The following is a 144,179-nucleotide window of genomic DNA, read 5'->3' on the forward strand; positions in this document are numbered from 1 at the left end:
TCCCACTCCAAAACCAAATCAATCTTACTTCCTTGAAGAAAGCGGATTGGAAACAAGATGAGGAAATCGATCTTTGGGTATTTCAACCCGGTAAGCAAACCCCGGGAGCTAGCTCTTCACGAGCTGCTCCTAGCTCTTCTCGTGCTCCTCCTCCTCCTCCGACACTGGCTGCTGACGATGATCCTGAGTTTCAACAACTTATGCAAGATATCGACGATCACGTTCCAGATGATGAGCCTGCATCGGAATCAGCTCCACAAGAGGATCAAATGCCTCCATATTTTCGTTCGCTTTTGGAGACATTTGATCTATGGTATGCTTCCATCTAATCCCACTTGACTGTTACTCACGAAGAAGTAAATCAACGCTTAGACACTTTGGAAGCTCGACAGATGGAATTTCAAAGGGAGATGCTTGCACGCATGGATGCTCTCTCTCTTGAGATGCAAGCTTGATTTCCTCCTCCGCCTCCCGATCCCTCTATAGACGAGTAGACCTTGTTTTGTTTTAGATCATCTTTGAACTTTTATTGTTAAATCATTTTGAATACTTTGGGGATTATTGTTTTTATTTGGATTGTTTGAATTTGTTTGAAGATATAATTTGGATACTTTGTGGTTTTTAAACTTGATATATATATTGGTTTGATTTGAATTTTCACTTTGAGCTTAATATTTATTAATTTTTTACATCAATTTCACATTAGTTGCATTATGACCAATTATGTCATTTCACATTTGATTATGAATAATGATTATGGAACTAATGGCTAATCTCTCTTTTGATTGTGATCTTAGCAGCTTAAGCTATATATATATATTTAATCAATTGGCTATGTTTTTCAAAACCTTGTTTACAAACGTTTTAAGAGACTTTTTGATTTAACAAAAAGGGGGAGAAATGTCAAGTGTTACAATGTTTAAATGCTTTAAAGGGGAGAAGTGTTATAGTAAGGGGGAGTATTTCAAAATTGATTTCAAAACTTATCTTTAAAGAAAATCTTAAAATTACATAAATGTTTTGTTATATCAAAAAGGGAGAGATTGTTGAAAACATTTTGATGTTTCGATATAACAAATTAAATTAAATGAATCTTAAGATTTCACAAATGATTTTCTAAGTATATTTGATTTAATTACTCGAATATCAAATTATTACTCCAAGTCTTTCATGATCAATTTCAAACCATACTAAATGTGTAAAATTGTGTTTTATACTTAAACTATTTTTGAAACAATTTTCACAAAGTATTTTAAACCAAAATCAAGCCTAAAATCAATTTTTCAAAGTGATGCACCGATGCACCAATCCATACATCGATGCAACAATTAATTTTTCAAACATCAAATGCATTTTATGCATCAATGCACATACCATGCATCGATGCACTCAGTGCATTTGATGCATCGATGCACAAGACCATGCATCGATGCACTCAGGTTTTTTCAAAACATCGAATGCATTTTATGCATCGATGCACTCTTAGTGCACCGATGCACTGAGAGTCCAATGGTCAAAATATTTGAATTTTACACTGATGCACCTAGGGTATGCATCGATGCACTGACGCTCCCAACTGTTTTAATTAATTGTTTTCACACTTAAACGGCTTTGTTGACTCCACTAATCATCCCCAACGTTCAGAATTATTTGAAGGTGTATTTACACAAGCTTAGAAGCCATTGATGAAAAACAAGAAACAACAATCAACAAGAATCAAAGAGAAAGCTCAAACCTCAAGTTTGAGCATTTAAGCCTATTTTCATTCAAAATTCATTTTGCTTTCAAGAACACTACTTGTACTCAATTGTATTCATTTTTGAGTGTTCTTTTCTTTGTTCTAGAATTGTGCAAACAATCTACCTTGTGAGGATTTCCTTATAAGTTTGCAAATTTGTAATCTTCTCTTTGAGAAAGGGTGTTCTCAAGAATTGGGGTATATTCTTGAGGGAGTTGTAAGGTTATCTATTTGGCCTCAAAAGAAAGAACAAATTAGTGAATTTGTTGGAAAATCCTTAGTGTGGATAGCTAAGGTAGTGGACGTAGACTTTGATTGAGAAAGTCAAACCACTCTAAATCACTGTGAAATTACTTTCAATTTTCTACAAAAGCTTCCACCAAAATTTTAATTGTCAATTCACCCCCTCTTGGCTTATTCCGTCGAACGATTAACTCAACATCCCTTCGAATCACTATAAAAATTTAATAGGTCATCGAAAAACTGCAAATGAGATAACAGGAACGCCTTATTAGGGCTGTCGATCTAAAACCCACTAAAAAGGCCCTTTTTAACCGCCTTAGATAGCAACAAACTTAAAATCTCACCCACTAAATTAAACAATAGCGGTGATAACGAACAACCTTGGCGTAATTCCCTAGAAATTTTAAATTTTTCAGTTGGAGAGCCATTAACCGAGATGGAAATGGAAGCTGAAGATAAACATTTCAAAATCCAAGAACGCCACCACTGCCCAAACCCCATATACTCCATAACCTTCAACAAGATCGACCAGTCTATTAAATTGAAAGCTCTTTTGAAATCCACTTTAAAAGCAACACCTTTCAACCCTGGTACAAATGCAAATTGAGCAGGACCTATAAGAGAATCAATATAAGTCCTCAATCTTCTTGAAAGAACCTTCAACAAAATTTTGTAAAGACCACCAACCAGACTAATATGCTGATAATCTTCCAAATTCTCTAGATTTAATTTCTTAGGGATTAATGATATAAATGAATGATTCACTCTTTTCTCCCACCTCTTACCTGAATAAAAATTTGAGAAAACGTTAAGATTTCATCCTTCAGAACTAGCCCAAATATCTTTAAAAAACCCATATTTAGTCCATCCGGTCCAGGCGTCTTATTGCTATCTGAGAATATGATTTCCTCCCTAATTTCATCATCAGAAAAATTCCTTTCAACCATAGAACTTTGCGCTTTCGATAATCTGGCAAACTCGAGGTCTACTTTATCCACTCCCACTGTTGGCTTCCTATTATATGCCTCCTTGAAAACATTAAAAACACTAGACTTAATCTGATCTGGGTCTGAGACCCATTCTCTATTAACGTTAAGACCTTCAGGGCATTTACCCTCCCCCTATTCGATGCACACTGATGAAAATATCTGAAATTTCGATCCCTATTTGAAATCCACTTCTCACGTGACTTTTGGAACCAAACTAATTCCTCTTTTTTGTACAAGTCCCACAATTCCTTCTTTGCCTTCACAATAACATCCCATAATATTGAATTTAACCCATGTTGTATATCTGCCCCCATATCAAAAATTGACTTCTCTAGCTCTAAAGTCCTTCCCGGCAGCAAGAGATGTCTATTATTCATCCAACTTTTAATTACTCTCTTCAATTCATTTAGCATGTTTGCAATTCCTCTTCTCCTCTTATCTTTTTTCATCTCTTCCAGTGATGATTCCATCATTTCTTGAAAACCCTATTCTTCCATCAAATTATTAAAATGCCTGAACGATTTCAGACCCCAATAATCCACACTCCTTTCTAGTAGAACACATTATGATCTGATAGTGATTTAGGGAGAAGAATATGAACAACATCCGGATAAATGCTCAAGAATCTGGAATCCACCAAGAACCGGTTGAGTCTGAAAAAAGCGGGGGAATCCCTAGTGTTGCACCACGTAAATTTCCCACCAGATAAAGGAAGATCTGTTTGCTTAGCCTGAAAAACAAACTCTCTTAACAATCTCATTGAATGCATGTTATGTGATTTCCCTTCTTTCTCCCCTGAGGACAAATATGAGTTAAAATATCCCCCACACATAAAGAACATTCCACCTGTTCTGAGAAAATTAGAAGTTCCTCAAAAAAGCTCTCATTTTCTGATTCAACTGTAGGACCGTGCACATTAACAAAACAACAATCCTCTTCATTATCCTTAATTTTGCCCTTCACTGTTATGAACCTTCTAAAAATAAACTTCTGCTCCATCTCGAACCAATTTTCATCCCAAAGACTAATTAAACCTCATGCTCCATCTACGGGTAAACTCCTTTACTTTAGCATTTTGATTTCCTATATATTGCCTCTTTAAGCTTATGATATTTTATGTTGTTTTGCAGAAATATAGGGCTTACCTGACAAGAGTCGGCAGTGTTGATGCAACACAGCAAGTAAATTATCATGCAGAAATATAGGCTTTACCTTTTAGTAAATTTGAATTTGTGATTTATTGATTTTAAATGAAAAAAATGATGTTTTCCGGTTCTTGAGGTACCAGATGTATGCATGGAAGCACAACAAGAAGAGTGGAGATTCTGCTACTGAAGAAGAGTAAAATTTTAATTGCAAATGATCTAGCTTTTACTTGTTTTTTCTTTTCTTTTTCTATGGAATTGAGTGTTTTTAGTTGAATAAAGCCTAGAATTGTTGTTGAATATTGTCTTAATTTTTAAATTATCTTAAATGGTATTTAATAGTTACCAACTTATCTCTGTGATCAAGGAATTTTTGTTGTTCCTAGAATTTATGGATTTGAGCACCGGCAGTTGATGGAACGTTCATTGTCAAATTGTTGACAATATTTAAAACAGATACTACTTTATAAGTATTTTAGCTTAATAAAAATAATTACCTTATCAACGATCTTATTTTATTATGATAATAAAAACCATGTGCACTACTAAAATTGAATGTTGTAACGTTTTAATAGGCAACTGTAATGCTATAATCATGCGTTCTAATATAAAAACAATTATAATTTTAAAATCAAACATATGGTTTTAATATGAATGGATTCAACGTAATATCCATATGGTTTTAAAATCAAACATATGATTTTAAAAGTACAATTTTTTACTGTAACTCCTCAGATGGTCTCAACGAAATATCCATATGATTTTAAAATCAAACATATGATTTTAAAAGTATATATATTTTTAATGTAAACTCTTCTAATGGTCTCAAGGAAGAATCTTCATTATTCTCAATGATATAAATTTATCCATGCAGAGGCTCAAGTTGTTTATATGCATAGGTTCTAATTCACATCGTCCATATGATTTTTCAGTGGAGAGGTGAAGGCTCTATGCACTTACGGTAGAGTGTGGAGACTCTCAATCTAAATTATAATTTAATTGAACCCTTGTCATCGTTTTAAGTATGATCGTGGAATTTGTTTTCCTAAGTTCGAGTACTTAGGTTTGCATGGTGTGTGTGCGTTGTTAATATGTTAAGAAAGTTTTGAACATATACTTATTTGTAATCATCTCAAACTATTCAATAACAAATTATAAGGTATCTTTGTAAACTCCTAGACCCGACCCAAACATTACAACCAAATCTAAGAGATCACATATCGTACCCAAAAAATATTCATGTTTAAAATCAATTTAAAATCAGGTAATATTGAATATAAAATATATAACATATTAATATAGAAATCTGTCAAGTATTGTCCAAAATGGTATACATATAAGTAAGTTAAAGGCAGTAAATAAAATAAAATGTATCGAACAAAATATTGATAACTATAGATGTAACATCCTCAATATCAGGCTAGTGACCTAAAGGTGAATTTTGAAAGCATTGTGTTCAATTTCGAAATAAGTTAAAAGTTTAGAATTTTAATTGGAGAATTTTGAGGTTGGATTTAATAGTAAAGTTTGAAAGTAATAAGGATATTATGGTCTTTTCTAAGAGAAGATTTTTATTTCTCTTTTAGGGGATATAAAAAACGTGGGAAATGAGGGAAATGAGTTTCCAGAGTTTTCTTCTTCTCCTTTCTTCTTCACGCGTGGAAGCCAAGAGCAAAGGTGAGAATTTTTATTAGTTGATTATTATTTGAATTCTAAGTTGGTTTTGATTCTTTGGAAAGTAAGAAAGCTTAAAGAAGTCTAAAGATAAGTGAAAACTCAAAGATGAAGAGGTTAGAAGAGATTAAAGAAAATGGGGTTTTAAGTGAAATTTTGAATAAGAATGTTTAAATGAATTTGGAGGATGAATTTGACTTGTCATCTATAAGAATAAGAAGTTAGAAGTGTTAGAATTAAGTTTGGATAACATGGAAATTTGGGTATGATTATTGATTTCCATATGAAAGATGGAATTTTGAGGTTAAAGATGAGATAAATGAATATTAATGAGTTTAAGTATGTATATGTAAGTTAGGAATATAAAAGGGGTTGAAATATGAAGGATTTAATCCAAAAAGAATGAATTTTCGGGTTCAAAAAGAGGATTCTGGGCATAGTGCACCGATGCATCAAGGTTAAAACCTAGAAATTGTTTGAAGGTGTATCGATGCACAGGTAGTGCATCGATGCACTCTTTTAATCTAAAAACATCGAATGCAATTAGTGCATCGATGCATAAGGCATGCATCGATGCATCCCAATAATAAACAAACATCGAATGTATTTTATGCACCGATGCACAGGTAGTGCATCGATGCACCGATAGGGAATGCATTGATACACTGTGCAGTGCATCGAGCATACCTTCATTAAAAGATGAAATGGGCTTTTATTTTAGCCTAAGAAGTGACAATTTAGAAGATATCAATTAGTATACTGATATGTATCAATGTATTATTATGATGTAGATATAGAATGAAGCTTGTTCCGAAACAATCTAAGGATTAAGATTGATTCAAAGCAAACAAGGCTAAGGTGAGTGCATATTATTTAGTATATGAGGTTCAATGGAAAATAAGACTTGCGATAAGTCTATTTCCAATAATGAAAAACATGAATTCATAGAAGTATGTATTTGTTATGATTTATATGTGTTATTGATATGAATATGGTAAGTAAAAGGGATTAAGGGTGATGATAAGAATAATAATAAGGATAATGAAATGATAGGTATATGTGAATATAGGTATTGATGTGTTTTTGTATGTATTGTAAGATGATATGTTTATGTGATAACATGATAAGATGACAATGATTTACATGTCATATGAACACATGAGAAATGTTATGAGTCGTATGAAAGAGAAAGTATATGTGATGCATGAGGGTGAATCCTATGTTTATATGAATATTAACTCATATGAGAATTGACATGAACTACGTGATTACATGTATATGTGAATGAAACCATGAGCTTATATGAATATATGATATGGTTACATGAATATGTAAAAGGATATAAAAGATAATGTCCATGTTATGTGTCATGAGAGCTAGGGGTAGAGTTGGCATGCCAAGAGTCGAGGATCTATGTGGTCCTTCGGGACATATATGTATTCTTTGGAACATGTGTGAAGTCTGATGAGACACATACTTGATCCTTGGCATATATATATGATTCTTAAGGAATGATATGTGGTCCTTTGGGACATATATGTATTCTTTGGAACATGTGTGAAGTCCGGTGAGACACATACTTGATCCCTAGTATACTTATATGATTCTTAAGGAATGATATGTGGTCCTTATGGACATTATTATATGGCACTACGGTGTAATTCTACGCGGCACTCCGGTGCAATTCTACGTGGCACTTCGGTGCAATTATATGAGCTGTGGTGACAACATTAGTGCACAACCTCTATGTACTCGCATATCTTTAGTTCTCACATGTGTATCATGGGCTATTAAATAGATAATATTAATAAAGTGATATGATAATATGTTTGTTTCCTTGTGGAATTTCATGTGTGATATTGATTGTACAAATGGTAACTTATAATACCATATGATGAAAGGAATCAATGATAGTGATAAAAATAAGAAAGAAATGAAGATGATAATATAGTTGCTTGGGTGTACGTGTTTTATGATAATATATATATATGGTTTACATGACATGATATGTATATGTGCAATTGGTTATGGTATATGTTATATGATATGAACATAAGAGATCATAGGAACATGAGATAAGAGATATGAATGATAATGACATATATGTATGCATATATTTGTTACATGTAAAAGTATGAGTGGTATGAAATGATAGTAGTAATTGTTTAGGTATGATTATTAGTTACCGTTTACCTTATATGTTTATATTCCTCACTAAGTCTTTGACTTAGCGTGTAAGTGATTTACATGTAGGTTTCGAGAAGAGTAAAGAGCAATGTGGAGCAAGACAGGTCAGTTCTCCTTACTAAAGGTCAGATTAGAAAAGAGGTGAATAATATGTATTTTAGTATATAAAGTTCTAGTTGGCATGTTTTCAAAAGAATATATTGTTTAAGCTATGAACCGTTTTATAAATGTTTTGAATAGTTATATGTAAATAAATAAGTGAAATATACACGCTCTGATTGGTTTTCTAATAATGAAAATGTCTTTTATGTAAATTAGTCATTTATATGTTATAAAAGTTTTAAATTACTCACTATTTTATACAAGTACATGTTTTAAAAGGTCAATGTGACACCTCGGATTCGTATCCGGGTCGGATACGGGTTGGGGTGTTATATTTAATGGTATCAGAGCTACGGTTTAGCCGATTCTAGGCATAAATCGAAGTAAAAAGTGTTTTAAAAAGTATACATGCCAACATAGAGTGAATAATTTCTGATCTGATAGTGTAAGGAGTGTATTGTCTTGCTAATAGAATTAAAATGTTATGTTATATTAGATGTATGATCATGAGAGCTTCCAAAGTGAAGCACAAGGTAATAGACTGAAGGTAATAGCATTCAGCTACACTGGCCAGGCAGGGAGAAGAGCGAAAAACCTCAGGAAGTGCCTGTATAAATTTAGGGAATGTCTTCACCATGTTGAAGAATATTCTGATGAATTTTCAATTTATATTTTTTTAACTCATAGAATGACTGTATCGAATTAGTTGAAAAGTTAAGAGCACCCGAGTTCAAGGATGGATTTGAGGAAGGTTTTGTTGTTACAGAGCTATGGTTAGATGATATGATAGAAGGTTTTATTTCTCCAAAGAGGAGAAATTAAATTGAGTAGTTTCGTTACTACTTTGACAAGTTAGAGTATGGCGGATAAATAAAGCTCGAATATATGAGCTTGAAGCAAGGGAATTACCCATGCATGTGTATGAAAGTAAGTTTGATAAGTTAAGCAGATTTATTGTTGAATTTATTCTGATTAAGAAGGATAAAAAGGATACATGTGATTGATTGTTTAAGACTTGTGCCTTAAATTAAAAGAGTTTTACTGGTTTTGAAATTGTTCTCATTTCAAGAAATGGTTGATCGTGTTAAAGCTCTAGAGAGAGATAAGAATAAAAGGTTTGGGAAAAAAATATCAGATGATTAAGAGAATTAGTGCTTCATAGAATTTTAGCACCATCAAAGAAAGGTAGAGATTCTGGTTCAACTTTAAACCAGAAATGAATTAGTTGTATTCTCCATCAGAGAATCAAATCAGATGAGAGTTCGACAGACTCCAATAGTAGGTTTGATAGAAAATGAAATAACCCCAATGTTTTTCATGATTCCAGCCACCACGATTGTCGGTTCATCACATCGCCTCTCTCGTTGAGTTTCCAGTGTTCTTCCAACCAAAACCAAGTCAGACCCATCGCCCACCGTTGTTGTAATCGTCGTTTGCCGTTGAGGGTAAACCGGTTCATCTTTTTCAATGGGTGTACACTGTTTTGGCTGATTATTGATGTTGATTTGGATCGATTATGGTGATTTGAAACAGGGAGTAATCGGCCGATCAAAACGGCCCTGTCGTCGGCACACATGCCGGCAGTACGAGTGAGGGTTGTCCCCAACTCTGGTTTCTTTTAAAAACAATCCAGGTGGATCGAACCGGCCAACCAGGTCTGTTTGACCCGAACCAAGTCCACCCGAACTGGCCCATTAACTTTGACCTGGCCTGTTGACTTTTACCTGAGTTGATTGTTGACTTTGACCTTTGACTGTTAACTTCGACCCAAAAAGTTAAAATTTTTTAAAAGTCATATTTTATGTTTTTTAACATCATGAGTACGAATCTGAAGCCCATTTCCCCAAATTCAAGCTCAATAAGTTATTTTTAGCATTTTACCTTATGATTTGATCATTTTTTCACAATTAAGCCCCGTTTCTAATGTAATTTTTGTTTATATGTATTCGAGATATTATTGGACGTTGGATTCAAGTTTAAGAGTGATCAAATGGAGTTTAAATGTTCGATCAGTGAGCACGTAAATTAAGGTAATACATTACTACCTTATGTATGCTTTATGGAACATGATGGCATTGGTTAATGTATAGATGAATAAGTTTGGTTAACTGTGTGTAATTAATATATTTTTAAACTCGTTCCAAATACGATGAAATGTAATTAAACTGAATAAGACTCATATTACACATATAGGACACTAGAAGACTAATAAGAAAAAATTTCAGGTTCAACGATTAACTGATAAAGCAATCAACCTCAGAATCTTTGAATTCTACGTATTTTCGTTAAAAAAATTTAATATCAGAATCACATGGTTAACAAATTATAAAATTACACCTATGAGGTAAAAATAGACGGACTGACTCGATAATGATCATATTTTAACATCTGAGAAGGTACAAGACCTAGAATTATTGATTTGTCAACAAACATCTAAAGACTAAAACTTCGAGAGCATTATTTATGTTTGAATTATTCAAAAAAGAATTGAATTAAATTGAAAGACTAGACGAAAGGAATGGAGTGAAATACCCTTGAATTGTAATTTGACCAAAATGCCCTTGTATTGTAAAAGACCAAGATTTCCCATAAAGCTGAAAAATAACCCAGAAATGACATAATTGACCAATTATCATAAAAATGCATATGTTTGGATTGAAAGGAATTACCAAAATGTCATCGAACTACAAAATAACTAAAATAACCTCTGATATTCAAATGATTGAAACACCCTTGAACCCCAAAAAAGATTAAAATACCTTGAACTCTAAGATGACTGAGGTAACCTCGAGCGTGGATTTAACCCAAATATCCTAACAACTTGAAATAAGTGAATGTCTTTGGATAAATTCTAGAAACACCAACAAACTTATGTTGTATCATCCCTAAAGGTTATGGAGCATAACTCAGGTATACTGGGTATTCTTGATACTGATACTTCACAAAAAAATATAATACCATCAAATTTTTTATCAACTCCTCTAGTTCCGTTCAGTGGTAATTTTGGAAGAGACCAATTCAACCAGTGTAATCAATATTAAAAAGTGATTATTCGTGAAGTATATCAGTCTGATTTATTGACACGTTTTACAGGGTGGAGATCGTTTATTACGATTTGACTCGAAGTCATGATAATGCGATATAAATTCAGAATAATGCAAACTACCGTTTTACCCATATTGGCTTAAGTTACTAAGAAGCCATCATATATTAAAATGTTCGAAAATACCCCTATTTGCCTGATTAATGGAAACACTCATGCTATCTCTAGGTCTTTAAAAATTCTGATGTAAAGGTTCCTGGGTACCTTTTTAATACACTAGAATATTAAATGATTTTTGAAACATCAATTTCAGAAGGTTGATTATATCTGTTAATGAACGAGACCTCGATTCTGAATTCCGTCCAATCTATAGAAGTTATATGTTTTTCTTCTTGATAACGATAAATTACCTTAAAAAAATATTTGAATAATATATGATCTTAATAAATCACTTCTTGAATGACTGATGATCTGTCAGCTATCAAACCTCATTTTTATAGAGATCTTGTTCTAAATTTAATCAGTTTGTAGAAGTTTCGAGTTTCCCTCACTTGATAATTTCTAAGTACCTCCGGGATCCTCTAGTGTGTTCCTTATGTACCACATGATTGTTTTATCTGTTTTGAAATGTGTTTCACCAAAATTTATGATTTACTGGCTTATGAACCATGACTACATGGTATGTGTTCTCTTATTACCGTTTTAACTGGAAAATATAATCGTTCCTGATTTATGGATCATGGGATCTATTGTTACTACGTGAACTTTTTTATTGGGACATTATCAGGTTTGGCTAGAGTATGGAGGTTCAACTCTGATCAAGTTGGTAGTTCCTTATGGACCTAAGGTGACCCTTGGGTAACCTCTGAGGCCCCAAGAAACTTTCTTGGGTAGGCTCTCAGACCCCAAGGCACTCCCTTGGGTAAATTATGGGACTACATATGGTGTACGGTTGGATGGTAGTTATGTAGTTTATTTCATTGTCACTCTTATGAGATTTTACTGGATCACGATCCTGATATTATAGTTTACTATTAAATCTGATTTATACTGGATACTGTATGGCTAGGATTATTGAGTATGGATGTTCAAATCTGATCAAGCTGGTAATTTCTTACGGACCTAAGGAGACCCTTGGATAGGCCCATAGGCCCCAAGGTATTTCCTTAGGGTGGCTCATTTGATGTGTGCTTAGGGTATGTCCTTATGGATGTAGTTATGGGGAAATGCATAAAGATGTTTGGTTGGAGGGTATTATTGCGATTTTAAAATATGTTTTAAACCACTAACATTTTAAAGGATCTATATACGTTACTCTATTTTTTTTCGGAACATACTAGACATCCTATTATGATCTCCTGAACTTGGTCATCTGAATGTTTCATCTGAACTAAAATCTTCATATCTTTTACTTGAAGAAATATCAGTGGAACTTCAGCTCCTCATGAAAACCTGTAGACGTCTGAATCAATAAGGAAAATTTTATGTTTTCCTATTTATCTATATGTCCTTTAGCATCACTTGGTAGTTCTGTACTACTGAGCTTCCCAAAGCTCACTCTTTTACTCTCCATTTCAGGTTAAAGAATTAATCCAGCTCAACTATCAACATCTGTAATGGAGTTTCTTTGGCTTGGGAGGAAGAGTATGGTACAAGTGTAATTAGAGGGCATGTAGGTCACATTTGATTTTTATACTAAGTATAAATGGTTTTTCTGAACTTGAATTTTAATTATAAATTGTTTTATGACTTTACGTATTTTAACAAAAAAATTAAATTTTTCTGGGATTTTTATTGCGGTTCATTTCAGTGGCTCTAATGTGACACCTCAGATCGGATCGGGTAACCCGCATCGGTCTGTGGGTGTTACATTTAGTGGTATCAGAGCTTAGGTAGAGTCGAGTCTTCTTGGTTGATCGGTCGATCGACTGTCATAGGAAGTCTGTTCTGTATATGCCCCTAGATTTTGACCGTACTCTTCTAAGCTGGAACTCTGATGTCAAGTCACATTCTAAAATATCTAAGTATCCTTATCGTTAAGGTTCGATCTATGAAGGAAAAGAATGTCATTAACATTTTTCCAGATTTTGAAAATTGCCTTGCAAGTAACGTAACAATTACTTGTTCAAAATTTTTTGACTCGACTTTCGACTCGAAAATGAGTTTTGCTACTCCCCAAACATTCTGTGATGATAAACTCATAGCCAAACTTTATAAGTAACATTTCGATATTAAGAATTGCTACCCAAGTGGATTGAAGAGTGTGATTTTGGTCTAAGATGTGATAAGGTGTTTTCCCCGCTAAAGTTCTGCGATGATGTACAGAATTAAAGAATTTTTAAAATCATTTTTTTTTAATTTTATGAGTTTCAAACCCAATAGGTTCCGAGCCATGTACCTTAATGATTTGACCTATGTATTAAAGTAAATATTTGAATACTTGGGAAAAGTGCAAATCTCGAAGTGATGTTGCTCGTACAAAAGAAAATAATTTTGTCTACATTTTGCACTGAATGTAAGCAAGTATTATTCTTATTAAGGATTGATAATTAAGGTATGTTTGGTTCTACGAGGAGAATTTTGTTCAAGTTTTTTAATTCTAATAAAGAAGAGTTTGTCAATGACATTTATTCAGTTGGTTAAAGTCTAGTAGAGGAATTGTAATCCTGTAAAAGCTACATGAAGATATTAAAGAATTGAGGAAAGTTTCATTTCTACGTTTAAGTGACTTGGGTGAATTTCGAGGATAAAATTCTTTTAGGGAAGAGAATTGTCACACCCTAAATTTTGATTTAAAATAATAATTTATTTAATTTAATTAAGGGGCCAAAATATATGATTTTAAGTTTTAGGGGTAACTTTGCATACTTTTAATAGTTTAGGGCCTTAAGCCCAGATAAACCGACTTATTATGACCACATATGATAAAAGTCTAGTGAAATAAATGTTGGCTATTAGGATTTGAACCCATGATCAACAATATAAAAGGCCATGCCTCTACCAACTAGTCTAGGCCATTGTTGGTGTATAAAATAACTAAAATATATTTTGATGAAATCTGGCTTGGTTTTAACCCATAACTATTTTCCCCAGATTAGATTGCAAAAACCCCAAAACTAAAATCCAAATATTTCATGTTTACCCACTCGTCGCTCCTCACTGTCGAGCAACTACTGACATTTAGAGGGATTTTTTTAAATAAATATTGATACTTATGATATGGTGTTCGATTCTTTAGCATTTGAAAAAGTTGATAAATGTTAAAATATCGATACTTTTGCTTTGATATTCGATACTAGTTCATTTGAAAAAATTGTTCAAGTTAAGATCGAGAGTTAAAATACTTGAGTTTTAAACTTTTTACATAAAATGTATGCGAATAAGTTTAAAAATTAAAATATCAAAAGTTAAAATATTGATACATACGCAATACGAGTGATATAATTATGAGGATTCAAGTTTCTAAGAGATTCTTATGCCAATATCAGTGCTAGAAGATCAACTCATATTTTTCCTTTCATGAGGCGCATAACTTCTAACACTGATATTAGCATAAAGATTTCTAAGGAAGTTGGCTAAAACAAAATGACACTGAGCAGGGAAAGCCCCACCAAAAACATTGGGCTCAAGTTTTATGCCACTAGAAGAAGATTCCTTATAAATCTCATACAAAAGCTTGAGATCCATGCAAAAGCTTGAGATCATAATCTCAAGCTTTTGTATGAGATTTATAAAGCATCATCTTCTGTTCAGAATAAGGTGGCATTGACATGAAAAATAGAGAAAAATCTTAACAATCCATAACAAATGAGGGGAGGAAACTCCTATTTATAGATGAACTCCCTCACATCAAAAACCTAGTTTGTACACGGTTACTCCTACTTATAATGTAACCGTTAACGTTACTCCTACTTGTAATGTAACTGTTAACTTTACTCTTACTTATAAAGTAATCTTTTCGCATCCGTTAACATTACTCCTACTTATAAGGTAATCGGTTAAAAATAACAAGACACAATAGTTAACGTTACTCCTACTTATAAGGTAACCGGTAAAAACAAAACAAGGCGTAACCGTAAACGTTACTCCTACTTATAAGGTAACCAGTAAAAAATAACAAGGCATAAATGTTAATGTTAATCCTACTTAAAAGGTAACCGATAAAAAACAAAAAAAAGACGCAACCGTAAACGTTACTCCTACTTATAAGGTAACCAGTTAAAAATAACAAGGCGAAGCCTATAACATTACTCCTACTTATAAGGTAACCGGTAAAAAAAGGCACAACCGTAAACGTTACTCCTACTTATAAGGTAACTGGTTAGAAATAAAAAGTCGAAACCTATAATGTTACTCCTACTTATAAGGTAACTGGTAAAAAATAAAATAAGGCACAACCGTAAACGTTACTCATTCTTTTAAGGTAACTGGTTAAAAATAACAAGGCACAATCTATGTTACTCAAGAATGTTAACTTAACCATTTTCTAGACAAGTATGAATACTTGTATAGATGTATCGATATCTACCGATAACATAAGTTTACTGATTATCAAATTTTTAAATATTTTTTATGTTTTCAACCTATAATATTATGATTAGGTCAATATTTCTTGCCGCGCTTAACTGAGTTTATTAAGTTTCTTATTAAATTTTCGGTCAAGCCGTTTTTTAGTCTTATATTAATATGTCTTTCCTCTCAAAACAATTTAAATAACTCATCACATATAGTTCAAGATTAATCATTCACAATGTCCCATGCATGTGGATAGATTTTACTTAATGTTATAGATATCAATATATAACATATGCAAAAAAAATTGAAATTAAAATGAATAATCACCATTGAGATAAATTATTATTATTATTATTATTATTATTTTGAATAATTTAAAGTGATTATAAGGTAATATATATTCAGATAACATTGTAGACGTAATTGTTCGAATCTGAATCATCTAAGAAGAAAAATATTTTTTTTACTATTGATATCAGTTACTAATTTTGACAGATATAGTTAATAACAAGTGTTGGGAATCATGATTTACAACTCACGAGAATATGAGATCGGAGGAAGAGGAGCAGGAAACCTCGAAACAAGAAATCTTGGAGAAAGGTAGGAAGGCCCAATTTACTGGTGGCGACAGTGATCGCAACCGTAACATTTGCGGCCGCATTCACGATGCCTAGTGGATATTGAGTGGAGACGAAGCTTTCCAAGCCTTCATCGTGACATATACGGTGACGTTTGTTTCCTCTCTCTTAGCAATCTTCGTCTACTTTCTGTATTCATCGATTATTAGCGTCCTTTTTTTCTTTCAGATCATTGACTTTTAGTTTAGCTATTATATTTTATTTGAAAAAGATAAATATTAAAATCATCCATAATTTTTATTAAATGTATAATAAAATATATAAATTTTGATTTTATTTAATATTATATATATTTTTTTATAATTCAACACATCATTTTATAATTATATATTATATATGGAGATAATTATAACTTTGAGTTGGCCTTGAATTTTTGGATTTTATGCCACCCAATGTTACTTTCTTAGGCAAATTCAACGACCTTTGTAAGTGAGGATAATGCGTTATAGTTGAGGAATATTCAAACCAACCAAAGTATATGATTTTATTTTAATAGTGTTAAATGATTATAAGATAATATATGTTCATATTTTTTTTAATCAATTGATAATGTACGCACCATTTAGACACACCAACTAGTTGAACCCAAAATATATAAACTTTGATTTTATGTAATATTATATATACATTTTTATAATTCAACGCATCATTTTATATTTACATATTATATATATATAATCATAATTTTTTTAATGAATTCCTATAATGCATGTATGTATTGTTGTTAAAACCCAAGGCAATAGAAGTAACATATACAACTTCATGCTGTTTGAAATTTATGTTTTATTTACACATCAAAATTGAACATGCTCTAATCATGTTAAAATTTATGGGTAATTTAAATAATAACATATTATAACTTTGTACAATGACTCTCCATACGGGCATCGACATCAATTAAATTATGAATTAACAAAATAAAAAAAGTAGACAAATTACCCTAAAGCTGAAGCTATATAATGGCAAATCGACCTTAAAAACCCCGAACCTACCCAGTACTCATCCTATAGATAAAACCCTAACCATCTTTTATTAAACAATTATTTTCGGACCATTTTGAAGAAAACTACCTTCTTCAAGCTTCAAGCTTCAAGCTTCAAGCTTCAAGCTTCAAGCTTCAAGCTTCAAGCTTCAAGCTTCAAGCTTCAAGCTTCAAGCTTCAAGCTTCTGCAGGGGCTTTCCCAAGGCAGGTGAGTCGGTGCCATGACTCCAAAGCGATTTCAACTCTCCTCTTATCAAGCCTAATATAACTATAACTACTGAAAATGAATTTTTTTAAAAAAAAATCAGGAGGATGAAAGGGAAGAAAAAAAGAGTTTTTATACATAATGACCAAAAAAGCCTTAATGTTTGTCAGTTATTTCAATTGCACCCTTAAAAATATTTTAAAGATATTTTTCAAATAAATACTATTTGAATGAGCGATTGAGAATCAACTAAAGTTCAACATTTTTACTGACATGACGACTTTTTAAGGACTCAATAGAAAGTTTTTTTTTTAATAAAGTACACAAATGGTTCTTCGATTAAAGGGTGATGTTTTGTTGAGTCTCTTGTCTATTAAAAATTACAAAATGATCATTTGACTATAGGGTGTCGCTTTGTTGAGTCTCTTGACTATTAAAAATACAAAATGGTCACTCGATTATTTAGTATGTTCTAAACTCGTCATTTCCCGTTAAAACATTAACGGCAGTTTAAGCTGGATGTTAACCTGATGACTGATATATGATAAAATTTGATCTTATAATCTAAAAAATATCATATTTTAGTCAACAAGTAAACATTCAGCTCAGACTGTGTCAATTTTTTAACGGAAAATGACGAGTTTGGAACATATTAAATAGTCGGGTGACCATTTTGTAACTTTTAATAGTCGAGGGACTCAACAAAGAAACACACTCTAATCAAAGGACCATTTTGTAACTTTTAATAATCGAGGGACTCAACAAAGCATCAACCTATAGTCGGGAAACCATTTGTGTACTTTACCCAAGTTTTTTCTACTATTATGTAACGGATATAGCATCCTTTTAGACAAGCAAGATAAAAGTAGTAGCGAGTGAACGTGGAATGGTGAACTTCAGTTACCTAGCGTGCAAGGAACAAGATAGAGGAGTGCAGGCTGACCGTTCCCATTCATCAGATATAACCCTATGTATGTAAAAAAGAGGCCTGTAATATATGAGAATTGAAGCAAATAAGTACTGCCATTTTGTTGATATCAAACTCTTCTCTTTAATAACTTTTCAACAAATGGAAAATACAAGAATATACAGTTAAATATAAGTACATGATTTGAGTATTGTTGGTCCGGGGACTTGCATTAGCACCGGATCATAAAAGTTTGCCATGATTTGAAATCAAGATCATAAATGCTAGGTAAAAGCATCATTGAAGACATTTGCAGATAAAAAAGCATCATTGAAGACATTTGCAGATAAAATTAACCAAACTTAAGGCGGTATGAAACTACTATAGACGAGCTATGTCACAGAAAAGGAAATGCGCACACACCAAGAGTAAAGAAAGAAAAAGAATAGCTTAACAAACTATGGCATGTGCAGACTCACCAAATCCATAACCAACCATCAGCCACAGAAAATACCCATTGACTAGACTCTTCTTGTATTCTCTATCATATCTGAGACAACCAAAGAGAACAAAATAATCATAAATCCGTATAAAACAATAATATTGAGAACCCTTCAAAACCAAGGGCATTTAGAAAGGAAACAAATCATCTGCAGTTTAACGCCAAAACAGGTCCCAAATACTGGATCAGTCCAATCTAACCTAATTAACAGTGTTACTAAATTTATAAGATGTATGGAAAATGCAGAGTTTCCTGCCTCGAGTAATGTTCACTCAACACTAGATATTCTTTAATATTTCCTTATTCTGGTCTAGTCAATACTAAATATGGTCTAGTCAATATTCCAAGTGTTAGCATTAGGAATTTCTTTATTCTGGAGTAGTCCTTTGGCAAGCTCTAGTGAAGCAACAATGTAATGAACTCCATAGTTTTAGAGGTCAAAAATTATAACAAGTTCAAATGGACACAACATTTCACCTATTCTAATGCACCCTAACTATATCTGAGTCTTAAGAACATAAGAGAAAATAACAACAAAGAAACTGGAATATACACTACAATGCTGACTCACATGTTTCTTCTTTTCTTCTTCCGTTTTCTATGCTACCTTTTAGGGAAGCCATACAGCAAATCAAAAATGAAAGGAAAAAAGGGCCTTTTAATACCTGTAAGCAAACGTAATAAGCAAACCAGGAAAAAGAATGTCCCCAAATCCACCCCAAGGATCAACAAGTCTTGGAACTCTCAAGAGCAAGGGTATTATGCTTCTCCGCCAGAATTCTTTCCTTTAGCTACCTATTAACATGAGCAAAATGTTAGATTCAAAGCTGATCCTTGGACGGTGAACTTATATTACAAGTCCTTATTTTTGGTTGCCTGAATGTTTAGTGCACTTAAAAAAAGAAAGAAAAAAATCCAACTTGGCATATGAATTTTGGACTTGCCATGTGTCAAGACCACTTCCATTGAAATGAATTGTGGGTAAAGAGCATGATCTTACATTTTACCAAGTATAAACGACTGTCAAATTCTACAATATATAAAAAAAAATATCATGCAGCTAGATTGATCTACCAATTGAACCAGTTTACATATAAAGTAACCCCTCAAACGCTATTGATTTTTTTATGCGGTATCTTAGTCTTCTTGACCTAACAGTTGATAGTGCAAATCCAAATAAGCCATCTACTAATAAATAAATCTCAGCACGTCATGATAGCTTGGCCGACACTTCATACTGCTCGACAACAAGGATATTTGAGGTTAAAATTTTGTTCAGGCCTTCACCAAATACCACAGGCAAAAGAGTTATTTTACAGGAAAGATATCTGAAGGCTCGGAAGGGGGACTGTTGAGTCTTTGGGATGAAAATATTTTCGAGGTTCAAGACAAGTTCATTCATAGCAGAATCATATCCATTTGGGGAGAAGTTAAGGAGAAGATGCAGTGCTGCTTTATTAATGTATACGGGCCAGCAGTCGATACTGAAAAGGAGATTTTTTTTTGGAGAATTACTTGCTTTTATAGGACAGCTTGGCTGCCCACTTTGTCTGGGAGGCGACTTCAATGCCTATTTATCATTCGAGGAAAAGGAAGGAAGATCTCAAAATTTGCAGACTATAAGGATTTTCAGAGAGTTTGTCCAGCAAGCAAATTTAGTAGATTTGCCCCTATCGGGAGGACGCTTTATGTGGTGCAATAATAGGTCAGTGGCTACGGTAGTAAGGCTGAATCGCTTCAGGTTGGACTCCTATCAGACCACAATGCAATCCTGGTTGAAAACAGTGGGGTTAATTGGAGTCCAAAACCCTTTAAACTGTTCAGCTATATGTTGGAGGAAGATGGTTTCGTTGAAATGATGGAGAAGGAAATTAAGAAGCTGAAGAAGGGAAAGAGGAGGAGGGGCATTGTCAGCATTTTAAAAGAGTCTAAGGCGGCTATCAAGAGATGGTCGGGCGATAAGCACCTTAAATTGCCTGGTCGAATTTCAGACTTAGAAAAGTCCATCCATGACATGGAATTAGCAATACAGCAGGGGTCATCTTCCACTTCTTTGGAGTCATTGGCAAAGGTTAAAAAACCGGAACTTTAAGCCTAGATTTAGGTAGGGGTGTTCATTCCGTTAAAACGTTGGTTGATTGAACCGAAATACCCTTAATCGAATTAACTGAATTTTTTTCTTTAACCGTTAATCGAACCAAACTTTTTTTAAGTATTAACCGAACCGAATAAATTTCGGTTAATTCGATTAATTTTTGAATTAACAGAAATTTTTTAGAATTTTCTAATTTAATTTTTTTAATTTAAAAAACAGTTTACAATTAATTTAAATAATATCTAATTATAAATAATATCTAATTAATTTGATTCAAACATTATATTAAAATAAGATATTTGTATCTATCAATTTAATTAAAAAAACCAACAAATTTGAAATTCTACAAAATAAATGGAGCATGGTGTTGGTGCATGAAGGTTGTGCTAACTGCTAAGTTGTTGACTGCTGCTACCATACCAACCAAGATGTTCTCTATCAAGTGCAGAACAATTCATATCTTAAGAGAACATATTACCTGCACAGTGCACAACATAGAAATAAAGAGATGCAAAATTCAGTTTGAACCAACAAAAACAATAAAAACAATCAAATGTATAAATATCAAATATATCTATTAAGAATCAACCAATGCTAAAATTATAAGTGCTAAGCTAACTCAATCTTATGTAATACAATTTTATTCATATATGAATGTACTAAACATCATCACTTCATCAGAGTTTTGCTAACTAGTAACTACTCCAGCTAATGAAATTGAAAGGAATGTAAAAAAATTACCACAAAAAACAGTATTCAAAATACTCCATTTGCACCAATTGAATCCTCCCAAAAAGTTTCCATTTGCATTATCCCTATAAGAAAAAATATATTATTTTAAAACTAAAAATACAACAGAAAAAACAATATATATAAACTAAAAAGTACATTGCAATTTACAAGTATCTATTAAGAAAAAATTGCATACCCTTCAACTCATACTCACAGTGCATAAGCTTACTAGCTCATGAATTGAGGGTAGGCTGTAATGAATTCCACGATAAATCTAAAAGTTCAAATGATTAAATCAATTAATGGTGTTTCAATTTTCCTCAAAATAAATTCACTTATTAAATTAAAATTAATAAATAAAGAATCAATATACCATTATCAATCTTGTCAAGCTCTTGAATTTGTTCTTCAAACTTCTTGATCTCATCTTCGATTGATGAATTTTTAATATAATCTTGAGTACACACAAGAGCTTGTACCATTTTAGGAGTTAAATAACTCCTAAATTGATCAAGCACATGTCCACCAGTACTAAATGCAGACTCTCAAGCGACGGTAGAAAGCGGCATAGCTAATACATCTTTGGCCATTTTTGACAGAACTGGAAATCTAGGGCTAATGACTTTCCACCATGAAAAGATATCAAATTCATCATCATAATTTTCAATAGCCTCCCCTAGATATTAATCTAATTCAGATGTTTGATCTTCACCAGCAGTTTCAATCGCACGCCTTTTATACAAATCTTTCATGCGTCTTTTCACTTTTTGTTGTGGTTCACTTAAAGCAATTCTCACATTTAAATGGCTGCCATCACTAGAGACTCGAGGCTTATACTCATCATATAATTCATTCAAAGTCTCTTTCAGCTTTTGCATCACTTCAAAACTTTTTTTCGAATCATACATCTCACTAACTACAAATTCAAGATAACTTAATTTCTGCCTAGGATCTAAAACACAACCAAAAAAAACAAGCATATTCTTCTTCTCAATATCACCCCAATATTTTTCAAATTTATCTTTCATCCTCATGGCCATAACACTAAATTCAACATTAGCACTTAATTGAGCATCCCTTAAAAGTATACAAATTTCAGTAAGTTCATAAAAAAATTGTTAGATGTGACATATGAAGTACCTGAAACTCGCAAAGTGACTTCATAAAAATGTTCCAAGAAATCCCTCAAGTTTCTAACACAAGTCCAATCATTTATAGTTGGCCAGGCCTCTCCTAACTCAAGTTCAGCCCTAAAAGTTGTATATTCCTCCTCAAATCTCTCAAAAGCTCTCTCAAATTTTTCAGCAATGTCTAACATTAAATAGGTAGAGTTTCACCTAGTACAAACATCAAGACATAACATTTTTTGCTCTCAAATTTTCCATCTCAACACACTCCATGAACTTTTTTAATCTAGCTGGAGATTGTCTCACATATTTCACAGCCCCCTAACACGTGCAACAAATTTGTTCATTTTCTTTAAACCTTTAACAACAATCAAATTCATAATATGTGCAATCTTAGATGAAGATATTTACCATTTTCAATGCAACCCCCTCGAGGACTAAATCTCTTTCTTAAATAACCAATAGCAACATAATTCGAAGTTACATTATAAACGGTGACAGTAAACAACTTATCAATCCCCCAATCTAATAAGCATTTCTCAATCACCAGCCCAATTGCATCTCCCTTATGATTAGAAATTAGATAAAAACTTATGATTTTCTTATTCAATTTCCAATCGTTATCAATAAAGTGCACAGTGAGACACATATAATTAACTCTTTGTATAGAGGTCCATGTATCAGTAGTTAAATAAACTCTAGAACATGAACTTCTTAAATATTGTTTCAGCTTACTCCTTTCATCCAAGTACAACTGATAAATATCTCTAGTTATAGTCAATCTTGAAGGAATACGAAACTTGGGGCATGCTACAGACATAAATTTTCTAAATCCTTCACTCTCAACAAACTTGAAAGGCAATTCATCAGTCACAATCATCTGGACTAAAACTTTTTTAGTTGTTTCTTGATCAAATTTCCAAGTTGTAAGATGTCATACTTCACCTCGAAGATCCTTACTAGGTAACACTAAATTGCCTTGATTAGTGCCAATGTTGATAGGATTTTTCTTACACTGTTTCATATGATATATAAATGACCCAGCTCCATTTTTTCCTATCACAACAAAATTCTTTCTCACAATGATTGAATCTACTCTTACTTTCACCCTTACTATTAAAAACTTAGTAAAATGAGAACATACTTCTGACCTTAAAGGAATAGCTTTTCATTTACTTGCAGTCCCTCTTGTGTTGTTAACTTGACTTGAAGCTTCAGTCGTTGAATTTGTAGAATTTGATAAAGGGGGTGAAACACTTCCCTCAATAGATGCTACCATATTGGACATCTACAGCAAAATAGATAAGGTATCATGTCATTTATCACTTCAAGAATTTTATTAGATCCCATACAAGACAAGAATAAGCAACTTTGTTATTGTAATTTCACAAACATGTTAAAATTACTCTTTGAACAAAAAATTTAAGTACTGAAAGCATTTTCTTCGAATGTTATCTAAAATAAAGAAGTGTAGCAAGAATCCCATGCTAGTACAAAGTTCCACTGGAGCTTAAGGGAAATTGAGACATAGCTATCACTAAACTATCCATGTAGTGCATGCTTGAAATTAACATGCAAAGTGTTCGAGAATGTGACAACTTTGAAATACTATAAATATTCCATGTCTAACTTCTAGTAGATTACCTAGATTATCCAAGTTGGAAGTTGTAAGTCTGAAGTGGCACATGAGTGGAAATTGCAACCACATGACATACCCAAAAAATATTTGTATCTGGCTAGTAGACATTATTGTTAGCCTAAAGACAAACCTAAATGACCAATAGATTTCTCTCTTAATGTTTAAGGAACACAAAGCACATAATAGAGTCATGTTAGTCAACCTTAACAAAGTGTTCTCTCATGGTTTTTCTATTTGTCATTTCTAGATCTCATGTCAATGGCTCTATTCGACCTACACACAAGGAATAAAATCAGTTTAACACGTCGATTTGGTAAGGAACCATGGCTCTAGATTGGGGAGGGTTCTACTTCTAACTCTAAGTAGCCATCATCAGATTTAGCTGGTAGTTTAACACATCGATTTGGTAAGGGAACGATAGCATAGTAACACCCCAACCTGTATCCAACCCGAATAAGAGTCTGAGGTGTCACATTGACTTTTCAAACTGTTTCTTTTCACAAAATAACTAAAGAATTTCAATTTCTCATTTAAATAAAACTAAATAACTTGCATTAATTAAAACATTTGGTTTTAATAAAGCCTATTAGAGCATATTCAATACAATTCACTTAGTACATGTCAATCACATTCAATATATCAAATACATCATCGTATACATTTCTCTTCTGATCTGATCTGTAGCAAGGAGAATTGACCTGTCTTGCTCCCCATCGCTTTATAATCTCCTCGAACCTACGTGTGAAACAATCACACGCTAAGTCGTTAACTTAGTGAGGCATAAAACATATATAATTGAAACTTGATATACTTAACAATGCATGAATATATCATACTATAACATCATATAAAATCACTCATATATCTATATAGGCTTTCATATAATCAAATATATATATATTGTAACATCCTCAATACCGGGTTAGTGATTAAAGTGTGAGATTTTAAAATTTTAGTGATTAAATTAAATAAATTGAAAAGTGAAGGAATTAATTAAAAGATGTTAGTGTAGGATGAATTAATAAGTGAATGAGAATTAAAAGGGTAAAAGGGTCATTGAGCAAAGGTAATAATTAAATATTAGATATTGGGTATTATAATACCCAAGGGAAAGAAACAAGAGTTTCCAGATAACTCTTGATTCTTCTTTCTTCTTCATTTTATTCTTCAACGTGAAGCACCCAAACCTAAGGTAAGTTTGATTTCTTTTGGTTAATCCTTCAAATTAAAGTATGGGTTTGATTTATGAAGCTTTAGGAAAGATTATGGAGATGAAAAATATTATAGAAACTCAAAGATTGGTGAGTTATGAAGGATTAAAGATAAGAAGTTGATAAGTGAAATCTTGAATAAGGATGTATAAATAGATTTAGAAGTTAAGTTTGACTTGTCATGAGTGGAAGTAAATGATATAAAGTGTTAGAACTAGATTTAGAACATGTTGAAATTTGAGTAAGATTCTTGAATTCGGTATTAATGATTGGATTTGTAAGGTTAAGAGGTATTAAATGGGTATTAATCAGTTTAAGTAGGTGTATAAGAGTTAGAAATATTAAAAGAGGTGAAAAATGAAGAGTTGAGATGAAAAGAGTGAATTTCGTGCTTGCAATGGGATTTTTGGGTTGTGTGCATCGATGCACTCTCAAATAAAAAAACATCAAATACAATTAATGCATTGATGCATAAGGAGTGCATCGATGCATCCCCTTAAAATGAAAACATCGAATGTCATTTATGCACCGATGCACAGGTAGTACATCGATGCGCCGATAGGGAATGCATCGATACACTGTATAGTGCATCGATGCATACCTTCAATAAAAGATGGAAATAGTTTTTCTTTTAGCCTAAGAAATGATAGTTTAGAATATATTAATTAGTATACTAATAAGTATCAACGAATTACTATGTAGATACAGAGCTTAATCAAGTTCACGAACAATTGCCCAGTAAGATCGATCGAGGAAAAAGAAAGGAAATATAGGTGAGTGCATATGTATAGCATGATTATAGAAATATACTCAATTCTAGACTTGTGATAAGTCTAGATTTTATATCTTGATACATGATCATATTTTGTATTATGAGACATGACATGAATTCATATAAAATGCATTATGTGACATGAATGTGCAGGAAAATTTATATGAGCTATGTGAAAAGGTAAGAATTTACATGTCTACGCGATATAAACTACGTGCAATGTAAAAGCTCGTGTTATGTAGATGAGAACTATAGGTATAGTTGGCATGCCAAGGGTAGAGGGTCTACGCGTCTTTCGGGACAAAATTCTACGCGGTCCTTTGGGATCTATATATATTCTTTGGAATATGTGTGAAGTCTTGGGAGACACATACTTGATCCCTAGTATATGTATATGATTCTTAAGGAATTATATGTGATCCTTATGGACATTATTATATGGCACTACGGTGCAATTCTACGCGGCACTTCGGTGCATTTATACGAGCTGTGGTGACAGCATAGTGCACAACCTCACAATACTCACATACCTTAGGTTCTCAATATGATATCATGGGCCAATAAATTTATTAATACAAATTCATGAATGTTAAAGTTATATGCTTACAGGTAAGGATAATGGTGATGTAAACTACAGGGATTAAGTATACACTTTCATCCCATTTCATATCATTATGACATTTTCATTACATTTCCTTGTTATTATTATTACATTGCCTCATTAAGTCGATGACTTAGCGTGTGAGTGTTTCACACGTAGGATTCGAGAAAGTAGACGAGACAGGTTAAGTAGCTGGACAGCATTACTCCTGCAACCATCAGATCAAAAGCAACTTAATCAGTAGGTCATTTTGTTATGTAAATGGAAGTTGGCATGTAATTAAAGGGTTAAGTTGTGTATGCTCTGAATATTTTGGTAAACTTATATTACCATATGTATATTATCATATTTTCTTAATATAAGTTCAAGTATTTTGCTATTATTTGTTAAGAGTTTTGTTTTAAAAGTCAATGTAATATCTCTGACTCGTATCCGGGTCGGGTACGGTTGGGGGTGTTACATATATATACATATCACTCATCATATTCATCATTTACCTTATTTCACTATCAACATTACGATCAATTATATCTTTTAAACATATCCTTTTATACCTAACATTTTAATCAAATGATACACACGTTCTCATATAAATCATGTAATGCAATTCATATCACAAAAGCATATACATCATATGTCATATGTTTATTATTATTTCTTTGTTAGCCCATTTACACATGTGAGAACTAAAGATATGTGAGTACATTGAGGTTGTACACACATATGTTGTCACCACGGCTCGTATAAGTCCCACTGAGTGACATGTGAAATATGTCCCGAAGGACCTATGCATATGTCTCGAAGGACCACTATCCATATGTTCCGAATAACATAGGTAACTGTCCATATGTCTCGAAGGACATAGGTAACCCTCGACTCTTGGTATGCCATCTATACCTCTAGCTCTCCTTATGCATAACATGTGCATTAGCATTATATCATTTCTCATTCATATAATCATTTAGTTCACTTTCACATGTTTCTTATCTCTTGTGATTATATAATCACATAACTTTGAATCATATTCCACATATTCATATCACATAGCTCATGTCTTTGCATGGTTTCACATGAACATATATCATATCTCATAGAACTCATAATCTTTCTTGTGTAATCACTTCTATCATATCATATTGCTTACCCTTGGATTATCCAATGTTTACATATATTATATAATTCTTTAGCTCATAGCTTATGTCACATATTCATATCATTCCTTATGTCCCTATCACTTAACTTATTTTATATTCTTATATAATCATATAGATCATTTGTACTATTTCACATGACTATATCTTATGTCTATCTCTCTCTACTTAGATCATATAACACCTTTAAAGGGGGGTTTTCTGCACACATAGATGACGTGCAATGCGCATCATTAAAGGGGGTTTTTTAGTAGGTACCTTCTCATAGGATTTTATAATTCTTCATTTGATAATTCCTATATCATAATTTCCTTTATGTATATCACACTTTCCTATAGTGCTCATCCTATAGGTTTGTATCATCATTATGTTCATAACCTCTGATTCATATACTATTTTCATAATCTCATAATTTATTATCTTCTTTTTATATTTTGTTCTCTTAAATCTTCTCATAGTCACATATTTTCATGATTTATCACCCACATATATATATAGTTTATATTACATTCTTATGATTCACAATAACCTAGGATTGATTATTCTATCAGTGGCATATAATTATATAGCTTGTCTCTTATAAGCATATCATCACATAAATTATTTCATGTTCTTCCATTATTAGATAATAGTATTTTACACAAATCATATAGCATATACAAAACATATCAATATATATAGTCATGCATACATACAATTAATGTAAAAACATACAATCATAACAAACACATAATCATATTCATGACTTCATGCATATTACTCTAGGAAATAGACTCATCGCAAGTCCTATTTCCATTAAACACTACATGTCACTAGTATGCACTCACCTTGGCCTCACTAAGTTCCAAATCCACTTTTATGATTTCCTTTCGTTCAATCAAATCTTAACTTGGTGCTCGATCCGGAACTTATTTACACTCGAGGTCTACATAATCATACATATAATATACATATCAGTATTCCACTTGGCATACTATAATTTTCATTTCTTAAACTAAAAGAAAGATATATCTCTATTTCCTCTTTAAAGTGTATCGATACACACTATATGGTATCGATACATCCCTTCACTAGTGTATCGGTACACTGCCTATGTATCGGTACACAAATTACATTCGAAGTTTTCCTATTCAAGGGGACACACTCCTTAATGTATCGGTACGCTTTGAACATTTTCCCAGATTTTAATCTTGATGTAACGGTACCTATTGAATGTGTACCGATACACACCAGCCCATAAATCAATTTTAAGCACGAAAATTCATTCTTTTCAACTTCAACACTTTATGTTTCATCCCCTATCATATTCTTAATTCACATATGTATGCTCAAACTCATTAATAGTCATTTACCACCTCTTAAATCTCAAAATCCTATCATTCATATGAAATTCAAGAATCTAACTCAATTTTCAACATGTTCTAATTCCAATTCTAACACTTCATACTTCTTCATTAGATTGCTGACAAGTCAAATTTAGTCTCAAACTTTATTAAATAACTCTCTTCCAAATTTTCACTTATTCCCCTCTTTTCTTTAATCCCTTTTATTCTCTTTATCTTATTGTTTTGAGACAATTTAAGCTTTCCTTAAGCTTAATTATCATCTAATGATCAATAAACAACCTTAAATTCAACAAGAAATCAACCAATAAGAAACTCACCTTTACTTGGCTCTCACGTAGGAAATGAAGGAAGAAGAAGAAGAAACTTTGGAAACTAGAACCTTGTCTCCTCTTCACTTCCACGTGGTCACTCCCTTAAGAAGGGGAAATAAAAATCTTTCTCTGCTAATTGACCATTTTACCCTTTACTTCATTTATAAATTACCAACAACTCTTCACAAAATATTTCCAAATAATTCCCTGAACTTTTCAATCTTTTAAAATCATACCTCAAAGTTTCAAAACTTCTAATTTAGTCACTAACCCTAATTTTGGGATATTACACTCTGGATTAGGGAGGGTTCTACTTCTAACTCTAAATAGTCGTCATCAGATTTAGCTGGTAGTTTAACATAATAGTTATACCCAAAGAAAAAAAAAGTATTAAATGCAGATAAACAAAACCAACCAAGGAAACAAAAACAAAGAGATTTAGCTTTTAGTTCTAATTTCTAAACATAACTATCGAGATCCAAAAGTATCGGGGGGGAGGAAACAAAGCATTCACTGTAAAATGAAATCATAATTTTATTTTAAGGTGTGCACTCTGAATCTTGTGGATTAAATTAAAAAAATTAACGCTAATTGTAGACAATATACAAAGCTAAGAGACTCTAACCAAACATCTATTAGAAAACAAAAAAGAAAAACTATCCAAAGAGAAAAAAGCCGAGAAATATAGAAATACCAGATTTTGTTTAACGAGGAAAAGATTAACAAACCTGGATCTGAATAAAACAACGAGATGACTACAGAAAGCTATGTTGAGAGAGAAGAGAAGCCAATTGACAGGGTTAATACTTAATCGGCTTGTTGTTATCTAAAGATGCGTCAGATTGAGAGGTTACAGTCTTACAGAGGTAGAACGGGGTAAGATGAGATTGAAAGGTTTAGGTTTCACCGTTTCTGTAACACCCCAACCCGTACCCGACTCGGATATGAGTCCGAGATGTCACATTGACTTTTTAAAACAGTATTCTTATAAAATATCAAAACATTTGAACTCATTTTAAGAAAATATTATCATATATTGTTGAATTATGTTTGTTAAAACCAATTTGAAAAAATACGTTTTTATGAACAGTGAAATACGGTATGAACAGTGCCGTAAACAGTGAAAAATTTCGAATATCAATTGTGTATCGATGCACTTCTACAGTAACTTTCGTAAAAATACATATAAACTCGTAAAAATCTAAGCTTTCATCCGTATAAAATTTATCAATTACATATACGCATTTAAAACATTACAAAACTCAATCGTATGACTTTTCAAAACCGATTAGAATATATATCGGATTTAATCCTTTATTTACATGCCAATTACTTTCCTTATTACAACATACATACTATATATTTATTTTCTAATCTGATCTTTGGAAAGGAGGAATTGACCTATCTTGCATAACTTTTATCAATCTTTCTCTTCTCGAAACCTACGCGTGAAATAATCACACGCTAAGTCTATGACTTAGTGAGGCATATAAAAAGTAAAATAAAAATAACGCATTTCATATTTGTATGAACATATCATCTACTCATTCAATCATGTCACATATGATTCCATGTAAATAATAATAGCATGATAACATGTAATAATGCAAACACTTTTATACCTTTTAGTAAGCCCATGTACATTACTGAGAACTCAAGGTATTCGAGTATATTGAGGTTGTGATCTATTGCTGTCACCACAGCTCGTATGGGGTCCCACTAGGTGCTATGAAATTTTGTCCCGAAGGACCAATGTACTATATTTGTCCCAAATGACCACTCCTTAAGAACCATATACATATTCCAATGGATCAAATATGCCTCAAAAGACCCTGTAAATATTCCAAATGATACATTTACGTCCCGAAGGACCACATAGAACCCTCGACTCTTGGCATGTCAACTATACCACTAGCTCTCATATCATATAACATGGGCATTATCATTTATACATTTCATATCACTTGTTCTTTCTTTTCTGTCACATACCACATGTATGTGTAACTATATATTTCATATCATATCACATGTATCATGTATTGCATATTCATATGTCACATAACTCACATGTAGAAATGCACTTACTCTATAGACATGTGCATATATTCATTTTTTGCTCTTATAATCATATATAATAACATATACCTATTTCTATGTACTAATGCACAAATCATAATTACATAACATGTTAGAAGTTACTTCTTACCATAGTAACTCCGTCACTGGCTCATCGCAAGCCAATGTTTGTTCTATAAGCACAAATTAAATTGCACTCACCTTAGCCTTGCTTTGATTTGATCCTAATTCTTTGATTGTTTTGGAACTTGTTTAGGCTCAATACCTACATAAACATAATTTCTGAGACGATTTTTAGAAGCCTAAACCTTATAACTTGATATTACTAACTTAAGCTAATTTAATGAACCAAAAATTACTTTTCCTTTAGGAGTGTATCGATGCACTATGGGTGCATCGGTACACAAAATAGCTTTGAAATATCCATGCATCGATGCACCCCTTAATGCATCGATGCACCTTCAAAATTTGTCTTAATGCATTGATACATACTCATAGTGCATCGATGCACCTGCCCAGAATAGGCCATTTCATTCGAAAATCCTCAACACTTCATCCAAATTTTCATGTATAAAATCTTTATTATGCTACTAAATTCATCTATAACAACTTTAACAAATTCCTATCATTCCAACACCTTGAAATCTTCCATATTTCATCCAAGTTCTTAAGTCTAAGAATCATACCAAATTTTTCATGTTATCCAAACTTAATTCTAACACTTTTAACTTCTTATTCTCATAGATGACAAGTCAAATTCATCCTCCAAATTCACTTAAACCTTCTTATTCGAAATTCCACCTAAAAGCCCATTTTCTTAAATCTTTCATAACTTCTTCATCTTTTGATTTTAAGACAAATTAAGCTTTCCTTAAGCTTAATTATCATCTAAGAATAAAAACCCAAACTTTAAATCAACAAATAATGAACTAATGAGAAAACTTACCTTTGTAAGTTTGGCTCTCTCTTTCTCTCATACATGGAGAAGAAGAAGATGAAATGGAGAAATAACTCCTCATCCTTATCCCCTTATACATATATATCATTTATTTATCATTTCAATGTCAAATGACCATTTTGCCCTTTTATTCTTTTAATAATTACTAACAACTTTCCAGAAATATCACTACATAAATCATTGAACTATTCAACTATTCTACTTTTATCCCCAAATTCTAAAATTTTACAATTTAGTCACTAACCCGGTATTGAAGATGTTACAGTTTCAGCTCTAGCCCGTAAGCATTTTGCATTTAGTTTTGAGACTCTTTTAATTAATTAATATTGATTTAGGTTTTAAATGGGTTTAAATGGATTGGGTCGGTTGAGTCTCTTAATATAATTATATTTAAAGGTTAATTCGATTAATTAACCGATTTTGAACCGAATTAACCGTTAACGAATTCCAAAAAAATCATTAATTGTTCCCGACCGAACTAATTCGGTGGTCGATCGAATTAACCAAACTAATTCGGTTCGGTCGGTTAATTAGGTTAAAACTGAATTTTGAACACCCCTAGATTTAGGGAGAGGTTTTGATTTTAGGAAATGGGTTAAAAATAAAGGGAAAAGGTGTTTTAAGGGTATATATAAGGAGGCCTTTTGTGTAATTATTAAATATTTTAATTCTTTTTTCAATCCCTAAGGTTTGATGCGTAGTTTATTTTGGTCATCTTTTGAAATTTTGCCTTGAATTTTGAATTAATTCAATTTAATTCATGTTTATATTTCTATATTTTGTAAATTGGTCCCTAACCTTTTTATTTTTCCTGAAGCTTTCATCTAGCATCAATTTGACCCCTAAATTTTAATTGTTTTTAATTTAATCCTCTTTAATATTTGTATTTTTTTTAATTTGATGCCCTAATCTTTTTATTTATTTTGTTTAACATTAATTTTACATTTTTTAGGCTATTTCAAAATTGGTCAAAGTTAAGTAATTCAATCGATTTTTTAAATTTTAAGTTTCGCAATTAAGACAATCGGGCAATCAAATCGGTACTGAAAGGGCAGTGCAATGGTGATAATCTTTCGTTGACTGTAATCGACTCCCGAATCCGACTTATTTCTGGTAAATCGTAGATCAGATAAATGGTAGGTTAAGGTATCTGGTTAACCTAATTTAAAATGATCGGTGACGGTTCTATCACATCAATTAAGTCAAAATCCGATTCCAAGACCACCTGAAGGACGATTACGAAACACCCAAATCCCAAGCAAACCACAGCCCCGTTAAAATCCCCCATAGTTTCACCTCCAAGACCGAACAGATGCAAATATATCACCATGGCCCCGAATGACGCCTCCACACATAGCTTGACCTGACGCCACCGAGCGAGCCCCGTTTGTGTTTACCTTTAACCAATCCACGGGTGGTGGTTGCCAACGGTAAACTCCAGCATCAGAATAAGCCTGCAAAATTTGTTGCACAGGGCGTGCAAGCCAGGCTCGAACAACGACATCCCTCAAATGCTTACTTTTATCCAACACAGATAGAGAATCTGGCAAAGGAGAATCAAAGGCAATGGAATTCCGATGGAGCCATAAAATCCAAAGAATTGAACCAAATAATAAATCCCCAATTATCAGCATTAACAACAGAATCAGAAACATCACCAAGGTTCAAAGCTATCCAATCCTGGAAATTCATCGAAATGAATGGGTTAGGCATTAGTCATAATCCGATCATGATTTAGCAGCCATAGAAACATCTTATTTTTTGGGGTCCTCGGAAACGATGGATTAAGGACCAAACGCTTCCTTCAGTCGAAGAAGAAGGACCATCACAATACTCATAAGCGGATTTAATCGTAAAACGACGATCATAACGAAGCTTCCAACCCATCGAATCATTCGCAAACTGAGACTTGGGCCCTTTTTTTTCCCAACAATACGAAGCAGAATATTCAACGGGAGCAAGTTGTCGAAAAGGGACCAGCGCCAATTACCCCACTCATCTGCCAAGTCCATAGTATCAAATTGCAGTTGCGGATATAGTTGCGGTGTCACGATTACGGATGTTGCGGACGTTACATAACGTGTTGCGGCTGTCGCGAGCGTGATCTCTTTCTCAAAAAGCACAATACGTCTAAAATATTATATTTATATATTTTACAGTTATCTTTTAATATACTAATATTAATATACTCTTTTAATATTTTATTTTGAAAATAAAAATTTAATTTCATAGATAAAAAATTATTGAAAATAAATATAAACCATAGAAGTGTTATCATACTAGATAATGGGTAATAACAATTATAATGTTAATGAATAGCATACAAACAATATTACTAAAATCATATCAACTTTTTATATTTTAACACAAAAATGTTCATTTTACATAACTTAGAAAGAAAAAAATACATAACTACAAATATAAAAATTATATATCTTACAGTTCACCACTAAAATGAATAGCGTGACGGATCTAGAGCATTTTCATCTTCGTCATTGTCTTGATTTTGATTCTTCCTATTCCATGTGAAGAATACATCACATTATGTGTATCATAAGATGCATCATTGGTAAGAAACATGTTGTATGATAAAATTTTATTGTAAATAAATTAGATAAAATTTTATAGTTTCATAGTAAATAGATAAAATATATATACTATTATCGTATTATAAAGTGAATTCCTATCTTATAAAAAATTATATAATAATAAATAAAAATATAATTATGATACTTAATGTTAATATAAAAATTTAACTTGAAATTAATCACATAAATTTTAGATATGAGAAAAAATCAATTTAAATTTAAATTAATTTAATTTTAAAATAACGTTAATAAATAATTTAATTAATTCAAATTTTAAGTAACTAATTTAAACATAACTATTACGATATTATTAATGATATATATTTATAATCCAGTTTTAAGAATTAAATTAGAACAATTCATCTATGTAATTTTATATTTCATATAATTTAAAGTTTGTTGTGCCGTTGCGGCGCAATTTATAGCGTGTTGCGGTATTACGTAACGGTTTTTTACCGCAACAATCGTAATGTGATTCCCTTATCGCATTGCGCATATATTACGTCGTGATAACCTTAAAAAAATGTTACGATACGGACGTTACGGTGCATTGCGGCCGCAATTTAGTACTATGGCCATATCAGCCACTATAACCCGATGCAAACCAATCGCCCCTGCCGCAACAACATGATCGATAAAAGGACTACAATCATCTAGCCAAGCATCAAACTAGAAATCGATTGAACACCCATTTCCCACGCACCAATTGAGATTTTGGCGAACATCCTACCAAATACACGCCATGCCTCGCCGAAGCTTAGAACAATTAGAAACACGAAGCCAATCATGAATTTATATGGAACGAATAAAACGAACCCAAAGCTGCTCCGTCTTGGCAAATTAAACGCAAGTTTCATTAAAAAAACATCATTTTGTTTGTCAAGCTTTCGAAACCCCAGGCCACCCCGTTTAGTCGGGGTACGAACAGCATTCCATTTGACAAGATGATTGCCCCCCGTGTCACCACCAATACCCCAGATAAAACGTTTGATAAGTCGCTTTATCTCCCCACAAACCCGCCTCGAAAGAACCGCCGATTGCATTGTATATATGGGGATAGCAGCAAGAACAGACTTGGCAAGAGTCACGCGATCAGCTAACGAAAGGGACCGCATCTTCCATCAGCTCAACCGATCACGTACCATTTGAACGAGATACCAGTAACAGTAAGAAGCAACTGTGACAAGCCCATGCAAAAGAGGCACCCCAAGGTACTTCCCCAAATTCGCTACCACCGAATAACCAAAACCAGAGCTGATTTGATCACGCAGCATGGGGGACACATTTTTAGATAAGAGCATTTTAGTCTTATCCACACTTACTTTTTGACCTAAAGCCCTACAAAACTTTGAAAGCACAGAGCGAATAGTTTCCCCTTGTTCACAGGATGCTTCAGCAAACAACAACATATCATCTGTAAAAAATAAATGGGAAATACCAGGACCAGAAGAGGAAGTTCAGAAGGGTCTCCAACGACCCTGATTAACCTCGCAATAGATGGCTTGAGCCAAACGTTCAATGCAAAGCACAAACAAATAAGTTGAAGCGGATCCCCTTGACGAATACCCCGAAAAGGATGGAAAGCTTCAGTCATACTGCCATTCCAGAGAATTCGTGTGTAAATAGAGGACACACAACGCATAATAAGACTGATTAGAGAAGCAATGATCTCTAAATCAATTAAGGTGTCCTCGATGAAATCCCACTCAAAACGATCCTAGACTTTCTCAAGGTCAATTTTAATCGTTATCTAACCCTTTTGCCCCTTCTTATTATTCATCGAGTAAATCACATCATGAGTAATAATAATGTTGTCCACGATCGAGCTACCCGGCACAAAACTGGTTTGGTTTTCGGATATCCATAATGGGAGAAGAAGCTTCAACCTATCATATTTGAGAATATGTGATACAATGAACTCTTAAAATATTCATTAAAAAAATATGTTGAAGACTATTTATTAAATGTAATTTTCAACTTATTTATTTTTTAAATTATATCATTTTTATCAAGTTGGTCTTTAAATTTTTTTAAGACGTTTTATTCTTTTGATTTTTAAATATTAGTTTAATTGTTTTATTTTTAACACATTCAAAAAAATAAAAAAATATCAATCAAATTATATCACGTGATAATTTTAATCAATTTAACTTTAATAAAAAGGTAAATGATATGTTAAGTCTTTCAGGTTTTATTTTTATTTAATTTTTAAAATTTATTTAATCTGAAATTAAATTTTATTTATTTATTATTTTTAAAATTTAGTTTAATATTATTTTCATTTATTATATTAACCCAACACTCAACTAGTATGTCAAATCCTAGAGCTATAATATAGCGGATAAAATTAATATTTTAGGTAAAACTGATATTAAAATTAATTATATTTGATTTTTTTTAAATTATATTAATATCAAAATAGTCTTTAATTAATTTAAATTATATTTATATATTCATAAATTAATATTAATTATTTTTTCTCAAACGTCAATGTTACCTCATCATCTTACTCTCGTGCTTTTGTATGGGGTTACAAAATATTTAATCCGTAGATATGTTGGTTCGATGTAAAAACTAATATTTTTACTTTGGAAAACAATTACCGGGTCTAAGGTTACATGATCGTTCGAAACCAAGTTTAAATCAAAGAATGGGATTCGACTTATCATGCTAAGGTTAATGCTGGCGTGAAATCAGGTTTGTCCAAGGGAATCGGTGTTTCTAGTTGAAGAGAAGATGAACAATTTTATCTTTGAATTAGGGATTTGAATGAGTCGATTACGAGTTATATAGTACTCAACTCGTGCTCATTAAAAAACTTTGTTGTTCTGCTTAACTTGTTAGTAGTTAGCCTCATTAAAATTTTACTTAGAATAGTCATAAACAAAATGTAACGACGAATAACTTGTGATAGTCTAATGAGCTATAAAGGGCATCACTTAAAATATATCAGAATAATCATCCATAAAATATAACGGTGAACAACTAATGATAGTCTAATGAGCAAAAGCAAACTTGGAGAGTATCCAAAGCGGACAAAAGAAAAATCAATCCCTCCTTAATCGTAGTCTCATCCTGTCAACATGAGAAGAACTGAGGCCTAAACCGTCTTCATGGAGGATCGAGAGAATAGCATTCAGAAGCGTTGGAAGGATCTATCTCACAAAATCATCTTTCTGAACCATCTTCGCCATGCTATTAGCTAACCTACTCACTCCTTGTATTTATTAATAAAAATTTGATATAGAAAAATATCTTTATAAAAATATTCTCTCCTCGACTAGCCTATTCAAGTTAAATATTTTTAGTGTGAATCATGTGATCTCAATTGTTAATGAATTGTTGTTATTCTTTGATGTCTTAGGTTCGAGCACCAAGTATGCATGGATGTTTGGGTGTTCAATGTCAAGTGGTTGAGAGCGTTTGAATAGATTCTACCTAATATTCATCCTAGATTAATAAAATAAAATAAAATATTTTTAATTAATTAGATTTAGGAAAATAATAGTGAAAAGTTCAAATTTTGAATATAAATTAGAAAATAAATTTATGGTAATAAAATTCAATAAGGACGTTTTTTAAAAATAAAGGGATGAAATTATATTTGTATCATTCGATTTTAGGTAATATATTCAGTAAAATGAAGCCACATAATAACATAAAAGATATTTATATATTTTTCAACGACATAAAATAAATTAAATATTTTGAGAATAAAGATACAATATTAATAAAATCATTGAAATATGTACAAATCAAACTACATCAATGGTTGAAAGGATGATTGTTATCCTTAGAGGTATCAGGTTCGGTTATTAGTGTCACTAATCTTTAAAAAAAATCAAAATCACTAAATTGCATTTTCATTTTACCTTCTCCTATCCTAAATTGCAGCCTTTCTATACAAAAAAAGGAAAAGGAAAAGGAAAAGAAAAAACTACAAATATATATAAAAAATAAACCCTAAATATTAAATCAAATACCCAAACATGTCAACTGAGTTCTTCATTGCCAGCTAAAATATAAAAGTCAAAATATATGTTACATGACAGACACTGAATTTTATCAGGGAAAACATGCCAACTTGAATTCTCCATTCTCATCCAAAATTCAAAAACCAGAACATATGTTACATGACAGACACTGAATTTCAATAAAGAAATCCAGAACAATTTGCAATTTTTTTTTCTTTTTTCCAATTCAATCACTTCTAAAACTAGGAAACAATGTCACTCCATTTATACACATTTTCAAGTTGTTTACTTTTTCCATTATCAAGTCGAGCTAAGCCAGCTAAATTGGTCTTGGCTTCAAATTTTGGAAATCAGACAAAGTTCTTTGTTTCCTTAAACCTGTTTAGCAAACATCATAAGCTTTGTTTGCACCCGCATGTACAAGTTTCCAATTCTTTGTGAGTTTCTGCAAAAGGAGAATTATAAATGTAAAACATAAACTCGCAGAAAACAAATGTTGGAGTTGAAAGTCAATTTAAACATATTTTGACGCCAAATTATTTACATCTGGCCCTGAATTTAGGACAACCTTAATTTGGAGATGTATACACTTATATTATATGTAAATTTATTATCCACTTTGATTCAAAAGTTTAGGATTTTACCAACAATAAGTTGGTCTAATAGATTATACGTTATATCCCTTAAGCAAGGTCAGACGTTTGAATCTTGACATCTATAGTATCCAATCCATTAGTCAATTAATAGATCAGATACCAATATGTTTTTGCCAAGAGAAGTTAAATTGAATGTACTCTACCATGCACATGTATATCATAGGTAGATTCGATATCATCACCGCTGCAGAAGTGCATCTATCATGTTAGATGCGTGTACAAACATGGATGGACAGAAGGAGCAAGGACGGGTGGGGCAGTCTCTTTCCTAAAAATTTAAAATTATCATATATTTTAGATTTTTTATATTTATTTTCTATTGAAAATCTGTATTCGTCCCCAAGAATTTTATAACTTTGCCCCTCCTAAAATTTTGAAATTCGTCCCCTACATAAAATTTTGCATTTGTCCCTTTGTGCAGAAGGATCATAATGATGTTGTTTGAAACTCAGCATGACATATTTACAAATTACAAACCTGAACTTCATTTTGAAGGCCTTTAATATGCTGCACAGCCAAGTCCAGCATATCGGCGTAGCTCGTTTGCTGCAAGAAGATTTTAAAGATATGTCATTTTTTTTGTCTGAAATAAAAATTTGGACACTTTTCACGCTAACTTTAAAATCTTAACTTCACAAAGGTAATGAATGATATGAAGCAACCGATATACAGATTCAATATAAGGGCTAGAATAGAAATACACATGTGATTACCTTATCCATGTTAGGAACAAGCTCTTGTAATTTCTTCAGCTTCCCACTTATTCTTGTTCTTCTCTCCTGTACATATATATGAAGTCTTAATGATGCTCGGTATTATTTATCACTCTTTAGAGGACCAATGCATATTAATACGCTTTCCTCTTGCATCTTAATAACCAACTGTAAATGTATATTGCATACCGTATAGTATATATAGAATAATTATTCTATGCACAGAGTGGAAGGGAAAAAAATTCCACAAGTGAATTCAGGATGCATCCATGGGTCCAACACAAAGAAACAATAACAAATTAGGACAGATGGATGGATACTAAACAACAGCACCTTCACTAACATCTTTAGATTTTGCTAACAATAAACAATTCGATTTCTGTACAGCTATAGCAGTTCTCTCTTGAATCTTAACTTACTCTTTCAGCAATGCTTCGAGGGTGAGTAGCAAAGCCACGCTTGGCTCGGATTTTACAAGGCACGGAATCTTCAGGAATATGTAGCAGCTGTTCAACTGTGGCCATCTCAAGTGTTGTTTGGGGCAAGCTAAACTGAAATAAAGATAAAATGGGAACATATGAGGTCAATACTGAGAAGTAAATGACACGACTGTAAAGCACTTTGATATCCATTAATGTGATGACAAGCTAATCAATGGTGCTACTGTTAGCTGCAAATCATGCTCCTATTCGGCAAACAACCATAACAGCCTCCTAAATGTTCATTTTATTGGGAAACAAGCACCATTAAGTTATTCCTCCATGATTGGTACCTGAGTTTCCAAGGCATTGAGACAGTTGTAAATATCGCCATCAATATTTTAGCCCTCTTGCTTGGTGGGGCAGAAAACACAATGGAGTTTGTATTATCCCATGAATCCATTCCAAATCCAGCAGCAGCAAATGAATGTGCAGCATTTTGGTGGTTACCGTTAGAGTTGACACCATCAACAAGATTCTCACTTACTTCAGAGATCTGAGAAAGAGAATCTTGTCTAGTGAAGCTCAATTGGGACTTCAGCCTCGACACTCCATGGCCACCATTAGCACTGCCTTGAGAGCTATAGTTTCTGTTGCCCATTGTAACACTAAAACCTGCAATGATCATTTTTAGTTTTTTCTGCAACATAACATATACTTCATGTCCAAAACTTTCTGTATCAGACACATATCCAAATTTGATATTCATGCCTGAGTTCAAAATAGATTAAGAAATATAGTTTTCTGTGAATTTCATTTGAACCAATAGAATCTACAATCTAGCGAACAGTTAAGTTTAGACATGATAAAAGACCAGTGAATATAGTTTTGCTGCAAATTCGTCTCGAATGAAATCAATACAATTTCAATTTTCTGAACTGCAACTTTAAGTTATGTCAATCTATTACCAATAGGATTAATAATGTGACTTTATTTAGTTAAATGGTTATTTTGGTCTCAGTTTTAAAAGTAAAATCGTCAACATGCATTCAGATATAAAGTTATTATATACAGTACAATCAAACTCTGAAACTCCAAAAGCATTTGTTTGATATGTGTTTATTTATTTTTCTTTAAAAAAAATCGCATCTTTAAAGTCCTTGAATGATTTTATCTTTATTCCCAAATCTGATGTATTATGTATAAATGACGTATACAAATATTTTTAAAAAATAAGAACAAGAATAACATAAAATAAACTTAAAAATTCAAAAGCATACACATATAACTTTTTTTTCTAAAATAAATGACTATCATTTTAGATGCATGGTTTTGTCAAGAAATATGTTACTCTGACTTAACTTTTTTTAAATCACTTGTCTTTTACATCTATAATTAATATTATATTTAGAGTTAGATATGAGAATAAGGAATTATGATCAAAGACTTTTCAAATATATAACTATCTTGAAAAGGAAAGGATAAATTTACCCCTATAGACTATAGGAAAAGGTGAAGTTAGAAATGTTATGCTTGAAAGATTGAGATAAAATTATAAACTATATGGAGATCAAAACTAAAAACTGTGCTAAGAAAACTTAAGTTGAATTATTAATTTTCTAGAGGGCTAAAATATAATTTTTATTTTTACCAAGACCATAGATTATGCATATATATATTTATATCTCAAATTCAAATAACATAGATCGGATGATACGTTAAGACACTATATGTCCTAATAGTAGGGATGAGCAAAACTCGATTCGAAAAAGTTAAATTTTTCGATTCGACTTGATTCAACTTGCAATTTCAAAAACTCGAATCGTCTTGAAAAAAATTCAAATAAAGTTCGAGTTATAAAATAAGACTAGAGTAACTCAAAGTTTTTAGTAATTAATAAATTGGCTTTCAAGTTTGTGTTGAATTACTCAACTTTGCGTGATATATGTATATAACATATAAAAAATATGAAGATATATATATGTATATCATATATAGTTATAGAAAATCGTTTAAATTAGAACCAATTAGTATCATAATATTATAAATATTTACATTTAAATTTAAACAGAAACTCTAACAACTCCATTCGATTTGAATTTCATAAACTCAACTCAAATTTTTTTTAAATAAAATTATAAAATAAAACTTTTCAATTTGATTAATTTTAAATTTTCTTACTCAACTTAATTTTACTAGATCAAACATTCATCCCTATTTATAGTAACAACGCCAAGCTTCAAGTTCCCCTAATTGCACTGAAGTAATGTCAGATTGGCCATTAAAACTACAACGCTCATCTCTTTATTCCAACTTGTCCAACTTGCACATCATAAAATATTCACCCCTCATAAAAAGGCATATTATACTATACATTTTATGCATCTACATCGATTATGATAAAGTAAAATAAAAGCATAATGTTTGGGTTCCTAAGAAATTGGTGGGGACATGTGAGGCACGTGATAGATATCCTGTAAGATCTCATCTACCAGCAAAATAAAAAAAGTGTGTTGCATTCATTGGCTATCTACTAACTTTGCATAACCAACCATTAATTTTTATTCCTTCTTTTATTTTTCCTTCTAGTTTTTTCTGGCTACCCTCCTTTTGTATCCATTCAAGTAACACTATAAAAAAGTGCAACTTGAATGTGATTAATGAAAGCTTTTGGATTATTTATTTCTCTGTAACCATATTCAGGATGGACCAACCAAAGAGGGAGCTGACAACAGTCCTCCTCCTAAAATTTTAAATTTTATTTAATTTAGATGTTTTCATCTTCTAAAACTTTATAAGTTCTATCTTCCTTAAAATTTTATAAATTTAACCCTTTAACATAAAATTCTACCTCTGTAGCTAACCCTATCTGATAACCCTGAAAAAAGTGTATGAAAACACTCAAAAACAAAATTCTTTCATTTTTATTCATGAAATGGACTTGACACTAACCCAACTTGGGTTAGAACTTGGAACAATCCACCTGTCCCAAAATTTTTTAGAAGTGAATAAATGGTTGAAACTAATTATGAATTTTTAAAGGACTGAAAGTGCAACAACAAAATCCCATGTTGAAACGCACTCTTTACATCAAATTGTCATTATCTTTTGCAACATTTAACTTTTAACAATAAAATCTAAAGATAGATCAAAAAGAAAAATGTGATTGTATGTAATCTCAAACTTTAAACTTTACAAAATACAACTTGATCTATTTGTGAAGTTTAGAAAAGGCTTAATTTAAGAATTGACCCTTGAATTATATCTGTTTTTCTATTTTACTGCTTGAACTTTCTTGTCAGCCTAAACCATTTAAGTCTCAGTTTATCCATAAAAGTAATTTGTCAATGAGATCGTAACACATGTCATATTGATTGGTCGTTGGTAATTTTGGAGTAAAATGGACAGAAATAATATTTTAGGTGCGAAAGTAAAAGTAAGACGAGAAAGTTTAGGTATCAAAATGGAGAAAAATATATAGTTCAGGGTCAAATTATGAATAAAGCCTTAAAAGATTTCGGTACACAATTTATTTTTAATGAAACAAGTGATAAAAATTGAAAGAATTTACCTAATGCAAGTAAAAAACTACTTTGAAACTCCAAATATAACATTTGGAGATTAATAATGATAGACTAAAACCATATTGAAAATATAAATTTTAGAAAGTATTGAGAAGTAAACAGTTAGTTTATATAAAGGAGAACCAATTAAGTTAATCTATCTTTTTTCCGAAGGTGAGATTCATTATAATTGTAAAAATCGTAATTAAATTGAATAGAGAGTGACATTTTGGTCAACGTAAAAAATTGGTCAACCGGTGAAATTATTCAGACGAAGAAAAAGCCGCCAATCAAAGGAAAATGAAGTGGAAAAGTAAAAAATGCCCTAACTGGACAATGATTAAGCAGATATAACGAGGATAAAACGGTCTCTTTGAAAGAAAAGAGAGGAAGGAGGCATTACCGTTTTCCGACGTAAGGTGACTAAGGAAACCGGCAGGGGAGCTGCGTTGTCTGAGCAGAGAGGAAGAAGATGAAGGTGCAGGGTAAGATCCATGGGGATGATGCTGAGGAGGAGGAGGAGGAGGAGCGGAAGATTTAGGGTCTCGTGGATCGTTGGAGGAGCTGGCTTTACATGTAGACTCGGATGTTAGAGACGATGAATCGGCGGCGGAGAAGTAGTGTCCGACGAGGTTAGGATCAGCTCCGATGACGGAATCGACGGCGTTGGTGAGGAAGGAACCGGGAGCTGAACCGTAACGGGTCAGACCGGATTGGCCCATGGGTTTTTGAGAGGAAGATGATGAATACATGGCTTAAGAGAAAATTGTAATGAGAAAAAAATAGGAAAAATTGTTAGAAGCCGAAAGCTAAAAGTAGAAAGGTTTATTTTCAAAACTGAATGAGGGAACAACAAAAATAAATAAATAAAAATGAAAGAATCGTTGATGTAAAGGATACATTACAAAATTCATAACTAAACTTTACTTATCTCCTATTTTGATAATTAAACTTTAAACAAAATTTAATTTCCCCACTAAACTTAATATTTTTTGTCATTTCGCTGTTAACAAAATGAAGCTGATTAAAAAAATAAAATTTTCACCAAAATGGTGTCATTTTTTATCTATATAACAGCTCATTTATAACACCGTTAGTGAGAAAACGGTTGAGTGACCACAAAATTCATTGTTTTAATTTTATTGAGAAAATGAAAAGATGCAAAGTATAATGAGTGAAATAATATAGAGAGTAAAGTTCAGATACCAAATTTGTAATTTACCCTTGATGGAAAATGTCGTATGAGGTTTTGCTCCCATCACATGTTGGTGATTTATGTTTCGTCACCATTTATTGCCTTTGTTTTATATATCTATCTGAGTTGGCATAATTCACGTGCTGTTTATTTGGACGATAATTGAGTTAGAATTTGATGTATTAATTTATTTCATATTAATGAAAAAATATGCATCCACATGACTTTCATTTATAATAAAATGTTGAAATTTAGTTTACATTAATTCAAATCTCACCCAACTCATACAAATCCTTAGGTCTGACCAAGAAAATGAAAGGCATAAGTGACCTAAAAATAGATAAATAACAAATACTATTTTCCTTTCTCCCCACCGGTTTTGATGCAAAACAAAGCCCAACAAACCTATAGAAAGAAACCCTTCAATTCATGAATCAATTATAGATTTTGAAGAAAAAAAAACATTGTGTGCATCTTCACTCATGGAGAACACCAGAGGTCATTCATGATCAATTCTTTATATTCCTTAATTAATGTCAGATGATTGAGAGTTATCTTTAAACATATATTGGTTTGTACTAACCCCAAATTAATTAAAAAAAAAAAAAGAAATGGTCAATATGGAGGGTTATTAACCCACCATTCATATTGCTCTATCTCTTGCTCTACCCACATTGAAGCTTCCTCTACAACGGGATATTGTAGTTTTTTGTTATAGTAATCAAGCTTCCTGCACATATATCACAGTTAGTGCACATGCACTTGTCACAATTCTCGTATTGGTTTACTCATTTCATGCAGGAATAGTGCATCCAAGTTCATCTTGATAAAAGTCATCGATATGGGTCGTGTCGAATCAGATAGTTTTCACTTTGAATTCGAATTCAATCCGACTCGATCCAATTTTTTTTAAAAAAAAATCAACTCAGTTAGGGCTGATTGAATCAGAAATCATCGGATTTAGATCTCGTACCCATTCCAACATGTGGGAGAAGGGACATGCTGAACTTTGTGACATCACCCTCACCCTTCATCTTTTTTCATTCATCTCATCCTCTTCTCTTCTAAAAACCCTAGAGCTTTTATATCCAAAAGAAATATCCTTTTAGTGATTTTGAATCATAAAAGATTGAAAAAGGTAAAGACAAATATAAATATAGGGATATCATAATAATTATATCCAAATGTATAAAACACACTTGGGTTAGGTTATGTCAAATATTTTAAACTTTTAACTTAAACATGACCAGACTCAACTTAATCCAATTCGATCTTTTTTTAAAAAAAAACAAATTTTATAAGATCAATTTGGATCGAAACGTATCGAATTTAAGTCAAATATTCATCTCGATTCCGAATAAGTCAAAACAAATAAAAAAGGGTCCATCTTTAGAGAGATAGTAAGTAATACATTGAATGTCACCTCTCCTTACCTAAATTATTAGGAAAGTTCCATTAACCTTGCATTTCACTTTATTTATTAAGAAACATATCCATTTTATTAGTACCAAGTGGACTGCTACTTTTTGTGGTCGCACAAATCACAAATAAATTCATATATTTTATTAACAAAACATTGTGTTTGAAAAAAAAATAATAGTTTATTATGTCACAGCCCAATCAAACTGCAGTGCATGTGATATAGTCGTAGAAGGAAGAATTTTTTTTAATTAAATATTAATATTTGATCTATTAATTTACTAATCTAAATCTGATATGGTATAGACGAGGGTGACTCTCTCAATTCATTTTGCTCTATTCATAAACCTCAGAGTTTGAACTATTGATCTTATTTAAAAAATCTAGTATTTCGTCTCACTAGACTAACTAGTTGTTGACAGGGAAAGAAGATGTTTTATTTTGCTAACCCTCATTCACACCCTCAAACTTTTGAAAATGTTAGTATGTAGTAGTATAAAAATATAATTTAATTAGAAAAGAATATAATTATGAAAATTTATTTTTTTAAATATATTTAATTGATGGAGTATACTTATATTTTAATTTTTGTATGTCATATTTGATTGTAATTAAATTAGACGAGTTAATTACATCACATGTCTTTCAATTATGACCCTCATTTTAAATTGATCTTTAAAATTTTACGAATTTCAATTTCATCCCTAAACTATGGCTATCATTCTATATTAATCCTCAAACTTTTGAACATTTTAGTTCATCCCCAAACTATGATATTCATTCTAAATTGGTCCCAAACTTTTTGAACATTTCAATTTCATCCCAGTTATATGTATATAATGATCACATCCATTGCTAATAAAATAGTTAGGCCAAGTTATATTATTATATGTTTGAAAAGAAAAGAAAATTAGTAAACTATGGTTGAAACTAATTACATATTTGGATGAATTTGGGGATTAAATTGGAAGATTTAAAAGTTTAGGAACCAATTTAGAATGAGAGTCATGGTTTGGGAATGAAATTAGAATGTTCAAAAGTTTAAGGATCAATTTGAAATTAGGGTTATAGTTTGAGGACATATGATGCAATTAACTCAAATTAATTTAAATTTTAAAATGATATTAATTATAAAATTAAGGAGCGTAATTATCTTTATAATTACACTAATTCTCATTCTACCATAAGAACTAAAGAGTTCCATTAAGGATTTCCAATTGCCTTCATAAGTACACTAATTCTCATCATATTATAAGAATTAAAGAGTGTAATTAAAGGTCTTTAATTACATTCAATGTGACGAGACTCACAAATTACAATGATTTTTCTAAATACACATAACCATATGATGATAATCATCTATATTTTTTTAATAGTTTGAGATAATTGTAAGGTAGTATCTGTTCAGAATCTTTTTTAGTCATTGATAATATACACACACCCTACAGACGTAATTGCTCGAACTAATGATATCTAGAAAGAATAATACTCTCTTTTATCACTAAGACCACTCAATGAGTTTGCTAAGAAATTTCTTTAAGTTTAATCAATTCAATTCAAACTTGATCAAGAATTTAGACTAATTGGAATCAATGGCGGAACTTGTTGATAGAGTTTAGGGGGCAACTTAGAACTTTAAAAAAATTATAGGTTTAAATTAAAATTTTAAATTTTTTAAATGGTTCAGTTTACATTTTTTTTTCAAAAATGGGGTCTAACTAAAATTTTTAAAAATTTGTGAAGCTAAATATATATTTTTAATTATATAAGGAGTTTAATTAAGGACATTCAAATCTTTTAAAGCTTAATATGATTTTTTAAGAATATTTTAAAAGAAAAATTAACTTTTTTAAAAAAATTGAAGGATCTAAAATTTTAAAAATTTTGAGAACGACCTTCACTGTGTTCCGCCACCGATGAAAATCCTTTGATACGTTTACATAAATGAATCAATCTTGGAATGAACTTGAATTTGTACGAATTTGGTCCGATCTTCAAGTGTAATGTCTCTAGTCCGAATGGGCTTTCAGGCTTGGTAGGGCCGTTGCAAGCCCCCCAAACCCAAAAAGGAAGGGTACCATTTCTATTTTAGGTAATTATATCCCTGAAATTTATTGCTTTGTCTATCTAAATATTTTAAATTTGGCGTATCTCTGAACACTTGGTTCAGATCAGGCTTAATATAAAAAGTGACTAAACTATATTTTTTTTCTATTTAGGTGATTTATTTTTTTCCATGGGTAATTTATAATTATGAGTGTCGGAGGTATTCAACGAAAGTTGCTCTCAACCTGGCGTTGGGGCAGCCTACTACCTTATCTCCCTCTCACCCCATTACATATGAGAATAGGGTCAGCTAATTTTTTTAATTTTTTTCGATTAATCCAGATGTTTAATGTTAAAAACTTTATCATTTTAAATGCCCAACCGTAACGGTGACTAAATTTTTTTAGTTAAGTGACACGTGTTGGGTTTATATTTTTTTAAAAAAAAATTAAATTACAGAAAAGACTCAATTTTTTTAAAAAATTACAAAAAAAAAAAACTCAACTAAAATCTCTAATTTCAATCCCTATTTTCAACTGTCACCGACTATTTCTGGTCACCATCTCTATCACTGCCCACCCATCGAGTAACCATTGTCTTTACCATCATCCTAAACCCCTAAATTTCTAAGTCTAAATTTAATGGTTGGGGATTTAGCTGAGATTTAATCCCAACACGAAAGTTTCATACTAAAAATTGATCCAGATAATTAACCTTTCCAAAGTCAACTGAAATGGATCAACATGCAAATTGATCCAAAAAATTCCCTTTAATCTTCTTCTCTTTACTTGCTAAGCCTTAAAATTAACCTTTTCCTGAGTCTACTGAAAGTAACTCCAAGCACATCATCTGCTCAAATTGCTCGGACCCATGGAGGTGGAGCCATGAAAATCTTCATATGTAACTGACAAACTCGAGTTATTTTTATTTATTTTTAGCTTTGGCTAGATGATCAGTTACTCTCTTAACTTCAATGGATAAAAGACCAAGTTTCGAATAATGGATATAGGGATAAAAGACCATGGAGGCTGAGATGATCCTTGGAAGAAGCTGTCAACATATGGAGATCTTGCCACATTGTGATAGTGGCACCAGATTATTTTGCTATCGTATAGTCCCTCAACGCTTGTAAACGTGATTCTATTGCACTCTTAAATTATTCAAAAAATTAAAAGACATATATTACAATTATCTTACACTGTTATAAATAAACTCTATCATAGTAGTTTCAACTCTCTAGCCCGAACTTGCTATCGGATTCTTCCGATGTGTATAAGCTCAGAACCCCGACTCCACCTGCAGTTCGGGCCTCGAGTCATGCGGGTCGAGCCGTGCGGGCGTGAGGGAGCTCATGAAATTGGTTATCCATTCATGGTTCGTGACCGTGCCTCGAAACGTTATCAACAAATCCCTTCTGCCGAGCCATTTCACCGCTTCGTCCGACGAACGGCCAAGTATCCGATCCAACGACCTCGAGAACCGCCGTTTTGGATCGGGATGTTGATATCTGGGGTGGCGTAAATGTATTTCGTTACTTGATAGCCTGAATTTCCTATCCCAACTTCCTTCAACATACTCTTTTTTCCATACTTGCAATTCCAGTACCTCTTGGAGTTTGGATCAAGATCAAACGCCTTGTAACAAGCAGCACGAACTCTCCGTACCGAATAATCTCTTCTCGAAGAAGGATCCAATGGTTCCAATAGATTTTCCCATTGTTTGAACCCTGAACTTCTCTCCATAAACGAGACAAGACACAAATGTTTGATGTCGTTGTGTCTGATGTGCTTGCCGCCATTGTTGCTGGTTTTAGCACTGAAGATGGAGATGAAAACCCAGTTTTTTTTAGGTAAACAAACATGCCCAAATGAACGTGATTGAGTCTGTCTGTTTTACATTGTTTAGGTTTAAGCTTGGCATCAACACTTTCGACGCCATTTCAGGGAGTAAAAGAGAGAGAGAGGAAGGAATCCATATATATAAGAGAAGAAGAAGTGAAATGGCGTTTGTGAAGAAAAAAGTGATTAAATGGAAAAGAAAAAAACATGTTTGTCGTTTGGGTCAGGTTGTTTGACTGAATAAATATCATAATTAATAGAATATTATTATATAATTTAATACCTTTTCAGTATCCGATATTTTAATTAATAATTAGATATTAATATTATAAAAAATTATACAATTTAATTGGTCGGTTGGGTTTCTAGGGAATAAATCGTTACGGTTGGTTTATCCTTATTTTACTTTTTACATTTATGGAGACGTAATTAATACCGTGGAATATACTTACCATACGTTTATTTATCAATTATTCAAATTTAAAATTATAATAAAAATTTACTGTGCATTATTTAATCTAATTTTTTAATTTAATTTATAAATGTATAATATTAAAATTAACCTCAATATTTATTAAATGGTTATTTTGACCTTATTATTTTTCTTTTTTTAATATAAGTAGCTAATCTTATTAAAAATAAAAATATCCAAATTACAATAAGAGTTTACAATTATCATCGTAAACTAATATAATTTGGACAATTTCCTATAACATTGAACTAACCACTTTAGATCATATAAGGATAAACATGGAAAGGTTAAAAATCCAATTAGAGACTCGAATAAAAATATATACGAACAAATCTGACTGCATCAACAAACGAACCGCAAAAGAGATTAAGCTATTGAAAGACCCACATAGAACCGCAATCAGAGCCGAGTGTCGTGAAAGCTTTTCACGAACGCAAAATCGTGTATCTAAATTCATCTGAAAGTCATAGTGGAAAGATCAACATGATTACAACTAAACACTATCTTAATTAGTCGTGGTATGTCAAATTCAACCCTGAGAAACATAAAATTAAAAAAAAGCCAAACGACCAATAAAGAAGACAAAAAATGTATCACAAGACAAAATTATTCTTATTAAAAAACTAAAAAAGAAACAAAGAGATAAGAGAACCGATGGTAGATAACCAGCGTCAAACTGATGTCGTTACTGACTAAACAAAATCAAAAAAAGAAAAAATATCTTAAATAGATCAAACTCTAAATAAATAAAAAAAGAAAAAAAAAGGTGTGGAGAGAGCGTCAAGGGTTTTAAGTTCAAATTTGTGTTTTTCTTTTTATTAATCTTACTCCATTTTTAAGCATTTAACTAAAGGAATAAACATGGAAAAGATCAACATGATTACAACTAAACACTATCTTAATTAGTCGTGGTGTTGTCAAATTCAACCCTGAAAACATAAAATTTAAAAAAAAGTCAACGACCAATAAGAAGACAAAAAATGTATCACAAAGACAAAATTATTCTTATTATAAAACTAAAAAAGAAACAAAGAGATAGAGAACCGATGGTAGATAACCAGCGTCAAACTGATGTCGTTACTGATTAAACAAAATCAAAAAAAGGAAAAAAATATCTTATCTAGATCAAACTCTAAATAAAAAAAAAGAAAAAAAAGGTGTGGAGAGAGCGTCAAGGGTTTTAAGTTCAAATTTGTGTTTTCTTTTTATTAATCTTACTCCATTTTTAAGCATTTAACTAATATTTCATTTTAGAGTAAAAATTTCTTAATATTATTAGATAGTCACTTTAGTTTTTATTTTTTTTTTCTTCTTTAGAGCATTTTGACCCTTAACTTTTCACTTTAAGGTAAATAGGACCCTATTTTGAAGTGTTAACCGTTTGTTAACTAACATTTTCATCCATAGATGAATCTTTTTGCCTCAAAATAAAAATATCGAGGACCAAATGCTCCAAAAAGAAATAAATATAAAAATAACTATTTAAATAAAATTCTTTAAAATAAAATGTTAGGATTTAGAATTTAAAAGACTTAAAACTTTTTTTAAATTATTTAAAAAGATGAAATGGGAAAGAAAAAATTTGTGTCGTTTGGGTCAGGTTGTTTGACTGAAATAAATAATCATAATTAATCGAGCATATTATAAATTTAATACTTTTACGGTATCCACAATTCTTAATAAATTAGATATCGATAATTATAAAAATTATATTTAATAGTCGTTTGTGTTTCAAGGGAATAAATCGTTACGGTTGCTTTTTACATTTATGGGAGATATAATTAATTCTGTTGGAATACTTACAATACGTTTATTTATAGATTATTCAAAATTTAAAATTATAATATAAATTTGCTGTGCATTTTAAGCATTTTATCTAATGTTTCATTTTAGTCCTTATTCTTTTTCTCTAGAATATTTTGACCCTTAACGTTTCATTTTTAGGGCAAATAGGATCCTATTTTGAACCGTCAATCGTTTATTAACTAACAGTTTTCATTCACAGAAAAATCTTTTTACCTCAATGTAACAACCTGAATATTTACAAAATAATATTTAATTGAAATTAGAGGTTAATTGTGAAAATTGGTAAATTGTTGGTGACTAAATCAAAATTTATGAGAGTTTATAGGCCATTTTAGAAGTAAAGGAAATCCAGGGACCAAGCCTTGAATTTACCCTAAAACTGTCGGCAGCTTTGGGTGATTATAAGCATGCAAAATGCTCCCAATTTTCCTTTCCCATACGCCGTTTCCAACTCCGATTCTGACGCCGTCCAAATTCCGATCGTCGTTTTAAAACCACCGTTGTGTTCATCATCGAGCGTGGAACAAATCCTTCAATTTAATTGAAGCGAAACGCTGCCAAACGTCGGGAATTTACAGTCAAAGTCTCGACGTTTTTGTTAGCTCTATCGCCGGGAAAATCTTAAATTCACCGCCGATCGTTGCTCCGTTTACGACACCTCCTGCACCATCGTGTCCTTGTGTCGTTTCGAGTCCGTTGGTGTCAACCTTGTTCGCCGTCGACGGTGGCGCGTGAGGAGGTGGAGCAGTCAAAGATTCGGCCGAGTTGAAATCGAGCTCTCCGCCGTTCAAAAATTTGAACCGATCTTTGTAAGTATCTCGAAATCGCTTAAAATAATTTTTAGAAATTTTTCTGGAATTTTTAGACCCCCGGAGGAGGCCTCACGCGCCGCCGCAGGGAGAGTGGAGGGCTGGAAGCCGGTTTGACCCGACCCGACCCGACTGACCCGACCGTTGACCGTTGACCGTTGACTTCATTTGACCAAAACTTAAAATGGCTTTAACCGACCCTTAAACGACCGTAAATCTTTTCCGAGTATACCTATTCTGATAGTTTTCGACGTCCCGAATCCGTTTCCGAAGTCTGTTTCATCAAATTCAAACCTGAAGGCCTCCAAATTGAAGGTCAAAGTGGTTGACTTTGACTTTGACCAAGAATCTGAATTTTCGAAAATTCATACTTTATGTTTTTCGACGTCCTGATTCCGATTCCGCAATCCGTTTGGCCAAATTCAGACTCGAAATACCCCAAAATGATAGTCAAACCCGAAAAATGCTTATATACTTAAGAATTTTAGCTTTGAACAATTAAGTAAGATTTGAGGCTGATTAATTATTATTGTTTGAAGGTACAAGAGACTCTCCGGATCGTTCGACAGCTCGACCCAGCTCTTCTAGATCAGTTAAACCACGTATACCAGTATTCACCCGTTCGAAAACTGTAGCAGAGCGTGGTGAAACTAGCAATCAGTAGATCTACTATCTGAACCCATTATCGAGGTGTGTTCCTGTTTACTACATAATGGTTTTATATGTTTTGAAATACGGTACATTAAAATCTATGGATTATTATTGTTGGTACACCAATTTATTGTTGATGATTTATGAACTTTGATGATTGGTATATGGATATTGATTTTGGGATGGATTGAACTACAATTGTATAGCTCTGATCAAGCTAATAAACGGGCCTAATGTGACTCTTGAGGGCCCCAAGATGTTTCATTAGGTCGGCTTTCCTTTGTTGCGTGCTCGGGGTAAGCTATATGGACTTATTGACTTGGGCTTAAGAATACAAGCTTCATAGCCTATCCTTAAGTCGGCTTTCTTTTTGCTATGTGCATAAAGTAAGCTATATGGAAAATAATTTTGGGAACTATTGATGGTGTACCAGAAAAGGGTTTAAACTATGATTTTCAAAAGTTAAACTCTTTTACGAATTTGTGAGATTTACTGGACTATGATTTGTTTAATGTACCTATTGTGATTTTATGGTAATGTTGGGACACACTGAGCCTAGCTCACCTTTCGAAAATGTTTTTCCCCTTTCAGATACTGTTGGTTAGATACCTCGGTTCGAGCACCTGGAGGATCAACATATCTCTTGAAGTATATCTGATTGTAATATTTTAAACTTGCAAGTTGACTTTATTCTGGTGACATGGACCTATTTTAAAGTATTGGATTTTATAATGATGATACTTTTGCTATTACTATTCAGTTTATCATGGTTTTGATTTTTAAGATATGTTTTAAATTAATTTATTACTGATTGGTTTTATATTTAAGAGTTGAGTTTTAATAATATAATTTATTATAATTTCATGTCATGAATAATGTGGTTTTACATTGATTGGATAACAGTTTTGGAAAATGTCTTTGTGATCCACTAGACTTAGTCGAAACGCATAGGCCGGGTCTAGGGTGGTTACACTCAAAATTAAATGTTGAGAATCAAAATACTCCAGGAAAAGAAATAAATACCAAAATGACCATTTAATTAAAATGCTTTAAGATAAAATGACTATTTAATCTATTTAAGATAAAATGACCATTTAATCACATATTTATACATATCTTGCCACTAAGGTCGCAATAGTATACGCATGTGTATTTTCAATTGTCACCACCATGACCAACATATATATTTACTAATGCCAATAAGGCCAACAACAATACTCGTACGCCACTAAGGTCGGTCATTAAAACCCTAAGCTCATCCCTCTTTTTTCTTTGCAATAAAGCCAACCTTAGTTATCACTTAGTATGGTAGGGATATTATCGTAACTCTATACATGTAAGGGTATTTTAGACATTTAATAAGCTAACATTCGGGGTTAGTTAGGATTGGACGAAGATTCTCACTTCTCATGTCAGAGATGAGACGATAGAACCTACAATTAGGTATGTAAATGAGACAAGACAAATCGTGAGCTACTCGAGATCGACTCGGTCAAGGCTCGATAAATACTCGGATCGAATGGACTCGAACTCGAGCTCAACTCGAATTCTTAACGAGCCGAAACGAGCTATTTGATACTCGACTCGAAAAGCTCGTGAGTAGCTCGAAAATATAATATATTAAGATTTTATTTTTTAAAAAATAAATTATTAATAATATTAGTTGATTTTTTTTTAAAAAAAATACAATAAGACTTTCATGTATTTAAGGTTCAGGTTCGAGTTTGAGTTTGAGGATTCAATCTTGTTAAGTTTAAGATTTTTTTTTCATTTCGAGCCTTTTCGAGCTGCTCCCGAGCTTCAGTTCAGGATTTTGAGTTCGAGTCGAGCTTAAAAATTTTAAGCTCGCGAGTTTTCGAGTCGAATCGAGCTCTGTTTCAGAGTTTTCAAGTCGAGTCGAGCTCAGCAATAATCGAGATAGACTCGGCTCGTTTACATTCCTACCTACAATACGCTTGTTGTTATCCCTAATTGTACTTTTTTTTTCAAACTTAAGAAGGTGGTCCTGCATTAATTCGAAGTTTGAATTAATATTAAAGATGCACAATCAGATTTCAGTTCATATATACATCTGCTAAAGACTTGAAGGAAACAAAATTAATTAATTTTCTTAAATATCCAATTGAATTTATATTCTAAATATTCAATATGAATTCACTCACTCAAGCATTTAATCCTAATGAAACATGTTTTTTCATTATTCCGTTGCCTTTTGTTTGTTAGAAATAAGCTTTAATGTGTGAAACATGAATCAACAAATTAGTAATGTCATGTCCAATGTTGATTTTGCTTATATTAGACAACTCACAAAACATGTTCAATCACAAAAGTCGGACCCTTTGAGATGAGTATTTTATTCGAAATATTCTACTCGAATTTAGATTTTGTAAAAATATAAAATTATATCATTTTTAATAAAATAAAATGTTCTTAGTATCTTTTCTTTATAAATATTAAAAACAGATTACATATCGGAATAAGAAAAAAAACATATCGAAATTAAGTAAGTATTTTTTAAAATCACCAATAATTAGTTGGTCTAGTGGGATGAAATATTAGATTTTTTAAACAATGTCAAGTGTTTAAACCCTAACTTTGAGAACGGGGCAAACTGGGTTGGGAGGATCATCCTCCCCTCTGTAATACCCGATCTAGAATAGTTGATCAATAGATCGGATACTAGTGATTAATTTTAAAAAAATTAAAATCAACACGATTTTACTTATTGTGAACCATAGACATATTTGCGTTTGTGAAGTGTCTTAAAAAATTGGAACAACCGTCCAACACCATGGAAATGTTGAAAATTTTGAATCAAATAAATGGCTTCGAATCTTTGTGTTTCGTTCGGTTAATTAGTTTGCAGATCAATCGCTGTCTCTTAGATTTTAGACAATTTAATTGTACTTATGTCCCAAAAAACATGTGGAAGTGATTTCACCAATGTTCCAAAAACATGTGCAAGTGTAAAGACGAGAAAACTAAAACCAAAATAAAAAAAAATAAAAGACTGCACAATTATTTTTAGGGTAAAGTAATGTATATAGAGTGTTGTTTTGTTGAGTCATTCGATTATTAAAATTTATAAAGTAGTCCATTGATTATAGCGTGATATTGTTATGAATATAGCTATTACAAAGTGCAGATAGGTTGTTGTGCTGCACTGGTGTAGGTGTTTTAGGGATTGATGTTCAGTAGAGGTTGTTAGGATTTTGTTAGAAAGCTCCACGGCATGTCATCCCTTCCTTCCTCTTGTATAAAGTGTATGGTCCTCTTGAGATGTTCTAGGTTAATCAATGAAATAGATGAGAGTGTTGTCTTTCTCTAATCATTATTTTAATATATATATTGTTTAGTTCCGCGACTATTAAAAGTTACAAAATGATCATCTGATTATTTATATATTCTAAACTCATATTTTTCCTTTAAAAAATTGATGGTTATATAAAAGGGCGATGACTTGTTGACTGAGATATGATAAAATTATATTTTAATGATGTATACGAGCACTACCATTGCTTTTAAGCACTGGCTTGACGACATACTGTTTCAAGCATTGGCTCGACGGCATAATATAATGGAGAGTTGATCCACAAATACAGTTCAAACGGTTCTGAAATTATATTTTATCATATCCTAGTTAAAAGGTTAACGTCCAACTCAAGCAACTGTCAATTTTTTAATGAAAAATAACGAGTTTAGAACATATGAATAGTCGGATGACCAGTTTATAACTTTTAATAGTCAAGGAACTCAATAAAATAACTCCCTAAGTCGATGGACTATTTTGTAACTTGTTAGTACAAATCTATTCAAAGTAAGTTTTCTACTTGATTACAAAAGAAACTTGATGTAGGTTTTCTACTATTAATCAAGAGGCCCACCTCTAAGCCTCAGTAGAAGGGACACTTGCCCAGGTCCCCTCTTGCCCAGAGTCAAAAATTATAAATTCACATCTAATTAAAAAAAAGATAAATTATCTATTTAGTCACACATCTATTATTTTATTTTTATTTTGGTCACATGCACTGTTCGTATACGTGTCGACTCCGTACTGGGGCCTCACACACTGTTCGTTCATCATGGATGGACAAAAATAACAATAATAAGTTGGAATACAGAGAGAAATAGGACAGAGAACAGTAATCTGCATTTATTTATATGTAACTTATGTGTTATGCATAATGCATGGCGTATGTATGCTCATGGAAAGCAAAGGTAAGAAACTAACCTTCTTAATTAGTGCATATAAATTCTTCAAAGAGGAAACCGAGTATGGAATTTGAGTCATCAAAATAACATCATCATAGCCACCTTCTCCCTGATCGGTCTCACTAGCTGTTCCCCATGCCCGGCTTCCTGAAAGCTTTCTCGATTTCCTTGAGGAAATTTCTTGCACACGTCGATGAAATCCTCCTCGGTAAAGCTCAATCTCATCCCTGTAGCCACCTCGGACATGTCATTCCCAACAACAGATAGCACAGTGGGAAGTTCTTCCTAATCCCCGGCATAGAAGTGCACAGTTGGGGCAAGAGTTTGTCTGGATGGAGTCAAAGGACCCTCCAGCTGTCGGCTCCGCCTGTCCCGAGCTTGCTCGAGGTTTGCAAGAACGTTTGGTATGGTAATGCATCGAATAGTTTCTGCACTGAGGTTGAAAGTGCACTGTACAAGCACCCTAAAGGCCTAAACCAAAAAATGAATAAAATGGAGTGATCAGACTCCATACATGTGTGTTAAACGCACATATTGCTCAATGGGAATAAGAGCATATATCCCTTATCGAGAAGCAAAACTTCTTTGGAAGAGTATTTAAAGGGTCTCTCTTTCCATGTTTATTGTGGTAGACGATTCCTTCATATCTGTGCTGCTGCTGCAGCCGTTCGATTTGATTCGTGGTAATGTGCCTTCAATTTTTTATCCATCCAAATCAAATCATTTACTCTTGTGTTTTTAATGGATTAACGGTTAATACGTAATTTACCCTTGTGTTTTTAATGGATTAACGGTTTGGATAAAATGAGATAACGATTTAAATTTCATGAAGGAAAACGTCTCGAATTTTTTTTTGGACAACTCTGATAAAGTACATAATTTAAAAGGTAATGATATATTTAAGCTATTACATTATAATATACTTTTGAAGCTTTGATCCTGTATAAACGTTTTTACTCATACATTGATTTTATTTAGTATGGATATTTTGAGAGTATTAGTTTCACTTGGTCCAAACATTTAAAGGTTTTAATTTTGGACTTCGTTTTGGTGGCCCTGTAGACACCCGTTTTTGTCCGGGTTTTTTTATCGTTATTTTATTATTATTATTATTATTTATTATTATTATGTTTATTAATTACATATTACAATTTTTGCAGGCCAAAGCCCAATATAATGCAAGCCCACTGTTGACCCAGACAACCCAACCCATCAGATTAGGGTTTCAAACCCTAAAACAGATTAGGGTTTCAAACCCTAAATGTTCCAGCCGCCTCATTTCTGGCCGTTGGATCTGGACCCATCCAACGGTCCAGATCACGCAGAGCTTAGGGTTTGAAACCCTAAAATAGCTCCAGCCCCCGCTTGACGTTCCAGCTTCTCAGCCGAGCGTCCCCTCGCCGACAGCCTCTGACGCCGGCTGCCTGCATCCACAGTGACCGAAGGTCCCTCCATCAATCTATTAACAGTGAAGAACAGCAAAACCAATCAAAAAATATATATATCATCAACAGTGAACCCATTTAAAAACAAATTAAATCCCGAAAGTTCAGGATTTCACCAGCTACCAAATCAACCCATAATTCCCCTAAGTTCTAGACATCATCATTCAGCAACCACAACAAAAAGAGGGGATACATGCAATGAAGGAGGGAGAGAGCATTCGGATTGTAAAAAAAAAAAAAAAAAACAGAGGGAGGGGATTCATTCGGGTTTCCAGAAGAAGAGAAGATAAGAAAAAAGAAAAAGCCAAGAGTACATAGCCAAAGGAGAGAAAGAGAACCCTTACCTCGGTCGGAGGAAGCCATCGAGAACACCAAAGGTCGTCGGTGTCTTATTACTTCGAAAGGTAAACTTGTAGATCTGGGGGCCTAGAGTGGGTTTTAGACTAAGATGGTTGGGGATTTGGGTTGAGGAGAACGAGGGGGATTTTTTGAGATAGGTTGCTCCCTCCGGCCACCGTGCGTCGCCGTGGACTCCGCCGGCGGCAGCGGTTGGCACCCTCTCCGATGAGAGAGTTGGGAGAGTTCTCTCCAACTCTCTCTCTCTGGTTTTTGGTTGGAATGAAGAAATGAGGAAATGGGGAAGGAAATAAGCCGGTTTTGGGCTTATATTTCCAAACCGAAACGGCGACGTTTAACGGGGGGAGGGGAATTCCGTGTTTTCGTGATATGGGTAAACTACTCTGTAGGTCCTTAAGCTTTGTAATCTCACGATTTAGCCATTGAATGAAGTTTCATTTTATTTGACTTTGAGTTTTTTATTTTTTCACTGTTATATATTGGTCACTATCCACGTTTTATATCATTTTTGTCTATATTTGATTTTGTCTTCAATATTTTCAAATAGTTCAATTTGATCACTGATTCCATGTATTTTATAATCTCTGTGTTATTCTAATTTGGCCATGACATTTGTAAAGTCTTTATTTTAGTCAATGTTGGATATTTGGTTTAATTCTGATTCGGGCATCATGTTTGTTTTCATTGGGTTTTATTTCTAGCCTTTATATTAAATATGTGTATGTTTATATGTTATTTTGAGCACAGTTTTCTTTAAAGTTTTCATTTTAGTCAGTAATTTTATGTGGTGTATGTTTTTGTTGATGTTCGAATTTGACCCTTTAATTTATGTATATTTCAATTTGGTCCTATTATTGTATATTAGGCTACAATGGTTATTATCCGAATTTGGTCACCATGTTTTATATTATTGCATTTAAGTCACCAATCTCGTGTTTTGTGTATTTTCTTTGATGTTCAAATTTGGCTACAGAATTTATGAATTTTTATTTTGGTCACTGTTGGTTATTTTGTGTTAAATATGGAATGTAGCATGTATGTTTACTTTTATTTCATTTTAATCCTTTATCATAATTTTTGGGTTATTTCCATTTCAATATTTGTATTATTTAACATTTGCTACTTGGGCTCTGATTTGTTTGTAATTATTGTTGTAGTCCCTAAGTTTCTATTTGTTTCAGTTTAGTCCTAAATTCATGTTTATGCTATTTTAGTCCTTTAACTTTATGTATTACTATTTTAGCCATGTAAGTTCATGTTTTATCATTTTAGTCCCCGAAATTATCCTATGTGTTTATTTGATTTATATTTATATTTGGATTTGTAATTTCATCTTAGTTTTATTTTAGTCCTTTATGTATGAATATTTTATATAATGTAGTTATTTGTGAACATATATTATTGGCTCTAGTTATTGTACATGTTTTATTTTGTTTTTTTAATCGTGCTTATTTCCTTGGTTTTATTTATTTGTTAATATTATTGGAATACTTTTAAGAACACGTATGCGTAGAATGAGCGTGGAAAGTATCACTTGGTCGAAGTGGTACGATCCGATACGGCATTTTAACGACATAGTAACTTAAAATAAGTTGAGTATATTTTGTTAATTTGTGCAAATGATGCAATGTGTGTTATTTTAAATAGTAATTTATTTTACTTTATGTAAATATAAACTTCAAATTTTCTTCCATTTTATTTTCGATTCATGTTTTAGTTAATCAATTTATTTTGTTGTATGCAAACGTCAATTTTATTTATATTCGATTCACATTTTATCAAGAGGGAAATATTCTTTATAGATGAGAAATAGTCGAGTTAGCTTTCCCGATGGAGGATTGCTAATTTCGAGATTTCTTTTCGAGTTAAAGAATTTTCTCTAATTATTTAATTCGAAGCAAATTAATCAACGTTCGATAAATAGATCATATTTTAACTTTATATTTGATTTATAATTTCCACCATTTTCAACGATGTGTAAGCGACACAGTACCAATTTTTTGGGCGTTGTGGGGGTGTTTACCCTTCCCCGCACGTAACCGACTCCCGAATCCATTTAAATGAATCTTTGGTAACGCAGACCGAATCTTGTCTTAAAAAATGATTTTTCTTAAAATTGTTTTAAAAGACGTTTTTAGGTATTCGACCTACCTAACCCAAAGGTCGATGGCGACTCTATTCAATTTAATCCAAATTAATCCAAAATACTCAATTTTTCAAAATAAAAGTCATAATCGTTTTTTAAAATAATATTTAATTGTTTTACAAAAAAATGGTTATGACAGCTTGGCGACTCTGCTGGGGACTTTTTTTTTGAGAGTCAGGCTGTATGTCGTTTACATATTGTCATCTTGGTGGAAATTAGGATTTCTAGTTTTTAGTTAATTTATGATCCATTTATTGAAGTTTTTAATTGCTTCATTTTTAATTATCATACTAACATTTTATCTTTTTGCTTTCAGCTCTGTCCAAGTTTTTGTCGAGTTTTTTCTTTTTTCATTTTGAGTCAAAGGTAGGTATGTTCCTCCTCACACACACATCACATACATGTGCATAACATAAGCTCCAGACACGAGCTTCGATCCAAATTAGTTGGGGTGAATGCTTTACTCTCGTAAGAATTTATTCTTCGTATGAGTTTTAGCAAATAACTCGTGGGATACATACCTTATACCTTCGTAGGGATTTATTCCTCGTATGGGTATAAGGCAGTGAATCCCCTCGAATTGAACTCGTTCCGCTCGAAACCTGTAATGGGTGAGGATCGAGGGTCTGGTAGCCCAAGGGGGCACCGACATCAAGGACAATTCGAGTACCCTTTTCCCCGTTAGAGCCGAAACCAAGCATATAGTGAACCGTCGAACGATCACCCTAGGTATAATCATACTGAACCTTTGTCCGTCAGTAGGTACCCAAAATAGGTGTACACGAAGGAGGAACGATTCTAAACCTTAACCTTTTAAATTTGTAGAATATTTTTTTCCGAATAAAGCATGCGAACTAGATACCATGCAGTTAGGACCAATTTCTTGAAAATAGATTCATTTTGGGTAGATAACATGTACGGGTAGGACTATTATCTATTTAAAGCATGCTCGGGTAGATATCATGATGGGCAGGTGTTATATTCATCTTTTAATAACACTTTTATCTATATCGATTGTCTTACCTGTACTAACTAATTTCTTTTATTTTCTTTGTGTGCACTAACTTATTTATTTTCTGTTGTTTTTGTTTTTTTCATTCTTCTTTACATTGCATCATCATAACATAATGCGAAAATGTTGATCAGCAAGGGGATATTCGAGAGAAAATTTTCACAAGAAGAGATAAAAGTTTTCAACCAAGCAGTCGCGTACACAGACATGCACCGAAGGCTAAAAAGAAATGCACAGAGTACGAGAAGGAGACTTGCTCAAGACGATCGTGCAACGTTCGAGAATAAAATGATGAGCCACTGATCCGATGAGTGATCCAGCAGTCGATTTTTATCTACGATCATTTCATCGCTATTTATCAAGGAGCGGCACACTGACTTCCGCACCACTGGGGCATTAACAGAGTTAGGTTACAGAATGTTTTAGGGGCATCAGTTCCAAATACAAAGATCCGAGACAAAGCAGTGAGCTCGAAGATCGTGCAACATTTAAGACTGAAGTCTGGGGATTAATCCAGCAGCAGATTATTATTTACGATCGTTCCGACGTTATTCATCGAAGAGTGATGCACTGACTTCAGCATCGCCGGGGCATTAAAAGAGTCTGTTTACAAAACGCTTGAGGGGCATCATTATTGAGGACGAAGATCCGATATGAAGCAGTGACCCATTTCAGATTCAACATCTAAGAGAAGTCAAGTCTGTAAAGTGGACTGTCTTGTAATGTGAAAACTTTTATTTCTGGTGAAAATTGTTCTAAAATATTCATTGTTGGGATCCACATTTCTGCATTTTGCATTTGCATCGTTGCATTTTGCATAACATTCATTTAAGCATGTTTACATGCATTAATCATACCTTGCTGGAAACTTTGAGGAAGCACTTCTAACTGTGTAATTGCATTCACACAGTACTGAGAATGGATGCAAAAAATATGAGGAATTAAAGAAAGAGCTGAACGAGAGTTTGCAAAAGATGCAAGTTGAGTAGGAGGATGCAAAAGACCACCGTGGATCGTATCTTGCAAAACCAAAAAGACCTAGTTGACCAAATGATAGCAAAGATGGCTGAGCTCAACCAAGAAAAGGATTCCTAGTCACCAAGCGACGAGAAGAGCCAAGAACGAGATCCCAGAGAATTTGAAACAGTGGTGCAGAGAGACATTTCAGGGAATGAGAGGACAAACCTCTCACAACGGGATGGATGCAACAGAACTAGTACTAGTTCCCGACTTGGTGCTCCCGCCCAAATTCAAGATGCCCGAGTTTGAAAAGTACAGGGGAACCAGTTGCCCCAATGCCCACCTCACGATGTTTATCCAAAGGATGACTGGATACACCAACAATGATCCGATGTTGATCCACTGTTTCCAAGATAGTTTGATTGGACCCGCTTCTAGGGGGTATAATCAACTGAGTCATACTCAAGTCCGCTCCTGGAGGGATTTGGCTAGTGCTTTTCTGGGCCAATACAAGCACATGATTGATATGGCCCTCGATAGAACAATGCTTCAGAATATGAAGATGAAGAATTATGAGAGTTTCCGACAATATACTCAACGATGGAGGGATGTCGCATCTCAAGTGCATCCACCAATGACTGAAAGAGAGTTCATCACTCTATTCATCGATACATTGAAGCCTCCATATATCGACTACATGATAGGGGTTGCCACTAAGAGTTTTTCTGACATTGTCATGTGTGGAGAAATGATCGAAAGAGCAGTCAAGAATGGCCAGATAGGAGGCACTAGTCTTTCCGACAAATAGGAAAGAGATGAGATTAACATTGAAGGATCTTATCTAGCTAATCTGGGGACCAAACCTCATAAGACATTCCGTCGCATCAATCCAATCCCAATGACATATGAGGAATTGCTCCCAATGCTAGTTGAGAGGAACCTTGTGACTCCAGTTCAATCCAAACCAAGAGAGACCCCATATCCTGAAGACCATGATATTAACGCCATATGCAGCTATCATGTTGGGAGCTCGGGGCATACCACGGACAACTGCAAGACACTAAAGCACAAAATCCATAATATGTTTTATTCAGGGGTATCCTAATACTAAGCCGGAGAAGTCATTGCATCAACCACTTGCATCCATAGAGATTGTTTTGTTTGAACTCGTTTTTGTTCTTTCTTCAATATTTGCTTAAATATTTTTAATCTTTGATGACTGAAATGATGCTACCTTCTAAGGTTAAATAATTGAACAAATTTTAATCTTTAGTTCTTCGAATATCGAATGAATTACATATTCTTTTAATTCTTCAAGAATTATAGATTTTTGACATATGGCAAGATTAGACCTATTTTATCCTGTCTAAAACCCTAAAATAAAATCTCGATTTTTACCCGAAATAATTCCTGGTCACTACCAAGGAACCAAATTTTGACGTTCTATCTCTTTGAGACCTTGAAATATTCTTTTCGACCTTGAAACATTCCCTCTCTTTAAGGCCTTGAAACATCCTTTCCACCTTGAAACACTGCATTTATTTTTTGAGACACAAAAGTCATACCCATACCTTTCTTTGAGTCAATAAAGTCACAATCGTCTTCTTAGACGTAAAACCAACATTTTTCTACCAATAAAACCTACAGACATTGAGTACAAGATGTTCACTTGAACATAAACCTTCCTACAAAGAAGACACAGTGTGGGGCATCTCGCATCAATTTTCTGAAGACGAGCATGAGCAATTGAGACATGTTGAGAGCAAGAAGCGAAGAGAAAAAAATAGAATTCATTCAAAATAATTCTATCATGCATTAATTACTGTTTTCATTTAAATAAAAATTAATCTTGAAACTTTATCCCCTGGGGATACCTCTTCTGCAAGGACTTCTGTGTATGAGATGATGAACGGCTTTCTTTCTTTATCCCTTCACAAAAGGAGAAAATATATCCCTTGTGTCCCCATTTGAGCCTGAATGATATTTTCTTCTGATTCAACCCTAATCAAGGATCACCCTCCATATTGGGGGGCAAGTTGGAGGAAATCTGCTCGTATGAGTGAAGATCATTGATCCAGATAAGATACCAAAAGGTGAACCAAATACATAGTGCGAAGATCATATTAAAGTAAAGAGAAAGAAACAAAGTGAAAAGAAAAAAAAGAAGAGAAAGTGGACAAAGAGCACATACAAAGAGTCTCTCGACTCAAATGGCACATCAAGTTTCAAACTATGAGATTGATCCAGAATTAGTTCACCAGAAGATCATAGAACATCAAGAGAAGACAAAGGACTCATACGAGCATATTCAAATGGAGCAAGACAAGATTGAAGGCATCAGAGTTAATTGATCCTTGGTTCAAATACCCTTAAAACACATGTTTGGGCCTTTTATCCCTTTCTTTCATAACTCTGAACCATGGCCTACATTACGTGCCTTACAAGTCCCTTCTAATCATACATGGATTTCTAAGCGGAAGAGACTATCCTCATATTTCATCCCGCCTATTAGGATTAATATTTTACTTATAAAGATTTTCTAAAATCTTTAATGCATGATAGAGAAAAATAACAAAGGGGGGTTAAAGACGTAAAATTCTGAGTAACGTCTTGAAGCCAAAGGAGGATTCGAGTTGAAAACCTGAAAGGGCGGCTCGAATATGAAGATTATTACATAGGAGACGATTGCTCAAATCCCTTGATGGGGCATCACACAACATGAATGAAAACATGAGAGTTGGGAGTCAGAGAACACTTCCAATAACTGAGTACAGAAGCTGCTCCATCAGATCAGTGAACATCAAATAAATGAGAATATCATGCCTTTGACCAAAAATAACCACTTGAGACCTTTTTTATCCTTCCTTACTTAACCATTTCTCAAAGATAGCATTGATCTTGACACTTGTCAAATAGCTATAATTTATTGAAGGATTACAATTGTACTTAATTCTTTGATATCCAATGAACTCTTGTTCTATGATTTGTCAATTGTGAAACTTAAAAAGGGGCAATGTTTTCAAAACTTTTGATTAAACATTTTTCAAAACTATTGATATTTTCAGACTTTTGAGAATAAAAGAAGAAGAAAAACATTTTCAAACAAGATAATCTCTCTGGAATCGTATCTTGGAATTCAAAAAATATCTATCTGAAGCTCAAGATCGAAGCTGGGGCAAGAGAAGCTAAATTTTAGGGCAAAATTTGATGGGGCAAGGAAAACAAATTGTCTCAGGTCTAAGTTTGCAAGAGTACACCCTAGTGGAAATGCAGACAAGCTGAATCAATGATAGAGTGAAGAATACTCTCGCAACTATTCTCCTTCCAGATCGAGAAAACATACATACATACATACATATATACACATACATACATAATACATAAAATTTGCATCAAACATTTATCATCATATATATTAAAGACATTTTTCTCCTCATGTGGGGACAAATTGGACAAAAAATCAAATAAATTTCATCTTGACATCCATCATAACATCCAATATAGTCAGTCAAAAATGCATCATTTTGATCTCTCAGGAAATCAAAGCTCGGAAATGACCAGATGTCTAACTTGCAGAAACAATGATTTGGGCTTCCTGAAGTCAACAATCAAGACATTTCCTCAACATGCATGAACAAACAGACTTTTTATCGCCTTTGAGGGTGTTTTTCTTGAAACAAAATTTTTGTCTCACTTGAGATATTTTCCCACAAAATTTTGAGAATTTTAAAACAAATTTTCGTCTCGTTTGAGACAATTTCTTTCAAAGCAAATTTTGTCTCGCTTGAAACAGCTTTCTAAAAACAAATTTTGTCTCGCTTGAGACAAATTCTCTTGAAACAAACTTCGTCTCGCTTGAGACATTTTTCCTTTGAGATACAAATTTTGAATTTGATTCACTAAAAACAAAATTAATCTCACCTTAGATTGTTGTTTCTTTCAAAACAAATTTCGTTTCGCTTAAGACCTTTTCCCTTTTAAATCCAAATTTCAAATTTGTTACACATTAAACAAAGTTGATCTCACTTGAGATCGTTTTCTCAAAAATAAACTTTGTCTTGCTTGAGACAATTTCTCTAAAAATAAATTTTGTCTCATTTGAGACTATATCTTAAAGCAAATTTCGTCTCGCTTGAGACATCATTTTCTCTCATAATACAAATTTCAAAGTTGTTGTACTTAAAGCAAAATTAATATCACTTGAGATTTTCAAAGCTGATTTGTCTCGCACAAGACAATTTCCCCTTTTAACAAATCATGAAATTGTTTCATTTGAAACAAAATAAGCACTTTTGAAAACACCTTTGAGATTATTTCCATTTAAACAAAATCGACAATATTTGAATCTTTTAAAACGATTTTTTATCTCTTAAAGACAATTTCTTTTGAGAAAAAAATCTTTGAGTTTGTTTCTCTTGAAAAAAATCTTTGAGTTTGTTTCTCTTGAAAAAAATCTTTGAGTTTGTTCATCTTGAAAAAATCTTTGAGTTTGCCCCTTTTGAATAAAAATCTTTTAGTTGTTTCTTTTGAAAAATATCTTTGAGTCTACTTATTTTGAAACAAAATTTTGTCTCTTGAGACAATTTCATGAAAAATCTTTGAGTCTGAAACAAAGTTTTGTCTCTCTTGAGACAATTTTGGTGAAAAAAATCTTTGTGTTTGTTTCTTTGGAAGCAAAATTTTGTCTCTCTTAAGATAATTTCTTTTGAAAAAAAAAAATCTTTGAATCTGTTTCTCTTAAAATGAATTTTGTATCTCTTGAGACAGTTTCTCTTGAAGTAAATCTTTTAATATGTTCATTTTGAAAATCTTTAAGTTTGTTTCTCTTAACAAAATCATCTTTGAGTCTATTTCTTTAAAAACAAATGTTGTCTCTCTTGAGACAGTTTCTAATGAAAAACTAACTTTTGAGATTGTTTCATTTGAAACAAATTTGGTCTCACTTAAGATGTGATGCATCTTTGAGTATGTTTCTTTTGAAACAAAATTTTATCTCTTAAGATAATTTCTTTTGAAAAAAATCTTTGAATCTGTTTCTCTTAAAATGAATTTTGTATCTCTTGAGGCAGTTTCTCTAGAAATACCAAATATTTGAGTTTGTTTCAATTGAAATAAAACCATTTTTGAGTCGTTTCACTTGAAACATTTTCTCTTGAAACATTTTCTCTTAAAACAAGATCATCTTTGAGTTTGTTTCTCTGGAAACAATGTTTTATCCCTTAAAACAGTTTCTTTTGAAGAAAAATCTGAGTCTGTTTCTTTGGAAACAAAATTTTGTCTCACTAAGATACAATTTTCTGAAAAACAAAGTTTTGTCTCTTATGACAATGTCTTTTCAAAAAAAAAAAATCATTGAATCTCTTTCTTTGGAAACAAAATTTTGTGTCTCTCGAGACAGTCTTTGAGAAAAATCTTTGAGTTTATTTCTTTGGAAACAAAATTTACCATCTTTGAATCTGTTTCCCTTGAAACAAAATAAACATCTTTGAGATCGTTTCTCTTGAAATGAATTTTGTCTCATTTGAGTCAATTTCTCATGAAACACCGATCTTTGAGAACGTTTCCCTTAAAAAACAAATTTTGTCTCGGTTGAGACAATTCCCTTTAAACGCCGTCTTTGGGTTGTTTCCTTTGAAACGAATTTTGTCTCTTTCGAGACAGTTGCTTTGGAAAAACTTATCTTTGAGTTTATTTCACTTGAAATAAAGCAAATATCTTTGAGATCGTTTCTCTTGAAACGAATTTCGTCTCCCTTGAGATAATTTTTATCAAAATCCAATCTTTGAGTTTGTTTCTATTGAAACACATCTTTGAGTTGGTCTCCTTTGAAACCATTATCCTAGAGATAACCAGCCGTCCTCGTCACGTAGGAACCGTGTTATCACCTTTAGATGGCCAGAACTCTTCATCACGTATGAGCCGTGTCATTCCCCGACCAGATCTCTTCATCACGTAGGAGCCGTGTCAACCATAGATAACCAGCCGTCCTCATCACGTAGGAACCATGTTATCACCTTTAGATGGCCAGAACTCTTCATCACGTATGAGCCGTGTCATCCCCAGACCAGATCTCCTCATCACGTAGGAGCCGTGTCAACCATAGATAACCAGCCGTCCTCGTCACGTAGGAACCGTGTTATCACCTTTAGATGGCCAAGAACTCTTCATCACGTAGGAGCCGTGTCACCTTTAGACGACCCAAACTCTTCATCATGTATGAGCAGTGTCGTCCCCAACAACCAATATTATCCAATTTCTATGTATAAATGGAAGAGAACCAGACAAAAACGTGTTGTCTTATCATCTTTGCCCTATTCTTGTTAACACAAGAATGTGCAAAGAGGGGCAGCTGTAGACACCCGTTTTTGTCCGGGTTTTTTTATCGTTATTTTATTATTATTATTATTATTTATTATTATTATGTTTATTAATTACATATTACAATTTTTGCAGGCCAAAGCCCAATATAATGCAAGCCCACTGTTGACCCAGACAACCCAACCCATCAGATTAGGGTTTCAAACCCTAAAACAGATTAGGGTTTCAAACCCTAAATGTTCCAGCCGCCTCATTTCTGGCCGTTGGATCTGGACCCATCCAACGGTCCAGATCACGCAGAGCTTAGGGTTTGAAACCCTAAAATAGCTCCAGCCGCCGCTTGACGTTCCAGCTTCTCAGCCGAGCGTCCCCTCGCCGACAGCCTCTGACGCCGGCTGCCTGCATCCACAGTGACCGAAGGTCCCTCCATCAATCTATTAACAGTGAAGAACAGCAAAACCAATCAAAAAATATATATATCATCAACAGTGAACCCATTTAAAAACAAATTAAATCCCGAAAGTTCAGGATTTCACCAGCTACCAAATCAACCCATAATTCCCCTAAGTTCTAGACATCATCATTCAGCAACCACAACAAAAAGAGGGGATACATACAATGAAGGAGGGAGAGAGCATTCGGATTGTAAAAAAAAAAAAAAAAACAGAGGGAGGGGATTCATTCGGGTTTCCAGAAGAAGAGAAGATAAGAAAAAAGAAAAAGCCAAGAGTTACATAGCCAAAGGAGAGAAAGAGAGAACCCTTACCTCGGTCGGAGGAAGCCATCGAGAACACCAAAGGTCGTCGGTGTCTTATTACTTCGAAAGGTAAACTTGTAGATCTGGGGGCCTAGAGTGGGTTTTAGACTAAGATGGTTGGGGATTTGGGTTGAGGAGAACGAGGGGATTTTTTGAGATAGGTTGCTCCCTCCGGCCACCGTGCGTCGCCGTGGACTCCGCCGGCGGCAGCGGTTGGCACCCTATCCGATGAGAGAGTTGGGAGAGTTCTCTCCAACTCTCTCTCTCTGGTTTTTGGTTGGAATGAAGAAATGAGGAAATGGGGAAGGAAATAAGCCGGTTTTGGGCTTATATTTCCAAACCGAAACGGCGACGTTTAACGGGGGGAGGGGAATTCCGTGTTTTCGTGATATGGGTAAACTACTCTGTAGATCCTTAAGCTTTGTAATCTCACGATTTAGCCATTGAATGAAGTTTCATTTTATTTGACTTTGAGTTTTTATTTTTTCACTGTTATATATTGGTCACTATCCACGTTTTATATCATTTTTGTCTATATTTGATTTTGTCTTCAATATTTTCAAATAGTTCAATTTGATCACTGATTCCATGTATTTTATAATCTCTGTGTTATTCTAATTTGGCCATGACATTTGTAAAGTCTTTATTTTAGTCAATGTTGGATATTTGGTTTAATTCTGATTCAGGCATCATGTTTGTTTTCATTGGGTTTTATTTCTAGCCTTTATATTAAATATGTGTATGTTTATATGTTATTTTGAGCACAGTTTTCTTTAAAGTTTTCATTTTAGTCAGTAATTTTATGTGGTGTATGTTTTTGTTGATGTTCGAATTTGACCCTTTAATTTATGTATATTTCAATTTGGTCCTATTATTGTATATTAGGCTACAATGGTTATTATCCGAATTTGGTCACCATGTTTTATATTATTGCATTTAAGTTACCAATCTCGTGTTTTGTGTATTTTCTTTGATGTTCAAATTTGGCTACAGAATTTATGAATTTTTATTTTGGTCACTGTTGGTTATTTTGTGTTAAATATGGAATGTAGCATGTATGTTTACTTTTATTTCATTTTAATCCTTTATCATAATTTTTGGGTTATTTCCATTTCAATATTTGTATTATTTAACATTTGCTACTTGGGCTCTGATTTGTTTGTAATTATTGTTGTAGTCCCTAAGTTTCTATTTGTTTCAGTTTAGTCCTAAATTCATGTTTATGCTATTTTAGTCCTTTAACTTTCTGTATTACTATTTTAGCCATGTAAGTTCATGTTTTATCATTTTAGTCCCCGAAATTATCCTATGTGTTTATTTGATTTATATTTATATTTGGATTTGTAATTTCATCTTAGTTTTATTTTAGTCCTTTATGTATGAATATTTTATATAATGTAGTTATTTGTGAACATATATTATTGGCTCTAGTTATTGTACATGTTTTATTTTGTTTTTTTAATCGTGCTTATTTCCTTGGTTTTATTTATTTGTTAATATTATTGGAATACTTTTAAGAACACGTATGCGTAGAATGAGCGTGGAAAGTATCACTTGGTCGAAGTGGTACGATCCGATACGGCATTTTAACGACATAGTAACTTAAAATAAGTTGAGTATATTTGTTAATTTGTGCAAATGATGCAATGTGTGTTATTTTAAATAGTAATTTATTTTACTTTATGTAAATATAAACTTCAAATTTTCTTCCATTTTATTTTCGATTCATGTTTTAGTTAATCAATTTATTTTGTTGTATGCAAACATCAATTTTATTTATATTCGATTCACATTTTATCAAGAGGGAAATATTCTTTATAGATGAGAAATAGTCGAGTTAGCTTTCCCGATGGAGGATTGCTAATTTCGAGATTTCTTTTCGAGTTAAAGAATTTTCTCTAATTATTTAATTCGAAGCAAATTAATCAACGTTCGATAAATAGATCATATTTTAACTTTATATTTGATTTATAATTTCCACCATTTTCAACGATGTGTAAGCGACACAGTACCAATTTTTGGGCGTTGTGGGGGTGTTTACCCTTCCCCGCACGTAACCGACTCTCGAATCCATTTAAATGAATCTTTGGTAACGCAGACCGAATCTTGTCTTAAAAAATGATTTTTCTTAAAATTGTTTTAAAAGACGTTTTTAGGTATTCGACCTACCTAACCCAAAGGTCGATGGCGACTCTATTCAATTTAATCCAAATTAATCCAAAATACTCAATTTTTCAAAATAAAAGTCATAATCGTTTTTTAAAATAATATTTAATTGTTTTACAAAAAAAATGGTTATGACAGGCCCAATATAGCATCTTAGGCTCACTGTATATAGCGGGTTAAGTTTAAGGTGTTACGTTTAGTGATATCAAATTTTAGATTTAATTAATCATGAGATTAGTTAGTCGATTATAATAAGGTGTCAGTCAACACGTGCTCCTCTGTTTAAGAGTGTACTCTTCTAAGACTGGAACCTCAGCTTAATGGAGTTCCCTCTTTCTTTTCCAATTGTGGAGTCGTTATGTCCAAAGATTTGAAGCGTAGCCTTAAGAGTAGGGAGAAGAGCCATGCCTCCCATGTCGATAATAAACACAATTTTTTCTTGATATTGAGGATTGAATTCCTAAAGTACATGGGGTCGAGAAGGTGACATTCTTTAGAGATTTAACCCCTACATTCAAATAAATAGTGAGGGCTATTCCGATATAAAATAATATTTGTTTTAAATATTTTCAACTATTTGATAATGAATGCCCAATCACCATTATAATCGCTGATGCTCAAATCCATAACTTCTAGGAATAACAACAATTCATTTAACTACCAAGGTAAGTTGATTCGTGCAAGATTAGAATCTTTTAGAAATAAATTACATGTTTTCAGATAAAAAAAATACTCAGTTCTATAAAATAAGGATTAAACTAGAATTTTCCATTAATTATAATAAAGGAATATATCTGAAAAGAAAGATAAAAGAAACCCCTAAAATTGAGTGGCTGTCGTAATAAACCAATGGCTTTAATGTGAAGGAATTTAAACTGTCCTAAGAAAATGGAGGGACAGATCTACCCAAAGTCCTTCAATTTTCTAATAATCAAATATTCTCATTCTATTTTCTTTGCTAGGGTTTTTTATTTTCTTCCTATCCAAACACAATTTCCTCTTTCTTTCTTCCCATGGGATGTTTATGATCTGAATCCCCAGGCTAACTCAATCGTTGTCATCTCATGGGAAGTTGCATATCAGCTCAATCAAAACTACAGGGTTCGATTTCGAAGAAATATTACGACAGAAATAGCAGCAAAGAAAAATCCAAACATGCACGTTTTGATCGCAGCGAGTCATGTAAATCGGTGAGCCAATGAGGGAGCAATAGTAGTGTTTTGAAGAATCTGTCGGAAGATAATATCTTCGACCGATACACGACTGGAAAAGAGTTGGGGAGAGTTGAGTTCGGAATCACACATCAATGTTTCGATCTCAAAACCGAAGAAGCTTTCGCGTGTAAGAAGTGTCGCAACCGTCTTTCGGTTGGGCCCCGGAATTGGGCATCGACTTAGGAAAATGGATTAGGAGTCGCCACCGATCATTTATTTTAAAGCAAATGGGTTGATCGGACACCCTATTTCTTACCTGATCTACGTCTTACCAAAGATGTGTTGAATTCGGGAGTCGGTTACAGTCAAGGAAGGGTTAGCACCCTTGAATTGCCCTTTCGGTACTACGTAATTTCCAGTTGTCTTTGATTAAGAAAATTGTAAGTTAAATTAAAAGATAAAATGACGATCCAAATTACTCACCTCTAAGGTTTGAAAAACAAACCCTTAAATAATCAATAAAAGTGTTAGAAAAACAAAAACGATGAAGATAAATTGAAAATAAAGAAAATAAAATAAATAAGAGATAAACAAAAAAATAAATAAATACTAACAAATATGGACGAAAAGTAAACAACACAGTTGATATGGAGATTATGAAAATAAAAGGAATATATAAAAAAATAAAGACAATGGAATAAGGTAAATAAATAAATAAAATAGGAAAAATGAATCAATGAATAAAGAAAATAAAAATAAAATAAATAAACAAAACGAAGGGAAAAAAGGTAAAAAAGGAAATACATACATATTAGCTTGTAAACTAAAAAATATATTAAGAAAAATATTAAGAAATAACGTAATATATATAATATAACATATAAATAAAATAAGTAAATAATAAAATAATAATGATACATGTATATACATAACAACAAAAGGAAATAAATAATAATAATATACAGGAGTAATATCAAATATATACTATAATGTAATATTAAATAAAATAAGAAGAAAATTGAAATTCAAATCTAGAAAAAGGACTAGAATGTGAAAATAGAAAATCGAATGACAAATTTTGGAGCACTTTGAGGATGAATTGGGATTTCAGGGTGGAAATTAAATCCTTTATAAACGAGGGGACCAAGAGTGAGATTACCCCTTTTTCACACCCATTCCGAAAATCAAAGTATTTTTTCAAGAAAAGAAGCCTCGGGGGCTAGATCTATAAAAATAGATCCCGAAAAATGCCCCTGTTCATCGGCAAAAAATCATTTTCTTTGGTGTTTTTCGAATACAAAATGTAACGAGACACAAGCATGCAAGCGTAAACTCGAAAAATCAGACTATTTTTAGAATCATATACAAAATAGACTTTTAACGCTCTTTAGTTGTTGTGAAAATTGGCTGCAGAAGGAGTCTTCGGGGAGGAGACATGTGGTGCTGGAAAATTAGTGTCTACAGTTGCCCCTCTTTATCCTTTTTCGTGGAATGAAAAATAGGGTAAAGATAAAAGACACAAATTTTCGTTCATATCGAATATCCTCTATCGCAGAGTTGAAATCCGATATTTGATTGGTTTGCCAAATTGAACTGAAATATGGAATGACTCCCTCGTCGTGAGGTCGAGTTGAACTGGAAGCTTCTGAGCACGATATCCTTCGTCGTGAAGTTTAAATCGAACTCAAAGCTTTTGGCGAGTGGCCTTTGAATCGTCTTCTGGATCAAGATACTTTGTCGTGAAGGTGAAACTTGTCCTGAAGACTTCGGTGTTGCTGAGTTACAGATGACTCCTTCGTCGTGAAGTTGGGTCAATCTGTTTGTGAAGTTGGAATCGAATATGGCCCCTTCGTCGTGAAGTTGAGCCTTGGATTTGGATATTATTCGTCGTGAAGCTGAAATCCAATGTAAGTTGCGTTGTTTCGAGGCCAATATCATTCGCTGTGAAGTTGAAATTGACTCTGAAACTGAAAAGTGTGTTGACATACGCTCCTTCTTTGAGTTGGATATCCTTCGTCGTGAAGTTGAAATCCAATCTAGAGATGGATGTTGCTTGTGTACACGATTCCTTTTGTTGTGAAGTTGAAACCGTTGGTGACCCCTTTGTTGTAAAGTTGAGTCTGGAATTAGATACCCTTCGTCGTGAAGTTGAAATCCAAGTAGGTTGTATTGTTCCGAGTCCAATATCCTCCGTCGTGAAGTTGAAATTGGTTCTGGAACTGGGAAATTGTTTGTTGACAACCAACCGTCTTGTGAAGTTGAACTTGTGTTGTCTCGAGTCCAATATCCTTCGTTGTGAAGTTGAAATTGGTTCTGAAATTGGGAAATTGTTTGTTGACAACCAGCCGTCCCTTTGTTGTGAAGTTGAACTTGTGCTGTCTCGAGTCCAATGCCCTTCGCTGTGAAGTTGAAATTGGCTCTGAAATTGGGAAATTGTTTGTTGACAACCAGCCGTCCCTTCGTTGTGAAGTTGAACTTGTGTTGTCTTAAGTCCAACATCCTTCGCCGTGAAGTTGAAATTGGCTCTGAAATTCGGAAGTTGTTTGTTGACAACCAGTCGTCCCTTCGTTGTGAAGTTGAACTTGTGTTGTCTCGAGTGGCGCGATATCTTCTGTTGTGGAGTTGAAATCGTGGATGTGTGGGAACGATATCCTCCGTCATGGAGTTGAAATCGTGTATGACCCCTTCATCGTGAAGTTGAGCCTTGACTTGAATATCCTTCGTCGTGAAGTTGAAATCCAAGTATTGTGAAGTTTGGCTTCGAGCTAGATATCCTCCGTCGCGAAGTTGAAATCTACTCTCGAGTTGATTGTGTAGCTTTGAGCTCAATATCCTTCGCTGCGAAGTTGAAATTGACTCTAGCTAAAACGTGAAAAAATTATGCATATATGTGATGAGATGGATGCAATGCTCTTAGGTATGCCTAAAATGCATATGCAACATATGTTATTTTTGGGCTCAGGAGAGAAATCTCGATCTCCGGTTGCTTTTCTGGAATCTTAGTTCTGGAATCTTCAAGTTCTGATCCCTGATCTCGAATTCTTCAAATATTCAAATCTGATGTGCACATTCTATTTTTTTGATTTGAGAAATGCTTTCGACCATCCCAAGTATGTTCCTGAGCTAAGTGTAACGGTTCAAATGATGCTTCAAGAGAAATTGTCTCGAAAGAGACAGAATTCATTTCAAGGGAAACGATCTCAAAGATATCTGTTGTTTCATGAGAAACGGTCTCAAGGGAGACAAAATTTTGTTTTAAGAAAAACTGTCTCAAGAGAGACAAAACTTAGTTCCAAAATAAATTGTCTCACGGGGAGATGAAATTAGTTCCAAGGAAAACATATTCAAAGATTTTGTTTCAAGGGAAACTGTCTCAAGAGAGACAAAATTCATTTCAAGGGAAATGTTTTCAATGTTTATGTTTCAAAGGTTTTTGTGTTTCAAGAGAAACAATTTCAAAGGTTTTTTTTCCAAGGGAAACTGTCTCAAGAGAGACAAAGTTTGTTTCAAGGGAAACTGTCTCAAGAGAGACAATGGTTAGCACGATTCCCTTCGTCGTGAAGTTGAAACCGTGGGTGGCCCCTTCACCGTGAAGTTGAGCCAGGAATTGGATATCCTTCGTCGTGAAGTTGAAATCCAACTTGAAAATGTGAACTGGATCAGTTCTGAATTAGCTCTCGAACTCATATGAAGTTGATTCTAAGATCTGTAGATCTTTCAATATATCAAATTAGTTGAGGTGTATCTCCTTGCTACTGAGTTAAGCAACCACTATCGATTTTTACAAACTCTTTTGAATCAAGTATCTAAAAATGATAAATGTGATGCTCTCAAGTATGTCTAAGATGCATGCAACATGAATTAATGTCATTTATCTCTTGGATAGAGCCTCATTTTTTCCTGCTTGTTCCTGCATGTGGAGGAAATGCCTTCAGAAGGTATGATAATTCGCATTAGGATGTTGAATCCCCAAAGATTCCCCAATATCCAAAAATACCCCAATATTTGATGTTGAATCTTCAAAGATGCCCCAAATGTTCCTCATTTCTTGCTTCAGCATTGATTCTGAGCACGAGCTTTGTGTATAAGAGTCACATGTCATTTACCAAGATCCACTCTAGAGAGACTGTATTGTTTGAAAAAATGTTTTTCTTTCTCTTTTATTTTCAAAGTTATGAAAATATCAATTAAAAGAGTTTCGAAAAATGTTTAACCAAAAGTTTTGAAAATATTGTCACTTTCACGGTTTTACAATTGAGACGAATCATAAAACTAGAGTTCATCAGATATCAAAGAATTAATTACAATGTTAATCCTTCAATAAATTATAGCTATTTGACAAGTGTCAAGATCAAAGCTATCTTTGGGAAATGGTTAAGTAAGGAACGGATAAAAAAGTCTCAGATTATCGTGCTTGGTCAAAGGTTTGGCATTTTATGCTCAAAGGATTGATGGGGTAGCTTGCATGTTTCTCTGCTGGAAGTGTTCTCTGACTCTCAACCTTCGTTGTCACACTCGGATTGTGCGATGCCTTATCAAGGAATTTGTGTGATCGCCTCAGTTACACAATTTTTATATTCGAGCCACCTTTTCAGGTTTTTAACTCGAACCCTCCTTTGGTTTCAAGACGTTATTCAGGATTTACGTCTTGAACTCCCCTTTGTCATTTTTCTCTACCATGCATTAATTACATTATTTTTTGGCAAATTAATCATGATGGGCGGGATGAAATCTGAAGATAGTCTCTTTTGTTTAGAAATCCATGTATGATTAGAAGGGACTTTTAAGGCACGTAATGTAGGCCAGGGCTCATGGTTATAAAAGAAAAGGATAAATAGGCCCAAATAAGTGTTTCAGGGTATTGAACCAAGGATCAATTCATTCTGATGCCATCGATCTTGTCTTGCTCAAAATATCTTTTTCTCCTGATGCTCTATGATCTTTGAGTGAAGTGATTCAATGATTCAAGAATGATCGTGCTTGATCAATCTCATAGTTTGAAGCTTGATGTGCCATTTGTCTTTAGGGAATCTTTGCATGTGCTTTTTGTCCCTTTTTCTTTTCCTTTTTGCTTCTTTTCTTTTTTGTTCTTGTTTTTTCTTTTTTGCTTCTTTTCTTTTTTGTTCTTGATTAAATCTTCGCACTTGGTATTTAGCCCACCTTTTGGTATTTCCTTTGGATTGATGTCTTCACTCATGTGAGCAGATTTCTTCCACCTTGCCCCCCAGTGTGGAGGGTGATCCTTGGTTAGGGTTGAATCAGAAGAAAAATACTATAGGCTCAAAAGGGGACACAAGGGATATATTTTTTCTCATGTTGTGAAGGGATAAAGAAAGAAAGTCGTTCATCATTTCATACATGGAAGTCCTCACAGAAGAGGTATCCCCAGGGGGATAGATTTTCAGGATTAATTCTATTTACATGAAAAAAGTGTAATTAATGCATGATATAATTATTTCGGAAGAATTCTTCTTCTTTTTCCCCCAGATGTCTTAATGTTCAAGCTCCCTGCGAGATGCCCCAAGTTATGTCTTAGAAGAATGCTCATGTTCAAATGAACAACTCGATGCTGTGGGCTTTAATGGTGTAAAAATGTCAATTTTGAGTCTAAAAAGACAATGATTTGATCTTCTTGACTCAAAGAAAGGTGTGGGTGTATCAAAAAGATAAAGGTAATGTTCAAGAATTTCAAAGGGAGGTAATGTCAAAATTTGGTCTTTTTGGTAATGACCATGAGTTATTTTGGGTAAAGAATCAAGGTATTTTGTTTTGGGGTTTGAGACAGGATAATAAAGGTCTAACCTTGCCATATGTCAAAAATCTATAATTCTTGAAGAATTAAAAGAATCCTTAATTCATTTAATATTCGAAGAATTAAAGATTAGAATTTGTTCAATTGCTCCACCTTAGAAAGTAGCATAAATTCAATCCTTTAAAAGATTAAGCAAACGATGAAAGATTAGAGACATGTTTAAACAAAACAATCCTCTAAGTGCAAATGGTATATGCCATGCCCCCTTCTTCGGTCGTTTATGCCCCTGAATCGATCAGGTTTTGGATCTTACGCTTCAGCGCCTTATAGTTCTCAGAGGAATATTTGGGGCTTCTTATGTGGTAACAGCTAACAGCTTCAACATCGTAGTCCTTAGGATATGGGGATTCTTTTCTTAGATCATCCTGGCTGGCTTTGTCCTACCATCAGCTGATCAGGCTCTTTAATGTTACAATCTTGCTTCCATGTGTTTAAATCCACTTCATCGAGTCCTTCATGACTTAATTTCATGTTTGTGAAAATGCTTAAAAATGTAGATGAAAATGCATGAAATGTTCGAGGCATTGATCCAGAAAAGTGTCCATTATTATAAATAATATTTACTTAGACAAAAATGTTTTATCTTGTAAGAGACATAAAAACGATCAAAGGTACATTCAGACTAAATCCTCTAGACCCCGAACAACTTCTAGTAGGTTGACAAGTCTTCTGTCTTCATCTGTCACTGGTTGTATGCCTTGTCGGACCATTCCAGCTTTCCTTGCCAGGCCGTGTAGATGACGAGCTGCCTTTTGTACTTGATCCAGGAAGTCTCAGATGACTGCGTCTCTGGCCTTCACCCTTTGTTGTGCTTGCTCCCAACGGAAATGCCACTGTAAACCTCCGTCGAAGAGCACTATCTGAAGCTCGTTCACTTTCTTCTTGAACCCATCTACAATAGCTTTTAACTCAGTTATTGTTTTTCCATCTCTCTCATGTTGTTTCTCCAGATCAGCCATCTTGATTCTCAAGCATTGGTTTTGATGCTGACTGTCTGCTAAGCGCCTCTGGGTAGTCTTCATCTGTTCCTTCCAAGCTCTCTTATCAGCCCCTTCAAACTTTCTTTTCAGGCTATGAGATTCATCTTTCCAGTATTCAGAAGCCACTTTCAACTTGGAGTTATCATTGACTTTATCTTGATACCCATTTCTCAAGTCTTCGAGCTCAAAACAGACTTTTTTCTGTTCTTTTTCAAGTTTGTCTGCTCAATCTTTCTGAGAGTCGACATCTAGCTTCCACTGATAGCGCTCAGCTTCAAGCTACTTTACCCTCTGCTTCAGCTCGTTATTCACAGCTTCAAACTCTGTCTTGGCTATCTCAAGTTCAGAAAAGACGGGCCTGAGATGTTCTTCCAGGGTTCGGGTGTCCTCACAGTCTGGCACCGAGATATTGTCATTTTTTCTCAATCTTCGCCACTCCACATAGTCCGGAGTAAGCATATTTCTGGCAGCTACAACATCCATCTGGAATACTTTCTTCCATGAATCGACTGCTTCCTTGATCATCTTCTTATAGTTGTCACCGTGATACTCAAACTCTGATCTGGCTAGTCCGTATGTTGCTGGGACAAACTGACGTGCCCCATACTGTCTACGTGCTAACAACAAAGCATACCTAATTTCACCCCAAAGTCCAAGTAAGGTCATAGTGTCGTAGTCCCCACATCGAAAAAGAATGTCACTGAGGAACAACCAGAGGGACTCTCCAAGTAATATCGTGATCTTGGAGATGAGTGAAGACTTTCATCCACTTCTCTTTTGAAGCGCCTTCATGCCATTTCATGGTGATGAACTCTCTCAAAGGTGAATACGTAGTGCTAAATCGGCGGTAGGCAACCCCATTAGTCTTCCAGAAGTGGCTGTGAATCCAGACTTGAACGAGCTGAACACACCCAATGAATCTACCTCCACCAGCTCTTCGGCAATGGTTAAGAGACCGAAAGGTCTCGGTTAAGCTGGTCGGTGCTGGGTTGACTCGTTTCAAAAGTTGCTCAAACAGTTCCACCACGGCTGCGTCAATGTACCCCAAAGTCTTCGGGAATATAATCAGGCCATACATACCAGTGCAAACAGGTCTATTGCCTTCAACTCATCGGGATGGTCCTTCATCAGTTGCTTGATATGAAGCTAGGCAATTCCTTCCCTACTACCTTTACATCGAGCTCGATCAGTTACCCATCTTTCGTCAACCCCAACAACCTTCGTCAACCCCAGCAACCTTGGCTAGTGCACTCTTGAAAGGCTGACTTTTGATGTGTTTAATATAAGCTCGCTCCAGTCTGATATTTTCACAATGCAATAGTGTAGTGTACTCTTCAATGGTGGGCACCATGTCCTCCTGATTAAAAGTGAAGCAACTGTATCCCGGGTTCCAGAACTGAACCAAGGCTCTGATCAAGGGCTCATCAGTCTTGATTTGAAGCAACAATGCAATGTCACCGTACCGTTATGTGAACTTCTATTTCTGATCATTCTTCCAACTGCCCCAGATGTCCCGAAGCTCTTGCACGTCACTCTGATTTAGGCTGATAGAGGCGTAGCTAACCAGCTCTGACACATAGCTTCCTTGAAGACTATCTTCATTTTCCTTCTGAGTCTTCTCGGACCATAGTCGTACCTCAGGGTTTTTAATCTCTTGTATTACAACACCTTTATCCATTAATTCAAATTATTTTGTGTAACAAACACCTTTTTAGGGATCAATGGCCTATTGTTATGATGCAAATGCTTTAAAAACAAACACAAAGGCAAACATTTAGTAAAATAAAAATAAATAGAAATAGAAATAAAAATAATAAATAATAAAAAAAATAGATGGCAAGAAAAAACATAAGAGAAAAAAAAACATGGTTAGGAAAGAAATGTCCTAGGTTTTGGAATGTGGTTTTGGGGTAGGCTCTATTTCTTCAAATTCTCCCGGTTTAGGTTCTAAAAAATGGTACCCGAGTTCTTCTTGCTGGTGCCCCCTTGGGCTTACCAGACCCTTAGTCCTAAACCCATCACAGGCTTGTGTGGACTAAGTTAAACTCGAGAGGACACATTCCCTTATGTCTATGCGGAGAATAAATTCACACGAAGACATAGGGTATATGAATCCCGAAGGCTACTTGCTTGGCCTATGCGGTGAATAAATTCACACGAATGCATCGCTTTCACCCCCACTTAAAACGGGTTCGGAGCTCGGGTTTAGAGCCTTGAATGAAAAAGTTTGGAAAGCTGAAATCACTAGAAAACGGTCAGTTCAACTATTTACTCGAAAAAATATAATCAAAAGTAAGTAATAAGGATCGAAATGTTACCTTAAAATTTAAACTTACCCTTTTCGTTAAAAAGACAACTGGAAATTACCTTAGCCTGACTCACTTACATGTGTCCCCAGCGGAGTCGCCAAGCTATCGCAACCGTCTTTCGGTTGGGCCCCATAATTGGGCTTCGACTTAGGAAAATAGATTAGGAGTCACCACTGATCATTTATTTTAAACCAAATGGGTTGATCGGACACCCTATTTCTTACCTGATCTACGTCTTACCAAAGATGTGTCGAATTCGAGAGTCGGTTACAGTCAAGGAAGGGTTAACACCCTTGAACTGCCCTTTCGGTACTACGTAATTTCCAGTTGTCTTTGATTAAGAAAATTGTAAGTTAAATTAAAAGATAAAATGACGATCCAAAGTACTCACCTCTAAGGTTTGGAAAACGAACCCTTAAATAATCAAGAAAAGTGTTAGAAAAACAAAAACGATGAAGATAAATTGAAAATAAAGAAAATGAAATAAATAAGAGATAAACAAAAAAAAATACTAACAAATATGGACGAAAAGTAAACAACGCAGTTGATATGGAGATTATGAAAATAAAAGGAATATATAAAAAATAAAGACAATGGAATAAGATAAATAAACAAATAAAATAGGAAAAATGAATCAATGAATAAAGAAAATAAAAATAAAATAAATAAACAAAACGAAGGGAAAAAAGGTAAAAAAGAAAATACATACATATTAGCTTGTAAACTAAAAAATATATAAAGAAAAATATTAAGAATTAACGTAATATATATATATATAATATAAAATATAAATAAAATAAGTAAAAAATAAAATAATAGTGATACATGTATATACATAACAACAAAAGGAAATAAACAATAATAATATACAGGAGTAATATCAAATATATACTATAATGTAATATTAAATAAAATAAGAAGAAAATTGAAATTCAAATCTAGAAAACGGACTAGAATGTAAAAATAGAAAATCAAATGACAAATTTTGGAGCACTTTGAGGATGAATTGGGATTTCAGGGTGGAAATTAAATCCTTTATAAACGAGGGGACCAAGAGTGAGATTACCCCTTTTTCACACCCATTCCGAAAATCAAAGTATTTTTTCAAGAAAAGAAGCCTCGGGGGCTAGATCTATAAAAATAGATCCCGAAAAATGCCCCTGTTCATCGGCAAAAAATCATTTTCTTTGGTGTTTTTCGAATACAAAATGTAACGAGACACAAGCATGCAAGCGTAAACTCGAAAAAGGTACTATATTTACCTTGTATTTCTCTTCAAAAACTTGCAGGAAAAAAAACTCTGATTTCGCTCTAAGATTGCTCGTAATTTCTGCTTGTATTTCGTATCTCTATTCGTGTGTTACAAATGATATGGATTACATGTATTTATAATGGAAAAAGCAGACTATTTTTAGAATCCTATACAAAATAGACTTCTAACGCTCTTTGGTTGCTGTGAAAATTGGCTGCAGGAGGAGTCTTCGGGGAGGAGACATATGGCGCTAGAAAATTAGTGTCTACAAGAAGATATCGAAGGCGAAGCTGAGGACCAAAGTCGACCTCGAAGATGTGAGAAGGGAGGTCGATATCACGAGGCATTTGTCGAAGCATCCGAATATCGTCGCCTTTAGGGAAGCCTTCGAGGATAAAGAAGATGTTTCTTTTGTTATGGATCTGTGCCATGGAGGTGAGCCATTCGATCGAATTGTGGCTAAAGGTCATTATTCAGAACGAGCTCTGCATCCGTCACTAAAACTATTTTGGAAATTGTCAAGGTAAATTATTATTAGTTTTTCGAATGTTTGACCTTTTAATAAACTTTGTTTCTATATTGTAAATTTCATAGGATTTTTTTGAATGTTGCAGGTGTGTCATGAGCATGGAGTGATACATAGAGATTTAAAACCTGAGAATTTCTTATTCGCAGATGAAAGTGAAACTGCCCCAATTAAAGCCATTGATTTTGGCCTCTCCATTATCTATGAATCTGATAAATTTTGTTTTAATATATATTTAATTTTAAAGTAAATTTCAATGGTTTTAAAAAAATAATGAAAAAAATTATTATTGTTTTTTTTTAACAATTCCTACGTAGGGGAGGGGAAGAGAAACTTTGATCATATTGAGTGTTGAACTCACAACCTAGGGAGAAGAGAGATGTAAACCGATAGCTTTTAACCACATGCTTTAAAGATTGTCGACAAATTCGTTAACATTTTAAAGCAAAATTTGATGGTTTTAACATATATCTAAAGTTCAGGTAAAGTTATAAATCAATCATATATCTATTTTGGAAATTGTGGCTCAAGGTGTCCTACTCTATATTTTGCTTTGTGGAGTTCCTCCTTTTTGGGCAGGTAATCTATATTTTTTTTCTCTTTTCCCACTAAATTCATGTTTTCATTTGGATTATGGTGTAACCTATTTTATGTCTAAATTATAGATTTAATTTTTATAATTTCTTTTTAATTTTAATTCTTGTATTTTAAAAAATTTAACTCAAATTGTATAAAGTTAATACGAGTAAATCACATGAATTCATAATGATCAATTGAATAATAAGAATTAAATTCACAACTTACATATACTATTTTTTGGGTAAACTACATGTTTAGTACCTAAACTATTACTTTTGTTCTAGTTTGGTACCTAAACTTTATTTTACTTCAAAATCATACTCAACATTTAGTTTAGGTTTCAATTTGGTACATCATCGTTAAAAAATTAATAGAATTTTTGATGTGACATTTTTTTTAATTTTTTAATGATGACGTGACATCATCTTATGGTGATACATCAACATCGCTATTAAGCTTTTAACGATGAATAATGGAATGGGTAGTGCATAATCAGATGAAGGAATAGCAAATGCAATAATAAAAGGAGAAAAAGACTTTCAAAGGGATTCTTGGCTTAGGGTGTCACACTCTAATTTAGGGGCTGAATTGTATTAATTTAAGTAAATTTAAAGGGTTAAATTGCAAGTTCTAGAAACTTGCAACTTGGTTTTGAAACTCTGGGAAGTTTAAGGACTTAACCCTGAATTTTCCCATTTTTCCTTGACATTGAATAATAAACCTTCCGGTCGAGCAAGCCAACCTAAAAATCCCCAAAAACCCAATCCCTAATTCCCCTCACCATCCTTCATCAAATCAATCGTCGTCCGACCTCCATAGCCACCGCTGCCACCTCTATCTGAATTGCCATCTCATCCTGATCAAAACTCCTTAAGCCCCTCACCGTGAAACGTCGCCTAACGCCGTAAATTTCAATATAAAGTTTCTTCAATTCCAACCCTGTCGCCACAGATTTCCTTGATTTCTAGTCGATCCAGCGACCAACATAACTCACTGCCCTTACGATTGCGTTAACCAGTGTCGTGCGACCAAAACTCGGTTAGATTGGTCCCTCGTCGTCGCGTCACCGTCAACCGCAGTTGGGGGGTAAGTTTCGAATATTTTCGATTGATTTAAGTTGTTTTAGGTTGGTTAAATGGCTGATGTGGATTATTTTAATTGTATTGTTGCTCAAGAGAGAATCGACCATTCAAATAGCCCCCTTCGTCGCTGCACGTGCTACCATGCGCTGACAGTGCGTATAGGATTCATCCGTCGGTCCGGGAAGCTTTTGAAATGGTCTAGACCGACTCGAACTGGCCCAACCCGATCTGAACCAGGCCTGTTTGACCCGAACCGAGTCAACCCAACCCGACCCATTGACTTTGACCTGACCCATTGACCGTTGACCAATCTGACCGTTAACTTTGACTGGTCTGACCGTTAACCGTTGACTTTGACAAAAAAGTTAATTTTTTTAAAAAGTCATATATTATGTTTTTCGACGTCCGGAGTCCGAATCTGAAGTTCATTTTGCCAAATTCGCACTCAGTAAGTAGTTTTTCAGTGTTTTAGCTTCGGATTCAATTTGGTTTTTCGATTAAGTTTAGTTTTTGATGTAAATTTGTTTGCTATGTATACAAGAAATTATTGGACATTGAATTTAAGTTCGAGAGTGATCGAATGGAGTTTAAATGTTCGATCAGTGGAGTACGAAAATTGACGTAATACTTTACTACCTCTTTTCATGCTTTATAGAACATGTTGATAATGGATAAATGTATGGATGTATATGATTGATCTATTATGCATGTTTGATTATGGATAGACTCGAACCAAATACAGTTTAAGTGATAAATTGGTTAAGACTAGATTGAATTACATAAAGGAATTGGAAGACTAGTAAGAAATGATTTCAAGTACATTGATTACTCTGATGAGCCAACGACCTCAGAATTATTAAATTCTAATTATTTTCATTAAAAGGTTTAATACCAAAATCACCTCATTATAAAATTACGAAATTGCCTCTATAGGGTAAAAATGGTCCGAACTGACCTAAGAGCAAAACTACATTGAGAATTCGTATTTTTAATTCGATAAATCACTATTTCATTTGTTAAATTCACGATCTGCTCGGATAGTCACTAATAATCGGATCCTAACATTCGAAAAGCTATAAGACTTGTACTGCCTCTAAAGGTTATGTAGCATGACTCAAGTCGTCAGACATTTTGGATACTATTATAATGCAAAAATGAAATAAATACTAATGGAATACATGTTCGTCTCCTCAAGAATTGATCAAGGATGATTATGATATTAATCAGATCAGCTGGTGCAGTCAGTAATAAGAAGTGAATAATAGTTAAGTATCACGATCCAAATAATGACAAGTATCACACTATTGGGAACTGTAGATCAATCGGACTCGAAATCCTGATAATTCAATATATAATCTTGAATACCACAAATCATTGCTCTATCCTTATTGAGTTAAATTATTGAGAATTCTCAAAGAACCAAAATGTATAAAATAACCCTATTTGTTTAAATAATGGAACTACTCCTGACATACTTGAAATCTTAAGTATCTCGAATGCACAAGATTATGAATACCTTACTGATTACCAAGTAGCATTGAATAATATTTGGATCCTCTAGTGTATTCCTTATGTGACATGTAAATGTTTTACCTGTTTTAAAATGTGATTTTCTAAAATCACTGATTTACTGATTTACTGGCTTATGAACTATGGCTACATGGTATATGTTCTCTGGTTTATAACATCCTCAATACCGGGTTAGTGATCAAATTGTAAAGTTTCAGAATTTTGTGACTAGAGTGGAACAATAGATTAGTTCAATGATTTATTTGGAAATAAATCATAAAAGTTGTTAGTAATTATTAAATGAAGTAAATGGTAAAATGGTCATTTGATAAGGAAGATTTTTATTTTCCCTTATAAGATAAGGAAACCACGTGGGAAGAGAGAAAAGGTTCCAGAGTTCTCTTCTCTTCTTCCTTCTTCATACGTGAAGGCTTGAACAAAAGGTGAGTCTTCTATTTAGATAATTTCTGGTTAAATTTAAGGTTAGGTTATGATCATTAGATGATAACTAAGCTTAAGGAAAGCTTAAGTTATCTTAAAATCAAAAGATGAAGAAGTTATAAGAGATTAAATAAAATGGGGTTTTAAATGAATTTATGGAAAAGAGTTGATAAGTTGAATTTGATGTTAAATTTGACTTGTCATCATGCTAATTAAGGAATATGAAGTGTTAGAATTGTATTTATAACATATTGGAATTGATTATGATTCTTGAATTACATATAAGGGATAGGATTTTGAGGTTAAAGATGATTTTCATGGATATAAGTTGGTTTAAGTAATGATGATTGGGTTTAATGACATGATAGGGGTTTAAAAGAGAAGAATTGATGATTTTCGGACTTAAAATACAATTTCTGGGCTGTGTGTATCAATGCACATTCAATGTGTATCGATGCACTCTCAAATAAATGAATATCGAATGCAATTAGTGCATCGATGCACCTGCTTAAAATACAAACATCGAATGGGATTTATGCACCGATGCATAGATAGTGCATCGATGCACCCGTCAAAGGATGCATCGATACATGGTGTAGTGCATCGATGCATACCTTCATTAAAAGATAAAAATAGCTTTCTTTTTAGCCTAAGGAGTGATAGTTTAGAATATATGAATTAGTATACTGATATATATATATATATATATATATCAATGTATTACTATGTAGATTTAGAACTTAATCTCGTTCCGGAACAATTGAATGATTAGAATCGAGTCAAAGCAAGGCTAAGGTGGGTACATATTATAAGTATGGTACAATGGAATAAGAATTGTGATAAGTCTAATTCCTATGTTGATTTTCATAGCACCATAGTTATGAACATGCATACATGATAATTATTATGATACATGCATAAAGTATATATGTTCATATGATTTGATAAATGATATATGTGAATAGATTCAAATGCACATGTGACATGGTAAGTGATATGAGTTATGTGATCACAAGAGAAATGACATGAATACATGAACATATGAAACATAAGAATAATGCCCATGATATACGATTGATAGCTATAGGTATAGTTGGCATGCTAATAGTTGAGGGTTCTACATGGTCCTTTGGGACATATATATATCCTTTGGAACATTTACAGGGTCTTTTGAGATATATTTGATCTACTGGAATATGTATATGGTTCTTAAGGAGTGGTCATTCGAGACAAATACAGTACATAGGTCCTTTGGGATAAATTTCATAGCCCCTAGTAGGACCCATACGAGCTGTGGTGACAACATAGTGCACAACTTCAATGTACTCGAATACCTTGAGTTCTCAAAAATATACATGGGCCTATAAAAGGTTATCAAAAGTAATTGCATTGTTATAGTTATATGTTACCATATTATTATTGTTTACATTGAATGGTATATGACATGATTGAATGGATAGATTTTATGTTCATATTCATTCGGAATGCATTATTATTATATTTATATGTCTCACTAAGTCTATGACTTAGCGTGTAAGTGATTTACATGTAGGTACCAAGAATCAGGAAGAGCGGAAATAGGGTGATAAGAATAACATCACTGCTAGAAGATCAGATCAGAAGTAACGGATAAAGTATGTCTTTTGTCGTGTATAGTGTTGGCATGTAAGAAAAGTGTCTGTTACAAATGTTCTGATTGATTTAGTATTTTGTGGTTTCTTTTATGTAAATTAAGGTATTTGGTTTTAATGAAAGTCTAAAATTTCTCTGTTTTCTTTAAGTGTCAAAGTTTGAAAAGTCAATGTGACACCTCAGACTCATATTCGGGTCGGATACGGGTTGGGGTGTTACATTTAATGGTATCAGAGCTAAGGTTTAGCCGATTCTAGGCTTAAACCGAAGTAAAAAGTGTTTTAAAAAGGTGTACATGGTAACACAGAATGAAAAATTTCTTATCTGATAGTGTACAGAGTATGTTGTCTTGCTAATAGAATAAGATTTGTATGATATAGTAGAAATTGATTCTAGAAATTGTCAAAGTAAATCGATAGCTGATAAATCTGATGGTGATAGCAATTCACCTGCCCTGGCCAGGCAGGATGAAGAGCGGAAACCTCAGAAAGTATCTTATAAGATTAAAGGTTGATTTTAGAAAGTTGAAATCATATTAGAATAGTGATAGAAGATCTTTATTGTTTTGAATCGGAAAAGCGACATGGATTAGGTTTGTTAGTATGTGGATAAGATAGAATATGGTGAACAAGTGTCACCATAAGAACGTTAAAAAGATCAAATGACGTGGTGAGTACTTATAGAAGAGCTCAAGAATAAGTGCATCAATGATAAGAGTATAAGATATAGAAAGACAAAGTTTATGAGTTGAAACAAAGAATAGTGTTGTACATAAGCAAAAGTGTGGATATGAAAAGAGATTGCATTTTAGAAGGAAAAAGTTTGCGTTGACTAACAAGAATATGTGATGGGAATGTACTGGAAGTATAAGATTATAAGATATTGTCAGGATATGATAACCAAATCTTAAATGGATCTGGATACAGTTGTATATTTGGATCATAATAATGTGGTATAGTAAAGAAAATAAGGATTTGTATATTTGAGTAAAGCTGAGGATTAATAAGAAGAGTTTAAGAATGAGTATATCGATGATCAGATTATAACACAAAGGAAGTCAGAATGTTGAGTATGAGCAACAAAAATTACAGGATGTATGAGAATAGAGGTGAAATTGATAAGTTAAGTAAACTAATTTTGAAATAATTTTGATTGGAAAGGATATATATGATTGGTTGACTAGGGCTTGTGCCCTAGATTGAACAGATGTTATTGACTAGATATCAGAGTAAAAGTGACAGAGTTATGAGATTAGAGAAAAAGATAAAGTTGAGTTAATCAATTATGATGTGAATCTGAATATAGTGGTGTATTCCGATCAGATACCTATGATGTAGAAAAGGAGATAAATATTTGCATGAAACCTTAAGGAAAGAAAATACAAGTATAAGAAATGATAAAGAATGAATTTCTGTATAAGAAATGAGTTATCAAAGTTATGGGGATGCAATGAAGATTGGTACATAGAGATAAGTGTAGGTGATAAGACAAGAGTATGTGAACATGAAAGGAAAGATATGATTTGTGTATAAGGAATAAATAAAGGAATAATGGAATAAAGAAATGAAAGGGATTGAGTTAAAGGACCAGATACGATAAAGGTTATATGGAAGTGTAGATGATAATTTTTATATAGAAGTAAGAAAAGTGTGCAAGGTGATGTGAAAAGATTCTTTAAAGTGTATGTTGAATCATATTTAAAAAAGATTTAAGGTCGTGTTCTTGGTTAAATGATGATGGAAAACGAATTTGGTTATTATTATAAGATAGTTAGAGATGGATTTATGATGTTGAGTGATGAAAATGGATGTTACTGTCTATGTAATGAGTAACATTATTGGATTTTAGAAAGGTCAAAGGAAAATGCAGAATCGAAGGAGAGAAAAGACATAAATGGATTGAGGTTATGGGTTACTGTGTATGTGACTAAGTGACAGTAGATAAAAAAAAGATAGTTGAAGAAATAAAGGAAAGAAAGATTGAGTAAATGAGGTAGCATGAGAACATTAGAAGATATATTCTTATTGATATGTTCAGTGAAAATTCGAGGATGAATTTTCTTTAAAGGAGGGGAGATTTGTAACATCCTCAATACCGAGTTAGTGATCAAATTGTAAAGTTTTAGAATTTGGTGACTAGAGTAGAACAATGGATTAGTTCAATGATTTATTTGGAAATAAATCATAAAAGTTGTTAGTAATTATTAAATGAAGTAAAGGGTAAAATGGTCATTTGACAAGAAGATTTTTATTTTCCATTATAAAATAAGGAAACCACGTGGGAAGAGAGAAAAGGTTCTAGAGTTCTCTTTTCTTCTCTTCTTCATTCTTCATACGTGAAGGCTTGAACAAAAGGTGAGTCTTCTATTTAGATAATTTCTGGTTAAATTTAAGGTTGGGTTATGATCATTAGATGATAACTAAGCTTAAGGAAAGCTTAAGTTATCTTAAAATCAAAAGATGAAGAAGTTATAAGAGATTAAAGAAAATGGGGTTTTAAATGAATTTATGGAAAAGAGTTGATAAGTTGAATTTAAAGTTAAATTTGACTTGTCATCATGCTAATTAAGGAATATGAAGTGTTAGAATTGTATTTATAACATATTGGAATTGAGTATGATTCTTGAATTACATATGAGGGATAGGATTTTGAGGTTAAAGATAATTTTCATGGATATAAGTTGGTTTAAGTAATGATGATTGGGTTTAATGACATGATAGGGGTTTAAAAGAGAAGAATTGATGATTTTCGGACTTAAAATACAATTTCTGGGCGGTGTGTATCGATGCACATTCAATGTGTATCGATGCACTCTCAAATAAATGAATATCGAATGCAATTAGTGCATCGATGCACCTGCTTAAAATACAAACATCGAATGAGATTTATGCACCGATGCATAGATAGTGCATCGATGCACCCGTCAAGGGATGCATCTATACATGGTGTAGTGCATCGATGCATACCTTCATTAAAAGATAAAAATAGATTTCTTTTTAGCCTAAGGAATGCTAGTTTAGAATATATCAATTAGTATACTGATATATATATCAATGTATTACTATGTAGATTTAGAACGTAATCTCGTTCCGGAATAATTGAAGGATTAGAATTGGGTCAAAGCAAGGCTAAGGTGAGTACATATTATAAGTATGATACAATGGAATAAGGCTTGTGATAAGTCTAATTCCTATGTTGATTTTCATAGCACCATAGTTATGAACATGCATACATGATAATTATTATGATACATGCATAAAGTATATATGTTCATATGATTTGATAAATGATATATGTGAATAGATTCAAATGCACATGTGACATGGTAATTGATATGATTTATGTGATCACAAGAGAAATGACATGAATACATGAACATATGAAACATAAGAATAATACCCATGGTATACGATATGAGAGCTATAGGTATAGTTGGCATGCCAAGAGTCGAGGGTTCTACGTGGTCCTTTGGGACATATATATTTATATCGTTTGGAACATTTACAGGGTCTTTTGAGACATATTTGATCCACTGGAGTATGTATTTTGTCGTGTATGGTATTGGCATGTAAGAAAAGTGTTTGTTACGAATGCTCTGATCGATTTAGTATTTTGTGGTTTCTTTTATGTAAATTAAGGTATTTGGTTTTAATGAAAGTCTAAAATTTCTCTGTTTTCTTTAAGTGTCAAAGTTTGAAAAGTCAATGTGACACCTCAGACTCATATTCAGGTCGGATATGGGTTAGGGGTGTTACATTACCTATTTTCACTGGAAAATATAATAGTTCATGATTTATGGATCACTGAATCTACTGGTTTTTGAACTATGGTTACCTGAAATGTGTTATATGGTTTCATGTTTTCACTAGAATGTATGATCGATCCTAATTTATGGATCATGAAATCTACTGATTACTACTTGAACTGTTTTATTTGTGACATTATCTGGGTAGGTTGGAGTAGGGAGGTTATGCTCTGATCTAGCTGGTAAATCTTTACAGACCTAAGGTGACCTTTGGGTAGGCTTCGAGGCGCTGAGAAACTTTCTTGGGTAGGCTCTCAGGCCCCAAGGTACTCCCTTGGGTTAATCATATGACTACATATGGTGTACATGTTGAAGGCAGTTATGTGGTTTATTTCATTACCACCCTTACGAGATTTTATTGGTTCACGATACTGATATTACAATTTACTGTTAAATTTGATTTATATTGGATACTGTATGGGTAGGATTCTGGAGTACGGAGGTTCAACTCTGATCAAGCTAGTAAAACCTAAGGAGACCCTTGGGTAGTTCCATAGGCCCCAAGGTACTCCCTTAGGGTGGCTCCTCTGCTGTGTGCTTAGGGTAGGTCCTTATGGATGCAATTATGGGGAACTGTGTAATGATGTTTGGTTAGAGGGTATTACTATGGTTTTTAAAATATGTTTTGAACTACAAACGTTTTAAAGGATTTATATATGTTACTCTGTTTTGTTGGAACACACTAGACATCCTATTCCAATCTCCTAAAAACTTGGTCCTCTGAATGTTTCCTTTGAACTAAAATCTTCATTTCTTTTACTCGAAGAAATATCAGTGGAACCACAGCTAATCCCGAAAACCTGTAGGCGCCTGAATAGATAAGGAAATTTTTATGTTTACATATTATCTGCATGTCCTTCAGCATCACGTTGTAGTTTTGTATTGCTGAGCTTCCCAAAGCTCACTCTTTACTTACCATTTCAGGTTAAATTAATCCAATACAACTATCGACATCAGTAAAGGAGTTCCACTAGCGTTGCTTTCGGAGTACGGTGCATGTGATTAGGGGGAATATATGTCACTTTTGACTTATTTTATACTGTTTTTGAAACTTTTATTTTAATTTTAAATTGTTTAAAGATTTTACACGTTTTAACAAAAAAATTAAATTTTTCTCAGATTTTTACTGCAAGTCACTCCAATGGCCCTAATGTGACACCTCATATCGAATCGGGTCACCTGTATCGGTCTGAGGGTGTTACATAGGGTTTTCAGTGAAGCCAAGGAACTTGTCAAGAGCATGCTTCATCCTAATCCTTACGATCATCTAACGCTTCACGGGGTCCTCGATATGTATTATTTCTCGAACAGACGTAAGATTTTATGTTAGGAGACGAACTTATAAAATTCTAGGGTGAAAATAGATTATCTATTGAAAATACGAAGAAAATATCTAAAATATATAATAAACTGACATTTGTTGTATTTTTATGTGAAGAACATCTATGGATTCAAAACATTAAACATTGTCCCAACGTTAATATGGGAGAAAACGTAAGATCAAGGATTAAACAGTTCTTATTGATGAGCAAGTTCAAGAATAAAGTTTTGAGGGTAAGTATTAAGCTTTTCCTTTTTCCTTTTTCTTTCATTTCACATTTGTGATCTGAGAGGCTTGTTTGATGTCTAATTTATTACAGGTTGTAGCAGACAACTTACCAGAGAATCAAATCGATTTAATTATCGAAATGTTCAATATGATGGATACCAACAATAACAGGCATCTGTCATTCGATGAGCTACGAGACGGGCTGGAGAAACTTGGGAATTGTTGAATTATGTTTCGATATAATAAATTTAAAGGAAAAATATTTTTGGACTTGAATTTAATTTATTCAAAGTTTTTAAAAAAGATTTCAAAAACAATCCAAAGTCCATTAAATTAAAATTTAAGCAAAAATGCTAAAGGGTGTCAAACAGTGCATCCATACACTCAAACACCGAATGCAATTAGTGCATCGATGAACCCTGCAGTACATCCATGCACCCTGGCTGCAACGGCTAGTAACGACTAGTTTATTTGAATTTAATGAAGGGGTACCGATGCACCTTGATAGTGTACTGATGCACTATGTTATGGCAACCTATTATTGCAGAAAAGTCATCCCCAAACAGCTCCAAAACATCCCCAATGGCTATATACGACTTCAAACATATTCCAAGCTATAAATACAAGTTAAGGACACTTGAAGAAACAAGAGAACAACTATCCAAGCAATCAAACACAATAGAAGAGCTTTTTTTTCTTATTTTCCTTTATCTTGTAAATATTTGTTCTTGTGAGCTTAATTCTTGTAAACATCTACCTTTGAGAGGTTTATTTGTTTACTTCTTTTATCCTTTTGTAAAGGGGAAAGGTTATAGTTTAGCCATTGAAAAACTGAGGAGTTGTAAAGGTTATCTCTTTGTCCTTGAAAAAGAAAGAACAAATTAGTGAATTTGTTGGAAAATCCTTGGTGAGGAGCTAAGGTAGTGGATGTAGACTTGGTTGAGAAGTCGAACCACTATAAATCACTGTGCAATTCTCTATATTTCAATCTCCCTACTCCTAAACACAAAAACCATTCTGACCCCTCTTTGCAAATCATTCCAGTTGTCGATTCGAGCTTCCAAAAATCCCAACAGACATTCTATTGAAGATCCTGATGTCAAGATGTTAATGGAGTCTGTAAGTTGTATAATTCATTTCAAGACTTATTTCTTGGCAAGGGTTGTGCTTCTAAGGGATGCCTTGGGTTCCAAGTTTTCTATTTTTGTCGTCATATCTGAAATATGTTTCCATGCTTTCTTCTCCGAAAGGCTGACGTTAATGGAAGTGGGACACTAACCTACGATGAGTTTGTTACGATGGCGGTTCACCTGAAAAGGATCGGCAACTAGTGTGGCGGATCCAGAAATTAAAAAATGGGGGTCCAAAATAAATATTATAATATTCATTAATTAAAAAAAGTTACATAATCCAAAATCGAAAATAACAATTCATTCAAAAAGCCATACAAGTTAATAACTCTATACTAACCTCATTCAAAAAGCCAATTATTCTCAACGAGCTTTCATTCTTTGAAATCGTTTCAAGATTTTTTTCATTATCAATTTGGACAAAAACATCTCTTTCTATATAAGTGGCCAAACAATCATTTAGAAATTGATCACCTATGCTATTTCACAACCTCCTCTTAATGTTGTTCATTTTAGAAAATTCTCTTTCCATACTTGCAGTTGCTACGGGGAGAATCAATACCAACTTTATCAGCAAATAAACTTGTTGGGACACTTGATGCTTCTTTGTCTCGACTAGCTTCATGGAAAGTTCACCATATCTTTCAATACCCAAAATATATCATCCCTCTGTATATCAACAATATAATTACCAAATTGATCATCAAGGACTAGTCTATCAACACATTTAAATTCATCGGGATATAATTCATCAAGTTTAAGTATCTTTTTGTTTGTCCAAAGAAGAAATTTTATCAAGTGGACTCAAAGAAGCCATACAAGTTAATAACTCTATACTAACCTCATCAAATCGGTTGTTTAACTCTTGCAGCTGAATATCTATAACTCCCAATAACACTTCAATTCGAAAATAATGAATATTAGTAGTATCCAAATGATAACGTTTCTTTCTTCTCGGAGGAGTATACACAACATCCATATCAAGAATATCAATGTCATTCTTGTTACAAAATGTAGTGGTTGTAGCAAATAAATACTCCCACTCGTTTTCCCTCATATTTTGCAAATGTTGTACTAACATCTTGTGTAAGGCATGTAGATCCTATTCCGGTTTCTTGAGTTTGGGGCATATTATTTGAAGAGAAATAAAATTCTTGTTCGGCTTAAGTTGCTGAAGGTTGAGTTGGTTATGAGATACAATTTGACACTTCACTTGGGAAGAACTTGCATAATTTTTTTTTGGACTTTTGAACAAACCAATCCAACGTTCTATTCTTCTTCTTTCGTTGAAAGTTGGTCTTTTCTTCATTCATCTTCTGACTACTAAATTACAAAATTTACAAACCAAAATAATTATCGATTATAATTCACTATTAATAACTATATTTATTATTAAAGAAGTAAGATCTTAATTACTAATTAAGTAATTTTAATGGATTCAACTTAAAAGTTAAAATATCCAAATTGCTTCAGCTTAAATTACACAAATTTAATATACTTTTTCTCCATCCCAAAAATATATATTCATAATTTTATATATCACAATTTAACATTCAAATATTCTTCATAAAATCACTAAAATCTATTAAATTGATCTAAAATTTAATTTTATATCTTAATTTTAATTCACTCAAATTTAAAAAATAAATTTCAAAAAACACAAAAACATAAATATGAATTTAACTAAATTTAAGAGGGAAAAGAAATGAGAATCACCTTACTCGCATGTATCTTTGTTGGGGAAGTTCACCGAAAATTGTCGGTGAACGGCATCATGACAGTTGATTTAGACTGAAGCAAGTGACCGATAGTTGGGTTTCATAGCAGCTGGGTTTGAATTAAAAAAAAAACAGAAGCTTTAGAGGTGAGAAAGTAAAAAAGGTGAGATGAATTGTTGTAAAAGATAAAATAGTATATATTATTTTAATCAATACTTTTTTAATTTGAAAATTTAGAATAAAAGGTTGACATTGGTTTCTTACCCACGTCAAAGAGCACAAAGCTCAAGAAATAGGTGTGCAAAATTTTTAACTCTTAATATAATATATTAAATATTGATACTTTTTAAGGAAAATGAGAGAAAGTAAAAATGTGAGATGAATTGTTGTAAAAGGTAAAATGGTATATATTATTTTAATCAATATTTTTTAATTTAAAAATTTAGAATAAAAGGTTGAAATTAACTTCTTACTCACGTCAAAGAGCACAAAGCTCAAGAAATATGTGTGCATAATTTTAAACTCTTAATAAAATATATTAAATGTTGATACTTTTTAAAGGAAAATAGGTATGCATTTGCTACCTCCTGGGACACATAGGTCCGCCACTGGGCGACGACCAACACTGTCAAGCTTTTCGTTACTTCGACAAGAACCAAACTGGTTACATCGAATTCGATGAACTAAAAAAGCTCTACTACGAGACAACAACAGTCCCGACAATTAACAAATGGTCAAAGGCATCATGCTTGATGTCGACAAAGATAAGGTTTTTGATCTTCCGTTTTCCAGGATGTTCCATGTGGAAATTATAAACACGATTAACTCGGATTCGATTTTCTTTTATAGGATGATCGAATTAGTTATCAGGATTTATTTTCAAGGCAATGATGTTTACAGGCATGGACTGGAAAATGGCTTCTCGACAGTATTCTAGAGCATTGGTAAATGCAGTGAGCATCAAAATATTAAGAAAATTGGGCAACTAAAATGATAAGAAAATTTACAGGTTTGGCAAAATCTCAAAAAAAAAATTCTTCCCACCAAACAAAAAAACGATCGTTGTGATTTTACGGTGGGAGGTTTCCAGTGTATCCAACTAATATGCTTCTACCATAGCTATAGAAGATTGGCAAAATCTATTTTGTTGGACTTGGAACACACTAGACATCTTATTCCAATCTCCTAAAAACTTGGTCCTATGAATGTTTCCTCTGAACTGAAATCTTCATGTCTTTTACTCGAAGAAATATCAGTGAACCACAGTTCATCCCCAAAACCTGTAGACACCTAAATAGATAAGGAAATTTATGTTTGCCTATTAGTTGCATGTCCTTCAGCATCACTAGGTAGTTTTGTATTGCTGAGCTTCCCAAAGCTCACTCTTTACTCACTATTTCAGGTTAAATTTATCCAGTACAACTATCAACATCAGTAAAGGAGTTACACTGGCGTTGCTTACGAAGTACAGTGCATGTGTTTAGGGGGCATGTAGATCACTTTTGACTTATTTTATACTGAGTCTGGAACATGTGTTTTAATTTTAATTTGTTTTATGATTTTACACGTTTTAACAAAAAATTAAATTTTCCTGGATTTTTATTGTGGGTCGCTCCGGTGGCCCTAATGTGACACCTCAGATCGGATCGGGTCACCTATATCAGTCTGAGGGTGTTACATAGGGTTTCCAGTGAAGCCAAAGAACTTGTCAAGAGCATGCTTCATCCTAATCCTTACGATCATCTAACGCTTCAAGAGGTCCTCGGTATGTACTCTTTCTCAAACAAACATAAGATTTTATGTTAGGAGACGAACTTATAAAATTCTAGGGTGAAAATAGATTATCTATTGAAAATATGAAGAAAATATCCAAAATATATGATAAAAAGACCTTTTTTGTGTTTTTATATGAAGAACATCCATGGATTCAAAACATTAAACATTGTCCTAACGTAAATATGGGAGAAAACATAAGATCAAGGATTAAACAGTTCTCATTGATGAGCAAATTCAAGAAGAAAGTTTTAAGGGTAAGTATTAAGCTTTTTTTTTTTTTTCTTTCATTTCACCTTTGTGATCTGAGAGGCTTGTTTGATGTCTATTTTATTACAGGTTGTAGCAAACAACGTACCAGAGGATCAAATCGATTGTCGAAATGTTCAATATGATGGATACCGATGATAATGGCATCTGTCGTTCGAGGAGCTACGAGACGGACTGGAGAAACTTGGGCATTCTGTTGAAGATCCTGATGTCAAGATGTTAATGGAGTCTGTAAGTTGTATAATTCATTTCAAGACTTATTTCTTGGCTAGGGTTGTGCTTCTAATAGATGCCTTGGGTTCAAGTTTTCTATTTCTGCTGTCATATCTGAAATCTGTTTCCATGCTTTCTTCTCCGAAAGGTTGACGTTGATGGAAGTGGGACACTAACCTACGATGAGTTCGTTACGATGGCGGTTCACCTGAAAAGGATTGGTGACGACCAACTCTGTCAAGCTTTTCGTTACTTCGACAAGAACCAAACTGGTTACATCGAATTCGATGAACTTAAAGAAACACTACTACGAGACGACAACAGTCCCAACAATGAACAATTAGTCAAAGACATCATGCTTGATGTCGAAAAGATAAGGTTTTCGATCTTCCATTTCCAGGATGTTCCATGTGGAAATTATAAACACGATTAACCCGATTCGATTTTCTTTTGTAGGATGATCGAATTAGTTATCAGGAGTCCAAGGCAATGATGTTTACAGGCATGGATTGGAAAATGGCTTCTCGATAGTATTCTAGAGCATTGCTAAAAGCAGTGAGCATCAAAATATTAAGAAAATCTAGGCAACTAAAATGATAAGAAAATTTCCAGGTTGTGGCAAAATCTCAAAAAAAATTCTTCCCAACCAAACAAAAAAAAACGATCGTTGTGACTTTACGGTGGGAGGTTTCCATTGTATCCAACTGATATGTGTCTACCATAGCTATAGAAGATTGACAATTTCATTTATAATAAACCAATTTTTTTCTTGATAAGTTTATTTTATAATTAAATATGTTCTATAAATTATGTCCTTCAACTTAATTATTTATGCTGTTTTGGTTTAGTTTAATTGATACTTGTAATAATGGTGTTGCAAATTTAAGAGATATGATACGGTAAGATAAAAAAAAATTACGTGTAATTTCATTGCAGAACTCATCAGCAACATTTGGCGTAGGGCAAATTCATTAGTTGATAACTGTTTTGGTTTTATTTGACTTGTAACGCACGGCAGAGCCTCTGTTACGAACTTTAGGTTGAGAATTTGGCGTACGTTACAAGTCAATAAACTTGTCTACCTGGCCAATTTAATATATGTGGTAAAAATATCAAGATTGAAAGAAAGAGAGAAGTATAATAGAATGTATTCTTTGAGTGAGAATGTCATACGTTCAATGTATAGCTCTAATGTTATTCGAATTTGAGTGAAAATGTCAAATTTGAGTGATAAGTATGCAAAATGATCTTGATAAATTCTATGTGATCATAGTATGTTTGAAGTATGTTTTTTTATATAGATTAACTTAGTTGAATGATATATGATGGTTATTGAATGATAGGAAAGGTTAATGACATGTTTTAGGGATGATTTTAGTCATTTGGTATTGATACTATACATGTGATATCGATACCAAATTACTAGGAGGTATCAATATTACTCATGAAAATATCAATACCATAGGTCAATTTACATATCACACTATGTCATTTTGATATCGACATTGACATTAACTATTAGTACTATCATAGTAGTATCGATACCAAAATTTTGATACTGATACCAATAAGTTGAATATAGACACAATATACTAAATTGGTATTGATATTATACAAGAGTAACAGTACTAATCATTCAGTATCAATACACATAATCTAGTATCAATACCAAATACCTAAATTATTTAAGTGGCCACTCAATCATGCAAGGTTTGTGATATGATCTCCTAACTTGTAATGTTTGCATGTAAATCGTCATTTATGATTGAATGAGTATAATTTTTTATTTCGTTCGAATTTGAGTTAAACATAATTTTGAACAGTTAATTAAGCATCATCAATATGATTCACGACTAGACCTGTAACACCCCCAACCCGTATCCGACTCGGATCCAACTCTGAGGTGTACATTAACTTTTCAAGACTCTATTCTTTACAAATCCACTAAAATCTTAATTTCATCATTTAAGGAAATGAGTACTTTACATTAATAATTACAATCAAACGATCAGAGCATATTTAATTTAAAATCTTGTAACTACATTCCAACTAGCTCCATAAACAAAATACATATGTTCAATATGTTTCTGATATGATCCTCGTAAGGAAAATACTGACCTGTCTTGCTCCTCGCTACTTCCATTCTCGCTTCTCATACCTACGTGTGAAACATTCACACGCTAAGTCTATGACTTAGTGAGGCATTAACATTCAAATATGAAATCTCAACTCTAATTACTACTATGCACACTACATAGAATTATAGTAATTTAATTAAACTCATAATGCCTGCAAAACATAAATACATACATATACATATCATACCAAATTATATATTCTTTGATGTACTAGTTATACCTAGACACACATATCATCATTTACATTCATAACTTTTTTTATATGTTATCATCGTTTCTCCCTTTTTATATTATCATGTTCTTATCTTTAATACATATACATCATATAATATCACATCACCAAACAAACATGTAACATCACATAGAATTTTCGCATATTATATTTTTAATGGCCCATGTACACATGTGAGAACTATAGATATGTGAGTCTATAGAGGTTGTGCACTAATGTTGTCACCACAGCTCCTATAAATGCACCGGAGTGCAACGTAGAATTGCACCGAAGTGTCGCGTAGAAATGCACCGTAGTGCCATATAAGATGTCCCTAAGGACCACGTAGAAAAATCCTTAAGAATCATATACATATACCAAGGACCAAATATGTGTCTCAAAAGACCTCATACATGTTTCAAAGAATACATATATGTCTCGAAAGACCGCGTCGACCCTCGACTCTTGGCATGCCAACTATACCCCTAGCTCTCATGACACATATCATGGGTATTATCTTTTATATCTTTTTTTCCATATTCATGTAAACATATCACATATTCATATAAATTCGTAGCTTCATTTACATATACATGTAATCACGTAGTTCATGTAAATTTTCATATCATTTTGTATTCATATATCTCATAGCATATAACATTTCTCATGTGTTTCCTATAAACATGTCATACATATCAGGCAAGTTTACACACTCATTTCTATATAACTTCATGAATTTATTCTTTTTCGTATACTCATATAATCATATAATATAATATTTCATATAACCTCATGTATCAGATCACATAGATACATACTCCAGTACTCATAGTTACATATCTCTTAAATTATTCATATTTACATAATTCATGGTCAAATACTTCTATCACCAAGTCACTATCTATCTTATTCTCATAAGTTCATATTTATCATAACACATAAGATTTATTGCATATTATATCGCATTCCTACATCACTAATTCATAATAATTTATATCGTATCACGATCTTATTCTTTATTTCTTAGTATGCACTTACATTACATAACCTATATTATACTTATAAACATATATATATATATATATATATATATAATATCTATATATTATTTATTTTTATATACAAACTAATCTATTTACTTAATTCAATTCCATATAACTCCTATAATCTTCTCATATCACTCCATAACTTTTATCATACAACTAATGTATCATATTTTTATTTAAGCATATGAATCTTTCTTATCTATCTTATCCTATATGTTCATATCATCACTTAATTGATCATACTACTATGTACTTGCCCAACTCATCTTCTTATATTTAGTAACCTTTTCCTTTGCTTACTTAGTTCATATCATTTCTCATAAACTCACTTTTACCATATTCTCATATTATTACTTAAGTTATCTCATATCATGCATTCACGTAGTTATATTTCATTTCCATATATATCTCAAAGATCTTATCTTTTGTATTCATATAATTTATTACATCTAATATGGTTTATATCATCATAACATAGCATATATTAACATCAACCATATAATACATATATACAATAACATGTCAACACATATAATTCATACACACATATACTTCTATTTATGAATTCATGCATTTTACTATTGTAAATAGACTTGTCGCAAGTCTTCTTTCCATTTAACATCATATACTACTAATATGCACTCACCTTGAACTCACTAAGTTCCAATCCACTTTTATGTTTTCCTTTCTTCCGATTGAATCTTAACTTGATAATCATTCCGGAACTTATTCGTGCTTGATATCTACACAATCATGTATTTATACTATCAATATCCAATTGATATACTATAATCTATCATTTCTTAGACTGAAAGAAAGATTTATTCTATTTCCCATTGAAGTGCATCGGTACATACTACAGTGCATCGATACATTCTTTAACATGTGCATTGATGCACTACTCATGCATCGGTACACAAATTACCTTCGATATCTTAATCTTAAGGGGGCGCATCGATGCACTAATTGCATTCGATATTCATGCATCGATACACATTGAAGATGCATCGATGAACACTACCCAGAATTACATTTTAAGCACGAAAATGTCTTGTTTTGACCCCAAATTCTACTTATTAATCCCTCCTTATACCTTAAAACTTATCTATACATATTTAAACCTTCTTAAAATACTATAACACTTCACCATATCTCATAATTCACCATAATTCTTGAATCAAAGAATTTCATCAAATTTTCCATGTGTTCTAAATTCAATTCTATCACCTCTAACTTCTTAATTAACCCTTTGACAAGTCAAATCCATCTTTAGAACTTCAAAAACCTTTCTATAACAAAAGTTCATTTCTACACCCTTAATATAATTTCCTTTTTAATTCTCTATTCTTGATGTTTAAAGCTTATATAAGCTTTCCTTAAGCTTATATAAGCTTTCCTTAAGCTTATATAATACTCAAAGAATCAAAATCAACTTATAAATCCAAGAATTAAACAGTTGAAATTAAACTCACCTTTAACTGAGGCTTACGGGGAGAAGAAGAAGACTCTGGATAGATTTCCCCATTTCCCACGTTTTTATATTCCTTAAAAAGAGAGAATAAAAATCTTCTCTTAGAAAAGACCATAATACCCTTGTTACTCCCCAACTTTACTATTAAATCCATGAACTTTTAACTTATTTCAAAATCAAGCACATAGTTTTCAAAATTTTCAATTTAGTCACTGACCCTAAATTTCAGGATGTTACAAATCTCACCTCCTTTAAAGAAAATTCGTCTTCGAATTTTCACTGAACATATCAATAAGAACATATCTTCTAGTGTTCTCATGCTACCTCCTTTGCTTAATCTTTACTTCCTTTATTTCTTCAACTACCTTTTTCCTTTATACATTTATCTACTGTCACTTATCACATACACAGTAACTCATAACCTCAATCCATTTATATCTTTTCTCTCATTTGATTCTGTATTTTTCCTTTGACCTTTCTAAAATCCATATAATGTCACTCATCACATAGACAGTAACATCCATTTTCATCACTCAACATCATAAATCCATCTCTAATTGCCTTATAATAATAACCAAATTCGTTTTCCATCATCATTTAACCAAAAACACAACCTTAAATCTTCTTTAAATATGATTAAACATACACTTTAAAGAATCCTTCCACATCACCTTGCATACTTTTCTTACTTCTATATCAAAATTATCATCTACACTTCCATATAACCTTTATTGTATCTGATCCTTTAACTCAATCCCTTATTCCTTTATTTATTCCTTATACACAAATCATAACTTTCCTTTCATGTTCACATACTCTTTTCCTATCACTTATATACTCATCTCTGTGTAACAATCTTCATTGTATCCTCATAACTTTGATATCTCCATTTACTTATACAGAACTTTATTCTTTATCCTCTCTTGTACTTGTATTTTCTTCTTTAAAGCCACTTTTAAAACACACCAATGCTTATCTATTTTGCCTACATCATATTTGTATGATCAAAATACATAACCAAATCCAAATTCATATCATACTTGATTAACTTCACTTTATCTTTTCTTCCAATCTTATAACTCTATCACCTTTACTATGACAGCTAGTCAATAGCAACTGTTCAATCTAGGGCACAAGCCATAATCGACCAATCATATACATCCTTTCCAATCGAAATTATCTCAAAAATTAGTTTACTTAACTTATCAAATTCACTTTTATTCTTATACCTCCTGCAATTTTCATTGTTCAAACTTAACATTCTGACTTCATTTGTCTTATAAACTGATGATTGATGTATTTGTTCTTAAACTATTTTTATCAATCTTTAGTTTTACTCAAATATACAAATCCTCACTTCCTTCAATATCTCACATTACTAGGATCTAAATATACAAATGTATCTAGATCCATTTCATATTTGGTTATCATATCCTGACAATATCTTATAATTCCAGTACATTTTTATCAAGTACTCTAGTTAACCAACACTAACTCTTTCCGTCTTAACTACAAACCCTTATCATATTCGCACTCTTGCTTATACACAATATTATTCCTTTGTTTCAAATTCATAAACTCTATCTCCATATATCTGATACACTTATCACTGATGCATTTATTCTTGAGCTCTTCTATAAGTACTCACCACGTCATTTGTTCTTTTTAACGTTCTTATGGTGACACTTATTCACCATATTCTATCCTATCCCACGTACTAACAAAACTAATCCATATCGTTTTTCCGATTTAAAACAATGAAGATCTTCTATTACTATTCTAATATGATTTCAATCTTCTGAAATCAACTTTTACTCTTATAGACACTTTCTGAGGTTTCTGCTCTTCATCCTGTCTGGCCAGGGTAGGTGAATTGCTATAACCATCAGATTTGTCAGCTATCGATTCACTTCGATAATTTCTATAATCAATTTCTACTATATCATACAAATCTTATTATATTAGCAAGACATGATACTCCTTATACTGTCAGATCAGAAATTTTCACTTTGAGTTGGTATGAAAACATTTTTAAACCACATTTGACTTCGGTTTAAGCCTAGAATCGGCTAAACCTTGGCTCTAATACCATTAAATGTAACACCCACAACCCGTATCTGACCCGAATCCAAGTTCGAGGTGTCACATTGACTTTTCAAGACTCTATTCTTTATAAATCCACTAAAATCTTAATTTCATCATTTAAGGAAATGAGTACTTTACATTAATAATTACAATCAAAACGATCAGAGCATATTTAATTTAAAATCTTGTAACTACATGCCAACTAGTTCCATAAACAAAATACATATGTTCAATATGTTTCTGATATGATCCTCGTAAGGAAAATACTGACTTGTCTTACTCCTCGCTACTTCCATTCTCGCTTCTCATACCTACGTGTGAAACATTCACATGCTAAGTCTATGACTTAGTGAGGCATTAACATTCAAATATGAAATCTCAACTCTAATTACTACTATGCACACTTCATAGAATTATAGTAATTTAATTAAACTCACAATACCTGCAAAACATAAATACATACATATATATATGATACCAAATTATATATTCTTTGATGTACTAGTTATACCTAGACACACATATCATCATTTACATTCATAACTTTTTTATATGTTATCATCGTTTCTCCCTTTTATATATCATGTTCTTTTATCTTAATATATATACACATATATATATATCACATCACCAAACAACATGTAACATCACATAGAATTTTTCGATATTATATTTTTAATGGCCCATGTACACATGTGAGAACTATAGATACGTGAGTCTATAGAGGTTGTGCACTAATGCTATCATCATAGCTCGTATAAATGCACCGGAGTGCCCGTAGAATTGCACCGAAGTGCCGCGTAGAAATGCACCGTAGTGCCATAAGATGTCCCTAAGGACCACGTATAAAATCTTTAAGAATCATATACATATCCAATGACCAAATATGTGTCTCAAAAGACCATACATGTTCCAAAGAATATATGTCCCGAAGGACTGCGTAGACCCTCGACTCTTGGCATGCCAACTATACCCCTAGCTCTCATGACATATCATGGGCATTATTTTTATATATTTTTTTTTCCATATTCATGTAAACATATCACATATTCATATAAACGTAGCTTCATTTACATATAATGTAATCACGTAGTTCATGTAAATTCTCATATCATTTCGTATTCATATCTCATAGCATAGAACATTCTGTGTTCCTATAAACATGTCATACATATCAGGCATTTTACACAACTCATTTCTATATAAATACATGAATCTATATTTTTTTCATATCATATATAATATAATATTTCATATAACCTCATGTATCACATCACATATATACTCTACTTATAGTTCATCTCTTAAATTTTCATATTTATCATGGTCTATACTTCTATCTCATATTTCATATTATCATAAACACATAAGATTTATTGCATATTTATATCGCATTCCTACATCACTAATTCTAATATAATTTATATCGTATCATCTATTATTGTTTATTTCTCAGTATGCATTTACATTACATAAACTATATTATACTTATAAACATATATAATATATATTATTTATTTATATACTTCTAATTCATATACTCCTATAACTTCTCTATCACTCCATAGCTTTTATCATACAACTAATGTATCATAATTTTATTTAAGCATATGAATCTTTTTCATCTATCTTATCCTATATGTTCATATTATCACTTAATTGACCATACTACTATGTACTTGCCCAACTCACCTTCTTATTATTTATGTAACCTTTTCCTTTGCTTACTTAGTTCATTATTCTCATAAACTCACTTTTACCATATTCATATTATTACTTAAGTTATCTATATCATGTATTCACGTAGTTATATTCATTCATATATATCTCAAATATCTTATCTTATATTCATATAATTATTATCATCTAATATGGTTATATCATATTATCACTTAATTGACCATACTACTATGTACTTGCCCAACTCACTTTCTTATTATTTATGTAACCTTTTCCTTTGCTTACTTAGTTCATATCATTTCTCATAAACTCACTTTTACCATATTCTCATATTATTACTTAAGTTATCTCATATCATGTATTCACGTAGTTATATTTCATTTCTATATATATCTCAAATATCTTATCTTTTATATTCATATAATTTATTATCATCTAATATGGTTTATATCATTGTAACACCCCCAACCCGTATCCGACCCGGATACGAGTCCGAAGTGTCACATTGACTTTTCAAACATTTATTCGTATAAAATAGTGAGTAATTTAAAACTTTTATAACATAAATGACTCGCTTACATAAAAGACATTTTCATTATTACAAAACCAATCAAGCATGTATCTTTCACTTATTATTTCCATATAACTATTCGAAACATTTATAAACGGTTCATAGCTTAAACATAGATTCTTTTGGAAAACATGCCAACTAGAACTTTATATACTAAAATACATATTATTCACATCTTTTCTGATCTGACCTTTAGTAAGGAGAACTGACCTTTCTTGCTCCAAATTGCTCGTTCCTCTTCTCGAAACCTACGTGTAAATCACTTACACGCTAAGTCAAAGACTTAGTGAGGCATATAAACATATAAGGTAAACGGTAACTAATAATCATACCTAAACAATTCTTACCATCATTTCATACCACTCATACTTTTACATGTAACGAATATATGCATACATATATGTCCTTATCATTCATATATCTTAACTCATGTTCCTATGATCTCTTATGTCCATATCATATAACATATACCATAACCAATTGCACATACACATACCATGTCATGTAAACCATATATATATATTATCATAAACACGTACACCCAATCAATTATATTATCATCTTCATTCTTTCTTATTTTATCACTATCATGATTCCTTTCATCACATGGTCTTATAAGTTACCATTTGTACAATCAATATCACCCATGAAATTCCACAAGGAAACAAAAAATTATCATATTATTTATTAATATTATTTTTAATAGCCCATGATACTCAGTGAGCTAAAGATATGTGAGTACTTAGAGGTTGTGCACTAACGCTGTCACCACAGCTCAGATAATTGCACCGAAGTGCCACATATAATTGCACCGAAGTGCCGCGTAGAATGCACCGTAGTGCCATATAATAATGTCCATAAGGACACATATCATTCCTTAAGAATCATATACATATGCTAGGGATCAAGTATGTGTCTCACCAGACTTCACACATGTTCCAAAGAATACATATATGTCCCGAAGGACCACAATGTCCCGAAGGACCACATATCATTCCTTAAGAATCATATACATATGCCAAGGATCAAGTATGTATCTCACCAGACTTCACACATGTTCCAAAGAATACATATATGTCCCGAAGGACCACATAGACCCTCGACTCTTGGCATGCCAACTATACCCCTAGCTCTATGACACATACATGGGCATTATCTTTATATCCTTTTTCATATTCATGTAACCATATCATATATTCATATAAGCTCATGGTTTCATTCACATATACATGTAATCACGTAGTTTCTTTCATGTAATTCATGTCACTTTTCATATGAATTCATATTCATATGTCACATAGGATTCACCCTCATGTATCACATATACTTTCTTTTTCATATGGCTCATAACATTTCTCATGTGTTCATATGACATGTAACTCATTGTCATCTTATCATGTTATCACATAAACATATCATCTTACAATACATAAAAAACTATCAATACCTATATCACATATACCTATCACTTCTTATCCTTATTATTATTCTTATCATCACCATTAATCCCTTTTACTTACCATATCATATCAATAACACATATACCCATGCACACATAAATCATAACAAACAACATTTCTATGAATTCATGTTTTTCACTATTGGAAATAGACTTATCATAAGTCTTATTTTCCCTTGAACCTCATATACTAGAGATGTGCACTCACCTTAGCTTTGCTTTGATTCGATTATAATCCTTCAATTGATCCGGAACGGGATCACGTTCTATATTACATCATCATACATAGATCTATATTAGTATTATAACTAATATACTAATGGTTCACTCTTTAGACCAAGAGAAAAGTCAATTTCATCTTTAATGAAGGTATGCATCGATGCACTAATTGCATTCGATGTTTCCTTATTAATGGATGCATCGATGCACTACTTATGCATCGATGCACAATTGCATTCGATGTATTTTATTTTAAAAGAGTGCATCGATGCACTACCAATGCATCGATACACCTTCAAACAATTTCTGGGTTTTAACATGATGCATCGGTGCACTATGAATATGCATCGATGCACTCTCCCAGAACCTCTTTTTGACCCAAAAAATCCTTCTTTTTGGATTAAATCCTTCATATTTCAACCCCTTTCATATTCCTAACTTTCATATACATAATTAAACTCATTAATATCATTTATCTCATCTTTAACCTTAATATCCTCTCCTCTTTAGGAATTTCAAGAATCATACCCTATTTCCACATGTTTCAAATCCAATTCTAACACTAATACTTCTTAATTAAGCTGATGGCAAGTCAAATCCAACTTTAGAACTTCAAAAACCTTTCTATAACAAAAGTTCATTTATAAACCCTTATAGAAATTCCTTTCTAATTCTATCTCTTTGGTGTTTAAACTATATAAGTTTTCCTTAAGCTTATATAACCCTCAAAGACTCAAATCCAACTTAAAACTTTCAGAAATCAAAAGCTAAATCAAACTTACCTTTGCTCTTGGCTTCCACGTGAAGAAGAAGAAGAAAGGAGAAGAGAACTCTGGAGAATTCTCTCCCTTTCCACGTGTATATAATTCCATTTTTTTTCTTCCTTAAATGATCAAATGACCATTTTACCCTTTATTTCCTCTAATAATTACTAAATAACCTTCATCATATATCCAATAATCATGAACTACTTCATTCTTCTACTTTAGTCATCAACTTCTGAAACTTTACAATTTGGTCACTAACCCATAATTTGGGATGTTACAATAATCATAACATAGCATATATTCACATCAACTATATAATACATATATACAATAACATGTCAACACATATAATTCATATACACATATACTTCTATTTATGAATTCATGCATTTTACTATTGGAAATAGGACTTGTCAAGTCTTATTTCCATTTAACATCATATACTACTAAATGCACCACCTTGACCTCACTAAGTTCCAATCCACTTTATGCTTTCCTTTCTTCCGATCGAATCTTAACTTGATAATCGTTCCGGAACTTGTTCGTGCTTGATATCTACACAATCATGTATTTATACTATCAATATCCAATTGATATACTATAATCTATCATTTCTTAGATTGAAAGAAAGATTTATCCATTCCCATGAAGTGCATCGGTACATACTACAGTGCATCGATGCATTCTTAACATGTGCATTGATGCACTACTCATGCATCGACAAATTACCTTCGATATCTTAATCTTAAGGGGGTGCATCGATGCACTCCTTATGCATCGATGCACTAATTGCATTCGATATTCATGCATCGATACACATTGAAGATGCATCGATGCACACTACCCAAAATTACATTTTAAGCACAAAAATGTCTTGTTTTGACCCCAAATTCTACTTATTAATCCCTCCTTACCTTAAAATTATCTATACATATTTAAACCTTCTTATAATACTATAAACACTTCACCATATCTCATATTCACCATAATTCTGAATCAAGAATTTCATCAAATTTTCCATGTGTTCTAAATTTAATTCTATCACCTCTAACTTCTTAATTGACCCTTTGACAAGTCAAATCCATCTTTAGAACTTCAAAAACCTTTCTATAACAAAAGTTCATTTCTACACCCTTCATATAATTCCTTTTAATTCTCTATTCTTGATGTTTAAAAGCTTATATAAGCTTTCCTTAAGCTTATATAATACTCAAAGAATCAAAATCAACTTATAAATCCAAGAATTAAACAGCTAAAATTAAACTCACCTTTAATTGAGGCTTACGGGGAGAAGAAGAAGCTGAAGAAGAATACTCTGGATAGATTTCCTCATTTCCCACGTTTTTATATTCCTTAAAAAGAGAATAAAAATATTCTCTTAGAAAAGACCATAATACCCTTGTTACTCCCCAACTTTACTATTAAATACATGAACTTTTAACTTATTTCAAAATCAAGCACATAGTTTTCAAAATTTTCAATTTAGTCATTGACCTTGAATTTCGGGATGTTATAAGACCGGGTTGGAAGTATTACATCTGGAATGAAAAGGGATGTCGTAGAGTTTGTTTCTAAGTGTCTAATGTGTCAAAAAAGATTAAAGCAGAGCAACAATATTCATCAGGTTTACTTCAACAGATAAAGATTCTAGAATAGAAGTGGGAAAGAATCATTATAAATTTTGTTTCGGGTTTCCCTTTGACACCACCGAAGAAAGATTTTATATGAGTGATTGTCGATTGATTCTCTAAAAGTGCATATTTTCTTTTGATGCGTACTAATTTCTCTTTATAGAAGTTAATGTAATTGTATATTTCTAATATTGTGTATTTGCATTGTGTTTCGTTATTGAATATTTTGGATAAATATTATAATTTTACATCAAAATTCTAGAAGAGTTTGCATGAGACTTTGGATATAAAGTTGAATATATCCACAATTAGATGGTCAGTCAGAGCGTGTGATTCAAATTTGGTGAGCATGCTTCATGCATGTATTATTAGGTTTGATGGTAGTTGAAAGAAGTATTTGTCTTTAGTAGAATTTTTGATTTAGTCCTTAGAATTGGATTATAAATACAATTGAAGTCTGATTTGAAGTTTGTTTGGTCTAAAATTTTGCAAGATTCTTGTATGCTTGTTGAATTGATGTATGATGTCTTTAAGTTTTCAATTTTATCATATTTAGGTATGATGTATGTGAAGAGACTAAAATACTAGGGCTGAGCAACGAAATCGAGAAAATCGAAAAACTGACACGAACCGAGTAAAATGGTTCGGTTCAGATTTACCTTTTATGGTTCGGTTCCAGGTTGATTTAGACACTCAAGTGTCTTAATTCGGTTCGGATTTTCCATATGGAACCCATTTGTTCCATATTGAACCGAATAAACAAGTTTGCACTTCAAACTAATGTTTAGTCGGTTACCACTTACCCCTAATGGCCTAATAATTAGCCCAATTAAATTATGTCTAATAATATTTTTGGTTTATCAAAAACCACATTACCAAACCGAACCGAACCGAACCGAAAAATTCAGATTCACATGTTTCGGTTTTTATACTATTCGGTTTCGGTTTTAATTTTAAAAAAAACGTTTATTGTGGTTCGGTTCAACTTTTATTAAAAAACCGAACCGAATACACCCCTATAAAATACCACTAAATATGTTGACACAATTCAACGGAACTTTTTGCATGTTTCAAGTTTGCACTCGGTTAATAATAGTAAATGGTATTTCGTTTTATGATTATATGAAATTTTTATCCATGCTAAAATGTAATTCTTAAAAGACAATTCATATCATTTCACATCGATGACCAATGTATCGCTCGATATTTAGGTCAGATTGTTTTGATCGGGTATTAAGTGTCACACTATTTATGATCTCTATTTGGGAAAGAATGTATTTAAGATTTTGGATATAATTCTCTAGAAAAATTGTAAGATTGTATATTATCCTTAAATATTGTTACAAATTAATGAATTTGTGATATCTTAGTGTGAATAGCTAAGATAACGAATGTAAACTTGATTGAAAAACTAAATCACTTTAAAATTATTTACATTAATTTTTCAATTCTTTGCAAAAATTTCTATCAATCCTTTAATAACTAGTTCATCTTCGCTTAACTATATTTAATTTCCTCTTCATTTAAAAATGACAATTTAATCCGAAATCAATAGATTTTGACACGACCCAACTTGATCAGGTCATTTTTTAAAAAAATATTGTGTCCGGGCCGAGGGTGAAAAATATATGAAGCGACCTGATCCGAGAGTAATAGTGTAATTTTTTCATATAAATTTATTGATAATTGCTATAGTACCTTTCTCTCTATAGATTTTTTTTATTATGTCCTTATTTTATATCGGGTTCAGGTCAAGGAAATATGCTCTTCGGTTTGAGCCAACTCAAATAGAAGATATATATATATTTTGAGTCAGGTCAGATACGAGATATATATATTTCAAATCGAGTCGAGTTGACCAAAAACATGACCCATTGTCATCCCTATCTTCACTATATTCATTACTTCATTAACTCTCACTCACTCTCTCTCTCTCTCTCTATATATATATAATCTTTTCATGAAGAAGGCATATGATAGATTTAAGATTATAAAAGTGAAGGCATATGTATTACATATTTAACAAGTATAGCATGTTCCATGTAGTAGATTAGATTTGGTTGGAGATAAGGTGTAAATTTTGTGATGTTTGATAAGGACAAAAACAACATTATTTATAATTATGCCAAACATCATCAGACCTCCTAGTAGTCACATATATAAGATATGACAGCCAGACATGGATGCATCTGGAACAATATGTGAGTTGTCTATGTTTCTGTTCATCTATTTCATGGGAAGGCTGTTCTCTATCTGATTGAGATGTTTATTATTGGTACAAATCACATTAAAAAAGATAAAGGGTAAATTACAAATTTAATCACTGAACTTTACTTTCTCTTATTTTGCTCATTAAAACTTAAAAAAAATTAATTTCCTCATTTAACTTAATGCATTGGTTTCTTTGTCACCCGCCATTAACGGTATTAAAACGACACCGTTTTAAAAAATATTTTTTACCAAAACAATGTTGTTTTGCATCTATATAACAGCTTATTTATAATGTATTAAGTTCAATGAGTGAAATTGAAAAGATTGAAAAAACAAAATTTTCACCAAAACGGTTGAGTGACAAAAAATTTTCAATATATTAAATTCAATGAGAAAATTGAAAAAATTTAAAGTACAGTAAGTGAAATAGGAGAGAGTAAAATTCAATTATCAAATTTATAATTTACCAAAGATAAAAAGTGTTAAACTGAAGCTTTGGTGTCCCTAACATGCTTGTATGTGGTTATCGTTCTTCTTTCTTCTTTCTTCTTTCTTCTTTCTTCTTCTTTCTCCTTTCCTCTTTCTTCTTTCTTCTTTCTTCTTTCTCCTTTCTTCTTTCTTCTTTCTTCTTTCTTCTTTCTACTTCTGCTTTCTTCGATTAGGTTCCAAATAATAAAGTGTATTAAAATCTGTATAACTAACCTAATTTAATTAAAAAAAAGGTTACACAAGAATTAAGATAAAATAAATAAAACCATGTTTGAAAAATAGTTCGAAACATTTTATGTAATAAAATACATATAATAATCTTATAAAGAAACTTTTTATTGTTTTCAATATTTTATTGAATATTTTTAAAATTTTATTGTTATTTAAATGTGTATTTTTATTTTCTATTTTCAATAATTTTTATTATTTTTAATATTTTAAATGCTTTTATTGAATAATTTAAATTTATTTAAAATTTAATTAATTCTTAAATTTCTGAATATTTTAATATTCTGATTAGATATAATTTTGATTTTTTATTTTAAAATTCATTTCCTAGGATTAAAGAAGCTCTTCAGTTTTTTTTTTAAATTAATTAAGTTACACCATTATATTATAATGCACACATTGACTGTCAAGAAGTTTATAATATCCATCCTAGGTGAGAAAATAATCACCATTAAATTTATAATGCACCATTAAATTTTTAAAATTTATCTAATCAAATTTATATTTTTTATAAATTATAAATTTAATCCTAATTTTATTTAAAGAGAACTGAAAGAGAAATTATAGGGCAAGAAAGTGAGTGCTTCTAGTAAATCTAGAATTCAGGGGCACATCCTTATTATTATTTTTTAAAATGATTAAATTTAATTTAATGTGTTGAGAAATAAAAATAAAAAGAAGAAATTTTACACACTCATTATTTTTAAGAAAAGAATATAAAAGTTTTAGACTTCACTCTTAAATTGTTGGATCCGTTATAGTTAGAATATGTGATCTAAGCAAATATAAAATAACAAAGATGAATAGTTTGACTAACTGGTCAACTGTGCTTGCTCAACTCTAAATTTTTTGTTCTCCATTTTTTATTTCTTTTTACATTTTAAATATTGGTGAAGGTAGAGATTAATTGAACACATTATAAAACTTAAAATTTAAATTATGGATTTTAAGGAGTTTAAGCACTAGTGGTGCAATTTTATCATTTTTCTTTAACTTGCAAATGAAAAGGTAAGACTAAAAATTGAATATATAAACAAAAAATAAAAAATCACTATACGAACACAAAATGAAAGCTAAACGAACATGTTCGTGAATGCGAACACAAACACAAACACAAAACACGAACACCTTAAAAAATAAACAAGCGAACACGAACATAATATTATTCGTTCTAAATCCAATCTTACCTAAAGGGGAAGGGAAGTGTAACATCCTCAATGTCGGGTTAGTGACCAAATTGTAAAGGTTCAAAACTTGGTGACTAAAGTAGAAGAATTGAATAGTTCAATGATTTACCTGGAAATATTTCCTTAAATTTGCTAGTAATTATTAAAGGAATTAAAGGGCAAAATGGTCATTTGACAAGGAAGATTTGTATTACTTTTTATAAGATAAGGGAACCACGTGGGAAGGAAAGATTTCTCCAGAACTTCTTCTTCATTCTTCTTCTCTCCTCCTCCTGTATCTCCAAGCTCAAAGGTGAGTTTTCTATTTAGATAATTTCTGGTTAAATTAAGGTTGGGTTATGATAATTAGATGATAACTAAGCTTAAGGAAAGCTTAAGTTATCTTAAAACCAAAAGATAAAGGAATTAGGAAGGATTAAAAGAAGGAAGTGAATAAATGAGATCTTAGTAGAAAGTCATTTATGGGATTTCCAGACCAAATTTGACTTGTCAAGGGTCCAATTAAGAAGTTAGAAGCAATAGAATTGAATTTGGAACATGTTGAAAATTTAGTGTAATTCTTGAATTATATATAGAGAATAGGATTTTGATGTTAAAGAGGTGATTAATGAATAGAATTGAATTTGAATATGAGAATGTAAGTTAAGAATAAGAAAGGGGATGATATATGAAGTAATTAAGCTGAAAAGAGTAGATTTTCGGGTATAAATTGGAATTCTGGGCTATGTGCATCGATGCACATTCAATGTGTACCGATGCATCAAGGGTAAATTTCCAAAACTTGTTCAGTGTGTATCGATGCACAGGAAGTGCATCGATGCACACCTTAAAAATGGAAAAATCGAATACAATTAGTACATCGATGCATAAGGAGTGCATCGATGCACATGTTAAGGGATGCATCGGTACACTGTAGAATGCATCGATGCACTTCAAGGGGAAATTGAAATAGACATTTCTTTTGGTCTAAGAAATGATAGATTAGAGTATATCAACTAGATACTGATATATATCAATGTATAAATATGTAGATATCGAGTACGAACAAGTCTCGGGATGACCATCAAGTTAAGATTCGATCGGAAGAAAAGAAATCATAAAGTGGATTGGAACTTAGTGAGGCCAAGGTGAGTGCATCTTATTACATAGGATTATATGAAAAGTGACTTGCGATAAGTCTATTTCAGATAGTATAGTACATGATTATGTAATTAATATGAAATGTATGTATGTTTGATTATATGAATTGATATGTTTTTGTATGTGCTATATGGGTTATGTAAAAACACTATTAAGTGTTGATGAAAGAATATAAAATAAGTTATGAAATTATAGGAATATAAAAGATAAGTCAAGTGATATATGGAAATGGAAATAGATGTCTACGAAGAGTCATAGGAGAACAAATATAAGTCATATGATAATGAAATATAAGACTATGTTAATACATGGTTATGAGATAAAATATGTAAGAATAGGAAAATATGATGAAAGTGAGTTCGTGAGAAGTGATAAGAACTAGGTAAACATGTGTAACAGTATATGCTTAATAGAAACATGAGTTGGAAAAGTACATAGTGGTATGATCCATTATGAGAATTAATATAATAACGCTTTTTGATTTAATGAGAGTTAAGGGAACTAAATAAGATTAAATTATAGAATAAAATAGGAATAGTATATCAATTAGGAAACTTGAATATAAAAAGGATGATATGAATATATAAGACAAGTTATATACTAAAGTTATGGAGCTATATGAAAAGGTTATAAGGAATATATAAAATTGAATTAAGTAAATAGATTAAACTAATATATAAATAAAATATTATTAAACGATATATGTTAGAAATACGACATAGTTTATGTAATCTAAGGGAATACAAAGAAATGGAGTATAAGGTAAATGATATGATATAAGTTATTATATACATATATGATATATGTTGTCAAGTAATATGAAAGGACTAAGCTACGTAGAAGTGTTCTAGGTGTTTCTATGTACTATATGAAGTATATATGATTATATGTGAAAACGATATGATATTTAGATTTACATGAACATCTAAGAAATGATCTACGTGATTATATGCAATTTGGATATGTATTATATGTCATGGATCTATGTGACTACGGGAGAAAGAATAGAAGTTATGTGATATGCTATGAGAAATAATCCATGCGAATACATGAGCTTATGTGAATTGGTAATGTGAATGTATATGTGAATATAAGTATTATGAGCTACGTGCTTATGAGATATGAATATGGAACATGAGCTATGAGAAAATATGTTAAGTAATTACATGTGCAAATGGAAATGTTATGTGAAAAGCTATGTGGCTATGTGAAGATGTGTAATGGTATAAAAAAATAATGCCCATGTTATGTGATATGAGAGTTAGGGGTATAGTTGGCATGCCAAGAGTCGAGGGGATTATCAGTGGTCCTTCGAGACATAGTGGTTCTTCGGAACAATCAGTGGTCCTTCGGGACATAGTGGTCCTTCGGGACAAATATTCAGTGCCCCTTGAGGGAATTATACGAGCTGTGGTGACAACATAGTGCACAACCTCTATGTACTCGCATATCTTTAGTTCTCACATGTGTATCATGGGCTAAATAAGAGATAATATTAATAAACTTGATATAATGATATGGTTGTTTCCTAGTGAAATGTTATGTGTGATATATGATTGTACAAATGGTAATTACATAATCATATGATAAAAGGAATCAATGATAGTGATAAGCATGAAGATGATGATATAGTTGCTTTTGTGTATGTGTTTTATGATAGGAGATATATGAGTACATGTTACAGTATATGTGAATGATTATAATTGATTTACATGATGATATAGTAACAAGTTTACAAGATAAATGATATGAATATAAGAGATCATAGGAGCTTGAGATAAGAGATATGAATAATTATGACATATACGTATGTATGTATTTGTTACATATAAGAGTGTATGAATTGTATGAATGATAATAGTAATTGTTCATGTATGATTATTAGTTAAAGTTTGCATATATGTTTATTGTCTCACTAAGTCATAGACTTAGCATGTGATTGTTTCACACATAGGTTACAGAAACGAGAAGAGAAGCGAATAAGAGCAAAACATGTCAGCATCTCCCTTACAAAGATTTCAGATCAAAAAATAGATAATTTAAATGTGTTTGGTTATGTTGAATATAGTTGACATGTACTAATTGATTGAGTTGAATATGCTCTGATCGATTTTGGTTATTTTGGTTGATTTATGTAAATAAACCGCTTTTATTTTAATGAAAGTTTTAAATTTTCTTTGAATTTTGTCAAGAGTCAAAGTTTGAAAAGTAAATGTGACACCTCAGACTCAGATCCGGGTCGGGTACGGGTTGGGGGTGTTACAGGAAGAGAGACTCTAGGAAAAGAAGGGGAATACTCGTAATGAATATAGAATTCATTATCTAAAAAAATGTAAAAAGATAAAGATGAACGGTTTGACTAACTGACCAACTATGTTAACTCAACTAAATTAATATCTTTAAAATGTATTATTTTATTAATAAATAAATAAATTTAAAATTAAATGGATTGATATATCAATGTCTCGGCTGATAGTAAATTATAAATCTTCAGCCCATCATCTTATCCTATCATTTTGTTTGTTCATTCATCCCATTTTATTCATTGACAATAACATGTATATATATATATATATATATATATATATTATATATATATATATATATATTAGAAAAAGAAATAATAAGAGCAAGTGGTGTAGAGCGAGAATGTGTGGTGAATGTAACAGTAATTGTCTGGTTTTCTGATGGTGTACCAAATTTGTGCAATTTAATTACTCCCATGAATCATATGATTGTTGTTTCGGATTGATTAAAAATAAGTGGTTAGTACTACATTTTGAATTCGATTTTTTTATTTTTTATTTAAAGAATTCCAGTTTATTGATTGATGTTAATATTTTTTGTTAAGCTTTATCCAATAATACATGTCACGTTATATATTTCAATTTTGCATGTATCCAAAATTTGTCAAGTTGAGATATGATCCGTTAACAAGTATGTTGATTTGTTAAAGTTCAACACAAAAATATTAATGTTGTCAAAAATTAGAGTAAACTTATTAAATTTGGAAAATTAAGAGGATCTAATCATAAATTTTTGTAAAGTGTGAGGACTCGTGACTTATTTTGACCATTTGGATTTTAAATAAATTTATATATAAGTTGAAGCTCTTTAGTTTAAAGAAATAACATTTCCTTCTATATTAAATGGTTTTTTAATAGGATTTTAAATAAGACGAGATAAATAGTGAGTTATTCAAGTTTGATTCAATTAAAATTTGATAAATACTTGATTTAAATTAGGGTTTAGAGTTTAAGTTAAACTTGAAAATTTTAAAATTAAGAACTTTGAATCGATTCAAGCTTCATTTTAAAAATTTTAAATCAAATCGAGCTTAATAATACTCAAATTCGACCCAACTCATTTACCGTCCTAATTTTTAAAGACAAAAAGTAGGTATACAAAATTAAAGAAAGAGATGTTTCTACGTGGTTGTTGAAACATTATCTGTCCCAATTAAACTTACTTCAAATCACACGTGGAATCAAATAACCACAAGCACGTCTTCTAAAGGAGCCACGTGGCTCGATAAGATTTTGCGTGAACACAACACACTTTTTTTTTATAAGTATGAATATGGTTACGCGATGATTATTATTTTTGAAAGTTTCTAGTTTAAATATGATATTTATAAGATTATTTAAATATTTTTATTAAATAATTAAAAGTTTTTATATAAATATTATCTTATAATCATTATACGTTAATAAACAAAAATTTATTATAAAGATATTGATTAAGATTAAAAAGTAAAACTTAAGTGTCAATTAAATTAATAAATTAAGTTCATACATATAACTAGATTATTTTTATATTAAATTAAATCCTAATTAAGTCAAATATGTAATTGAATCCAAAAATTTAAACACTAAATTATATCTTAAAATTTTAAATATCAAATGTATATATATTTATCCTTAATAAATTAATGCAATTTCATTATTGAAATTCAAGGGTACAAAAAGCGAGTAACATTACTTACCTAGTTCAAAATTTGTTGAGTTAATCGAATGACGAAATTGGCCAAGAGGGGGGTGAATTGGCAATAAAAATTTTGTGGAAGCTTTTGCAGAAAATTGAAAGCAATTGCACAGCGATTTACAGTGGTTCGACTTTCTCAAACAAAGTCTACGTCCACTACCTTAGCTATCCACACTAAGGATTTTCCAACAAATTCACTAATTTGTTCTTTCTTTTGAGGCCAAAGAGATAACCTTACAATTCCCTCAAGAGTATACCCCAACTCTTGAGAACACTCTTTTCTCAAAGAGAAGATTACAAATTTGCAAACTTACAAGAAAACCTCACAATGTAAGATGTTTGCACAATTCTAGAACAAAGAAAAGAACACTCAAAGATGAATACAATTGAGCACAAAAAGTGTTCTTGAAAGCAAAATGAATATTGAATGAAAATGGGCTTGAAATGCTCAAACTTGAGGTTTGATGCTTTCTCTTTGATTCTCTTGATTCTAGTTGCTTGATGTTTCTTGTTATTGATCAATGGCTTCTAAGCTTGCTTAAATACACCTTGGATCACTTCTGAACGTTGGGGATAATTAGAGAAGATATTATAGCCGTTTTAGTGTGAAAACATTTAATAAAACAGCTTGGATCGTGGGGGGAATCGGTTCCCTCTCATAGGGAATCGGTTCCCTAAGTGTAAAATTCAAATATTTCGACCGTTGAACAGGGGGGAATCGGTACCCCCTTGGGGGGAATCGGTTCCCTCCGAGCATTCTGGAAATCTCGGAGCCAAACCATTCAGGGGGGAATCGGTTCCTCCTATGGGGGGAATCGGTTCCCTCTGAGCAATCTGGAATTTTTGGCTTTGAATTGGTTCGAAATACTTTGTAAAATATTTGAAATTGTTTTATGATTAAAACTTAATTTTACACTTAAGTAAGGATCAAAATGATTTTTGAAATATTTGGAGTAATGTTTTGATATTCGAATAGTTATATCGAATATACTTAGAAAATAATTGGAAAATCTTAAAATCCATTTAACTTAATTTGTTATATCGAAATATTAAAATGTTTCAACAATCTCCCACTTTTTGATATAACAAAACATTTTAGTAATTTTAAGATTTTTGAAATCAAGTTTTTTTTTAAAATTACTCCCCCTTACTTTAACACTTCTTCAATTTATCATGTAAAACATTTAACACTTATTCTTCTCCCCCTTTTTGTTAAATCAAAAAGACATTGTAAAACAAGGTTTTGAAAATCATTTAGCCAATTGATTTATTAATTATAAGCTTAAGCTGCTAAGATCACAATCAAAAGAGAGGTTAGCCATTAGTTTCATAAATCAATATTCATAAATAATGTGATATGGCAAAATTGGTCATGTTGCTAATGATAATGTAAATGATGCAAAAATGAATGAAATACACCAAACATATAAGTTCATACCATTCATAAATCCAAAATCCAACAATCCACAAAATCAAACAAATCAAAATGTTGAAACAATATTCATTTTGTTCAAAGTCTTAAAGCTAAACATAAAATCAAGCATCCGGATCGGTAGGAGGAAAACGGGCTCGCATAGCAGCCATTTCATGAGTTAGTTCATTGATACGAGCGTTGGTTGATTCATTACTTGCACGCATCTCCTGAAGAATCTCTAATTGTTGAGCTCCCATTGTGGATAAATGGGACTCTATAGAGGAAAAGCGCGAGTCCATAGTAGCGTATCGGAAATCGAATGTCTCCATAAAGGATTGAAAATATGGAGGCATTTGATGCGTTTGTTGTGCTTGTTCCTCGGACTGCTCTTCGGGTTGTTCAGGTTCTTCTTCAGCTTCATCAATATCCCTCATTAATTGTTCAAACTCGGGATCTTCGTCAGCTTCGGGTGGAGCTTGTGAAGAACTAGCTCCCGGAGTAGAAGAACGAACCCATTCACCGGTTTCTTTGTCCTTTACCCATCCCGCTCTCGTTAAGGAAAGAAGATTTATTTGTTTCTTAAGAGGAAAACGGCATCTAGACCGACTCTAAGCCCAGCTTTGGAAAACAGATTACTTAAAAAGCAACCGTAAACTAGAGATGACAGTGTTTCTTGTTAGGAACAAGATTTACGGTTTCAACAATTTCAGCAAAAATAATCTGAGGTAGGTTAATTTTAATACGGTTTCGAAACAATGTAACCACCAAAGATCCAAAGCTCTAAGAGTAGAATAACGACCTCCGGATGGTCGAAACCAAGAAATCATTAGATGAAGAAAACGCTCATGTAGGTCTAAGACACTCGCACTATCTCTTTTTGTAACGAGAACCTAAAATTTGTTTTTCATTCGAGATACCATCATTATCTAATCCAAATGTATTGGCTATATATGCCGGGTCAATATATAAGAATTGTCCTAGGAGGTAGGAACGAATTCCTATGGTTTCGTTTCAGCTTGGTTTTTAACACATACGGTATTAGAGTAGAATATACGAACAAGTTGATGGTAAACGATGGGTTCAAGATCAAATAGTTTATCAAATTTCCATTCTTGTAAAATGGGAAGATATTTAAAATCGATAGCTAACATAGCTTGACGAGAAGGAATACGTTCTTCCCGGATTTTGTAAGAATCGAAATATTGATAATACCAATATCGGTGATTTCTAGACCCAGGATGATTGAAACACGAATTTTGGATAGTCAAGTTAGGATCAGTGGGATTGGGATTAGAAATTGGAATAGAAGGAGGATTTGGAGGTGGATTTGGTTGACGACTAGAACGACTAGATGAAGACCTAGGACGTTTAGGATTTGACATGGTGAAGGAAATCGGAATAGATATATAACCTGCAATTTTAAAACAAGTGTATGCAATTCAATTAATCCCAAAACTCAAATGAGTCCTCAATATTTCAAGATTCTCTAAATCAATCCTAATGGGCAAAGTTTTTGAAAAACTTTTGAAAAATATGGTTTTGAGAACAATATATGTATAGTTTTTCATAACAACAATATAATTGATCAAAACACAATAATTTGAAAAATAACATTTTTTTTTTATTATTTCGAAAATTTTAAAAAAATTTTGAAAAATTCTTGTGTTTTTGATGAAATTAGTTGTAACATCTAGTTTCTAATCACTAAATATCAATGCCCGATCACTATTTCAACCTAGAACTAATTGAAACTAATCCTATGTTCAAAAATAATGAAATAAAGAGTTTAGAAAAATTTACCTTGAAATATGAAGATTGAGGGGATTTAGATGTTGTTGCACGATTTTAATGATTCCAACAGGTTTGGAAGATGATTTATGAAGCAAATTCCGATTAATATCGTTGATTTGAGGCAAAAATGGAGATTTGAGGGGTTTAGAGGGTGAGAACGGCGGAAGATATAATAAAATGAGGGTTTGGGATTTTGGGGTCTTCTGTTCGATTTTAACAGAACCCCAGGGGGGTATCGATTCCCCTGTGGGGGGAATCGGTTCCCCTTCAAAGGGGGAATCGGTTCCCTCAGGGGGATCGATTCCCTCTGCACCAAAATGCTAAAATCCGAATTTTTAAGCACAAAATGCTAAATTAATCTTTTCTAGTGGTATTGGCAACTCATATATCAAACATTAATTATGTTCAAATAATTAAATTAATCTTTAATTGATTTTGAACATAAAATTAATTTTCATTAAGAATCACAAACCCCCCTAACTAATAGCAAGAATGCAATCAAAATTATATAAGCATTTTTCAAGATTTATTAAAAGTGCTAAAATTATTTTAAACACTAAGTGAAGATAGGTTGGTCAAACCTAATTCTCTCCTAAGTGTCCAAAATCTTTCCTTGTCTAAGGGTTTTGTAAAGATATCCGCTAATTGGTGCAAAGTATCAACAAATTCTAGAACTACATCTTCCTTAGTGACATGGTCTCTAATGAAGTGATGTCTTATTTCAATGTGCTTAGTTCTAGAGTGTGGATGGATTTTAGTGAGACAAATAGCACTAGTATTGTCACACTTGATAGGAATAGTACCTACTTCAATTCCATAATCAAAAAGTTGTTGTTTCATCCATAAAACTTGTGCACAACAACTACCAGCTGAAATGTATTCGGCTTCAGTGGTAGATAATGCAACACAATTTTGTTTCTTTGAAAACCAAGAAATCAACATATTTCCAAGGAATTGGCAAGTACCGGAGGTGCTTTTCCTATCTAATTTGCATCCTCCATAATCCGCATCAGAAAAAGCATGCAAGCTAAAGCTAGAGTCTCTAGGATACCAAAGTCCTAAACTAGGAGTGTCCTTAAGGTATCTAAAGATTCTCTTAACAGCTAGTAAATGTGATTCCTTAGGACATGATTGAAATCTAGCACATAAGCAAACACTAAACATAATGTCCGGTCTACTTGCAGTTAGATAAAGCAAAGAGCCAATCATTGACCTATATAATTTAACATCTACACATTTACCTCCTTCATCTAAGTCAAGCTTTGTTGAAGAGCTCATTGGAGTGTTATGAGGTTCCCCATTTTCCAGTCCAAACTTCTTGAGCATATCTTTGACGTACTTAGCTTGATTAATGAAGATGCCATCTTTTCTTTGCTTGATTTGGAGTCCCAAGAAAAATGAGAGCTCCCCCATCATGCTCATCTCAAACTCACTTTGCATTAGCTTAGAAAATTCTTGACAAAGAACATCATTAGTAGAACCAAATATTATATCATCAACATAAATTTGAACTACTAATAAATCTTTACCTTTTCTCTTTAAAAACAATGTAGTGTCAACCTTTCCTTTTAAAAAACCTTTTTCAATTAAAAAATTTGACAATCTTTCATACCAAGCTCTAGGAGCTTGTTTTAAACCATAAAGAGCTTTTGTCAATTTTAAAACATGATCCGGAAAATTTGAATCTTCAAAACCTGGAGGTTGTTCCACGTACACTTCTTCTTTTATAAAACCATTTAAAATGCACTTTTAACATCCATTTGATATAATTTAAATTCATTGAAACATGCAATGCTAATAACATTCTAATTGCTTCCATCCTAGCTACGGGAGCGTATGTTTCATCATAGTCTATGCCTTCTTCTTGAGTATAGCCTTGAGCAACAAGTCTAGCCTTGTTCCTCACTATATACCACTTTCATCAAGTTTATTTCTAAAAACCCATCTAGTACCTACAGTAGATTTATTACTAGGCCTTTCAACTAATGTCCATACTTTACTTCTCTCAAATTGATTTAATTCTTCTTGCATAGCCTAATCCAATGTTCATCTTTTAATGTTTCTTTGATGTTCTTAGGCTCTATGCATGAAATAAATGCAACATAATTACAGATATTTCTAAGAGAAGATCGAGTAGTTACCCCTTTTGATGGATCACCTATAATTTCACCATCCTTGACATAGTTGTACTCTCTTGGAAAAGATACTTCCCTTTCTTCAATGGTTGGATTCTCGGGGGATCATGAGTTTCCTCATCTTTTGTTTCTTCCTTTGATGATGATTCTCCAACGTCATGTCTAACGTCATTTGCTTGTACATACCTACATCATCATTAACAGAAGAATCCTTCCTCGGAAGGGGATTATCATCGAAAACAACATGTATAGACTCTTCTACAACTAACGTTCTTTTATTAAATACACGATAAGCTTTAGAATTTAAGGAATAACCCAGAAAAATTCCTTCATCACTTTTAGCATCAAATTTACCAAGATTTTCTTTACCGTTGTTTAAAACAAAACATTTACATCCAAAAGGATGAAAATAGCTAATGTTAGGCTTTTTATTTTGAGATTTCATATGGAGTTTTCTTTAAAATTGGCCTAATCATTACTCGATTTACAACATAACAAGCGGTATTTGTGGCTTCCGCCCAAAAATATTTTGGCAAATTATTTCGCAAAGCATGGTTCTAGCCATTTCTTCTAAAGTTCGATTTTTCCTTTCAACAACTCCATTTTGTTGAGGGTTCTAGGTGCTGAAAAATTGTGGCTAATACCATTAGAATTACAAAACTCAATAAATCCAAGATTTTCAAATTCAGTTCCATGATCACTTCTAACACTAGTGATAGAGTATCCTTTTTCATTTTGGATTATTTTTGAAAATGTGATGAAATTTTCTAATGCTTCATCTTTAGTACTTAAGAATAGAACCCAAGTATCTAGAATAGTCATCTACCAAGACAAATGCATATTGTTTCCTCCCAAGCTAGTAGTTCTAGTTGGCCCAAAAAGATCTAAATGGATCAATTGTAATACTCTACTAGTTGATACATCATTAATAGATTTAAAAGAAACTCGTTTTTGTTTTCCTTTAGCACAAGCATCACAGATTTTATCATTATCAAATTTAAGCTTAGGCAACCCTCTTACTAAGTCTCCTTGAATTAACCATTGCAAAACACTCATACTAGCATGACCCAGTCTCCTATGCCATAACCAACTATCATGCTCATCCTTAGCAACTAGGCATAAATTAGTCATATCAATAGAATCTAAATGCACCATGTAAATGTTTCCTATTCTATGACCAACAAGCATAATCCGATTAGATGCAATGTCAATGACTTTACAACCATTAATTTCAAATAAGACATTGAATCCTTTATCGCATAATTGACTAATACTCAATAGATTATGCTTTAATCCATTCACATATAAAACATTCTTAATTTGTATGGAAGAGGTATTACCTATTGTACCAATACCTTCAATGTAACCTTTTGAATTGTCTCCAAAAGTCACTTCTCCTCCATTTTTGGCGTTAAGCTCAATGAACCGGCTTTTGTCTCCGGTCATGTGTCTTGAGCATCCACTATCAAGGTACCATGAATTTGAATTTGTTTCCCATGCCTTGTAGCAATACTCCTTTCCCTACAAACATAGATTAATTTTTGATTTTTGGTACCCAAATTCTTTTGGGTCCATATTCATTAGTTTCCAAAATCCTAGTTCCCTTAGGTATCCATTTTTGTAGGATATCTTTATCTTTAGTAGTAATGAGTCCTTTAGGAACCCATATACTTCTAAATATTTTACCATTTAAGGTTCGTTGAGGATTTCTATGATTGTAGTTTCTAAAATCTTTTCTAACAAAGTTGGATTTTGAATTTTCTCCTTTTTCAAAACGTTTTGTTCCAACTTTATCAAAAGAGATTTTAAGATCATCAATTTTCTTTTGATGATCATCATTGACCTTTGAAAGTAAATTTTGCAAATCTAAATTTTTCTTTTCAAACTCTTCTAGTTTGATTTGCAAATCTTTAATTTTACTTTCAAGATCATTGTTGGTTTTGGATATGAGTTTATTTTCATTTTTCAACTTTGAAACATCATTTTTATATTTTAAAAATAATTTCTCATAATCCGAAGCCAACCCATTATATTCCTCTAATAGCTCATCATAAGATAAATCATCAAAATCAGATGAGTTAGAGGTTACCTTAGAATCTTCCCCGAATGCCATCAAGCACAAGTTTGCTACTTCTTGTTCCTCTTCATCGGAACCTTCTTCATCGCTCCATGTAGCCACATGAGCCTTGTGCTTATTCTTTGATTGACCCTTTTTCTTCAATTGTGGGCAATCATATTTGACATGCCCCGGCTTTTTGCATTCATAGAAAATGATTGGGTCCTTCTCTTTTGGTTCATTTTTGAGGCCTTCGTTTCGTTTGAATTTTCTTCCTTGGTAAGGTCTCATCATTTTTCTGAACCGTTTGGCAAACAATGCCATTTCCTCGTCATCATCATCATCATTAGAATCACTCTCATCTTTTGTGGATTTGATAGCAACTCCAATGTTTTCTTCTTCTCCTTTGGTGTCTCTTCAACTTTATCAAGGTCCACCTCATCTCAAGCATCATCTCATGAGTGAGGAGTGAACCGATAAGTTCTTCAAGAGTTAAGGACGATAGGTCCTTAGACTCGATGATTGCCGTCTTCTTTGATTGCCATGATTTTGGGAGGGAGTAGACTAACTTCCTCACAAGCTTTTCATTTGAGATGATCTCTCCATATGATTTGAGACCATTGACAATCGTTGAAAATCTATCCGTCATAGCTTTGATGTCTTCATTTGGTTTCATCCTGAAATTTTCATAGCTATGCGTTAGAATACTAATTTTTGATTTCTTTACCTCATCTGTACCTTCATGTGTGACTTGAAGTTTGTCCCATATTTCTTGGCGGTTGTACACGATGAAACTCTTCCGTATTCATCTGGTCCAAGAGCACAAAAGATAATATGGATGGCTTTGGAGTTGAGCTGGAACATTTTTGTATCTCCTTCACTCCACAACCTTGGATGAGTGATAGGCTTAATGTATCCTTCTTCTACGGCATTCCATGCTCCCATGTCACTTGCTTGAATGAAGTACATCATTCTATTCTTCCAATAGGCATAGTTAGCTCCATTGAAGAAAGGAGGCTTGTTGACGGGCATCGAATCGAGACCGGAGTCGAAGTTTGAAGTGGAGGCCATTGATGACTTTGTAATCGATGTAACTCTTCCCGGATCGACTCAAGAGGCGATTAAACCTTCAAATGAGTTAGGCTCTGATGCCAATTGTTGAGTTAATCGAATGACGAAATTGGCCAAGAGGGGGGTGAATTGGCAATAAAAATTTTGTGGAAGCTTTTGCAGAAAATTGAAAGCAATTGCACAGCGATTTACAGTGGTTCGACTTTCTCAAACAAAGTCTACGTCCACTACCTTAGCTATCCACACTAAGGATTTTCCAACAAATTCACTAATTTGTTCTTTCTTTTGAGGCCAAAGAGATAACCTTACAATTCCCTCAAGAGTATACCCCAACTCTTGAGAACACTCTTTTCTCAAAGAGAAGATTACAAATTTGCAAACTTACAAGAAAACCTCACAAGGTAAGATGTTTGCACAATTCTAGAACAAAGAAAAGAACACTCAAAGATGAATACAATTGAGCACAAAAGTGTTCTTGAAAGCAAAATGAATATTGAATGAAAATGGGCTTGAAATGCTCAAACTTGAGGTTTGATGCTTTCTCTTTGATTCTCTCTTAATTCTAGTTGCTTGATGTTTCTTGTTATTGATCAATGGCTTCTAAGCTTGCTTAAATACACCTTGGATCACTTCTGAACGTTGGGGATAATTAGAGAAGATATTATAGCCGTTTTAGTGTGAAAACATTTAATAAAACAGCTTGGATCGTGGGGGGAATCGGTTCCCTCTCATAGGGAATCGGTTCCCTAAGTGTAAAATTCAAATATTTCGACCGTTGAACAGGGGGGAATCGGTACCCCCTTGGGGGGAATCGGTTCCCTCCAAGCATTCTGGAAATCTCGGAGCCAAACCATTCAGGGGGGGAATCGGTTCCTCCTATGGGGGGAATCGGTTCCCTCTGAGCAATCTGGAATTTTTGGCTTTGAATTGGTTCGAAATACTTTGTAAAATATTTTGAAATTGTTTTATGATTAAAACTTAATTTTACACTTAAGTAAGGATCAAAAATGATTTTTGAAATATTTGGAGTAATGTTTTGATATTCGAATAGTTATATCGAATATACTTAGAAAATAATTTGGAAAATCTTAAAATCCATTTAACTTAATTTGTTATATCGAAATATTAAAATGTTTCAACAAAATTGTTGATTTTAATGTATATATTTAATAATAATAATAAATTCGGTATTCTAAATGTGAATTTTTAGGGTAAAATACACAAATGGTCCTCCGTCTATAAGGTGTTTTTTAAGTTCCTTGACTGTTAAAAGTTATAAAATGATCGTTCATCTATTCATATGTTCAAAACTCATCATTTTCAGTTAAAAATCGATGGTCGTCTAAGATGAACGTTAACCTCTTGACTGTGATATGATAAAATCTGATCCCATAATCATTTTAGCTATATTTTGTGGATCAAATCTCTGCTTATATTATACTGTCGAGCCAGTGCTTAAAATATTATACTAACGAGTTAGTGTTTGAAAGCAACGATAGTGCCAGTATAGATCATTAAAATATGATTTTATCATATCTCAGTCAGCGAGTTAACGTCTAGCTCATACATGCATTAGTTTTTTAACGGAAAATGATGATTTTAGAACATATGAATAGTCGAACATTCATTTTATAACTTTTAATAGTCGATGGACTCAACAAAACATCATTTTATAATTGAGGGACCATTTTGTAACTTTTAATAGTCAAGAGCCTTAACAAAGCAATACCCTATATAATTGGGGACCATTTGTATACTTTACCCTTTTTAATTGTAAATTTTAATGTGCAAGATCATATAAATTTAGTTATTTTTATTAATTTTATTAGTTTTCTAATATTTTTAGCAACTCTCAATAATTGTAATTGATAAACATGAAATGGAAAATGAATGATAATTAGTCTTCATCCTTCCTATTTTCACCTTGGCTTTCTCTTCTTAAGTTCTTAGTCCTCCTCTCCCGTGCAAGCGAGAAGAAAGAAAAACAACTTCAAAAACCCAACATTTTTCTGGGAAAATCAGATTGGATTCATACTTTATCCGAGAGAGAGAAAACAAAAGTGAAAGATCCTTTTCCCTGACGAGGATTAAGCTTTTATTTGAAATCAAAGCTTTGGGTTTCTTAATGCTTGCTCTGTTTCACTGATCAATCATTTTCTTTGAGTTTTGAGACTTGAATATATAGCCCAAGGAAAGCCATTGTTTGATTCCATTTCTGGGTTTTAACGGAGATTCATGATCTGGAAAACTCTTATTTGACTTTTCTTTTAATATCATCAAGACTGGAGAGTTTGAAAATTAAAATCTCGAATTGTTTCATTGTTGAGAATTAGCTGAAAATCTAATTGGCAAAGTGTCGATAGACGTGAATTACATTTCCGGGAATTTGATTGTTTTTTTCTTGTTGGAGATATGACGCTAGAGACTTCTCCAGGGAGTTCAGGGTATCTGGATTTGTTTCCAGAGAGAAGAATGTCATATTTCAGTAATCCTTATGTTCTTGGACTTACTGTGATTGCTGGAATTGGTGGCTTGCTCTTTGGCTATGACACAGGTATATTAGATCCCTTTGTATTCTTCCTGCAACTTTTTTTTTTGTTCTTCATGAAATTTACTGTTTAGTCTACTTCATCTGATGAAAAATATTTAATGTTTCAGTACTAGAAAGGTGAAACCAAGTTTTGTTTTTTTAAATGTCTGGTTCATCTAATGACAGATTTTTATGTTTTAGTTGATGAAACTGAGTTTTTCTTTTTTTTACAACATCAGAATTGGACTGATCTAGGCTTTGATAAAACAAATTTTTGGTCTTAAATTTGAAACTTGAAGAAAGACTTACTCTAAACATGATTACATAATTGATTTTCATTTAATTGCTCAATTCAAATGAGTTTTTGTAAGTTAAAAATCCCTAAAACTGTTAATTTAGCTCAAGGCTTCTGCATTATGTTATCTGGAGTTTTTTTTTTTAAAGCAATATCAGAAATTCAACTTAACAAAACAGGAACATACAATTGTCTTCATTTCTTCCTCTATTCTATTTTCTAAATTTCTTTTACATATCTTCTTCTGTTCATTTGGAAATGGTAATAATTGCAGGTGTAATATCAGGGGCCCTTCTTTACATAAAAGATGACTTTCAGATTGTCAATCAGAGTAGTTTCCTGCAGGTATTAACCGCTTTTAAAGGTGTTCTGAAATGCTAAACTTACTTCAGTCATTAAAAAAGTGGAATCAAAGATAATCTTCCTTTTTGTGTGTGTGTGTGCGGGGTGTGGGGGGGGGGTGATTGAATGGGAGAGGAAGAAATTATGAGAGCTGTGAGCAGATGCCCATGGGCAACATTGTTGGATCTTGTGTGTTGTGCTACTCAAACTCTTCACTTTTCTTGAAGTACCCATGTTCTGGACAAGTGTATTGGGAATATTATCCTCCAAGGATCCTCGTAATACATGGAACTATTGGAAAAAATTGTAACATACCCATGTTGCAGTTACACTCGAGTCTGAGTAACATAGCTTGTGTCTGCATGCAGCTGCTACCTTTTAGTTCATGGGGTAGGCGATCCTAATCCCTGAAAAAATGGGTGAATTTAGTGTTTGCAAAAGAACCAGAAGGAGAGCAACTGGGGGATTTTAGAGGGCTTATAGTTGATCAGGATCTCATGTGCACATGCAGCTGCAAGCTTTTAGTTGATCAGGATAGGCGATTCTAATCCTGGAAAAAAAAAAAACCTTTTGTTTGTAAAAGGTGCAGAAGGGGAGTAATTGGGGCATTGGAAGGGCTTTTAGATCCCATTGCCTCTAAACTCGATAGCTGGTGTGTACATGCAGTTTCTAGCTTATAGTTGATTGGGATAGGCAATCCTAATCCCTGATAAAAATAGGCAAAAGGTGCAGAAGGGGAGCAATTGGGTGATTTCGAGGGTTTATAGTTCCACTGGCCCTTAAACTTGGTATCTTATATAACTCTAAGTGTCAATTAACATGCAAATAATTTGTTAATTTTGAATCTTTCCTTGTTTGGAATTATCCTTATGCTTTTATCTGGCAGGAAACTATTGTCAGCATGGCCTTGGTAGGTGCAAAGATTGGAGCTGCATCTGGAGGTTGGATTAACGATGCTTATGGGCGTAAGAAGGCTACACTTCTTGCCGATGTTGTCTTTACAGCTGGAGCAATTGTCATGGCCGCTGCACCTGATCCATATGTGCTGATATTGGGACGATTTTTAGTTGGCCTAGGTGTGGATATAGCATCTGTGACTGCTCCTGTATACATTGCCGAAGCATCACCCTCAGAAGTAAGGGGTGGGTTAGTCGGCACAAATGTGCTCATGTTAACTGGTGGACAGTTTCTTTCCTACCTTGTAAATTTTGCTTTTACAGAGGTCAGTTTTTCCTTTTACCCTGCCATTTGGTTTTTCTTCTGGAACCAATATTCATATATATAAGCATTATGTGTGACATTTATGATATACTTAAATGTTAATATGTTCTACATTTATGAAAAATATATATTTTATAAACAGTAGGATTTCCCCTTTTTTTCTTTTAGAAAAATGATTTTCTCTCGGTGCAAAATGAAAATAATACCCCATTTACCTTGCTTGGACACGTTTGCTTGCTTTAGAAGTTCATTATTCACAAGGATGGTAGTGAAAAAAGCTAATTAATGGTTCAATTAACAAGCTATAGCCAAATAACCGGTAAATGGACATCTGTAGATGCTGATCTTGATGTGATGGTTCAAATGGTATAGATAGCGATATTCATTTGTCTTATCATGATAGGATTCAAGGTTGGAGAGGAAGGTCTTCATATATTTAACCTGAAGATAGAATGTCAAATGTGCATGTTAAATTACCGGTTAATAAATCTTTGATGACTCAGCATTTTAGTATATTATTAGTGTGTTGTGTGTTGTTAGTGAGTTGGATAAATACTTGAGTAGGTAACCCTCAAATTGTGTTCTAAGTAGTTCCATTTCTATGCGGTAATTGTTTATTTGCTTGGAAAAGTAGGATAATTTTGTTCTATTTATGCTCATTAATTATTCTGCTGGAGTGAGGGTTTTCAGTTTTGCAGTTTCAGAGACACTGTATCCCAGATATTATACAGGGTTTGCATATAATTGATCTTGGACATAAACGTCAGTGACGGAACTCACACGTTCTTTTCTGCTAGTTTAGGTTATGCATGTGCAGCTATATTTTCAGCATGTTGAATTTCACCTAGTAAACTAAAAATTCTTCATGGCACTTGGTTCTCAACTGTGATGCAATGTTCTGTAAATACGTTCCATGTTCTGTGAAATGTGTGCTGATGAACTGAAAATAGGAAGTTAAAAGTTTATTCTGGAGCTTTGTTATCCTCTTTCTGAATCCGTTTATATGCTAATTGTCCACTCATAGCTTAGGGCTTCTAGTTTGATTTCGTAATACAGTTTCAATTTCAAGGCTATTGGGGATAAGCTTATTGTGTTTCCTGCCCATAGAGACCTGTGGTTTTATAAAACAAATTAAGAGAGGATCATTTGATTCTGTTAGCATAACTAGTAGAAATCGTATCCATTTAAACCAGTGGCTTTATAGAACAAATTTAAGCATTTCAAGAGAAATATATGCATGATTCTGTTAGCATAACTAGGTGCAATCATATCCATTTCTGTAAGCATTGTAAGAGAAATAAGCATATGATTCTGTTAGCATAGCTAGTTGAAATCATATCCGTTTAATCTGGATATATGAGTTTTGAGGTCTTTATGTTCTTAGAGGTGAGAGAAGCATATGAATGGGTTTGGACTTAGTTTTCTTAACTGGCCTTTATGCATTATAGGACTTCATGCAGTCCAAAATGTTTTTGTTACCTCTACTAGCTGTCTAATTCATTGTTGCACATACAGGTTCCAGGAACTTGGAGATGGATGCTTGGAGTTTCAGGCATACCTGCTGTCATCCGGTTCGGCCTTATGCTGTGTTTGCCCGAGTCTCCGCAATGGCTTTTCATGAAGGTACACCTATTACTTTTGAGGAAATTTGTAGATCCCACATATTCTTTTAACGAACCATCTCGTCATATTGTACAAAACGAGAAAGATAAAGCCATAGCCGTGATTTCTAAAATTTATGACATTGCTCGATTAGAGGATGAAGTGGATCACCTTACTGCTGCAGAAGAAGAAGAGCGTCAAAGAAAGAAAACCGTCAGATACTGGATGTTTTTAGAACAAAGAAATTAGACTCGCCTTTCTGGCCGGGGCAGGACTTCAGGTAGGAACTCTAACATCGACATCCCTTTGGAATGTCTTGCCCATCAGAATTACATTTTCTTTATATTATATATATATATATATATATATATATATATTGAAAATGAACTGGTAAATCGCATCATTTTTTAGACGTCACTTTGTCTAATTCCAGATGCACTTAACATGACTCTTGACCTTTTTTACTCGAGGTCTTCAGATACGTGATTACAACTCTCATAACTATTTTTTTGACATAGAAATCGTGATTATATGTAGGCTTTTCAGCAGTTCTGTGGCATCAATACCATGATGTAATATAGTCCGACAATTGTCCAGATGGCTGGCTTCAGTTCCAATCAGCTCGCTCTTCTGCTGTCACTCGTTGTCGCTGCCATGAATGCTGCAGGAACTGTTGTGGGAATTTACCTTATCGATCATTTCGGAAGGAAAAAATAAGCTCTTTCGAGCTTATCTGGTGTCATTGTGTCCCTTGTCATCCTTGTCGGGGCTTTCTTTGCCGAGACACCTGGTTCTTCTAATGGAATTTATGGATGGCTGGCAGTGATTGGATTAGCTCTTTACATTGCATTCTTCGCACCAGGAATGGGACCTGTTCCATGGACTGTGAACTCTGAGATATACCCAGAGCAATACCCAGGGATATGCGGGGACATGTCGGCTACTGTTAATTGGATTTCGAACTTGATTGTGGCCCAGACATTTCTTACAATTGCTGAAGCCGTAGGAACCGGTGTTACTTTCTTGATCCTAGCTGGCATAGCGTTGGTGGCAGTTGTTTTTGTGACAGTGTACGTGCCAGAGACCAAGGGATTGACGTTCGTTGAAGTGGAACAAATATGGAAAGAAAGGGCTTACGGCAGCGGTTATAACACGCAGAGCCTTCTCGAGCAAGGAAACCAATCCTCCTAGTTGTCCAGAAGGCTTTTCATCTTTCTACACAAATGTTGAAAGGTATGTTAAAACATTTAGATGGTGTACTGAATTTTGCCTTGTATGTATGTTGTATCATTGCGAATGGGACGCCTTTTACGTCGTCCTGAACTTGAGCCATGATCCTTGTATATGTGCTTAGCTTGTGTTGGAAGTAAAAGTGGATGCAGGCTGCAATAAATATGGATGTAGCTGGTTTGGTTTGTTCAATATTTAACAAAAAATATTTAGCAAAAGGATTGAACAAAACTCAACAGCAACAAACAGCTAATGATTCAAATAGCTAATGATTATTTCCGTAATTGATAAAAATTATCGTCTTTACAATAACCTGGTTGGAAACCAACTTCTGGAAGTAGTTGGATTGCAAAGGATGAGGGGAGGAAACTTGTTCCGGAAGTTAGTGCGGAGGCAGTCAAAGCTTTTGCAACCAGAGTATCTGCATTTTTCAACAATGGGAGAATGTAGAGTATGCCCAAAGATCAATTATATGATTGTAATAAGAGAAAATAACTTAAGTGACCAAAAATACCTTATAATATACGATTTTAACCAACTTCTTTTGGATTTGCCAAAATGACCAACCAAATCGCAATGCGATCGATAATTCGCAACGCAATCTCCGGTATCGCAAATCAATTTCCAAATTCGCAACGTGAACTTCGACTATCGCATTGCGATTTACATATTCGCATTGCGATAGTCCAAATTCGTTGCGATAGTCGAAGTTCGCGTTGCGATTTATTCCAAATTCGTTGCGATAGTCTAAAATCACAACGACTGGTGATATTGCATTTGTTTCTTAAGAATTTTTTCTAAAAAGATAGTATTCGCGCAGACGTGTCGAAGACACGTATTACCACGACCACGAGACGGGGCGGCGGCGCGCGAGAATCCCCCTTATTCTCTATCACTCAACAAGGAAGTGGGAAAGCCAAGCCTTAAATACCATTTTCAATAGTGTTTCCAATACTATGTGGGATTGAGCACTACCAACACTTGTTTCTAATACTATGTGATTATTCAGGAAACAATTAACAATCATGCACCTTAAAACAACTGAATTAGCAACCAATTGCATTAGTATTATACGATTAAATGTGTCATAATTAAAAGTCAATCTATAATCAATCGCGATTATTGCAATTTTAAGCAAAACATTCAAAAAAATTGCATCACTCGCGAGAATAAAAAAAAGAGAAAATAACCTCAGTGACCAAAAATGTCTTATAATATACGATTTTAACCAACTTTTTTTGGATTTGCCAAAATGACCAACTAAATCGCAATGCGATCGATAATTCGCAACGCGATCTCCGGTATCGCAAATCAGTTTCCAGATTCGCAACGCGATTCTGACTATCGTATTGCGATTTCCCAAATTCGCGTTGCGATTTTCCTAATTCGCAACGCGAATACGTAAATCGCAACGCGAATACATATTCGCATTGCGATTTACGTAATCGCATTGCGAATCTGTAAATCGCAACGAGATTCTGACTATAGCAATACTGAATTTCAAATTCGCAACTCGATTTCTGAATTCGCAACAGGTTTTAATTTCGCAACACAAATATTTTGGGTATATAACTACGCAGCAGCAGCAACTCATAACCTAAATCACTAAATCGCAACTCATTCCATCTCCATCTATCACTCTCTCCGGCGACATCCGTTCCTATATCCAACGACATCCTTCCCCATCCGGCAACAGGTTTTAGTTTCGCAGCTCGTTTGTTTAGTAAATTAATTTACAATAATGAAATCATCTAATGTTGATCATGTTTAGATAGATTTGTGTTTTGGAGGGTCATGGGAGAATGTTCATGGTGTTTTACAATATATGCCTTTACTCATGAATCTTCAACTAAAATTGTCATTAAAAAAGTTAACTTATGAAACTCTAATGTTACGTGTTGCAAATAAATTGAATTTAGAGCCCCTAAGTGGATTTAAGCTATCTTATCAGAGAAATGGTAAAGTTTATTTGTTAACCGACAATGAAGATGTTGAACGATTCATTGCTTACATTAGTGTTTCAAGTGATGATGTTACATTGTATGTTGTTAAACCTAGAAGTAGTGAAGTTGGGTCAGTAGCGGGTAGTAATCAACTAAGTTTTTCAACCCCAGTTTATGGTGCTCAAAATTTAATGGTTCCACCACAATTTCATCACCAAGCAAATATTGTTTCACCACATTTCCAATACCAAACACAATCTCAAAACCCACAACCTTTCCCTAATCCAAATCCCAATCAACTTTCAGCACCAAATTCCGGTTTTTGTATTGACCAGTTAGACGATGATGAGCCAACAGAAAAAATTGTGAGTACTAGTCAGTATTCGAAATTTGATCTTGGTCAATACCCGGACTTTGATCTTGGTCAATACTCGGATTTTGATGATTTTTCAGAAGAAGAAACAGACCCTGCGTGTAATGATTTTGATATTGGTCAATACCTGAATTTTTGATGATGAAACAGCCGCTGCCGAGGAAGATGTTGTTGATGATAATGAGGAGGAAGTTACGACTGTGAATGAACATGTTGAACATCCATTCTGTAATTCATATAACCCTGAAGAAGAAAAAAAAGAAGAAGAAATCCCCGAAGAAAAGTCCCCGAAGAAAATGCCACGGGAGTATAACTGGAATATGCCAGAATTACTTCAGATACCGGAAGAAGAGTTGGTAAAGATAGCAGTTGATTGTTACACAAAAAATTATTCGTATCAAGAAAGATGATTGTTTTGATACAAAGGAAGACTTGAAGATAGCTTTGTATACGAAATGTGTGGAAGATTGCTATCAACTAAAAGTTAACAAATCAAGCAAAAATTGTTTCGAAACAAGGTGTATGATTGACAAAAACTGTACATGGTGTATGATTGCAAAGAGGATAAAAGATTGCGAAATGTTTCAAGTTAGGACTTTTATTGATAAACATACATGTTCAAGAACCCAAGTTTTTCCTCACCATAAACAGGCAAACAAAAAGGTGTTGGGTGGTTTTCTGGCTGAGTTAATGTTTTTGAATGGTAGGGTATATCGGGGACATGAAATTATGACTGACATGAATGCTCGGTTCAAGATTAGTATCTCATATTCTCAAGCTTGGAGAGCCAAATGTTATGCCTTGGAATTGTTGAGGGGGTCACCAGAAGCATCGTTTGCCCAACTGTCGGCTTATTGTCACAATTTAAAGCTGAAAAATCCTGGGTCGGTAACTCATATCAAAACAGATAGAGATAGACGCTTTGAGTTGCTGTTTATCGCCATTGGTACTGCGGTTAGTAAATCATTATAATTTTGTTGACTCATTTTTTGTTAGTTACATGCATTTCACATTTAAATGATTATATTTCTTGTGTATATGATTTTGTAGATTCGTTCGTTTATTAATTGCATGCGCCCAGTTATTATAGTTGATGGAGCACATTTGAAAGGTCGATACATTGGAGTAAACTTATTAGCAGTAGCCATGGATGCTAACAATGGGATACTGCCAATAGCTTACGGGGTTGGCAAATCTGAAACCTCTGATTCATGGACATGGTTTATGGGGCATCTTAGGGATTGTATAGGTTCTATTAGCAATCTGACAATCATATCCGATAGGGCAAACTCAATTGACAACGCTGTTAGAAGATGTTTCCCAGATGCTTTTCATGGACTTTGTGGTGTTCATTTGTATAGAAATCTAAAATAAAGGTCTGCTGGTATAAAAAATCACAAATGGACATACTGGAAGGCTGTAAAAGCTTATCGGGAAGTGGATTTTAATAAGCATATAAACTGTTTAAGACGTGTTTTGCCTCAGTGTGCTCAAACACTAGAAGATGTTGGGTT

General features: G+C 32.9%; 1 long non-coding RNA gene and 3 pseudogenes across 1 annotated transcript; 2 read left to right on the forward strand and 2 right to left on the reverse strand.

Moving 5' to 3' along the window:
* Positions 1 to 17,492: 17,492 nt before the first annotated feature.
* On the reverse strand, positions 17,493 to 19,062 carry LOC120197143. Its single transcript, XR_005523249.1, has 3 exons — positions 18,848 to 19,062; positions 18,366 to 18,449; positions 17,493 to 17,533 (listed from the first exon to the last, which is right to left on the reverse strand). It is a non-coding gene; the product is annotated as an uncharacterized LOC120197143 (long non-coding RNA).
* Positions 19,063 to 39,713: 20,651 nt separating this feature from the next.
* On the reverse strand, positions 39,714 to 45,624 carry LOC120197264 (annotated as a pseudogene).
* Positions 45,625 to 56,012: 10,388 nt separating this feature from the next.
* LOC120197080 lies at positions 56,013 to 102,758 on the forward strand (annotated as a pseudogene).
* A 32,310-nt stretch (positions 102,759 to 135,068) lies between these two features.
* On the forward strand, positions 135,069 to 140,340 carry LOC120197275 (annotated as a pseudogene).
* The last annotated feature ends 3,839 nt before the right edge of the window (positions 140,341 to 144,179 follow it).

Source organism: Hibiscus syriacus, unplaced genomic scaffold, assembly GCF_006381635.1.
Source record: "Hibiscus syriacus cultivar Baekdansim isolate YM2019G1 unplaced genomic scaffold, ASM638163v2 tig00004777_pilon, whole genome shotgun sequence".
Taxonomy (NCBI): Eukaryota; Viridiplantae; Streptophyta; class Magnoliopsida; order Malvales; family Malvaceae; genus Hibiscus; species Hibiscus syriacus.